The sequence below is a fragment of the Hyperoodon ampullatus genome (assembly GCF_949752795.1).
Source record: "Hyperoodon ampullatus genome assembly, chromosome: 14".
NCBI lineage: Eukaryota > Metazoa > Chordata > Mammalia > Artiodactyla > Ziphiidae > Hyperoodon > Hyperoodon ampullatus.
In genome coordinates this window covers 55,985,317-56,129,495 of record NC_136927.1, presented here as the reverse complement: position 1 = coordinate 56,129,495, position 144,179 = coordinate 55,985,317, and the positions used below count along the sequence as shown (strand labels likewise).

Sequence of the window (144,179 nt, the reverse complement as noted above, 5' to 3'; positions counted from 1 at the left end):
GGCACAGGAGAGCAAGCCCCACTACACAATCACACTTCAAGTCTTTGTCACGTTCCATTGGCCAAAGTAAGTCACATGGCCAAGCCCAAAGCCAAGGCATGAGAAGTACACTCCACCTCTAGTGGGAGGAACTAGAGTCACATATCAAAGGGTGCGAACTCGGGGTGGGTGAATAATTGAGAAAAGTGATATAACAACTTTTCAGTTCTACCAGTGGCAATACCAGGTAACACTAATCAGTGTGACCAGAGGTAACAGTGGATATGCAGAGAAGAAGATAGATTCAGGGGATGGTTGCAAGGCAGGACCAGTGGGGTTTGGTGAAAGATTGGATATGGGAGATGCCAGAGTAGGAGGAATCATGAGTGAGTGCAGCGGGGCTGGAGGAGAGGTGACTTTCATGGACAGACCAGTTTGAGAGGTACCCATGGTGGTGTCAAGTAAGCAGTTGGCTTTAGGGGTTGGAACTTGGAGACAAGGTCTGGGTAAAGGTTTAGAATGGCCAGTCATCAGCTTATCAAACCCACCAGAGGGCTTTGTGAAGTATTTGCTTGTGGCCATAACCTGAGACACCATGCGAGATCTGTCCTCATTTCCCCAACCCGGCTCCCTCAGATCTCATGTGACTAAGTTCAAGGGGCACCATACTGCCATGTGAGATGACAATTCTCTCTCAGGTTCAAAGAAGCTGAAAGGAGGATATAAGCTCTGCATTTAGCAGGAAAGAGGAATTTTGTTCTAGTTTGCTTGTTTGTTTTGAGAAAATTATTTGTAGAAACTTCAGAGTACTATACAACCTCCCCCTTTTCCCACCTCTAGGCAGAGGCACCTGTGAAGTTCAGTGATAGCTGTGAGACTTTGGCTTCCCTCAAACACAGACCCCAAGGCATAGATTCAAGTGCAAGTTGCTTAGACAAGAGTGGAGAGTGGGGAAGTGAAGGAGCCCAGCCTAAGGTATATGGAAATGGTTGTACCTGTGGCAGGTTCAGAGGCCCTTTTCAGAGACAAAAGATAACCTGGATATCATCAGCTCTGCAGGAAGAGTAGCCAGAAGTCTGAGCACATGCTCAGACAAGGACATGGACCCCCCAGGCACTGTGCTGTGGCCCTGCACCCCGTGGAAGCTGGGGGCACCTCAGAGTGTGGGAGCCTGCAGAGGAGCTGTGCTGAACAGATCCTAAGCAGGACCGAAAAGTCACCTACAGGAATGCCTGTACTGGAGAGGACTGATGGAAAATTTTAATGGTTTCTCAGAGTCAAGAAAAGAGCAGTTGGGCTTCCCTGGTGGCGCAGTGGTTAAGAATCCACCTGCCAATGCAGGGGACATGGGTTCCAGCGCTGGTCCAGGAAGATCCCATATGCCGTGGAGAAACTAGACCTGTGTGCCACAACTACTGAGTCTGCACTCTAGAGCCCATGAACCACAAGTGCTGAAGCCTGCGTGACTAGAGCCCATGGTCTGCAACAAGAGAAGCCACCACAATGAGAAGCCCGTGCACTGCAACAAAGAGTAGCCCTTACTCGCCGCAACTAGAGAAAGCCTGCGCACAGCAACAAAGACCCAATGCAGCCCAAAATAAATAAATAAATAAATAAATAAATATTTAAGAAAAGAAAAGAACAGTCACTCATAGACAAAATGTTTCATTTTTGCATATATTCAAATTGCGTGTGCAACCTTGGATGTTGATACAAGCCATGGCCATGGTGAGAGTGGGCATTCTGAAGAGAGAATAGTCCCAAGATGGGGTCTGCTAGTTGGAGGTACGAGCTTCTCCCTTAAAATCCTTTTGTAACTTCCCACACCTATAAAATTACGTCCTGAAGCCTCCTATGTCTTTATTTGGCTTCACCAAAGAGCCAACTCTGTGTATTAATTAACTACTGCTACATAACAAATGACCATAAAATAGCAATAAATGATGCTTATTTCATACAGTTACTGTGGGTCAGTGATTTGGGGGTGGCTTAGATAAACTGTTTTGGCTGTGGGTCTTTCACAGAACTATAGTCAAATATCACTAGGGGCTGCAGTCATCTGAAGGCTGGACTGAGGCTGGAGAATCCATTTCTAAGAAGGCTCACAGGCATGGCTGTTGTCAGGAGACCTTAGTTCTGCCTCACAACATGGACCTTTTTTTTTTTTTTTTGCGGTAAGCGGGCCTCTCACTGTTGTGGCCTCTCCCGTTGCGGAGCACAGGCTCCGGACACACAGGCTCAGCAGCCATGGCTCACGGGCCCAGCCGCTCCACGGCATGTGGGATCCTCCCAGACCGGGGCACGAACCCGCATCCCCTGCATCTGCAGGCGGACTCTCAACCACTGCGCCACCAGGGAAGCCCAACATGGAACTCTTGATAAGGCTGCTAGGGTGTCCTCACAACATGGTGGCTAGCTTCCCCCAGAGTGAATGATCCAAGGGAGAAACGTGGAAGTTGTAATGTTTTTAATGACCTAGCCTCAAAAACACACACCATCATTACTATTGCATTGTTTAGGAATAAGTCATGAAATCCACCCACACTCAAGAGGAGGGAAATTAGCTCTACTTTTTTCCTGATTACCTATTATTTTTCTTACATCTTTATAGGAGTATAATTGCTTTACAATGTCGTGTTAGTTTCTGCTGTATAACAAAGTGAATCAACTATATGTATACATATATCCCCATATCCCCACCCTCTTGAGCCTCCCTCCCACCCTCCCTATCCCACTCTTCTAGGAGGTCACAGAGCACTGAGCTGATCTTCCTGTGCTATGCAGCTGCTTCCCACTAGCTATCTATTTTACATTTGGTAGTGTATATATGTCAATGTTACTCTCTCACTTTGTCACAGCTTCCCTTCCCCACCTGCACCCCGTGTCCTCAGGTCCATTCTCTACGTCTGTCTCTTTATTCCAGTCCTGCCCCTACGTTCTTCAGAACCACTTTTTTTTTTTAGATTCCATATATAGATGTTAGCATACGGTATTTGTTTTTCTCTTTCTGACTTACTTCACTCTGTATGACAGACTCTAGGTCCATCCACCTCACTCCAAATAACTCAGTTTTGTTTCATTTTATGGCTGAGTAATATTCCATTGTATATATGTGCCACATCTTCTTTATCCATTTATCTGCTGATGGACACTTAGGTTGCTTCCATGCCCTGGCAATTGTAAATTGTGCTGCAATGAACATTGTGGTACATGTCTCTTTTTGAATTATGGGTTTCTCAGGGAATATGCCCAGTAGTGGGATTGCTGGGTCATATGGTAGTTCTACTTTTAGTTTTTTAAGAAACTTCCATGCTGTTCTCCATAGTGGCTTTATCAATTTACATTCCCACCAACAGTGCCAGAGGGTTCCCTTTTCTCCACACCCTCTCCAACATTTATTGTTTGTACATTTCTTGATGATGGCCATTCTGACCGGTGTGAGGTGCTACCTCATTGTGGTATTAATTTGCATTTCTCCAGTGATTAGTGATATAGAGCATCCTTTCATGTGTTTGTTGGCAATCTGTATATCTTCTTTGGAGAAATGTCTATTTAGGTCTTCTGCCCATTTTTGGATTGGGTTGTTTGTTTTTTTGATATTGAGCTCCATGAGCTGCTTGTATATTTTGGAGATTAATCCTTTGTCACTTGCTTTGTTTGCAAATATTTTCTCCCATTCTGAGGGTTGTCTTTTGGTCTTGTTTATGGTTTCCTTTGCTGTGCAAAGGCTTTTAAGTTTCATTAGGTCCCATTTGTTTATTTTTGGTTTTACTTCCATTACTCTAGGAGGTGGGTCAAAAAGGATCTTGCTGTGATTTGTCATAGAGTGTTCTGCCTATGTTTTCCTCTAAGAGTTTGATAGTGTCTGGCCTTACATTTAGGTCTTTAATCCATTTTGAGTTTATTTTTGTGTATGGTGTTAGGAAGTGTCCTAATTTCATTCTTTTACATGTAGCTCTCCAGTTTTCCCAACAACACTAATTGAAGAGGCTGTCTTTTCTCCATTGAATATTCTTGCCTCCTTTATCAAAGATAAGGTGACCATACGTGTGTGGGTTTATCTCTGGGCTTTCTATCCTGTTCCATTGATCTATATTTCTGTTTTTGTGCTAGTACCGTACTGTCTTGATGACTGTAGTATAGTCTGAAGTCTGGGAGCCTGATTCCTCCAGCTCCGTTTTTCTTTCTCAATATTGCTTTGGCTATTCGGGGTCTTTTGTGTTTCCATGCAAATTGTGAAATTTTTTGTTCTAGTTCTCTGAAAAATACCATTGGTCGTTTGATAGGGATTGCATTGAATCTGTAGATTTCTTTGGGTAGTATAATCATTTTCACCATGTTGGTTCTTCCAATCCAAGAACATGGTGTATCTCTCCATCTGTTTGAATCATCTTTGATTTCTTTCATCAGTGTCTTATAGTTTTCTGTATACAGGTCTTTTGTCTCCTTAGGTAGGTTTATTCCTAGGTATTTTATTATTTTTGTTGCAGTGGTAAATGGGAGGGTCTCCTTAATTTCTCTTTCAGATTTTTTGTTGTTAGTGTATAGGAATGCAAGATACTTGTGTGCATTAATTTTGTATCCTGCTAGTTGAACAAATTCATAGATTAGCTCTAGTAGTTTTCTGGTAGCATCTTTAGGATTCTCTATGTATAGTATCATATCACCTGCAAACAGTGACAGTTTTACATCTTCTTTTCTGATTTGGATTTCTTTTATTTATTTTTCTTCTCTGATTGCCGTGGCTAAAACTACCAAAACTATGTTGAATAATAGTGGTAAGAGTGGGCACCCTTGTCTTGTTCCTGATCTTAGAGGAAATGGTTTCATTTTTTCACCATTGAGAATGATGTTGACTGTAGGTTTGTCATATATGGCCTGTATTATGTTGAGGTTGGTTCCCTCTATGCCCACTTTCTAGAGAGGTTTTATCATAAATTGTTGTTGAATTTTGTCGAAAGCTTTTTCTGCATCTATTGAGATGACCATATGGTTTTTCTCCTTCAATTTGTTAATATGGTGTATCACATTGATTGATTTGCATATATTGAAGAATCCTTGCATTCCTGGCTTGAACCCCACTTGATCATGGTGCATGATCCTTTTAATGTGCTGTTGGATTCTGTTTGCTAGTATTTTGTTGAGGATTTTTGCATCTATGTTCATCAGAGATATTGGCCTGTAGTTTTCTTTTTTTGTGACATCTTTGTCTGGTTTTGGTATCAGGGTGATGGTGGCCTCGTAGAATGAGTTTGAAAGTGTTCCTCCCTCTGCTGTATTTTGGAAGAGTTTGAGAAGCATAGGTGTTAGCTCTTCTCTAAATGTTTGATAGAATTCGCCTGTGAAGCCATCTGGTCCTGGGCTTTTGTTTGTTGGAAGATTTTTAATAACAGTTTCAACTTCAGTGCTTGCGATTTGTCTGTTCATATTTTCTATTTCTTCCTGGTTCAGTCTTGGAAGGTTGTACTTTTCTAAGAATTTGTCCATTTCTTCCAGGTTGTCCATTTTATTACCACATAGTTGTTTTCAAACAGTCTCTCATGATCCTTTGCATTTCTGCAATGTCAGTTGTTACGTCTCCTTTTTCATTTCTAATTCTATTGATTTGAGTCTTCTCTCTTTTTTTTTTTTTTGATGAGTCTGGCTAATGGTTTATCAATTTTGTTTATCTTCTCAAAGAAGCAGCTTTTAGTTTTATTGATCTTTGCTATCATTTCCCTCATTTCTTTTTCATTTTTTTCTGATCTAATCTTTATGATTTCTTTCCTTCTGCTAACTTTTGTGGTTTTTTTGTTCTTCCTCTGATTGCTTTAGGTGTAAATTTAGGCCATTTATTTGAGATAGTTCTTCTTTTTGAAGTAGGATTGTATTGCTATAAACTTCCCTTTTAGAACTGCTTTTGCTGTATCCCATAGGTTTTGGGTCATCATGTTTTAATTGTCAATTGTTTCCAGGTATTTTTTGATTTCCTCTTTGATTTCTTCAGTGATCTCTTGGTTATTTAGTAGCATATTATTTAGACTCCATGTGTTTATATATTTTACAGGTTTTTTTTTTTTACTGTAATTGATATCTAGTCTCATAGCATTGTGGTCAGAAAGCATACTTAATATGATTTCGATTTTCTTGAATTTACCAAGACTTGATTAGTGACCCAAGATATGATGTATCCTGGAGAATGTTCCATGTGCACTTGAGAAGAAAGTGTATTCTGTTGTTTTTGGATGGAATGTCCTATGAATATCAATTTAGTTGATCTGCTCTAATGTGTCATTAAAGCTTGTGTTTGCTTATTTATTTTAATTTTGGATGATCTGTCCATTCGTGAAAGTGGAGTGTTAAAGTCCTCCACTATTACTGTATTACTGTTGATTTCCCCTTTTATGGCTCTTAGCATTTGCCTTATGTATTGAGGTGCTCCTATGCTGGGTGCATAAATATTTACAATTGTTATATCTTCTTCTTGGATTGATCCCTTGATCATTATGTAGTATCCTTCTTTGTCTCTTGTAATAGTCTTTATTTTAAAGTCTATTTTGTCTGATATGAGAATTGCTACTCCAGCTTACTTTTGATTTCCATTTGCATGAAACATCTTTTTCCATCCCTGCACTTTCAGTCTGTATGTGTCCCTAGGTCTGAACTGGGTCTCTTGTAGGTAGCATATATACAGGTCTTGTTTTTGTATCCATTCAGCAAGTCTGTGTCTTTTGGTTGGAGCATTTAATCCATTTACATTTAAGGTAATTACCTATATGCATGCTCCTGTTACCATTCTCTTAATTGCTTTGATTTTGTTTTTGTAGGTTTTTTCCTTTTCTTTTGTTTCCCGCCTAAAGAAGTTCCTTTAGCATTTGTTGTAAATCAGATTTCGTGGTGGTGAATTCTCTTAGCTTTTGCTTGTCTGTCAATGTTTTAATTCCTCTGTTGAATCTGAATGAGATCCTTGCTGGGTAGAGTAATCTTGGTTGTAGGTTTTTCCCTTTCATCACTTTAAATACGTCCTGCCACTTCCTTCTGGCTTGCAGAGTTTCTGCTGAAGGATCAGCTGTTAACCTTATGGGCATTCCCTTGTATGTTATTTGTTGCTTTTCTCTTGCTGCTTTTAATACTTTTTCCTTGTATTTAATTTTTGATAGTTTGATTAATATGTCTCTTGGCATGTTTCTCCTTGGGTTTATCCTATATGAGACTCTCTGTGCTTCCTGGACTTGATTCACTATTTCCTTTCCCATGTTAGGGAAGTTTTCAACTATAATCTCTTCAAATATTTTCTCAGACAGTTTCTTTTTCTCTTCTTCTTCTGGGACCCCTATAATTTGAATGTTGGTGTGTTTAATGTTGTCCCAGAGGACTATGAGACTGTCCTCAATGATTTTGATTCTTTTTTCTTTACTCTGCTCTGCAGCAGTTATTTCCACTATTCTATCTTCCAGGTCACTTATCCGTTTTTCTGCCTCAGTTATTTTGCTATTGATTCCTTCTAGAGAATTATTCATTTCATTTATTGTGTTGTTCATCATTGTTTGTTTGCTCTTTAGTTCTTCTAGGTCCTTGTTAAACATTTCTTTTATTTTCTCCATTCTATTTCAGAGATTTAAATCATCTTTACTATCATTACTCTGAATTCTTTTTTAGGTAGACTGCCTATTTCCTCTTTATTTGTTTGGTCTGGTGGGTTTTTACCATGCTCCTTCATCTGCTGCATATTTCTGTCTTCTCATTTTGTTTAACTTATTGTGTTTGGAGTCTGCTTTTCACAGGCTGCAGTTTTGTAATTCCCATTGTTTTTGGTGTGTGCCCCCAGAGGGTAAGTTTGGTTCAGTGGATTGTGTAGGCTTCCTGGTGATGGGGACAGTTGCCTGTGTTCTGGTGGGCAGGGCCACGTTTGGTGGTGTGTTTTGTGGTGTCTGTGAACTTAGTATGACTTTAGGCAACCTCTCTGCTAATGAGTGGGTTTGTGTTCCTGTTTTGCTAATTGTTCCACATGGGGCATCCAGCACTGGAGTTTGCTAGCCATTGGGTGGAGCTGGGTCTTAGGCTTGAGATGGAGATCTCTGGGAGAGCTCTCACTGAGTAATATTACATGGGGCTGGGAGGTCTCTGGTGGTCCAACGTCCTGGACTCAGCTCTCCCACCTTGGAGGCTCAGGCCTGACACCCGCCTGGAGTACCAAGACCCTGTCAGTCTCATGGCTCAGAAGAAGAGGAAGAAAAGAAAACCCGACAGAATCCCAAAACAAATGGTAAATGCAAAACTAAACAGACAAAATCACACAAAGAAACATACACACACACACTCACAAAAAGAAAAACAAACAGACAGGACCCCAAGATAAATGGCAAAAGCAAAACTAAACAGACACAATCACAGAAAGAAACATATACACACACCCTCACTAAAAGAGAGAAAAAAAAAAGGAAGAGAGAAACCAAATCAATAAACAAACCCACACATAAAAACAATCAGTAAAAACTAAACTAAGATAAACATAAAACCAAAAACAAATCAAACTCAGAAAGCAAACCCCAAGTCCACAGTTGCCCACAAAGTCCACTGCCTCAATTTTGGGAACACTTGTTGTCTATTAAGGTATTCCACACAGGCAGGGTTTACCAAGGTGGTTTTGGGGATTTAATCTGCTGCTCCTGAAGCTGCATGGAGAGATTTCCCTTTCTCTTCTTTGTTTGCACTGCTCCTGGGGTTCAGGTTTGGTTTTGTCCCCGCCTCTATGTGTAGGCAGCCCTCAGGAGTCAGTTCCCCGCCCCAGACAGGAGGGGGTTAAAGCAGCAGCTGATTAGGGCTCTCTCGCAGAGCAGGGAGAGGGAGAGGTACCGTAGTCACAATTGGAATGTGGGGCATACCTGGGGCAGCAGAGGCCGGCATGACATTGCAACAGCCTGAGGCGTGCCATGTGTTCTCCCAGGGAAGTTGTCCCTGCGTCTCAGGACGCTGGCAGTGGCGGGCTGCACAGGCTCCCGGGAGGGTGTGGGTAGTGACCTGTGCTTGCATACAGGATCTTTGGCAGCAGCCGCAGCAGCAGTAGCGGTCCATGCTCGCCTCTCAGGTCTGAGATGATAGCTGTGGCTTGCGCCCATCTCTGGAGCTCATTTAGGTGGTGCTCTGCCTTCTGTGGGAAGACAAGGAAGGAATCCCCTCTCCTTGCGCATTCCAAAACAATGGTCTCTTGCCTCTCTTGCCTGTTAGGTCCAGACTTTTTCCCGGACTCCCTCCCGGCTAGCTGTGGCACACTAACCCCCTTCAGGTTGTGAAGATCCCTCTCCCTGGGATCTGACCTCCAAAGCCCGAGCCTCAGCTCCCAGCCCCCACCCGCCCCAAGAGGTAAGCAGACAAGCATTTCAGGCTGGTGAGTGCTGGTCGGCACCGATCCTCTGTGCGGGAATCTCTCTGCTTTGCCCTCTGCACCCCTGTTGCTGCGCTCTCCTCTGTGGCTCCGAAGCGCCCCACCCACTCACCTCCCATCTCCACCAGTGAAGGGGCTTCCTAGTGTGTGGAAACTTTTCTTCCTTCACAGCTCCCTCGCAGAGGGGAAGGTCCTGTCCCTATTCTTTTGTCTTTTTTTTTCTTTTTTCTTTTGCCCTACCCAGGTACGTGGGGATTTTCTTGCCTTTTTGTAAGTCTGTGGTCTTCTGCCAGCATTCAGTAAGCGTTCTGTAGGAGTTGTTACACATGTAGATGTATTTGTGGGGAGGAAGATGATCTCCACGTCTCACTCTTCTGCCATCTTGAAGGTCTCCTGATTACCTCTTTGAACGGTTTTCTTTTTTCATGTACACATATACACTTTTGATGTGTTAACTAGAAAACCTGAGGAAAATGCCGTCCGTGTTTCTCATTATCACATCTCTAAGTCATCATGTCATCACTTTGGATGCTGCTAGCTGTCACTGTGTGTGAGAAAAATGAACTGTAGCCCATGTTAATATAAGACCATGTCCTTCCTAGCTCTACCTTTTAAGGAAGGAGTGTCAAAGAATTCTGAAATCACCACACCCTGAGAAAAGTATTTTGATGCCGGTGGTTTCTTTGGGAGGTAATCCTAGGAAGCACCAGTGAAGGAGTAGCTAAGTGGATCAAGGGAGAGAGAAAGGCCAATTAAAGGTGCAATAATAAGCAGGCTACCCCTGTGGGTAATAGGAGCTCAATTTTACAATTTGTCTGAGAAACTGTGTGGACTATGCCTTAGGCTTATCCCATCGGATAGTGGAAGTCTAGGGCATTTCCCACCTATACCAGTCCTGCATTGGTTGAGGCTAAATCCCTGAATCCACCACTTCTGTGTACACCTGCTTTCAATTGAGCGAACTCTCATGATTTCCAAGTTTTAAGTGGAGAAAAAACAAGATGTACAGATGCTTAAGGTGGTAGGAAGCTGTCATTGTGCTGGAAAATACCTTCCTCTGCAGCTGTAGGTGAACTCAAGTGGGCTCAGTGATAGAGATGATGTTGGGGCAGCAACATATCTCCTACAGCCTACAAAGCTGCCCATTTATTAGTCCTTGCCTAAGGCTCCATTTTCATGACTTACTTCTCTCTGGCTCATACTTTATGCTCTAACAACAGTGAAGTGCTTGTCACTCCCTACATCTGCTCCCCTATTTCACACATCCTTGACTTTGCTCAGTCAGCTGTCAGACCCCAATGTGAGAAAAAAATTATTTAGAGCACCTAGAAAGCTTTAAGAGCAGCACAAAAAGATTCTCTGGAAGTAAAATATTATTGAGCTTTATTATAAATATTTACATACACAAAGTAGAAAGTACCATGAATCCCCACATGCTCATCATACAGATTCAGCACATAAAGATTTTGCCACATATGCTTCATTTATCTTCTTTTCTTCTCTACTATTTTAAAGCCAGTTCCATACCCATGTTCTGTCACCCCTACGTACTTTAGTATGCTTCTCTAATATGCACTTGCTCTTGTCTAACCACAATTTAACACTTTATCAATCCAATTTTTTACTTCATGAAAGTATTTTAAAGTTAATTCTTTAAAAAATATGGGCATCTTACCATCTAATCACAGTTATAAATATGTGATTTTTAAATTAAAATATTCAGTAAATGAATTGAAGGATGGCCAATGTCAAGATTTGAAAGAAAGAATTTACACAGGAAAAATAATCAAAATGGCATCACACTTTTGATCTGAAACACAGGTAGCTAATAAACAGTGGAATAACATAATGATAAAAAAAACAATAAATCCAGCAACCCAAGAAACAGCTATTCAACATAAATATCACTGACATGTGAGGGTAAAAGAAAGATACTTGTGGATATGAGAGGCATCAGAATGTACTGCACCTTAGGAAAACTTTCAAGAATGGACTCTGTCCAAAAACAAATGACTCAGAACTGAGATTTCAAGTTGAGAGATGGTGCAAAAAAGAGGAAACAGTGCTGAGCAATTGACCTTTCAAAATGCACACTGTTAAATCTAACAAAATAATATACTGTATGAAATTGTGTAGTACAAATACTCAGGAAGGAATTACAGATAGCAGAGACATACTGCAAGAATACAAGTAATCAACTGGAATGAAGAGTATTAGGAGTTACAAAGTGACAGGTAGGATTTCAAAAGTAAAAGCTTTCTAAATGTCTAATCTGGGAAGATGGGGAAATGAGAGTATTATGTTTGTCTCAACTTATTGAAGAGAGAGGATAGGAGTAATGAAAGGAATGATTGGTGTCTTGTTTTCATAACAGGATTATATTTGTTTAATTATAAAATCTGGGGAAAGTTTAATGAGATCCACTACCTAACTGGGCAGAGAAGGGGAAGGAATGTTGAAATTAACACAATTTTATTCAATTAACAAACTTTTTAAAGGTAAAATAGATACAAAAAAGTACGTAATAAACAAAATGAAGAACGAATAAAATTAAGAATATCAGCTAATACAATAAGTTCAAATAGAATGAATTAGCCCAAGAAGGACAGAAATGTCAGAAAGAGTTAAAATGTAAAATGTGGCTATATGCTGTATAAAAATACAGTTGAAATATAATGATAAAGAATGACTAACAATAAAGGGATGGGCAAGAGATACCAAGTAGACACAAATACCCCTCTTCCTTGTATTTATTAGTGACTAATAAAAGTGTGGTAATTTTTTTTGTCTGTGTTGGGTCTTCGCTACTGCATGTGGTCTCTCTCTAGTTGTGGTGAGCTGGGGCTACTCTTCCTTGCAACGTGCAGGCTTCTCATTGAAGTGGCTCTCTTGTTGTGGAGCACGGGCTCTAGACATGTGCTTCAGTAGTTGCAGCACACAGGCTCAATAGTTGTGGCTCACGGCCTCTAGAGCATAGGCACAGTAGTTGTGGTGCATGGGCTTAGTTGCTCTGTGGCATGTGGGATCTTTCCAGACCAGGGATGGAACTCATGTCCCCTGCATTGGCAGGGGGATTCTTAACCACTGCATCACCAGTGAAGTCCCCAGAGTCTGGTAATTTTGATATTGAACAACATGAAATTTAAAATTAAAGGCACTAAATAGAATAAGGAAGATCATCATGATAAAAGTCACACTTTCTAAAGAAGATATAACAGCTATAAACAGGTAAGCACCAAACAACGTGGAAACTAAAGATATAGAACAAAAATTACTAGAAATGTGAGGAGAATTCCATTTAAAAATTATTGTAGAGATTTAAACAATTCTTTTTTATTTTGACATGTCTAATAAATGTAAATTGAAGGTGATAGAGTAATTGTATAATACAATCAACATACTTAAATCTTTTGAGTAAAGAATAGATAATTCTTATATATCCATGACTCATTTGTAAAGACTGCTCATGTGTTTGACTACATTTTCTAATTATAATTCAATAAAATTAGAAATAATTAAGTAACCAAAAACTTTACTACTTGGTAATTAAGAAATAGATTTCTAGATATCCAAGGACATTAATATAGGAATTAGAAACTATCTAGAAATCAATGAAGAAGAGAACAATTCATATCAAAACCTATTAGCAGCAAAAAACTGTATTCAAAGGGAAATAAATATACACTGTGTAGCCTTAAAATTTCATTATTAAATTAGAAAGATAAAGGAATATAGTGATCAGTTTTTAAAAATTAGAAAAAGGCAAAAAATTAAAGCAAAAGAAAATAGGAAGAGGAAATTAATAAAGAAAATTTGATTAATGAAGAAAGGAGATACAGAAAAGTGTAAAATAAAAATTATCAAAGAATATTTACCCAACACTATATAAATATATTTGAAACTTAGAGAAAACAATTTTCTAGCAAAATTGACCCCCCCAAAGTAGAAATTTGATTAGAAAAATTAATTATAATAAAAAAGAGTAGTGATTAAAGCTCTACCACTGAAACAGAAAGGCACCAGAACTAGATGGATTCACAGCCATGTTTATTTACCTCTAAAGAAAGAAAATCTTCAGTGTTATTTAAATTATTTTAGATCATGGACAAGTGGTTGAAAGCTTCCTAATTTCTTTTATGAAGCCACAATAACCTGAACACTCAACTCAGATATTACAGTACAAACATTAAAAAACTGTAATTAATTGCCCTTGTGAATATGGCTGTAAAAATCTTAATGATTGTTAGCAAGTAGAATCCAGCTATGTACCTGGAGTGTGACACTGTGACAGTGTGTGCTGCATTTCAGGAATGCAAATCTGGTTCAAAATAAGGAACCCTGGCAAATGTAATTCCTTACAATAAATTAAAGGACAAGACCATGTAATACATAATTAATTGGTGAAAAGCTATTTGATAAAAATCAGCAGCCACTCTTAATTAAAATGCTGAATAAAATTGGAAACTATTTAAATATATAATAAAGACTATTTACTAAGATTAAGTGGCAAATATCCTAAATGGACAAACACTTAACCTAAATCAGCAACTACATCATTATTATTCAGTACCATCTTGGAACTCTAGTAAATGCAGTATGACCAGAAAAAAAGAAAAGAAGGGCTTCCCTGGTGGCACAGTGGTTGAGAATCCACCTGCTAATGCAGGGGACACAGGTTCGAGCCCTAGTCCGGGAAGATCCCACATGCCGTGGAAGAGCTAAGCCTGTATGCCACAATTACTGAGCCTGCACTCTAGAGCCCACAAGCCACAACTGCTGAAGCCCGTGCGCCTGGAGCCTGTGCTCCACAAAAGGAGAAGCCACTGCAATGAGAAGCCCGTGCACTGCAATGAAGAGTAGCCCCTGCACACCGCAACTGGAGAAAGCCCACATGCAGCAACGAAGACCTAACACAACCAAAAATAAATAAATTAAATTAATAAATTAAAAAAAATAAAATCTGACTAATAAAAGAAAACTAAAATGATTAAGAAAAGAATTTAGTGAGCTAGCTAGATATAAAATAAATATATAAAAATAAATAACTGATCTGTACAATACACGCAGAGAAATAGATATTGAATAAATATTCCATGTATAATAGCAAAAAACTATTAAGTTCTGATTAATAAATCTAATGAGAAACATAAGATCTATGTGAAGAAAACTTTAAAATCTTTTTAGAAGTCTTAAAAATATGATTCTGGGCTTCCCTGGTGGCGCAGTGGTTGAGAGTCCGCCTGCCGATGCAGGGGAAACGGGTTCGTGCCCCGGTCTGGGAAGATCCCACATGCCGCGGAGCGGCTGGGCCCGTGAGCCATGGCCGCTGGGCCTGTGCGTCCGGAGCCTGTGCTCCGCAACGGGAGAGGCCACAACAGTGAGAGGCCCACATACCACAAAAAAAAAAAAAAAAAAAAAAAAATATGATTCTAAACAAGCAAAAGGACATATCACATATTTTATTGGGAAGTAATAAATAAATATAATGTAATTCTAGTTAGAATCTTAACAGGGCTTCTAGGGATTGGATAAACTGTGATTAACACAATGTTAGCACAGAATAAATAAATGCCTGAAGTCTACCTAGCACTCTCTGTGCCACAGCCTCCAGTTCAACTCCGACAAGCCAAAAATCTCCAGCCTTATAGAGACAGTGGTGCATTGAATCCTGATTACTGTTTTCCAAAAGTATGCTGGAAAGGATGGGAACAACTGCAGATTGTTCAAGAGAAATTTCCTAAGCTTCATAAATATAGAAATGGCTGCCTTCACAAAGAGCCAAAAGGACCTCAGTGTCCTTGACCACATGATGCAGAAATGGGACCTCAACTGTGGTAGGCAGCTAGGTTTCCAAGAATTTCTTAATCTTCTTGGTAGCATAGCCATGGCTTGCCATGACTCCTTTATCATGGCTACCCATTCCCAGAAGCAAATCTGAGGAGCCCTTGGGCCTGGCCTCCAAACCCACCCTCTTTATTTCCAGTTTCCCAATCATCATCTCCTCACAGCCCCACACATAACCTGAGCCCAGCGTACCCACCATCCCATGCAGGCCACTCCTGCTGGTAGTGATAAAACAATATAGTTTTTTATTTTTTTTAGAAAATAAAAGCCTGAAAAAACCCAGTAAATATAAGGAAAAGAACAATAGGCATGGATTTGCCTTATCAATGTAATAGAACAGATAGATAAATTAGTGGAATAAACAATCATAAAAATAAATTCCAGGAAGGATATTCAAGATGGCAGAGGAGTAAGACATGGAGATCATCTTCCTCCCCACAAATACATCAAAAATACATCTACATGTGGCACAACTCCTACAGAACACCTACTGAACACTGGCAGAAGAACTCAGACTTCCCAAAAGTCAAGAAACTCCCCATATACCTGGGTAGGGCAAAAGGAAAAACAGAGACAAAAGAATAGGGACGGGACCTGAACCTCTGGGAGGGAGCTGTGAAGGAGGAAAAGTTTCCACACACTAGGAAGCCCTTCACTGGTGGAGGTGGGGGTTGGGCGGTGGGTGGGGAGGCTTCAGAGCCACAGAGGAGAGCGCAGCAACAGGGGTGCAGAGGGCACAGTGGAGAGATTCCCGCACAGAGGATGGGTGCCGACCAGTACTCACCAGCCTGAGAGGCTTGTCTGCTCACACGCCAGAGTGGGTGGGGTGTGGGAGCTGTGGCTCGGGCTTCGGAGGTCAGATCCCAGGGAGAGGACTGGGATTGGCTGCATGAACACAGCTTGAAGGGGGCTAGTGTGCCACAGCTAGCTGGGAGGGAGTCCGGGAAAAGGTCTGGACCTGCCTAAGAGGCAAGAGACCATTGTTTCGTGGTGTGTGAGGAGAGGGGATGCAGAGCACCACCTAAACAAGCTCCAGAGATGGGCGCGAGATGAAGATATCAGCACGGACACCAGAGACGGGCATGAAAAGCTAACGCTGCTGCTTCAGCCACCATGAAGTCCATGTGCAAGCACAGGTCACACTATCCACACCTCCCCTCCCGGGAGCTTGTGCATCTCGCCACTGCCAGGGTCCCGTGATCCAGAGACAACTGCCCTGGGAGAACACACGGGGCACCTCAGGCTGTTGCAACGTCACACCAGCCTCTGCTGCCAAAGACTCACCCCACATTCTGTACCCCTCCCTCCCCCCTGGCCTGAGTGAGCCAGAGCCCCCTAATCAGCTGCTCCTTTAACCTAGTCCTGTCTGGGCGGGAACAGATGCCCTCAGGTGACCTACATGCAGAGGCGGGGCCAATCCAATGCTGAAACCCAGGAGCTGTGTAAACACAGAAAAGAAAGGGAAACTTCTCCCAGCAGCCTCAGGAGCAGCGGATTAAATCTCCACAATCTACCTGATGTACCCTGCATCTGTGGAATACCTGAATAGACAATGAATCATCCCAAAATTTAGGTGGTGGACTTTAGGAGCAACTGTAGACTTGGGGTTTGCTTTCTTCCTTTATATATATATACTTTTTTCCTTTTATTTTCCTTTTTCTCTTTTTGGGAGTGTGTATGTGTATGCTTCTTCTTTGTGTGATTTTGTCTGTATAGCTTTGTTTTTACCATTTGTCCTAGGTTCTGACTGGTTTTTTTTCTGTTGTTTTTTGTGATTTTAGTATGTGTTTTTGTGCTTGTAATCATTGGTGGATTTGTTGATTGGTTTGGTTGCGCTCTTCTTTTTTGCTTTCTCTTTTTTATTACTTTTTTATCTTTTATTTTTAATAATATTTTTTAATTTTTTATTTTAATAACTTTTATTTATTTATTTATTTTTCTTTCTTTCTTTTTCTCCCTTTTCTTCTGAGCCATGTGGCTGACAGGGTCTTGATGCTCCTGCCAGGTGTCAGGAGCATCTCATGTCTTTATTTGGTGGGAGAGCCGAGTTCAGGACATTGGTCCACCAGAGACCTTCCAGCCCCACATAATATCAAATGGTGAAAGCTCTCCCAGGGATCTCCATCTCAACGCTAAGACCCAGCTCCACTCAACGACCAACAAGCTACAGTGCTGGACACCTTATGCCAAACAACGAGCAAGACAGGCACACAAACCCACCCATTAGAAGAGAGGGAGTCTAAAATCATAATAAGTTCACAAACACCCCAAAACACACCACCGTTCGCAGTCCTGCCCATGAGAAAGACAAGATCCAGCCTCACCCACCAGAACACAGGAACCAGTCCCCTCCACCAGGAAGCCTACACAACCCACTGAACCAAACTCACCTACTGGAGGCAGACACCAAAAACAACAGGAACTACAAACCTGCAGTCTGCTAAAAGGAGACCCCAAACATAGTAAGTTAAGCAAAATGAGAAGACAGAGAAAAACACAACAGATGAAGGAGCAAGGTAAAAACCCACCAGACCAAACAAATAAAGAGGAAATAGGCAGTCTACCTGAAAAAGAATTCAGAGTAATGGTAGTAAAGATGATCCAAAGTCTCAGAAATAGAATGGAGAAAATAAAAGAAACATTTAACAAGGACCTAGAAGAACTAAAGAGCAAACAGACAATGATGAACAACACAATAAATGAAATGAAAAATTCTCTAGAAGGAATCAATAGCAGAACAACTGAGACAGAAGAAAGAATAAATAACCTGGAAGATAAAATAGTGGAAATAACTACCACAGAGCAGAATAAAGAAAAAAGAATGAAAATAATTGAGGACAGGGCTTCCCTGGTGGCGCAGCGTTTGGGAGTCCGCCTGCCGATGCAGGGGATGCGGGTTCGTGCCCTGGTCCGGGAGGAGCCCACGTGCCGCGGAGCGGCTGGGCCCGTGGGCCATGGCCGCTGGGCCTGGGCGTCCGGAGGCTGTGCTCTGCAATGGGAGAGCCCACAGCAGTGAGAGGCCCGTGTACTGAAAAAAAGAAAAAAAAAAAAAAAAAAAAGCCTATCAGAAAATAATTGAGGACAGTCTCAGATACCTCAGGGACAACAATAAATGCACTAACATTCGAATTATAGGGGTCCCAGAAGAAGAAGAGAAAAAGAAAGGGTCTGAGAAAATATTTGAAGAGATAGATAGTTGAAAACTTCCCTAATATGGGAAAGGAAATAGTCAATCAAGTCCAGGAAGTGCAGAGAGTCCCATACAGGATAAACCCAAGGGGAAACATGCCAAGACACATATTAATCAAACTTTCAAAAATTAAATACAAAGAAAAAATATTAAAAGCAGCAAGGGAAAAACACCAAATAACATACAAGGGAATCCCCAGAAGGTTAACAGCTGATCTTTCAGCAAAAACTCTGCAAGCCAGAAGGAAGTGGCAGGACATATTTAAAGTGATGAAAGGGAAAAACCTATAACCAAGATTACTCTACCCAGAAAGGATCTCATTCAGATTTGACAGAGAAATTAAAACCTTTACAGACAAGCAAAAGCTAAGAGAATTCAGCACCACCAAACCTACTTTACAGCAAATGCTAAAGGAAATCCTCTAGGCAGGAAACACAAAAGAAGGAAAACACCTACAAAATAAAAATCAAAACAATTAATAAAATGGTAATAGGGACATACATATTGATAATTACCTTAAATGTAAATAGATTAAATGCTCCAACCAAAAGACATAGACTGGCTGAATGGATACAAAAAAAGACCCATATATACGCTGTCTACAAAAGACCCACTTCAGACCTAGGGACACATACAGACTGAAAGTGTGGGGATGGAAAAAGATATTATATGCAAATGGAAATCAAAAGAAAGCTGGAGTAGCAGCTTTCTCATATACTCGTATCAGACAAAATAGACTTTAAAATAAAGACTATTACAAGAGATGAAGAAGGACACTACATAATGATCAAGTGATCAAGAAGATATAACAATTGTAAATATTTATGCACCCAACATAGGGGCACCTCAATACATAAGACAAATGTTGCACCTCAATACATAAGACAAAGGTTAACAGCTATAAAATGGGAAATAGACAGTAACACAATTATAGTAGGGGACTCTAACACCCCACTTTCACGAATGGATGGATCATCCAAAATTAAAATAAATAAGGAAACACAAGCTTTAAATGACACAATAGACCAGATAGATTTAATTGATATTTATAGGACATTCCATCCAAAAACAACAGTATAAACTTTCTTCTCAAGTGATCATGGAACATTCTCCTGGATAGATCATATCTTGGGTCACAAATCAAGCCTTGGTAAATTCAAGAAAATTGAAATCATATTAAGTATGTTTTCTGATCACAACGCTATGAGACTAGTTATCAATTACAGAAAATAATCTGTAAAAATACACATGGAGGCTAAACAATACACTACTAAATAACCAAGATATCACTGAAGAAATCAAAGAGGAAATCAAAAAATACCTAGAAACAAATGACAGTGAAAACACGACGACCCAAAATGTATTGGATGCAGCAAAAGCAGTTCTAGGAGGGAAGTTTATAGCAATACAATCCTACCTCAAGAAACAACAAACATCTCAAATAAAGAACCTAACCTTACACCTAAAGCAATTAGAGAAAGAAGAACAAAAAAAGCCCCCACAGTTAGCAGACGGGAAGAAATCAAAGATCAGATCAGAAATAAATGAAAAAGAAATGAAGGAAATGACAGTAAAGGTCAATAAAACTAAAAGCTCATTCTTTGAGAAGATAAACAAAATTGATAAACCATTAGCCAGACTCATCAAGAAAAAAAGGGAGAAGACTAAAATCAATAGAATTAGAAATGAAAAAGGAGAAATAACAACTGACAGTGCGAAATACAAAGGATCATAAGAGATTACTACAAGTAACTATATGCCAGTAAAATGGACAACCTGGAAGAAATGGATAAATTCTTAGAAAAGCCCAACCTTCTAAGTCTGAACCAGGAAGAAATAGTAAATATAAACAGACCAGTCACAAGCACTGGAATTGAAACTGTGATTAAAAACCTTCCAACAGGGCTTCCCTGGTGGTGCAGTGGTTGAGAGTCCGTCTGCCGATGCAGGGGACCCGGGTTCGTGCCCCGGTCCGGGAAGATCCCATGTGTGGAGCGGCTGGGCCCGTGAGCCATGGCCACTGAGCCTGCACGTCTGGAGCCTGTGCTCCACAATGGGAGAGGCCACAACAGTGAGAGTCCCGCGTACCACAAAAAAGAAAAAAAAGAAAAAGAAAAAATCTTCCAACAAAAAAAAGCTCAGGACCAGATGGCTTCACAGGCAAATTCCATCAAACATTTAGAGAAGAGCTAACACCTATCCTCCTCAGACTCTTCCAAAATATAACAGAGGGAGGAACACTCCCAAATTCATTCTACGAGGCCACCATCACCCTGATACCAAAACCAGACAAAGATGTCACAAAAAAAGAAAACTACAGGCCAATATCATTGATGAACATAGATGCAAAAATCCTCAACAAAATACAAGCAAACAGAATCCAACAGTACCTTAAAAGGATCATACACAATGATCAAGTGGGGTTCATCCCAGGAATGCAAGGATTCTTCAATATACTCAAATCAATCAATGTGATACACCATATTAACAAACTGAAAGAGAAAAACCATATGATCATCGCAATAGATGCAGAAAAAGCTTACAACAAAATTCACCACCAATTTATGATAAAAATCCTCCAGAAAATGGGCATATAGGGAACTTACCTCAACATAATACAGGCCATATATGACAAACCCACAGCCAACATAGTTCTCAATGGTGAAAAACTGAAACCATTTCCTCTAAGATCAGGAACAAGACAAGGTTTCCCACTCTCACCACTGTTTTTCAACATAGTTTTGGAAGTTTTAGCCACAGCAATCAGAGAAGAAAAAGAAATAAAAGGAATACAAATCGGAAAAGAAGAAGTAATATTGTCACTGTTTGCAGATGACATAATACTATACATAGAGAATCCTAAAGATACTACCAGAAAACTACTAGAGCTAATCAATGAATTTGGTAAAGTAGCAGGATATAAAATTAATGCACAGAAATTTCTTGTATTCCTATACACTAATGATGAAAAACCTGAAAGAGAAATTAAGGAAACACTCCCATTTACTATTGCAACAAAAAGATAATAGCTAGGAATAAACCTACCTAAGGACACAAAAGACCTGAATGCAGAAAATTATAAGACACTGATGAAAGAAATTAAAGATGATACAAACAGATGGAGAGATATACCATGTTCTTGGACTGGAAGCATCAACATTGTGAAAGTTAGTATACCTCCCAAAGCAACCTACAGATTCAGTGCAATTCCTATCAAACTACCACTGGCATTTTTCACGGAACTAGAACAAGAAATTTCACAATTTGTATGGAAACACGAAAGTCCCCAAATGGCCAAATCAATCTTGAGAACGAAAAATGGAGCTGGAGGAATCAGGCTCCCTGACTTCAGACTATACTACAAAGCTATAGTAATCAAGACAGCATGGTATTGGCACAAAAACAGAAATATAGGTCAGTGGAACATGATAGAAAGCCCAGAGATAAACCCATGCACATATGGTCACCTTATCTTTGATAAAGGAAGCAAAAGTATACAGTGGAGAAAAGACAGCCTCTTCATTAAGTGGTTTTGGAAAAACTGGACAGGTACATGTAAAAGTATGAGATTAGAACACTCCCTAACACCATACACAAAAATAAACTCAAAATGGATTAAAGACCTAAATGTAAGGCCAGAAACTCTCAAACTCTTAGAGGAAAACATAGGCAGAACACTCTATGACATAAATCACAGCAAGATCCTTTTTGACCCACCTCCTAGGGAAATGGAAATAAAAAAAAATAAACAAATGGGACCTAATGAAACTTCAAAGCTTTTGCACAGCAAAGCAAACCATAAACAAGACCAAAAGACAACTCTCAGAATGGGAGAAAATATTTGCAAATGAAGCAATTGACAAAGGATTAATCTCCAAAATTTACAAGCAGCTCATGCAGCTCAATATCAAAAAAACAAGCAACCCAATCCAAAAATGCGTAGAAGACCTAAATAGACATTTCTCCAAAGCAGATATACAGATTGCCAACAAACACATGAAAGAATGCTCAACATCATTAATCACTAGAGAAATGCAAATCAAAACTACAATGCGATACCATCTCACACCGGTCAGAATGGCCATCATCAAAAAATCTACAAACCATAAATGCTGGAGAGGGTGTGGAGAAAAGGGAGCCCACATACTGTTGGTGGGAATGTAAATTGATACAGCCTCTATGGAGAACAATATGGAGGTTCCTTAAAAGACTAAAAATAGAACTACCATACGACCCAGCAATCCCACTACTGGGCATATACCCTGAGAAAACCATAATTCAAAAAGAGTCATGTACCACAATGTTCATTGCAGCTCTATTTACAATAGCCAGGACATGGAAGCAACCTAAGTGTCCATCCACAGATGAATGGATAAAGAAGATGAGGCACATATATACAATGGAATATTACTCAGCCATAAAATGAAATGAAACTGAGTTATTTGGAGTGAGGTGGATGGACCTAGAGTCTGTCATACAGAGTGAAGTAAGTCAGAAAGGGAAAAACAAATACCGTATGCTAACACCTATATATGGAATCTAAAAAAAATGTGGTTCTGAAGAATGTAGGGGCAGGACAGGAATAAAGAGGCAGATGTAGAGAATGGACCTGAAGACATGGGGGGCAGGTGGGGAAGGAAACCTGTGACAAAGTGAGAGAGTAGCATTGACATATATACACTACCAAATGTAAAATAGATAGTTAGTGGGGTGGGATAGGGAGGGTGGGAGGGAGGCTCAAGAGGGAGGGGATATGGCCATATATGTATACGTATAGCTGATTCACTTTGTTATACAGCAGAAACTAACACAACATTGTAAAGCAATTATACTCCAATAAAGATGTTTAAAAAATTTCCAGAAGTGTTAAACATTTAAATATGAAAAATTAAATAATAAAAATCAAGAGTGACAGCTTTCCTCCATTGTTGAGCCCTGATGGTGTGGTGGTGAAAAAGGAAGGCTAGAAGAAGGTGGAATCAGGGAGATGCCTTTCCACCAGGAAACTAAGGGTCTTGAGAAGTCTGTTTTGCTGGAAAGTAGGCCTGTTATGGAGAACACTTTCAGCATATTTCAAAATGGTTACTTTCCTCTCTTCTGCCAGAGCTATGAGGTGTTGATTCTATGAAACCCAACTTCCACCAGATTCCTTATAAAGTTGATGGGGAAACTTCTGCATATATCTTGGAAGTGGCCCATAAAGAACTCTGACAAGAACATGTCTCTTTAATATGTTTTGAATAATTTCATCTTTTTTGGTAGGTGTACTAAGAGTCTAGCTACTTACATGTCTTTATTGGTGACACAACAATTTTAAGAAAGCAAATAAAGACTGGTATAGGAATATAAAAAAAAAATATCAAGAGTGAAATCTTAGACTACACATGCAACCTAGGGGTGGGGAAATTATCATAACCAAAACAGGAACCACACTTTGCTCTGGAGATGCAGATAGATATAGTTAACTATATAAATATCAATAAGAGCTCTTTATGAATTATGGATATTTAACTTTCTATCTGTATTGCAAATTCTTTTTCCCAAATTTATTTGTCTATTGACTTTATTTCTAATATTTCTTGCCAAGAAACAGTAAGACAAATAAATTTGAAAAAAAAATTGCAATACAGATAAAGAGTTAACTATCCATAATACAAAAAGAACTCCCAAAAAATAAAAGATAAACAACCTAAAAGAAAAATGAGCAAATAATATGAACAAAGAGTTCATAGAAGGGCATATTGATATGGCTGAGAAATATAAAAAAGTTACTCAAACACATTACTGGTCAAGGAAATGCAAGTTAAAGTACAATGAGATATTGTTATATTTATTAGACTGAGAAAAATTAAAAGAAAAATAATATCATTGCTGGCAGAGATGCATGGATGAGAAAGAGAGTAAGGTATGCACATACTATGCTATTGGAAATAGAATTATTATAGTTTTTGGAAAGCAATCTGGCTACATCCTTTAAAATTTAAAACACACTCTTTAGCCCAGCAATCTCACTCCTGGGAATGTATTTTATCATTTGTTAAAACCTAGGTACAGGGGCTTCCCTGGTGGCGCAGTGGTTGAGAGTCCGCCTGCTGATGCAGGGGACACGGGTTCGTGCCCCGGTCCGGGAAGATCCCACATGCTGCGGAGCAGCTGGGCCCGTGAGCCATGGCCGCTGAGCCTGCGCGTCCGGAGCCTGTGCTCCTCAACGGGAGAGGCCACACAGTGAGAGGCCCGCGTACCGCAAAAAAAAAAAAAAAAAACCTAGGTACAAAAATGATTATTGTAGCTATGTGTGATTGCTAAAAATTGAAAATCCCAATATCCCTCAACTTTGAATAAACTACAGTGAATCCTCAGCTAGGAATATTATGAAACCATTAGGAAAAAATGAATTGGAGTGATGTCAGCTTACTTAGGGATTTCTGCAAGACATTGTTGAGACAACAATGCAAGACACAGAAAATTTTGTATAAGATGATCCATTTTTTTTGTAGAGAAAAGAATGACAAAACATGAATGAGTATGTGGGGTTGATGCATGTGTGTGTGAATAGGTAGCTAGAGACAGATATTTACATGGGTATATGAATACAGAGAAATGTATGAATGGTCGCTAACATGCGTGAGTAGAGCAGTGCCGAAGGACAGGCAGAGGAAGAGGAGAATGGAAGAGAAGCAGCAAACACAAAAGATGGAAAGAAGTCTGCACTAAAAAGAAATTGGTGTGTAGAAGATCTTGTTTATGTTAAATTGTATCTCAATGCATAAAATATCAGGAAAAAAGAAAAGATAGATCTGTATGGTCCCATCTGTAGGAATTCTGATACTATATTTTAAAGTGAAAAAAGCCAGTTGTAGAGTATAGTATGCCACTATCCTATTTCAATAAAAACAAATAGGCAGGGCTTCCCTGGTGGCGCAGTGGTTGAGAGTCCGCCTGCCGATGCAGGGGACACGGGTTCGTGCTCCGGTCCGGGAAGATCCCACATGTCGCGGAGCGGCTGGGCCCGTGAGCCATGGCCGCTGAGCCTGCGCGTCCGGAGCCTGTGCTCCACAACGGGAGAGGCCACAACAGTGAGAGGCCCACGTAACGCAAAACAAAAACAAAAACAAACAAACAAAAAAACCCAAATAGGCATTGAAACTAACACAACATTGTAAATCAACTATACTCCAATATAAATTTTTTTTAAAAAGCCAAATAGGCAAGCACAATCCTTGTACAGTATACATGTATTTATGATTGTATGAGTTTGTTTAACAAGGAGAATATGTGAAAGGATACACAGGGGGTAACAATGGTTACTGCATGATGGGGGGGGATAGTTTTCACTTTTCACTTCTTTGCATTGATTGCATTGCTCCACTTGTCACAATAAGCATGTATTACTTTGATAGCTTTAAAACATCAATAAAGAAAAAAAAACCCTGAAGTAATAATGGGTTTCTTTTTCTCTCCTTCTTTGTTCCTCCCTGAACATCTGGCTTGGAACATAGCCCAGTGCCCCACAAGCCGTCCCATCCTATCCACTTCACATGCAAGCAGACATCTGAGTCCCATAGGTAGAGGGAGTTGAGGTTACCTCCCACAAAAGTCCTCGGAGGTAGTCAAATGCAGGGAATGTGTCTGGATATCTGTGAAGCTCTTTGAAAATTCTGGGCCACTGAAGAATTTGGCTGTTCTAGAGAACAGAGGAACTAAGGATGGAGCCCACGACTCTACTGACTGACACGCCCAAGTCTCAGCTCTGGCCTGGTCAATGCTTCCAGTTAAAGCACCTACAATATGATTACAGCTCTATAAAAATATCTGCGTGTGCCTGCAAGGCCAGGAGAGAAATTGAGGAGGAATGAAACCTAGCTTGTTGAGGCTCTATATCTTAACTCCTATAGTCCTTTCTAATACTCTGGATGAGTATTACTTCCATTTTAAAGAGAAGAAAACAGAGGACCAGAGTTTAAGGAACATGCTAAAGCCTATATAGCTGGTCAGTTGTTAGGTTGAAGCTTATGAATTGCTAGTCTAATTCTAGATTGTCTTTTCCTGCTCTCTTTTTTTATTGTGGTAAAATAAACATAATCTTTACCGTTGTAACCATTTTTAAGTGTACACTTCAGTGGCATTAAGTACATTCATATTGTTCCATCCACCTCCAGAACCTTTTCATCTTCCCGAACTGAAACACCACCTCCATTATCACTCTTTTTTAAATATAACAGTCTTGAGATATAATTGACATACAATTCACCCATTTAAGGTATGTAATCCAACATTTTTTTAGCATATTCATAGAGCTGTACAACTATGATCAGAATAAATTTTAAAACATTTCGTCACTCTCAGAAAAACCCTGTACCCATTAGCGGTCACTCCCCAATTCCCCCAGCCCCTAATCTACTTTCTGTCTCTTTAGATTTGCCTGTTCTGGACATTTCATGCAAATGGAATGATATGATAGGTGTCCTATAATTTTAGATTGTTTTTGATCTACAAAATCTCTCATAGTTAGGATGTAGTTTTTGGCTGCTACAACAGAGGCCCAAATAATAATGGTTTAAACAAGTGTATTTCTTGTTCATGTCAATGTTTGGGCTGCTCTCTCTCATCAGTTTAGGCTCCTTCTTTCATATTCTCCTGCCCTCTCATGTGTTGTCCTTGTGTGAATGGACCAAGTCAATTGGCCACCGCTTCTGCTTTTTAGTAATGGGAAGGAGAGGAGATGAGGGTAAACATCTACCCTTTAAGAACATAACCCTGAGGTTGCCCCTTTCAGCTTTGTTTACAGCTCACTGGCCAGAGTCTGGTCACATGATCACACTCAGCCTTACAAGCAAGGCTAGGAAGTATAGTCTTGTGCCCTTCTGAAATTCCATGACCACGGAAAAATGGGAGAATAGATCCTGGGGGAAACTTAGTGGTCCCTGCTACAGTGGGAAGAGGGCTTTCCAAAATTTGAGTGTGGATCTGTCTACCTGCAAAGCTCATCATCTTATCACTGAACCACAATAAAAATGGTTAGGATGCTACTTGAGGTGAAATATTTTTATTTTTCTCACAGTTTTCTGTTGGGCAAGCAGCTCATTCCTAGGAGGACCTCTCTGAGGGTCATTCATCCTGCTTCAAACTCATTCCAACAATTTTCCCAAGGTCACAATGGATCACTTGCTGCCTAAGGGGTAAAACATAACAAATAAATGATATGTATGTGTGCATATATATATTACACATGCACACACATACAGGTACATTTATAAGAGGCTCTCTGCTACCTGTGCATCTCCAAAGACAGTTGCTTCATAGGTGATACAAATTGGAAGTTTGAGGGTCAGCGTCTTCATAGGTTGGAAGGTTGGGACAGCAAGGGAAGAGAAGTTTTCTTGCCCCTTAGGCCAAGCATGTGTCTGGAGATAGCACTGGCCCAATTCAGGCAAGGGCTGCCTTGGTGTGTGTGTTGGGGGGAAGGGAGTGATGAGGGGGTGGTCACTATAGACTTCTGGGCACTACTCAGTGGCAGATGCCTAAATCTCACCATCTGAGAGTCATTCCTCACCATGGTTATTTTTCCTCCCAAGGATGGAATGTTCTGGAAGATTTCATCCAACAAGCCATGTCATTTATTAGGCAAAACCTTCCTATACAGGACAAAAGGTGTATTAGCTTCAGCACTTTCATATTTTTACTGAGATATATTTGGCTACAACTGTTATTTTAATTAGCAATAATCGCGCCTCGGATAAACCTCATTGGCTACGATACTGCCACTGCGCAAAGCTACAACTGTTATTTTAACGTTAAGTACAATTTGAGGAAGTGCAATGTTTTATATTAGTATTAGAGGAGTACAGGGACTTTCCCATTTCTTAAACTCCAATATTGCTGAATACAGTTATAATCCAATTTTCACTACTCAGCCATAAAAGGGAATTGGATGGTCTTATGCTAAGTGAAATAAGTCAGATAGAGATAGACAAATACTATATGATATGTGGAATCTAAAAAATACAACAAACTAGTGAATATAACAAAAAAGCAGACTCACAGATATAGAGAACAAACTAGTGGTTAACCAGTGGGGAGATGGAAGGGGGGAAGGGCAAAATAGGGTTAGGGGGTTAAGAGGTACAAACTATTAGGTATAAACTAAGCTACAAGGATAAATTGTATAATAGAGAATATAGGCAATACTTATAATAACTGTAAATGGAGTATAACCTTTAAAAATTGTGAATCACTATACTGTACACCTTTAACATACAATATTGTACATCAACTATACTTCAATTAAAAATTGTAATACAATTTTCATCCTCTTTGAAAAAAGCATTTATATAAGTAATTTGTATTTAAAATAGTTAGAAAATACAGAAATAAAAAGATAGAAAAAAAAGAATAAATGTAACCTGTAACCCCACTTCCCAAAGATAATGATCAAAAGTTTTGGAGTATATTTTCATTTCTTTTAAGCACACATTCACATAAATATAAAGGTATTTGTAATAAAATTGGAATATGAGATATCTTTATTGCTGAATAAACAAGAGTCTGGTAAATGGATGCAGATGGAACCAAACTGAAGAAAAGTCCAAGGAGAGGCCAACTCAAAAGGCCTAAAGGATTTTAATTTCAACTCATGGGCTTTGGGGGGAAAAGTAACTAACCAAATCCACCGTAAGTCCTATTGTCGAAAAAACAGAAATCTTATTTAGTATAAACAGTCAGGAAAAAAGAAAATCACCAAGCACATGAAAAGATTCAATAGTCAAAAAAAGGGTCTGGGCTTCCCTGGTGGCGCAGTGGTTGAGAGTCCGCCTGCCGATGCAGGGGACACGGGTTCGTGCCCCGGTCTAGGAAGATCCCACATGCCGCGGAGCGGCTGGGCCCGTGAGTCATGGCCGCTGAGCCTGCGCGTCCGGAGCCTGTGCTCCGCAACGGGAGAGGCCACAACAGGGAGAGGCCTGCGTACTGCAAAAAAAAAAAAAAAAAAAAAAAAAAAAAAGGGTCTATTCTGAAAGAAACATTTCCCAATGAAACAAACATGACATGGGAGAAAATTTTTTTTTTTTTTTTTGCGGTATGCGGGCCTCTCACTGCTGTGGCCTCTCCCATTGCAGAGCACAGGCTCTGGACGCACAGGCTCAGCAGCCATGGCTCACGGGCCCAGCCGCTCCGCGGCATGTGGGATCTTCCCAGACCGGGAGACGAACCCGCATCCCCTGCATCTGCAGGCGGACTCTCAACCACTGCGCCACCAGGGAAGCCCCTTGGGAGAAAACTTTTAAGCCAAGTTCCTAAGATACATTTTCAGTGGACTTGAGAGGTTATTGCATCTATGAAAAGATCGCATCATGGAAGATTGTGTTTTAATTTAAAATACAATTACAAAGCCCAAATTTAAAAAGGAATGCCCCCTAATAAACTACTGGATCTGGGAATTGAGATTTCATGGCTGTAAACATCACAAAAGGAGAGACCACATGCTGCCTGATGGAAGGACACACATCACTTATAAAGTAGTGCTTCCCCCACCCCAGGCAAAGGAATATGTTTTGGGGGAATGCACTCAGCACCTCCTGTAGGAAACTACAGGACAGATAAATTGCTCAACAAAATAAACTTCAAGGAAGGAAGAGAGAAAGAAAGAGTGAGAGAGCAAGAGAGATGTATCAATCAATATCAATGGTAACGTGTGGACATTATGTGGATCTTGTCCCTAGTATTTATGAGACAACTGGAAATTTGAACACTGACTAAAAATTTATCATATTAAATAAACCCTGCTAATTTTTAAAGATAATTGTTTGGTTTTTAAAAAACTATCTTTTAGGGACTTCTCTGGTGGTCCAGGGGTTAAGAATCTACCTTCTAATGCAGAGGACGCAGGTTCGATCCCTGGTTGGGGAACTAAGATCCCACATACCGTGGGGCAACTAAGCCTGCACACCACAATGAGAGGGCCTGTGTGCTGCAGCTACAGAGCCCAGGTGCTCTGGAGTCCACGTGCCACAACTAGAGAGAAGCCTGAGCACTGAAATGAAGAGCCTGCACACCACAACGAAGAACCTGCGTGCTGCAACTAAGATCTGATGCAGCCAAAATAAACCAATAAATAAATAGGAAGGAAATTTTTAAGAAATCTATCTTTTAGGGGTAACTACTGAAATGTTTATAAATGAAGTGAAATGTCTAGGATTTGATCAAAACAATGGGGAAGGGAAAGTTGAGGGATGGAGATGAAACAAGAGTGGCCAGCAGTTGATACCCATTAAGCTGGATGATGGGCACATGAGGGGCTATTATGCTATTCTCCCTACTTTTGTGCATGTTTGAAAGTTACTAAAACAAATTGCTCAAAAATTGCGCTAGAAACATGAGCAAGAGGTTGGGTATTCCAAAAAATCAAGTCAGTGACTTAGATCATTGCACAGGAAATTCTCCCAGAACTTAGAGGAAATGGAAAAAGATAGTACGAGTGAAACTATATGAAACTTAGAGAGACGTGGGAGATGCAGTGTGAACATAAAATCAGAATTCCAGAAGAATGCACGAACAGAACCAACAGGGGACAAGCAATAAACTTCATTAAAGAACATGTCCATTATTGGTTTCTTCTCTAACCAACAAGTTATTTAGCAATATTTTATACATCCAAATACAGAGATTTTTAAATTTATTAACTTCTAACATTGTGTATAGTTATGGAACATGTTCCATATGATATCTATTTTTGAAAAAAAATTGAGGCTTGCTTTAGTGCCTAGAACACGAACAGCTTTTAGAAACATCCTTGAGTGCTTGTGACGAACGTGTACTCTCTAATTGTTGGATGCAGAATTCTAAAAATGCCCTTTGGTCACTTAACCTTGCTTAGCTTTTGTCTGCCTGACCTATCAAAGGCAAGTATTGGAACCTCCCACTGGCAGGTGGACTTAACAATTTCTTCCTGTAGTTCTATCCATTTATACTGCATAAATTTTGAGGCTATCTGATTAGGTGCATGTGCTTAATATTGACTCCTCTTTGTAAATTAAACCTTCCTATCCTTTTTTTTTTTTTTCCCTTTTGGTTATGCTGTGCAGCTTGCAGGATCTTACTTCCCTGACCAGGGCTTGAACCCGGGCACATGGCAGTGAAAGCACTGAGTCCTAACCACCAGGGAACTCCCAGAACCTCCCTATCCTTAACAATTTTTTTTTTTGTCTTAGGATTTGTCTGAAAATAATATAATAGATGGTTAGTATTTGCCCCATGTGATTTTTCCCCCATTCTTTTACTTGCAATTTTGCACATCCTTATGTAAACCAGTCTCGTGTAAACAGTGCTTCTAAACATATTTGTGGTGAAGGAGCAATTGCTTTTTGTTTTTCCCAATCCATTATAGGTTAAGACTTTTGTAAAATATACCAAAAAATAAATTTCTAGAATTAAAGACATGCAAACTACAAGCCAGATATTTTAGTATTAGATTCAACACACATAAAATGATTGTCAAATTGCTTAGAAACTTTTATAGTTTCTAAGCCACTATCAACTTCTGAACATAAATTGCTTCAGCCTTCAACAATCACAGCCACACTTTTGAGCCCAGTGCTGTAAACAGCATATTATCAGGATTTTGTTCTGTTATCTGGCCTAACAAACTATCTTTTAATTGGCAAGTTTAGTCCATTTACAGTTGGGCTTGTTATAGTTGGTACATTTGGGCTTGTTTCTCTTATCTCTGTAAGTCTCCTCTCTTCTCCCATCACCAAGTTGATATGGCCTGGAATTATAATTTGAGCACATTATGGGTATTTTTTCTTTCCTTTGGCCTTCACTACATTTTAATGACCAGGTGTTATAGACTGTTTGTGTCCACCCAAATTCATCTGTTGAAACCTAATCCCCAGTGTGTTGGTATTAGGAGGTGGGGCCTTTGGGAGGTGATTAGGTCATGAGGTTGAAGCCCTCTCGAATGGGAGTAGTGCCCTCATAAAAGAGCCTCAAAGAGCTTGATCTTTTTGCCCATTCCACCACGTAAAGACACAGAGAGAAGATGGCTATCTCCGAATCAGGTCCTCACCAGATACCGAATCTGCCATGCCAAGATTTCTAGCCTCCAAAACTTTAAGAAGTGTTTTTGTTTCTAAGCCACTCAGTCTATGGTTTTCTGAGAGCATCCATAAAGGGCCAAGACGCAAGTTTACCCAGATCTTTACTGCTCACCTTTCCCTCAGTTATCTCGTACAGTACTTTCTAGGTTTGTTTTTCCACATATTTAAGTACTTCATCCAAAGTACTTAAATGGGGGCCTTTGAGTGGCTAGACGTAAAATTCTAAGTTCAAAGTTTTTTCTTCAGTCCTTAAAAATGTAACTCCACAAACAGGGCTGCTCTTGGAAAATCTGGTGTCCATGGGTTCCCAGCTTTAAAGGGCTTTGTTTTTGCTCATTCTCTCTGGAAGCTTTCAGAATTATTTTTGTCTTTGTCACTCTTAAGTTTTACTATCCAGCAGTGAAGATGAATGAACTACATCAGTTATGTACCAACATGAAAGAATCTCACAATGAGTAAAATGTGACCATACACCTTTTACATAATGTTCCAAAACACACAAAACTAAAACTAAACAGTAAATTGTTTAGGGATGCATATATATGGCAAAATTGTGAAGAAAAGCAAGAAAAGGATAAACCCAAATGGGGATGTACCAGGAGAGAGGCCCATGGGGTCGGGAGTGGCAGGGCCTTTAGTACTGAAATGTGCTATTGTCCCAACTGGGGGTGAGAACATGGGTATTCTTTTTTAAATACCTCACATATATTTTCCGCATGTATATAGTGTAAGGTAAGACATTATCACCTTGTAACTGGATGCCTATCAGTGGCTCATAGGTCAGGATACTGGGAACAGGAAGCAGCAGGTTGAACACCCTATGGGAGTGGCTGTGGTGGTCACTATGGCTGAAACTGCCAGAGACAAACCAGGGATAGAGATGGGGATGGAGGAGTTCTAAGTTTGTTCTAAATTGAGAAACACACCAATTAAACACTTCTGGAATTGTCTTCATACCCCACCAGGAGCCATGCCTCTGATTGAATGAGCTGTCACCAGCTGCTCTCAGGCTTGGCTCTGAGCTTTTTCTGGCACCCACACCTCAGCATTTCCTGTCCCAGCCTAAATAGTCGGCCTGAAGGGGCCAAGACTGCTCTGGAGACTTTGATTCCACTGTGTGGACACGACAGCCTTTCTGGTCCCTAAAATGTCTCCAGCCTCCAGATGTCACTAACTTACTAAGAGACTCATAATTTCACGCCAAAGTCCAGCATGAGTGCATCCTCTAACCAAGGTCTCCCTTCCCCCTTGGGCATGCTCCCAAGGAGCCCATCGTGGTTCTCTAGCTGTGGGGGCCAATTCCTCCTCTGAGTCTTCGATGTATCTAACAAAGGTGAACTTGTTGAACTAAAATTTTTACTAGTTGAGTTCCCTTCCCTAAGTGATGACTTTTAAATAATGACAGGTTTCTTTAAAGACCAGCCAAAGAAGGTACATGAACAGCAGAACTGTGTCCAGGAGAGCTTTTATTTGTACGGAACAGTTTTAAAAATACAGAATAAAATAGCTTTATCTCTACTATTATTCACAACATCTGGTCCAAATATTACATATTTTTAAAATACTTAAACGTTTAATGAAGCCATGTTAGAAAAACAATATGAAAATTCTTTTTAAAAACTCCATAAAAGAATTAGACATCTCAAAAAACAACCCCACCCCAAATACCCTCAGTATGCAAAATAAAAAACAAACAAAATCCCAGAAAGGTATATAGCCAAAGTCAGTCACAAAAACTTAAGGAAAATATAGGCATCCCCACTGTTTTAAGAACAGTCAGAAATTTATTAACATGTCAAACAAAGGTTGTTACGAGCGAACAAAAAGGGTATTAACTTGACTGTCAGTAAGACGGCACCACTGGGAAGGGTGTCCTAAGTGTTGGGAAACACACAGAGCAATTCTAAGGAGGCTGGATGTTACTAGTGTAGAGTGAAGACGAGGCACAGTCCAGAACAGACTAAAAGGACAGGAATGTGTGGAGGCTGCTGAAAAGGGATCCTCTGCGCTAACGTGCTTCACAGGTCCATGGGCAGATGCTGAACGCGGGCAAAAACGGGCAATCTTCTTGCACTACTCCAGTTGTGACTGCGGGAGGGGTGGAGGGTGGGGGAGATCCTATTCTCTGTGTCAAAATCATAAGGGGACAGAGCACAACACGCATGGCATGTGAGGCCCCAGGTGTTTCCCTAAAGCCAACAGTGGCTCCCTGGAGAAGTGGGCCCTGTGAGAGCTCAGGCTGCCACGGTGTCCAGGGGGCACAGCTGGGTGAGCACACCAGGGGGCAGCAACAGTCATGCCAGGCCTGCTGCCTGCAGCTGAGCATCCACCCCAAGCCATGGGGGTGAGTGTGCAGGATGCTGCCTTTCTTTGCGCCACACAGGTTCTGATGAGGCTTCCGCCACAGTGCCTTGTTCGTCTCCTATCTGGCCTGACCACTCTTGTGGCATCGATATTATGGAAGATTATAGTTGCCAACTTCAAGTCTAAGTTGCTAGTACCAATATTTCAGCAGAGACATGAATTAAAGAAATAACAACTTAGCTCATGGTCATAAAGTATATGCATGAGTAAATAAAGTATACACACATATGAAAGATTCATCAATGGAGAAATTCTATCATCACATGACATTGTCATGAAAATTATCATTCCCTCCCTGGAAAACTGTGACTATTATCCTGGGTAGAAATGTTATTTTACTATATGGAAATACTGTAATATTCATGCATAAACCAGGTTGTCATCATGAAAGTCAGTATTCTACAGTATGAAGCAAATCCTGTGTGTGAATTTGTTACCATGAAAACGGGAAACCATCAGGACCCATGGTTAAGCCACTTCCCTTGCCTTGATCAATCACAAGAAACTTACTACAATCTAACATTTGAAATCATCTTAAGAAAGATTCTGTATCAATGAATCTATGTTTACTTCCCTAGTGAGAATGAGAATGAAAATTGCCTACAAAGACTGGAGCCACTTCCCATTGTGAACCATTTAGATATTTTATCAAATCCAGTGGTGGGTTCGCCCTTGCCGCCACAGTGATACTGTAGCATCTACTGTCCTATTTATAAGTTTCTACTTTCCACATCAGGATCACCAATGTAAATGTGAAAACGGTGGGTAGGTGTTCATGTGGGAATTGGAGGGTGAATGCCCTGCCCAAGGACATTCACATCCAAAATATCCTAAAACATTCTATTGGCCAAAGCATAGCAGGTATGTGGACCCAGCAATGGAAGTGGGAGGTGCACAGGCACAGACCGTACATGGCCACTGTGTCCCCCAAAACCTCCCCTTCAGGTGTGCGCTTAAACACAAGAAGCAGATGAATATATTTTTCTTTCAACTACAGACTCATTCTGTAGCATATCTGCTAGCCAGAGGACACTTCCTAATCTCCTGTCCCCTTCCCCCACCTTGGACAGAGAATCTAAGTTGGCCCCAATGGAACAAGAAGGGCAAAAACCCTCTTTTTCCAATAGGAGGTGTGGGCACAGGGCTTCTTTGCACATTTGAAGGCTTATGGAAAATATCCCCCCCAGACCAGCAGATCTGAAACCTCTCAATAAGTCCATCCCAGGAGAGTTTTCAGAAGGGAGAGGATTCCTAGACATCTGAAGCACATGCCCTGAGTGTTACCCACTGGGAGGGAAGATTCCTGGGTCAAGTTAAGCTGAAAGCAACTTGTTCCTGAATTACCAATGGTTCAGAGGCTTTCATTTGGATATTTGGTCCTTCTGCTCATCTAGAGAGCTAGAATACTGCAGTCTCTGGGATGTTTTACAATTTCCCTCATTGTTCAGAGGAGAGAAATTGGAGATGCTGAGCAAAATACAAATAGAAGGAACTAAGCAACTAAGGGGACAACTAGGGCTGTCAGCCTCGAGGGCTTACCAAGTCAAACGGATGAAAATCATTTAACCAGTGTGCTTCTAAAGTAAATATGCACCAAATACACTTCAAAAAAACATACCATACAAATTTAAATTTAGAATCTAAGTTCTTTACTTAATCTGCAATAAGGTCTTGGCAAAACAATGCAGTGGCTCTGAAGTGTTCTTGCCAGAATAGGCCTTAAAGTCCCAAACTTTACAGGAGTCAAGGAGGCTGTAGTGACACAACAATGCTGCCAAAGACATCCCAGTGTGGTGAGCTGAGCCAGTTGCTGGGGCAGGAAGTTCACCATGTGGACACAAGACTGCCAAGAGCCATGTGTTCACTGCCTGGTAAACAACCAGGTAAATACTTAAGAAGAACTACCTCAAGAAACGAGGTCACTCAGGATTTTCCTTTGATTGCAAATTTCAAGCCAAATTCAATAAAAGTCATTTTTGTCAGAAACAATTTAATATTATTAATTAGAATTCAACAGAGGGGGCCTGCCAGCTGCTCTTCTTACTACCTGCAGCAATAACTTAAACAGGAAAGGCAGCATTTGGCCAGGGGATCTAGTCTTCCCCTCTGCAAAATCAAAATCCAGTGGACATTCAACATGGCAACTCACAGAAAGTCTCCTTAAGCCTTAACTGCCAGATATGAATGGCAACAGAACTGCAGTGATTAATTTACCAGGAGGCCGCACCATTCAACATGGCGGCTGTTTGTCACCTGCCCCAGCTTCCCTTCTTCACAAAACAAATTCACGTATAACTTAACCCATGGTTTCTGGGCTCTGGTCCAGTAGTCAGTTTTGATAAATAGATTAAGCATTATGTATTTACACTTCCATGGTATCAAGCAATACAAAACACAACCACAATAATGGTTACTGGCCTTTAAGAGCCAGGAAAACAAGCTTCCCTGATGGTGTCTACAGCTTTACAAATGCTGGTTCCTTTCTTAATGGGGGATAGGAGGTGAGGGACAAGTAATAGGGATGTAAGGTAAGAGGGTCACATGGAAAAACACTGATTTCAAAAGTCTATAGTCAATAACGTTAAATAGGAATAAAATCTTGTAATAATAGATACACACAACAATAACTGACATCCACATGTCAGCAGAACCAAGACCCCCATAAACACCTGCTTGGTGCCCTCATGGGCACTCTATACCCGTCACACCAGCCAGGAGTGATAAATGCCAGCTAGAGTGTCTCAGCTACTAGTAAAAAAAAAAAAAGAGGCCAATATGAGATGTGCCGGCCCAGCTTGGGCCGGGGTGGCACCAAGAAAGTGTAGTTGAGAATCAGATACTGATTTCAAGGTACCTTCCCTTCCCGTCCAATCCCCCAATTTCCATTCTAATTATATCTGTACAAACTTTACCCATGCACAGATTTGGGCATAGGGTAAGCATGTCACTGTTTTCAACTGGCCAGCAGCCACCTCCTACAGGAGTATCAGGGAACACAGAATCTCACTTGACAGTGCAAGGATACTGGTGCCCCTTGACCAGAGGAGGTCTTTGCAGGTGAAGGTCCTGGTGCTTCCAAGCACAGAAAGCCCCTGGACCCTGGAGGTGGCCTGTAAGAAAGCTAGCACAGGGTGTTAGAAGGGGACTGAAAACAAGGAATCACTGTGGGCTTCAAGCATCCACTCCCACAGGAGGACAGGAACTTCAAATTCAATGACCATGGCCAGCAATGGATGCTCTCAAGGGCAAAGGGTCAAGGGCTTAAATAAAAAGATAGGTGAGACACCATATTAGACAGGATCACAGCCCACAACAAAAAAGCTACTTGTAATCTGTCTTAGCTCTGGGGTGGACAATGTAAATGCAGATCTACAAACATATATGTTACTGCTTGTTACTCAGCAAGGAACTACAGGTTCATGCCTCACTGCGGCTGGGCCACAGGGCAAGCTACGGCTATACTGTGGCCTGTGAGTCTTCATCTGAACTCCGGCTGTTAGTGCTCTTCCTGAGGCCTTTCCATGTGTAGCCTGCAAAGGTTGGGCTGATGGGTAAGTAGCTGAAACATCTGTATTTTTTAATAATGTTCATGCCAAATGGCAAGTCGTAGGATTCCATGCCATCAAGAGACTTGCTCCCTTTGCCCACGCCCTTCTTCCATTTCCTGATTCCCCTTTCCTCTGGAGTACCTGTGGAACACACACACACAACAAAACAAAAACAGAACAATGGAATGTTTAGTTACATAGTTCTACCAAGAATTGAGATTCTCCACTGCTGCTGTCTCATAAATTGAAAGGAATGGGATGGCAGAAAGAACACTTGAGGAGTAGTTGATGCCCAGTCCAGAAATCTAAGAATCACTAATCCCTCAAAACAACCACTTCTCTCTAAAACGCCGATCTGATCTTGCAAAATGGGGCCCAGAGTCATTATTACATATCACAATGCCTTCACCACTTGGTCATTGCACACCCACCCACCACTCATCCAGACATATCACTTTTCATACTGTTTTGCTCCATTTCAGTGGGTGGGGGGTGGTGCATTTGTCACATATTCCCCACTTGTTGTGCTCCTGTGAGGATGAACTGCCACTGGCATAACACTCCTGGCAATTCTGTACCCTGACAGATGAGTCAGGGAGAAAGATCTGGACCTACAGGGTTCAGCAGCTCCTGGACTCCTTTACAAAAATCTTTCCAGTGCAGAGAGGAGCACTGGCACCTGCTTTTAGCTACATGGGAGCCCTAACAATGTACTTCTCTGCCTGAGCCTGGGTGTTGAGCTTGACTCTATGGTGCAGGGCTTAGGAACCTCTCACACATAAGCTATGCCCTCCCATGGGCATTTCAGTAATAAAACTGACTTTAATTTCCATCTGCCTGACTCCTTTGTCTCTCTCTCACTTAGTGCTGACTTAGGAGAGAAAGAGGATGTTACTGGCCTCCCACAAATCTAACACCTTCCACCTATTCATGTGTGTGATTCCTTCTGCCAGATGTGTTCACCCCTCGTGCCCCTAGTAACCTCTTCTTGATTGAGGCTTTTTGGAGGTAGGTTACAGGCAAAATCTCAATAAAACCTTCAAGCTCAAGAATAAACATCATCCTTCCTTGACAGCGGATGAATCTACCAGTGCGTCCATGGCAGCACTTTACAACGATACAAAGCAGCCTCCTCTAGGAAGCTGGGAAGGCCACAGGGCAGGGCTGACATCACATCCTAGTCCATCACCCAGCACTTGGCATAGAATGCACCAGCTGTGAAACAAGGGCTATGGGTGTTGGAGAGAGCTGCCTCCATACATCTCTCAGGCACTGGTCCTGGCAGTGGCCTGCCTCTGCAATGACTCAAAGGACAGGCTCCACAAGGAGAAGAAGTGCTGCCCACTGGTAGCAGCTGGCTCAGGAGCGTGTGAACAAGTCAACGAAAGCCAAACTGCAGAGCTCCAGGCAAGGTTGAGCAGAGGGGCAGGCAGCTGGAGCATGCTTAAGGCATCCCGCTGCCACTTCACCATATGCAAGGAGCTCACCTGCTTTTCCTTAAATGTAATTCAGCAAGAAGGAAAGAAAAAAAACTAAGTTTATTAGCAAAAAAGTGATTCACGAAAGGTGGCTGAAAGTGTCCTCTTAACCACTTTAGAAAAGACAGTTTTAACCAGTGATTGCTTTGAACTGATTCACTCTTCCTGCTTCCCATATTTATTTGGCAAAAAAAAGTAAGTCACATATGTAATAAGCATGTTTGATATATACCACATACCTGGGATGGTGTTATCCAAAATAAAAGCCACACAGCCTCCTACAAACATAGCAGTTGTGAGAAGAACATTCAACACTTGATCGATTCCTGTTATCCCTGAAAATGACATAGCAACTGGTCACTGCCAGCCAGAATAGGCCTGCCCTTGACTTAGAAAGGAACACTGGGGTGGACACTAATTGCCAGTCCGTCAATACAGTGCATGAAAGTGTAAATTTCTGCTATGCATGTGTAGATAAATTTTTGCCAGTAACATGTTAAACTACTATGAATGCTTTCAACAATAATCAAAAGTTATCTCCATAAGGAAAATTCCTAACAATGGTTCACAGATGATAAATCTAATAGAGTGAAGTTCAACCTGTAATGAACTATGAAGACTTTGGGGGTGGAGGGGGGTGTTGTTTGCAGATTAAAAAAAAAATCAATATAAAAGATGGCTATTGTAAGGCTGAAAATTTTACAAAGTGAATAACAAGACAAAAATATTTGTGGGGTCAGCAATCAAACGAAGGGCTTCAGAATTCTGGGTTACTAATTAGTGCTTAGCTTCTTTTAATTAGGAGCAACTTTATTTCTAAAGATGTTATCACATGAATGAGATATATTAAGACAGAAGTTCACACACTTTCTGTATTTAAAAATATAATGCTCCCCAACAGAAAAATAACATGTGTTTGGTGAGAATATGGAGAAATAGAAATCACTGTGTCCCACATACCTGGTGGGAATGTAAAATGGTTCACCTGCTATGGAAAACGGGTGGTTAGGAGTGCAAAGGGCTTCCAGATAAGCTTTAGCCAAGTGGGATTTAAATGAAAAACATAGATGAACATTCATCAAAATGATTCCTGAAGTTCCAAAGTTCTCTCCAACTGGTGATGAGCTGTTTGTGAACTGCTGGCTGTGGTTCCAACTTCCCCACAAGATTCAAGGCCTGTTTTCCCTACCTGTGACGAGAGGGTTCTGTCTGAGGTAACTTGGAAGGACAAGCCCAAAGAAGATTGAAAATCCAAGCACAAAGAGGTTCCGGGAAGAATTTAAATCAATGAACTGCAGGTTAGAGAGTCCAACAGCTGTGATCATTCCTGGAGAGAAAAACATGAGATCACAAGTTCCATTATCTCACCTATGGCATGGATGACAGATAAACTGTCGAAGACAGACTCCCTACAATGTCCTTTCTCGGTCCCATCAGAAACAGGTTGGGAGACCTGCGTAGTGACAGGACAGGGACCCAAATGTGACCACCTGATCCAAATGACCCTCGGCCTAGGCACTATTTGGGCTTAAATAAGGGGCATAAACATCACACTATGCTTTTTTTAGACCAGGCAGAAAACTAAGGACATTGGTTCTCCCTCAAAAACTTGATTCAAACAATTTAAATTACATTGGGAAATGCACCCAAATATCAAGTCCCTGATTACTACAGCTGAATGGCACAGAGATCAAATAGAGTCCCATCGTAAAAATGGTCAGTTTTTTTTTTTTTTTTTTTTTTGCAGTACGCGGGCCTCTCACTGTTGTGGCCACCCCCGTTGCGGAGCACAGGCTCCGGACGTGCAGGCCCAGCGGCCATGGCTCACGGGCCCAGCTGCTCCGCGGCATGTGGGATCCTCCCGGACCAGGGCACGAACCCATGTTCCCTACATCGGCAGGCGGACTCTCAACCACTGTGCCACCAGGGAAGCCCAAAAATGGTCAGTTTTAAATGGCCCAGAGGGGAAGATAGTTTGAGTTTAAATCAATTAGAAATGGCAACTAGAGGGAATAAAATTTAATTTGATTTTTCCTAGCTCAATTATTCTACCTTTAACATCAATTCAACTCAGAAAGTGATATGTGTTTATATGTTTTTAAGGTATATCCTTTTGTATTTTAAAAAAGAAATTTATCGTTACCTTCAATCTCATTGAAGGGATTCCTTAGCAAATGTGAAGAAAGAAAAGGAGCCTGAGAAGGAAGCCGGCTATCAAGGAAATGGAATTTTACCAAAGAGAGTACAGAAGAGGGCGCCAAGCACAGGATCCGGGAGCGAGGCGAAGAGGGCACTGAACTTTCCAATCATGCCCAATGCCAGCATGAGTGCTGCACCGTACTGTATCACCCGACGACTGCCAACCTGTGGGACACACAGAGGGCAGAGACAGGCATTCACCTCGAGGCCCTCCAGCAGCACACACAACTACTCAGGCCCCGTGGGAAAATGTGACAAAATCCACAGACAAAATCTGGATTACTCTTAAAACTTTTAGTTAAGAGGGTTCAGTCTCATTTCACAATAAGGATTGATCTCAATACTCTAAACACATAAATATTACTATAAATACAGCTAGAGTAAAAAGATTACCACCACCTTTCCTTGTTCCCATCCCATCCGGTTCTTGCCAGAAGCTGACTGTTCTGCTCTCCTTTACTACGGGGATCCTGGGGCTCAGCCTTTGCGTCTCCGAGCCCTGGGCAATGTCACCTCAGTGTGCACCTGCTCCTGCGCTCTGGTCCTGGGTTTCTAATGCCCACAGTCACTGGCCAGGATGATCTTCTAGTGTCTCAAATGCAAAAACTACACTTGGCCCCTGCTTCTCTTCTGGGTTCTGGCAAATCAGACAAAACCCCCAAACATTTCTGGAACTACTTTTCCTCCTCCACTCATTAGAGGTGGCACAGCCTGGAGACCAAAGAGTGCAGGAGCTGCCTGGCTCCTGTCTCTGCTCCACCTCTAACTATGAGACAGGCATTAGCCTCTCTGGGTGGCAGGATCCTCATCTCTGTAACAATGAACGGTGTGCTTCTGCTTTGAGGATTAAATGAGATGCATGTAAAACAGTCTGAACAGCACCTGGGAAGCATTAGGTTATTTGACAGCCTCCCACCTGAACTTGCTGCCTCTGGCCTTTCCTCTGCCCACCTGTCCTCTCCACTATGATGGAGTGACCTCTTTAACATCGTGATTTGGGAGGTCAGTCCCCTGCCTAAGTCTTCAGGTTCTCATCCCCCTTCTGGCCAGTTCTCAGACACATCCTTCAAAATACTACCCCAATGCTACCTCTTCTGCAAAGCCTTCTTTGATTCCAAGGCTTGGCTCCCCCAACTCTGGACTTTTGCAGCACCATGTAAAGCATTTCCCATGTGGTCCCAACTTTATTGGTTAAGCTTGATCTCTGCCTTCTAGAAGCGTTCATCTAGTCCACTGTCACCCAGGTAGTGAGAGATGGAGTTAGCACTGGGCTCAAGAATCCTGCACTGTTGGCCCCTACTCTGGGCTGCCTCTCCCAGGAAATCATCCTGAGGACATAAACTGGATAAAAGAGGTTCCAGAAATGGAATAGTGTCCACAGGGCTTTATGTATGATTTACAGTGAATAGAAGATGGCTACTTATATTTTAAGTAACTAAAATGAAATGAAATGAAATGTAAAAGTCAGTCCATCAGTTGTACTAGCCACATTTCAAATGCTCAGTAGGCATGTGTGGCTGGGGGCTCCCACAGGGGATAGTGCAGGGTACAGAACATTTCCACTACTGCACTGTTCTCCTGGATGATGCTGGGCTGAACCTTCCAACAGCTTCTCAATGTGCCCAAGGGTCAAGTTCAGAATAAGAATTGAATCTTTTACTGAGCTGTCCAGCTAGAATCAGTCACAGCTGACACTGGAGCCTAGCGTCCATTACTCCAATTTACAGTTCCTCCCATTATACCACCACTATATGCAGGGGAGCGGTGAAAAGGTCATGCACACTGGCAAACGGAGCAAAAATGACTTATGCTTGGCTGTAATACATGATTAGGAAGGCTTTCATTTACAAATAGCTTGTTTTTCAGCATTTTCAAGGACCTACTATGTGACCAGCACTTGGGAAACTGGGATGGGGGGCAGTGATGGATACAAAGATAAGACACAAGCTTATGATCAAATAATTGTACTGTTGCAATTGTTATGTTGTGTGGGACTCCAGTGGGAAGAGAAAACTCTGAAAAGTTGGGGAGGGTTCCCTGGAGATGGTCTTGAGGCATGAGTAAGAGAAAGAGCAACCAGACAGAGGGATCCACCTCCCAGCAGGGTCAGCCCTGTTAGGTGTGCAGGCGGGAGGGCTGAGCTGGCCCTAGGGATGCCTGAAACAATAAATCTTTTATGAAAACCATGCAAGGAAGGCTGATCTGCCTTAGATGCTGTCCAAAAAAAGCAGCAAGTTAGCCATTCTTCTGTTCAACAAACATTAACAGAGTGCCTATTATACATTTCTGTTCCAAACATCAGAGACACAGCCCTAAAATCCCTGCCCTGCTGGTGCTTACATGGAGCCTTCACACCTCCTTTCTCCACTCCCTGGAATCACCTCCCAGACTCCCTTCTGATCTCCTTCCTGAACTGTTGCTTTGCCTAGGGCCACTGAAAAATCGACACTGCATTTCTGACCTTCCAAAGTGTTCAACAGGGTGGTATGCTGCAGAGGAGAAATGACCTCCCTCTGGATACCATCAAAGAGATAGTTCAGCCAAGGAAGATGGTGTTTACTCTTCCTAGAAATAAACTTAGGGCTAAATATCATATAACAGTATCTCTATTTTGCTTATTTAACCACATGCTAAGTGCTTTACATCAAGTTATTAATTCCAAAACCTTGCAAGCTATCTTTATAGACAAGGGTATAGAAACTCAGAGAGGTGATGTAACTTGCCCGTGGTCACTTTAGTAAAATGTGTTGGAGCCAGGGCTGGATCCAAAGCAGCCACCTCCCTACCATGTCATGCTGCCCTTCTCTGTGGGACAGACACTGGAACACACTCAGCAGAGAAGTCCTGCACATGGAATCCAACCCATCCAACTCTCAGAACTTCAGAACACACAATGGTGTAGGCAGCCTCAACTCTCATCAAATAGTTAGAATGTCCATGTCTGTACATGGAACACCATAACTGGATAAAGGATAGCAAACAGTGGAGTTGCCAGGAAATGGAGGTAGATTCTCCAGAAGAGCCACAGATCACCCTCTTTCTATTTGTTCTGGAAGTCTGATACAATGGTCCAGACAGTGGTGTCTGGAAGAATTTCATACAGTGATGGAAACGTTCTGTATCTGTGCTTTCCTGTGGCCACCAGCCACATGTGGCTACTGACTACCATATTAGACAACACAGATCTAGATCTAGAATTGTCCGATTTCAGATCTGAGTTCTAATCAGAAAAATGACTGTCCCAAGTCCTTCAGCTGGACAAGAGGCAGAATACTGCCTATAACCTTGTGCTTCCCTTTCCCTGGGTAGGAATCTTCCATCAGCCACATGGCTCAGGCCACAGAGAAGTTTCTGGTGCAAGTCCTACTTCCCCACCCCAAGGCATCTGTGTAGACGGCTCAATTATACCCCGCTGTGAGTCAGGGCAATGGAAACCAATTCCAGGGCTGATATTGCTCTCAAATGGATAAGGCCTTCGCCTAGGGTAAGTGGGTCCAAAGGGATTCAGAGGTAAGATCAATTGGCTCAATTAAAAAATGCGGGCAGGGTGCCTTTTCAGAATAAGCTAGCACCATCGAAATTATAATAAAGATAATTATTCCCCAAACTATCTCAGTCAAGTTTTAGAAGAAACCTTAATGACAGCACTGCTTACTCCCTACAGTGACCTTGGTTAAATTATGTGATGATGTGTTTTAAAAAGGTGCAGAAAGGGAGCTGGCTTGTTAAACTGTTTCCCCAAGAGTCCCTCCATCTATAACAATTTTACTACTCTGTTATTTTGGATTAGTTATATGTCTACAGGTTCATGGCAGCAAACTGGCTAAAGAGTGGCTTATGCCCCATTTGGTGCCCATTTGACCCTTCCCTTAGCTCTGTGTGCTCAGCATCTGCTCTCACCATGGGCAGCAATAGGACCCAGGCATCCTGGAGGAAGTGCCCATCAGGCAGCCCTCACATGTCATGTGCCAGGAACAACAGGCAGCAGGTGGGGCCACCAGCACACCTGAGGCTGAGCTCTGTGATGGCCTGGCCAACTTACAGGAAACCAACCAGCAGGTCAGGCTTGCACGATGCATGCCCTGCTCCCTTTCACTTGGATTTGCAGTTACAATTAATCAAACTAAGTATTTGGTTTCTTTTTATCTGGTTATATAATCTTGCAGAGGGCTGGAGGAGGATTTCTAATTGTAAAGAGGTCAAACAGTTCTAGAAGGCTCCAGCCCACCCCCAAGTTCTCAAGTTCAGGAGGAAGACCTCTGACTCATGCAGGCCACCCTAGATGGTGAACCAGTTCTAACGGTGTCCAGCTGCACAACATACAATGGCCAGGGCCGAGCTGCATTCCTCAACACCCTGGGCAAACAGCAAGCTTTGGCCCAAAGCAACTGGGATATAAAATTTATTTGCTAGTAAATTTGAAAGGCCAAGAAGTAGCCTCCTTTTTACTGAAGCTGGATTGTGGTGTCTGTGCTTGGAGTGGGGTGGGGAGGAGAGACAAGTGGGGAGGACTTCAGACCCAGGCACTGCTTCAACCTGAGTGACTCGCTGTGGCTTGTTCTGCCACTAACTCCACAACTGATTTCATCTGAAAGAGAAGAATGATGCTGCTGCAGTTTGAAAACTGTGTTACTGTAAGACTGATTTATTTGTAATGAGTAATATAATTTCTCACCTAGAACTAGTGCCATCTCCTAACTGGTCTCCTGCTTCTACCCTCTCTCCTGCCCACCATGTTCTACTTTCATCATAGCAGCCATAGTGATTCTTTAAAAAAAAAAAAATCAGATGGAGTCACACCCTGCGGCCCCCACTTCCACTCGGGCCCTGGCAGCCTGTAGGGCTGCAGGACCTGGCCCTCAGCTACCCCAAGAACCTTATCTGCTCTTACCAGGCCCACTCCCACTTCCCTCTCTGCTTCCTGCCCCACTGGCCTCCTTGCTGATCTGCAGCGGCTTTGCACTGGCGGTTGCACTGCTGGAATGAATGCCCCTCCCCAGGTACCTGCACAGTTCCCTCCCTCAGCTCCATCAGGTCTTTGCTCAAAGTCATCTTCTCAACGAGGCTTAGCCTGACTACCCGATTTAACACTTACCCTCCTGATCCCCCACCCTGCCTCATATTTCTGTCATACTTATGCTTACTATTTATTGCTTGTCTTCCTCTGCTAGAATCTAAACTCCACAGACGATGGGGATATTTCTCTTTTTTATTCACTGATGTATCCCAAGTGCCTAGAACAGTAGCCTGGCAAAGGGTCGGTGCTTAATAAAAGTTTGTGGAATGTATGAAGGAATAGCACCGGAGTGCCTGCCTACCCAGGTCAGTCAAGGCGAAAGAGACCTCTATCAGCATTCCAAAACCCATCAATGAAAAAATAAGAGATGGGGAAGAAGATGATCTCGGAATTGGAGGCCATCCTTTTGGAACTCACAGTGGCCAGACCAATCAATGAAATGGATCAACATTTAGAGGCCCAACCATTTAATTAGAAAAATATTTGTACCTTAGTAATTCCCAAAACTCCAATGTTGGGACTGGATGAAGTAGAGCCATTCCCAGTACCAAATATGCCATCGAGAACACAGGAAAGACCCTCCACGAAAATGCCCCTAAAACGTAAAGGAATGGGGGAAAGAAAAACATTCATTCCACGGGAGAAATATGCTGAAATACACTCTAAATGGTTGTGACCCAAAGGCAGGGTCCACAGACCTGTAGCCTCCACACTCCCCAGGAGGGGTTAGCAATGCAGACTCTCAGGCCCCACCCCAGATCTGAAGACCTGCATTTTAACAGGATTCTCCATGCTCATTCAACTTTGAGAAGCACATCTCTGAACCACACATCAGACACAAATGTTTAAAAATTATTCCAAATTTAAAAGATTTTAGCCAGAAATATAAAGTCATTTGTTGGAATCTAAGACAAACATGGGTCATCCATTGATTTGATTCCTTTCCTATTACTAATATAGTTTTATCAGAAAGGAAATGCTTTGTAATTTTGTAAACATTAGAACTTTTAAAAGAATCAGTATATAAATAATTTACTCATATGCAATAACTCCATTAGAGAAAAACAGAAAAACCAGGACTCTAAACCCCAACAGAACCAATGCAAGAGATGCTAAGACACCAGCCCTTTGGATCTCATCACACACAATCCCTTCTGGAAGGGCGGCAGCTGGCTGGGCAAGGCGGAATGATCTGGGCTGTTTTCTCTTCTCTGCAGCTTCCATAGGGCCCAATCTGCCCCCAGCATCCAGAAACTAAAGACCAGATGTGCTGAGAATATAAACTCCACAGCTCATAAACCTCTAGATTCTACAGACTTCATTTATTCCTGCTCTTGTCTCTCTCTCTATGAATTGTAACTGTGACTAGAACTGCTGGGAAAACAAGAAATCAAAGGGGGCAATACATCCATGACCCAAACCAAGCAAAGAACAGTGGCGGTATCTGGTACTTGTTTTGGCGAGTTTAAGGTCTGCAGTGATCTCACAGAGAATGTCTTACACAATTGTTACCATGAGGAAGAAGGGTGGGAATTCTGCTCCATATTATGGATGAGGAAAATCAGGGCAAAATGGGGGCAGTGACTTGTCCAAAACAAACAGCCAATAAAGAGCCCTGGTGCTTGGCTACTACATGTTGAAACTCTTGGTTATCCAAACCAATGAGCAAAGTATGAGGCACTGGGCCCGATGAAGAGCTCGTTTTTTCTCAGGAACGCACCTGTTTATTGCATGGATGGGGGGCGGTGGGGCACAGGACAGCCTTGCACAGGCGTAGTAGTCCCCGATAGACTCGATAATACTGGCAACGACCGCACTGAGCATGCCGATGACACCAGCCGCAGAGATGGTGGGCAGTCCCCATTGAACTAAGGAAGGAAAACAAGCATGAAAGTCTCATGAACTTCCTTAGAGAGGCAGGCAAAAGTTTTCAGGACACTGAGTCATTCAGTATGTTAGAGGACTCTACAAGATCTACTCAGATTTTTGAAGCTCATGGAAACTATTCGTTTATTTTTACACCTAAGTCATCAGTGCACTAGATGCCTGGGAATAGTTTCTGAGTTGGATGAAGACAGCCATAACCAGGATTGGTCTGCTTTATTTAAAAGAAGAAATTGTTTGGCTGGAAGAGGTGGGTGCTACTCTTCCTGCTTCAAAGCCACACTCAGTGTCTGTTAAATTACAGTTCAACACAGCCTGCTTTGTTGGCATAGGAATTTGTATGAAGAGGATTTTTAGCCCTGCTGTGCAAAGCATGATACAAAATAGTGCTCCTGCCCAGGGGGTGGCGTCAAATGAAAAATCACCAGCTAAATTTAAATCCCAACAGTAAAGCATGGCACAAAGTATAGACAACCCTTCTCTAGTATAATTCCAGCACTTTTGTTTTTTTTAAGTAAACCATGTTATGGAAAATTAAAGAGTTTCCTTTGAGAAAGCAAAGCAAAGTCCCCAGGTAGCTTCATTTTGAGTATCCTATCCAGATTTAATTTTTAGTACGGGTTTTGTTTTTTTTTTCTTTAAAAGTATATCTATTTGGATACCGAAAACCATTGACCTTATTTAATAAAAATAGCATGAGGAACCTTCACTGTTAGAACGAATAGACTTCTTTGTAAAGTACCTAGCCCTTCTTTCCCTGAACCATTAGTTATAATAGAGCTACTAAATAGAAAGGACAGTGAAAAAAGAAATGTATAAAATGTTCTCTTGTGCAGGGGCCAACAGTGTACTGAGGGATCAGAACACTAAAACATCTTGGAACCAGTGCAATGATTAGACTTCAAATGAAGGCAACCCAAACCAGGTCACAATGAGTACCAGTTAGGAAGTGAGGAATTAGCACAGTCCCTATCCAAGAAGGGCCTGGAGAGCAGGAGACAGGTGGAGAGGGCGTTCTGGGTAGGCAGCAGCCTGAGCATCAGTGGATGGACACAGCCGGGCAGGAATAGGCTAGTGCTCAGCAGAGGGGGGTGTGCAGCACGGGGCAGGGAGGTTTGGAAGGCCTTGACCAGCCACCTGGAGGGGCTTGCCTCTATCTCATAGGTAATGGGAGCAACCACAAGTTTGGGAAGAAAAAGATGACACGTAAAGTCAGATGTGCAGAATATGCCTGGAGTATGTGTGTAGACAGAACTTTTCCTGCCTGGAGCTCACTTTACCCTGTGGGAGCCGACCAGGGGGTGCAGAGGCAGCCTGTGGTCAGGGGTTCAAGGTGCAGACCCACCAGCAACCGGCTTGGTCAACATCTCATCTCTGGATTGGTTTGGAATGGATTCTTCATATGCAGATGATTTCTTTATTAAGCAACATTTTGTGTTTTCTAAATAACCTTTTATATGGTTACCTTTGCTGATGTAGCACTGTGGTTTCATTTTAGTATCTTGATTTTGGGGGTTGGATTCTTGTTTTATTTTGCCATTTATTATTTTTCAGAAATTGCCTTTTATTTTCTGTCTTTTTACTTTTTTACTGCTTTCTTATTTTTTCCGCTTTGCCTGAAGTCCTTATTTTTAAAATCTTTATTCCATTTACTTCAACATTTAAAATTTGTAATCTTAATTTTTGATCCCTTTTCCTTCAGATTATTTATTTATTTAAATTTTAAACCTGCTGGCTTCCAGCCTTCTATTTAAGTCTGTTATTTCATCTTTCCTCTTATCTAGAAGCTTTAATTTATTTTGTTACTTTATAGCAGGGTTTCTCAACTCAGCACTGTTGACATTTTGGACCAGAAATCTGTATTTTAACAACCAATCCAGGTAATTCTTAGCATATTAAAGACTAAGAACCACTGCTCTAGATATATGAAAACTTGTCTCTGGATTAAGCCAAATCATTAGAGAGTACATAAGACTACATCCTCTGGCTCTGGAAGTAGCTCTTTACCTCGGGGAGCTCTGGCAATAGAGAAGCTGGTGGCAGTCAAGGGCTGTTGTCAAGAGGAGCCAGACAGCACTCTCTGCAGTCATGACATTAAGGCCCTGTCCAACTTAGTTATGCCTCCTTATGCATGGGCCCCATGGTACCTGAGCAAAATCTCTCTGGTCTCTCAACACATGCACAGCTGCTTCTCCTGGACACCCCCACTCTGTGTTTCTATTTGTGCTCATCTTGGGAGCCGCATGCACAGGCAGCGAGGACCACCCCACATGTGCCGTGGGGGCTTCCTCCTACCTGCCCACCCATGCCTCCTCCTGACTCCCTCACCAATCGACTTTTAAACTCACTTTATCTCAGATTACATGTATGTTTATGAACCATGTACTGGGGGGAAATAGGGGGGACGAATTTGTGTATACATAAATACATATTTATACCATATAATCTGATGAGAATTTAGAAAGACTAAGCTTTTTGCAGTGTTTGTAAATGTGTCAAGACCAGAAGGAACAACTGCCTGCATCCTTATCATTTAACATGCTTAGAACAGTTATCTTTTCTTTTTTTTCGGCCATGTCGCGCTACGTGGGATCTTAGTTCCCTGACCAGGAACTGAACCCGTGCCCCCTGCAGTGGAAGCACAAGAGTCCCAGCCACTGGACCTCCAGGGAAGTCCTTAGAACAGTTATCTCTAACCCAGTCTTAATATCCTTGGCTTTTCCTCCTTGTCATAAAATATGAAAATGTGACTGCTGGACAGGGGCATAAATTGGTACAACCCAACTAAGTTCAGGTTTCCATTCTAATAAAAACCATAAATGCCAGGAACAGACTCTTCACAATACAACAACAAGCATGTGATCATCACTGGGTTCACACCAATCACTTTCGGGGCTAGGGTCTAGAAAATGCTACACATGAATCCAAGTGATACCTCACAGATGGGGATTGTACATCCCTGCCACCTGGCCAAGAGTTACCCAACACTGAAATTATAACTTAAGATCCATCATCCATCCATTTGTGAATGAATATTAGTTTACCTGACAGCTGTGACCAAATTAAAAAAAAATTATAGCTACCCATTAAAAGATTATACAAAGTCCATCATGCTTGAGCCGTCTGCTAATCTTCCGGCCCCTCCCACTCAAGTCTGTTCATTTCAGTGGCTTGGGTACTGTGCAGCTCTGTACTTGCCTTTCTAAGCAGCTGCCCTCAAATCCTGGCCACCAGAGCTCAAATCTGGCAAGAGACCCCTTTATGTCTGGGATTTTGCCCTAGTGGAACCAAAAGAAACAACCAGTATACCTGAGAAGGGAGCTGGTTAGTCTCTGTGTGTTAATTATGGCCCTCTGGGGACAAAGCCTCCTGTCTCCCTTTTCTGCTGTCTAATCCTCTAAGGGTCAGAATGGTAAGACTTTCAGGGCATGCTCTGGGACAAAGAAGGCCTTCCGTGTTGCAGAGCCTCCTGCCAACTTCCAACTCCTCTAGGTTGGGCCCTTGTGGGCTCCTGACCCCTCTTGGCCACCAGAATACTTACATGGGTATGGGACCTTAAACCACGGGGCTACCAGAAGCACACCCTGCCTGGCATCAGTTCGAGCATAGAAGCCATACTTCATGCTATCAGGAGGGAAGACATCTGTTACTGTGAAGATGAAGCAGAGCAGCCAGGACACAAGGATGGCCAGGATGATCTGAAGTGGTCAAAGGAAAAAGCTCTGTCAGGCCAACAGAAGTGATGGTTGTTGGCAAAAGACGCCTTCCTGCAGTCGGAATATCATACCCCAGAGAGCCCATCATCATCAGTACTTTGCAGAAAAAACACATAAGGGATCTGCTTAGAACCTATTCCTTGAATGGAATCACATTTAGAGAGAGCAATTTTATGCAGTAAAGTTATTTAGCCCGAATCTGGCTAGTAAAATAAGAATAATGGACAATGGGCCTGAAAAGGCCACATGGAGTCAGACCTCCCTCAATTCCAAGGACAATCAATGTCCTCTCACATACTGCTAAAAGGACTCCAGCATTGGAAACTTCCACTGCTTTTAAATTTTAGGTCCGTGGTGATTTGGGTGGTCATTAGTACCCTGATATCATCACATAGACATGGTCCCCCCAGGATGACCTGCTTAAAACCCCTCTTCTCATATAAACATTTTACAAATGAACCAAAGGCAATATTGCCAAAAAAAAAAAGGTGACTACTCACAGGGAACATTTTGAAAAGCTGTAACTTGTATGCAGTCCATCCTTTCTTGGATTTGTAAATTGGGAGAGGAAATTTAACATTTCTGGCATATTGAGAAAACAGTAATACTAGGAAAATTGTCCTGAGGAGAGAAAGAAAATGATCTAGGTTAAAGGCTGTTATGTCTGTGTTAAAAATAATACTCAAAGCTTCAATGGCAAAATTGACCACATGTGCTCAACTCATTTCTCTAAAAGCTGCTAGTCCTCTATTATTTGGGAAATCATATTTTTTGGAAATGATTTTTGGATCTTAACATTTCTAGATATGGAAATGAAATTGCCATGTAAATGCTTTCGCTAAATATTCCTTAATAGGATAAGAAAACCCAAAGAATGTACACACTGATAGGAAAATCTCACACCATGTAAGGGAACAAGACAAGATGCCAGATACAACATACTGCACAGTATAATTACAACTATAAATTAACTAAAAAGCAGCTACCACACAAGAATGCATGTACACACACATGCATGCATGCAAACAGGTAAGAAGGACAGGATCCACAATGCTCACAAGGATTGGCTTCAGGTGGCAATGTGATTTGTGACCTTTTTTTCCCCACTTTTCTGTATTTTCTGATTTACTTGTAAGGAACATAAATTACTTTTAAAAAGAAAAAAGTAAAACTTCAATATTTAAGAAAGCTATATACAGTAGAATTCAATATTAATAATAATATTCCTGAGAGGTTTCTGTGTCAGACATTACACATAGGTCTTCCTGCCCATCATCCTAGTCTTCTACAGCGGCTTCTATAACCATCCACTTTACAGAGAAACAAAGCCAGCAGTCCAAGATCATGCAGCTATGTGGGCCAGAGGTCAAGCTCTACAGCCTGGGTTCTGAACTACCTTGCCACACTGTTTGTGAGGGCAGGGATGCCTGGGTTGACTCAAAAGTTTCTCTCTACCAAGTCCCACACTCTTGACCCAGGTACACTGAATGCTGCAGGAGGCAGGTCGGCTGGTGACCGCCCCTTGCAGCAGGACCCAACACAACCTCATCCATCTGGTGCCCCATGTGTGGCAGGTGTGGGATGGCTTCCCACTGCTGAAATGATGAAGGCGTACAACAATATGTCTCATCACCCACAGGGACTCATTCTTTCCCTTACAACCTGAGGTAGAGTTGGCAGGAAGAGTTGATTCTCAGTGAAAGTTAAGCTTAATTAATTGTTCCTGGGCACAATTCTAATTGCTGAGATGGAATTATCAGTTTCATTAAGAGCTGGTCAACTGCAGCTTCATGGTCACATTCCACCTGAGGTGTTGACTGCAGTCGGCCGCCACTCTACCATCTCCCCACCTATGCAGGCACTTTGCTGACCTGGTACCACCACAAAGTCATCAGACCAGTACCAGTTCAAGGATGAAGACATAAATGGTGCCCAAGTTATTCCAACTCCCCCAGGAAGGTGAAGTTTAACAAAAACCAATATGATAATGAGGGCTACTAAAACAGGTGTATTTTAAACTTAGACCAACGTAAAATTTTCATGTCTTAAAAAAGTTATTGGTTTTCTTCCAAAGTATATACTAAGATCCAAAAAAGCCTGGTATCTATTATTACTGTTATCATTATTGCAGGCAACATCCCACCTGACAGTTACACCTGCATTATGGTGTTCACTTTTCAAAGCATGTTTAAAAATGGAAAGGAAACACATAACAGAATCCAAGGAAGGTCACCCAGATCTCAGGCTCAAATATGGCAACTGAAATTGAGTAAATGAACTGGGCAGGTGAACACTACTCTTCTATTTTTATCCTCAAATACACCTGTGGGACAGGTAGGGCAGGCAGCCCCACTGCAGAGAGGCAGAAGCAGAGGCTCAGTGGTGGGTGATGTGTCTGAGTTCGTAAGACTTGGCCTAGCACATAAGGGACAGGATCTGAGCCCGGATCCTCAGGCCAGGGTTCCTGTCCACCACATCAGGTGTCTTCCATCTCATGTTACATTTTGCTTGTTTGTCTACCTTTCTTTTAAACTTACCTATATTATGCAAGCAATGCATACTAAGATGTAGACAAATTATAAAAGGCAGATAAGCAAAAAGAGACAAAATCTTGAAGACTGCTCATCATCTCACATTGGGCGATAAGCATGCAGCATTCTGGTCTATCAATTCCCAGGGCTTTTTAGAGCAGCGGTCCCCAACCTTTTTGGCACCGGGGACCAGTTTTGTGGAAGACAATTTTTCCACAGACGGGAGTGGGGTGGGAGGTAGATGGTTCAGGTGGTAATGTGAGCAATGGGGAGCGGCAGGTGAAGCTTCGCTCACTCGCCCGCCACTTACCTCCTGTTGTGTGGCCCGGTACTTAACAGACTGCAGACCAGTACTGGTCCGCGGCCTGGGGGTTGGGGACCCCTGTTTTAGAGCATGTCATCGGGTCCCGGGCACTGGGATTAGAGAGGGAGACAGGACTATCTGATGTCATCCTTGCCTCTAGAGCACAAACAGGTCATCATTTGGCCCAAACTCGAATCATACTTTACATGCTGCTTCCCAACTAGCTTGCAGCCTCAGTTAACGCCCTGACCTCAAGAGATGGCAACCTGCATCAGCACCTTAGTGGCTGCTTAGTATTCCATCTAGTGGATGTACCATGTCTTGTTTAAACATGTCCCCTAAGGTACGACATTGGGAGCAACAGAAACAACTGCAATGAATCATCCTTCCCTGGCACCAGTCTGAATGTCTCCTTATAACAAGTTCCTAGGACTAGAACAGATCTGTCAAACAGTGAACACCTTATTAAAAAGTGTTTGAGGGCTTCCCTGGTGGCGCAGTGGTTGAGAGTCTGCCTGCCAATGCAGGGGACACGGGTTCGAGCCCCGGTCTGGGAAGATCCCGCATGCCGAGGAGTGGCTGGGCCCGTGAGCCATGGCCGCTGAGCCTGCGCGTCCGGAGCCTGTGCTCCGCAACGGGAGAGGCCATGACAGTGAGAGGCCCGCGTACCGCAAAAAAAAAAAAAAAAAAAAAAAGTGTTTGATACAAACTGTTAAATACATACAGAAAGGATGGGTGAATTTACAATCCCACACAGAGACCAATGTCCATCTGCTGATGTGACCAACAAGGGTTTAATTTCCAAAATATACAAACAGCTCATACAACTCAATAACAAAAAACCAAACAACCCAATCGAAAAATGGGCAGAAGACCTAAATAGACATTTCTCCAAAGAAGACACACAGATGGCCAACAGGCACATGAAAAGATGCTCAACATCACTAATTATTAGAGAAATGCAAATCAAAACTACAAATCAAAACTACGATGAGGTGTCACCTCACACCGGTCAGAATGGCCATCATTCGCAGTGGTTAAGAATCTGCCTGCCAATGCAGGGGACATGGGTTTGAGCCCTGGTCTGGGAAGGTCCCACATGCCATGGAACAACTAAGCCCATGTGCCACAACTACTGAGTCCGTGTGCTGCAACTACTGAAGTCTGAGCGCCTAGAGCCCATGCTCCGCAACAAGAGAAGCCCCTGCTCACCACAACTAGAGAAAGCCCACGTGTAGCAACGAAGACCCAATGCAGACAAAAATAAATAAATAAATAAATAAATGGTTTTTTAAAAAAAAGAATGGCCATCATTAAAAGGTCTATACAAAACGAATGCTGGAGAGGGTGTGGAGAAAAGGGAGCCCTCCTGCACTGCTGGTGGGAATGCAAATTGGTGCAGCCACTATGGAGGTTCCTCAAAAAACTAAAAACAGAGTTGCCATATGATCCTGCAATCCCACTCTTGGGGATATATCTGGAGAAAACTAATTCAAAAAGATACATGCACCCCAATGTTCACTGCAGCACTATTTACAATAGCCAAGACATGGAAATAACTTAAATATCCATAGATAGATGAATGGGTAAAGAAGATGTGGTACAGAAACTAACACGATATTGTAAATCAACTATACTTCAATTAAAAAAAAACACCTACACTTAAAAAAAAAAAGATGTGGTATATATATGCAATGGAATACTACTTAGCCATAAAAAAGAATGAAATAATGCCATACGCAGCAACATGGATGGACCTAGAGATTATCATACTAAGTGAAGTAAGTCAGAAGGAGAAAGACAAATACCATATGATATCACTTATACGTGGAATCTAAAATATGACACAAATGAATTTATCTATAAAATAGAACAGACTCACAGACATAGAAAACAGACTTGTGGTTGCGAAGGGGGAGGGGGGAGGGGAGGGATGGACTGGGAGTTTGGGAGTTTGCATTAGCAGATGCAAACTATTGTATATAGAATGGATAAACAAGAAGATCCTGGGACTTCCCTGGTGGTCCAATGGTTAAGACTTCATGCTTCCACTGCAGGGGGCACGGCTTTGACCCCTGGTTGGGAAACTAAGATTCTGTATGCCGCGTGGCACAGCCAAAAAAAAAACCAAAACCAAACAAAGAAACAAAAAAATAAAAAAACAAGGTCCTACTGTATAGCACAGGGAACAATATTCAATACCCTGTGATAAACCATGATGAAAAAGAATGTGTATATGTACGTATAACTCAATCACTTTGCTGTACAGTAGAAATTAACACAACATTGTAAATCAACTATACTTCAATGAAATAAATTTTTTAAAAAAGTGTCCATTTGCTACTCACTGCAACACAGGGTCTTATACTTTTAAATCCCTACTAATTTCATCAATTTAAAAAACTGTATCATCATTTATTTTAATATTTCATTCTTTATACATGAGAATAGGTATTTCAGCATTGTTTGCAACAGCAAATATTTTAAACAACGTGCTTGAGTATCAACTGGGGAATGGTTTAATATAGACTATTTCATACTACTTAACATTGTGCAGTTGTACAAAAAATGAAAAAGACCTAAACACATTGTCTTGGAAAGGTGACCCCGACAAATTATTGGGATGAAAAACAAATTATAAAATAATGGTAAAGCTGTATATGTGTACATGTTTGTATTTCTGCATCAATAATATATAAAATATGGAAGGATAAATACTACATTTTTGTTAGTTATTCATGAGAAGATTTTTTAGAGGGATGGGGGTGTGTGGGAGGGACCATTACTTTACATGTCTCTGTTTAATTATTATTAAACCTCAAAATCCTAGAATTTCAATGAATTTGGGGGTACAGACAAAATGAGACTTTTCTTGAGCATTTGGTGATGGTACATGGCAACTTATTACACTATTCTACTTTTGAATAGGTTCTAAGTTATCCACAAGAAAAGTAAACAGAAAATAAATATTCTCAGGATAAACACGGGACTTAACGCATCGTGTTAGAAACGGCAGGTACTGGTTCACCACATTTCCTCTTCCCTGAGAGTCTGTCTCTAAATGCCACATCTATTGGCTGACTCAGGAGCCCATGTTGACCCACCACCAATACCCCCACTGCTAAAGCGTTCCATGTGAATATGCAATTTGATAACCAGGGAGGGCAACCCTTTGTAAACACTAATTGGTTTATTTGTATTTCTTTTTTTCTGTTAAGTGGTTGTTCGTACCATACCCTTCATTCATTACTCCACCAGGACTCTCTCTCCTTTAAATTAATTGGTGAAACTCTATGAATTGGGAACATCAGCCTTTCATGTGGTGTTTGTTATAAATATTTCCCCAGATTCATTTAAAATTTAGTTTCATTAGTTTTTGATATGAGTTTTAAATTCATCAGCAGTAAAATCTTTCTCTTTCCATATCTGCTTTATCTAACCTGTTTTTTATGATTAAACACTTATGTAGGTTTCCTTGTAGCATTTTCATGGTTTTATTTTCTATATGTAATTGAAATGTATTTCTGATATAAACCAGAAATCTAGCTTTTTTCCAAATAATTATCTTACTACACAGTTCTCCCATTCCTCACTGATTTCGAATATGACCTGCCATCATATATTAAATATTAGTGTTTTTATTGGTTATGTTTCTAGCCTTCCTATTCTGCTCTACCAATGTCCACCCTGTCTCAGGTCACAGTATTGTTATTAAATTCTGGAATATGTTTTAATTATTGTTAAGGGCAAGTCATCATTCCCTTCTCCCTGACTTTCTCTGTATTGATCCATATTATTTTATTTTCTTGTCTCATGCATTGGCTACACATCCAGAACAACTCTAAATGATACTGATAATAAACATGCTTATCTCAGTTTCTGATTTCAATAGGCAGGCCTAATTTAAGTCTTTCACCATTAATGTATGGGGCATTTAAAAATCTTATTTATCACTGCTAACAGTTTGCAGTAGGGACATAGGTTGAACTTGATCAATTTTTAAAAATTTGTCACCATGATTTTTAATAATAAAACCCACCAGAGACCTATAATGAATTTTATTAATAAATTTTCTAATATTTAATCATCCTTGAGTTCCTGAAATTATAAATACATTGCCCTTTTATTATACTATCTAGAGTGGCGTTTTCCCAAACCATGTTCCAAGGAACATTCTTTTCAGATTATGTTTATAGATGTAGCACTTCAAAAATTAAGTATGTGAAGAGCTGTATACTAAGGCTCTTTTCTGAAAGTTTTCTATACATTCGCATCTTAGAGATTGTACGGAGCCTTACAGTAGACAAAAATGCTGAGCTTTAGATGCTACTACCTGAATATATTTGCTCAGGGTTTTACACAACCCCAGGAAGGAAGAAGTTGGTCCAGGATCTCCCTTTTGCATTAGCTCTGTCAGGATTTGCCATTAGGACAGAACTGTGAAGTTTCCCTTCTTTCTCAAAGCTCCAGGAACAGTTTAAACAGTGCAGGAATTCTCTGTTCCTTGAAGATGTAATACACTCACTGCCTAACCAACGGAGCACATTCTTTAGGAATGAAAGTCCTTCCACAGCATCTTTGACTTTTCTTCCCATGGTCAAGGGTGTGTTCATACCTCCAGACCCTCCCACTTCACTTATTCACAATGTTCTCACTGAATGCCTGCCCTGGGACAGATGGTGAACCAGGTGCTGGCGGTGCCATGGTGACTAGCATAGAGCTAAGGCCCTGCCCTCATACAGCTGATATCCCAAGCACAAAAGAAGAGCTCTGGAAACTAAAAAACAAGAGAGCAGATATAAAAACCTCGATGGAAGGAGTCACAAAGCTGAGGAAAATTCCTATGAATAGAGAAAAAAGACGAAGAAATGGAAGACAGGAGAGGAAAGTTAAGAGGATGACTTTGGGAGGACCAACATTCTAGAAGTTCCAGAAAGAGAGAGACAAGCAGGGATGGAGGGGAGGAGGGCATCTTTGAAGTAATTCAAGATCATTTCCCATGAACACCTGAGATTCCAAAGAGAAGAGGCCCAGAGTGCCAAGCCCGAGATGTAAACAGACCACCAAGGGGCAGCATGTGAGGTTTCAGACATCGTGATGACAAGACCTAAAAGCTTCTAGAATTCCAGCAAAAGGAGGAGACAGAAGAGGAGGCCTTGAAGAGATAATGGCCAAGCATTTTACAGGACTGAGAATGGACAGGAAGGGAACAAAAAAGGAGCTGGAGACCAGTTTGGAAGTGATGGCTGGGACTGGTGGCAATGACAGTCCAGAGGATAGACTGGGGATTTGTTTATTCTGGAGGTAGGACAGAATGATGGGCTGTACGTGGGGAATGAGGAAAAGTGAAGAAAGAAGGATGACTGCAGGGCTTCTGGCTTAAGCACCTGGGTGTGTGGCTGTGCCACTGAGAGGACGACAGAAGGGACTGGTTTGGGGGCAAGGTGGGAATGAAAAGTTTGGAGCTTTCTTCCTTTGAAGTTTGAAATGTCTTGTGTAACAGCAAATGGAGAGGGCAAGTCAGGAGTTCGATCTCTAAGTCTGAGTTCAGAGGCCTGGGCTCAGGTTCCTGTGGAAGCCACCAGCATAATGCATGTCTGTTGATGCCACGAACTGGATGAGATGTCCTAGGGGAAGAGCATGCGGACAGGAGGAGGCCCAGGACCAAGTTCTGAGGAGCCCTAACATCCAGATGTCAGGGGGAGAAGGAGTCAACTTTGATTATTTATCAAATGAAACAGCTGGGAAACCACCTATTTTATTATTATTATTTTTTTAAGTTTCGGGGCAGGAACACAGATTCAACACATCCTCCCTGGAGCTGCAGTTTTATCCCTCTCTTTGTGCGTGCATTCCTTTCTCACCTTAATTAGCCCTGCCAGAAGCCTATCTATAGTATATGTTTGCCATTCTCCAAAGAACCACCTTTGGGATGTATCACTTCTATTTGTTTCATGTTTTTTTGTATCTTTACTAATTCTTTCCCTGCTTTCACTGTGTTCATTTTTTATCACGCTTTTCTAGTTTCTGGAGATAAGCTCTTCAAGTACTTTATTTTTATTAGACTTATCTGGAGAACAACTGACTGCTCTGTGTGACCAGTGCTGTCATCGTCATCATTTGCTAAATTGTCAGCACTTGTGAAGTTTTGAGTTCCTCTCTGAGTTATTTACAATGGTGTTTTTTTTTTTTTACAACTTTATTGGTGTATAATTGCTTCACAATGGTATATCACCTTCTGCTTTATAACAAAGTGAATCAGTTATACATACACACCCCTTCCCATATCCCTTCCCTCTTGCGTCTCCCTCCCTCCCTCCCACCCTCCCCATCCCACGCCTCCAGGCGGTCACAAAGCACGGAGCTGACCTCCCTGTGCTATGCGGCTGCTTCCCACTAGCTATCTATTTTACGTTTGGTAGTGTATACATGTCCATGGCTCTCTCTCGCTTGTCACAGCTTACCCTTCCCCCTACCCATATCCTCAAGTCCATTCTCTAGTAGGTCTGTGTCTTTATTCCTGTTTTACCCCTAGGTTCTTCATGACATTTTTTTTTCTTAAATTCCATATATATGTGTTAGCATACGGCATTTGTCTTTCTCTTTCTGACTTGCTTCACTCTGTATGACAGACTCTACATCCATCCACCTCATTACAAATAGCTCAATTTCATTTCTTTTTATGGCTCAGTAATATTCCATTGTATATATGTGCCACATCTTCTTTATCCATTCATCTGATCATGGACACTTAGGTTGTTTCCATCTCGGGGCTATTGTAAATAGAGCTGCAATGAACATTTTGGTACATGACTCTTTTTGAATTATGATTCTCTCAGGGTATATGCCCAGTAGTGGGACTGCTGGGTCATATGGTAGTTCTATTTGTAGTTTTTTAAGGAAACTCCATACTGTTCTCCATAGTGGCTGTACCAATTCACATCCCACCAGCAGTGCAAGAATGTTCTCTTTGCTCCACACCCTCTCCAGCATTTATTGTTTGTAGATTTTTTGATGATGGCCATTCTGACTGGTGTGAGATGATATCTCATTGTAGTTTTGATTTGCATTTCTCTAATGATTAATGATGTTGAGCATTCTTTCATGGGTTTGTTGGCAGTCTGTATATCTTCTTTGGAGAAATGTCTATTTAGGTCTTCTGCCCATTTTTGGATTGGGTTTTTTTTTGTTATTGAGCTGCATGAGCTGCTTGTAAATTTTGGAGATTAATCCTTTCTCAGTTGCTTCATTTGCAAATATTTTCTCCCATTCTGAGGGTTGTCTTTTGGTCTTGTTTATGGTTTCCTTTGCTGTGCAGAAGCTTTGAAGTTTCATTAGGTCCCATTTGTTTATTTTTGTTTTTATTTCCATTTCTCTAGGAGGTGGGTCAAAAAGGATCTTGCTGTGATTTATGTCATAGAGTGTTCTGCCTATGTTTTCCTCTAAGAGTTTGATAGTGTCTGGCCTTACATTTAGGTCTTTAATCCATTTTGAGTTTATTTTTGTGTATGGTGTTAGGGAGTGATCTAATCTCATACTTTTATATGTCCCTGTCCAGTTTTCCCAGTACCACTTATTGAAGAGGCTGTCCTTTCTCCACTGTACATTCCTGCCTCCTTTATCAAAGATAAGGTGACCATATGTGCGTGGGTTTATCTCTGGGCTTTCTATCCTGTTCCATTGATCTATCTTTCTGTTTTTGTGCCAGTACCATACTGTCTTGATTACTGTAGCTTTGTAGTATCGTCTGAAGCCAGGGAGCCTGATTCCTCCAGCTCCGTTTTTCGTTCTCAAGATTCCTTTGGCTATTCGGGGTCTTTTGTGTTTCCATACAAATTGTGAAATTTTCTGTTCTAGTTCTGTGAAAAATGCCATTGGTAGTTTGATAGGGATTGCATTGAATCTGTAGATTGCTTTGGGTAGTAGAGTCATTTTCACAATGTTGATTCTTCCAATCCAATAACATGGTATATCTCTCCATCTATTTGTATCATCTTTAATTTCTTTCATCAGTGTCTTATAATTTTCTGCATACAGGTCTTTTGTCTCCTTAGGTAGGTTTATTCCTAGATATTTTATTCTTTCTGTTGCAGTGATAAATGGGAGCGTTTTCTTGATTTCACTTTCAGATTTTTCATCATTAGTATATAGGAATGCCAGAGATTTCTTTGCATTAATTTTGTATCCAGCTACATTACCAAATTCATTGATAAGCTATAGTAGTTTTCTGGTATCATCTTTAGGATTCTCTATGTATAGTATCATGTCATCTGCAAACAGTGACAGCTTTACTTCTTCTTTTCCAATTTGGATGCCTTTTATTTCCTTTTCTTCTCTGATTGCTGTGGCTAAAATTTCCAAAACTATGTTGAATAAGAGTGGTGAGAGTGGGCAACCTTGTCTTGTTCCTGATCTTAGTGGAAATGCTTTCAGTTTTCCACCATTGAGGATGATGTTGGCTGTGGGTTTGTCATATATGGCCTTTATTATGTTGAGGAAAGTTCTCTCTAGGCCTACTTTCTGCAGGTTTTTTTTTTTTATCATAAATGGGTGTTGAATTTTGTCAAAAGCTTTCTGTGCATCTATTGAGATGATCATATGGCTTTTCTTCTTCAATTTGTTAATATGGTGTATCACGTTGATTGATTTGCGTATATTGAAGAATCCTTGCATTCCTGGGGTAAATCCCACTTGATCATGTTGTATGATACTTTTAATGTGCTGTTGGATTCTGTTTGCTAGTATTTTGTTGAGGATCAAAACATCTATGTTCATCAGTGATATTGGCCTGTAGTTTTCTTTCTTTGTGACATCCTTGCCTGGTTTTGGTATCAAGGTGATGGTGGCCTCGTAGAATGACTTTGGGAGTGCTCCTCCCTCTGCTATATTTTGGAAGAGTTTGAGAAGGATAGGTGTTAGCTCTTCTCTAAATGTTTGATAGAATTCGCCTGTGAAGCCATCTGGTCCTGGGCTTCTGTTTGTTGGAAGATTTTTAATCACAGTTTCAATTTCAGTGCTTGTGATTGGTCTGTTCATATTTTCTATTTCTTCCTGATTCAGTCTTGGCAGGTTGTGCATTTCTAAGAATTTGTCCATTTCTTCCACGTTGTCCATTTTATTGGCATAGAGTTGCCTATAGTAATCTCTCATGATCTTTTGTATTTCTGCAGTGTCAGTTGTTACTTCTCCTTTTTCATTTCTAATTCTATTGATTTGAGTCTTCTCCCTTTTTTTCTTGATGAGTCTGGCTAATGGTTTATCAATTTTGTTTATCTTCTCAAAGAACCAGCTTTTAGTTTTACTGATCTTTGCTATCGTTTCCTTCATTTCTTTTTCATTTATTTCTGATCTGATTTTTATGATTTCTTTCCTTCTGCTAACTTTGGGTTTTTTTGTTCTTCTCTCTCTAATTGCTTTAGGTGCAAGGTCAGGCTGTTTATTCGAGATGTTTCCTGTTTCTTAAGGTGGGATTGTATTCCTATAAACTTCCCTCTTAGAACTGCTTTTGCTGCATCCCATAGGTTTTGGGTCGTCATGTCTCCATTGTCATTTGTTTCTAGGTATTTTTTGATTTCCTCTTTGATTTCTTCAGTGATCACTTTGTTATTAAGTAGTGTATTGTTTAGCCTCCATGTGTTTGTATTTTTTACAGATCTTTTCCTGTAATTGATATCTAGTCTCATAGCGTTGTGGTCAGAAAAGATACTTGATGCAATTTCAATTTTCTTAAATTTACCAAGGCTTGATTTGTGACCAAAGATATGATCTATCCTGGAGAATGTTCCATGAGCACTTGAGAAAAATGTGTATTCTGTTGTTTTTGGATGGAATGTCCTATAAATATCAATTAAGTCCATCTTGTTTAATGTATCATTGAAGCTTGTGTTTCCTTATTTATTTTCATTTTGGATGATCTGTCCATTGGTGAAAGTGGGGTGTTAAAGTCCCCTACTAAGAACGTGTTACTGTCGATTTCCCCTTTTATGGCTGTTAGTATTTGCCTTATGTATTGAGGTGCTCCTATGTTGGGTGCATAAATATTTACAATTGTTATATCTTCTTCTTGGATCGATCCCTTGATCATTATGTAGTGTCCTTCTTTGTCTCTTCTAATCATCTTTATTTTAAAGTCTATTTTGTCTGATATAAGAATTGCTACTCCAGCTTTCTTTTGACTTCCATTTGCATGGAATATCTTTTTCCATCCCCTTTCTTTCAGTCTGTATGTGTCTCTAGGTCTGAAGTGGGTCTCTTGTAGACAGCATATATATGGGTCTTGTTTTTGTATCCATTCAGCCAATCTGTGTCTTTTGGTGGGAGCATTTAGTCCATTTACATTTAAGGTAATTATCGATATGTATGTTCCTATTCCCATTTTCTTAATTGTTTTGGGTTCGTTATTGTAGGTCTTTTCCTTCTGTTGTGTTTCTTGCCTAGAGAAGTTGCTTTAGCATTTGTTGTAAAGCTGGTTTGGTGGTGCTGAACTCTCTCAGCTTTTGCTTGTCTGTAAACGTTTTAATTTCTCCATCAAATCTGAATGAGATCCTTGCTGGGTAGAGTAATCTTGGTTGCAGGTTTTTCTCCTTCGTCACTTTAAGTATGTCATGCCAGTCCCTTCTGGCTTGCAGAGTTTCTGCTGAAAGATCAGCTGTTATCCTGATGGGGATTCCCTTGTGTGTTATTTGTTGTTTTTCCCTTGCTGCTTTTAATGTTTCCTTTGTATTTAATTTTTGACAGTTTGATTAATATGTGTCTTGGCGTATTTCTTCTTGGATTTATTGTGAATGGGACTCTCTGTGCCTCCTGGACTTGATTAACTATTTCCTTTCCCATATTAGGGAAGTTTTCAACTATAATCCTTCAAATATCTTCTCAGTCCCTTTCTTTTTCTCTTCTTCTTCTGGAACCCCTATAATTCGAATGTTGGTGCATTTAATGTTGTCCCAGAGGTCTCTGAGACTGTCCTCAGTTCTTTTCATTCTTTTCTCTTTATTCTGCTCTCCAGTAGTTATTTCCAGTATTTTATCTTCCATGTCCCTTATCCGTTCTTCTGCCTCAGTTATTCTGCTATTGATCCCATCTAGAGTTTTTTTTTTTTTTTTTTTTGCAGTACGCAGGCCTCTCAGTTTTGTGGCCTCTCATGTCGCAGAGCACAGGCTCTGGACGTGCAGGCTCCGGATGCGCAGGCTCAGCAGCCATGGCCCACGGGCCCAGCTGCTCCGCGGCACGTGGGATCCTCCCGGACCGGGACACAAACCTGTGTCGCCTGCTTCGGCAGGCGGACTCCCAACCACTGCGCCACCAGGGAAGCCCCTAGAGTATTTTTAAATTCATTTAATGTGTTGTTCATCGTTGCCTGTTTCATCTTTAGTTCTTCTAGGTCCTTGTTAAATGTTTTTTGCATTTTCTCTATTCTATTTCCAGGATTTTGGATCATCTTTACTATCATTATTCTGAATTCTTTTTCAGGTAGACTGCCTATTTCCTCTTCATTTGTTAGGTCTGGTGGGTTTTTATCTTGCTCCTTCACCTGCTGTGTGTTTTTCTGTCTTCTCATTTTGCTTATCTTACTGTGTTTGGGGTCTCCTTTTTGCAGGCTGCAGGTTCGTAGTTCCCGTTGTTTTTGGTGTCTGTCCCCAGTGGCTAAGGTTGGTTTAGTGGGTTGTGTAGGCTTCCTGGTGGAGGGGACTAGTGCCTGTGTTCTGGTGGATGAGGCTTGATCTTGTCTTTCTGGTGGGCAGATCCACGTCTGGTGGTGTGTTTTGCGGTGTCTGTGGACTTATTATGATTTTAGGCAGCCTCTCTGCTAATGGGTGGGGTTGTGTTCCTGTCTTGCTAGTTGTTTGGCATAGGGTGTACAGCACTGTAGCTTGCTGGTCTTTGAGAGAAGCTGGGTGTTGGTGTTGAGATGGAGATCTCTGGGAGATTTTCGCCGTTTGATATTATGTGGAGCTGGGAGGTCTCTTGTGGACCAGTGTCCTGAAGTTGGCTCTCCCACCTCAGAGGCACAGCACTGACTCCTGGCTGCAGCACCAAGAGCCTTTACAATGGTGTTCTTTTGCTTCTAAGTCGTTTGGGGGTTTTGTTCACTGTTTTATTATTGGTTCCTAAAGTTTACTGCCTGACGGTAAATACAATTTCTCCTTTTTGGAACTTACTGCATTTCACTGAGTGAACATTCTTACGTGCCTTCTACTCACCCATCCTGGTATGGAAATATTGACAACCTTTGGTGAAATGAGAAAATTAAGAGCAACACTGGATATTTTCCTATACCTTAATTTATAATGATACATGGATTACAATGATGCAAGGATTCACTTTATTTGTAAACCATGTTCTAACACAGAGAGGCAGAATTAAGTGTTATGGGTTAAGTTCTAGTCAGACTATTTGGGTTTTGAAAACCATCGTGGCCACTTACTAGCTGTGTGACCCTAGGCAACTAATTCTGCATCTTTGTCCCTCGATTTCTTTAGCTGTTAAACAGGGATAACACTGGTACCTACCTTAATTTATAATATATACAACCAGTGGTATGTAACACTGATGCACAGGCTCAACAAGTACTGCTTGTTTTTTAATAATTACAGAACATTTTACAAAGCAAAACAAAAACAACTGTATTGTATTTCTATTTTCTTGTGTTGTTATTAAATTTTTAAAGCAATTTTACTGATCGGTAAAATTCTAGAGTCTTGGAACCATTTCCCTATGATATGGTCCACTCTTACATATGTTCTACAGACACACACAGAGAATGTGGGTTCTATCTGTGGTATATAGAATTCTGTGGCTCTAATAATCAATCTTATAAAGTCCTTGATGTCTTTACTGACATTACTTAAAAAGGGGTATGTGACTTCCTTAATCAACTTCAAGTACTGTGCAAAAGGACTGGCACTGACTAGCAGGACTCTGGAAGGAATAACAGCTTCCTGACAGGTGTGCAGAGCTATCTGACCGAGGAGCCACATCACCTTTGATGCCAACACACCTCCTGCAGCATCTCTGTCTCCTGCCAGTCTGGAAGTATTTTTGAGTCTCATCTAAAGGATTCAGCTTCTTGGTATTCCAACTCATGTGTATGAGACTTGGCATGACCTCAAAAGTCAAGAGCTAATGGTGTCACCATCTTACTCCCATCCCAAAGTTTAAAACCTTAGAACCCTCCCTCTACACATCACTGCCAAATCTGTCTTTGGAATACCTTGGCTGCATGTTACTTCAATAATTCCCTGGCATGAAGCAAATAAAGTATAAACTACCAGACTAATCTTAATTTAAGTGTCCCCTAAAGTTCATATAAATGTTCAAAACATTCAAAGAGGCTGTCCCTCAGTGTTGGGAAGAGGGGAGATTTTTACTGTTCATTTTTGAGTGGTCTTGGAACACTTACAGCATGGCGATGCCCCAGTGCTTCCCTGCTCTCTCTCCAGCCGCCTGGAAACCAGAGAGGCCAATGAGGGCCACCGTGGGTGTGATGGTCAGGGGCCCGATGTATTTCAGCAGAGCCCCAGGCAGGCCTAGGAGGCCGATAACCACTTCTATCAATGAGGACATGATGATGGCTCCCTGGATCTGGAGCAAGAGAGGACACAGACATAAGAGCAAGTTGCTTATACATCACACACTCTGAATGTCACCTGCAACGACAACTGATAATTCTGTTAGGCACTAAGTTATTATGTAACAGGCATAACATAGCTGGAAAATTCCTGGCAAACCCCAAAAGAAACCAGTGGGGGTTACTGAGATCTAGCAAACTTAAGTATAACCTGACTAATGTAAGAGTATTACAGAAATGGGCACTGGACACAAAGTCAGTCCACTGATTGAGACAGACATAATTTATGATTCTCATTTAAGACACAACATTCATAACCAGCCTCAGAGGAACAATGCAGTACAAAGATTCTTGACTTTAAAAAATGAGTCCCTGTAGGACATTCAGAAGATAGTGCTATTGACAAAGATTCTAAAGGAATGTTTCTACTGTGCAGAATGGCCATATCTGTGTTAATTCTGAACTAATGGTGAATGATCTTATAGTTTTTGGAAAATCTGGATAAACTGTCAGCTGTTCTTCATATCTAAGGACTCCTACTCCCTGTTCTATTCAAGTGCAATGAAGCAGACATGTGTCTTTAATTCCTTCCACCAATACAGGCAAACACTGAGGCCAGAATAAATAGTTTTGCAACCTATCGACTCTGTGGCTCCTTCCAAAGGGAGCTGTTATGGTGGAGGGTGTAAGCGGACAGGTCTGTGGGTACACAGGAGGAGAGGAGGAGAAAGGAGGATGGAAAAGAGGGTAAGGAACAATACTGTCTGGTCACACAAAGCACTTCTGCATGCTTTATTTTACAGTGATGCCATCTAAATTTACTTTAACAACAGAAATGTACATGTCAGTACCTGAAACAGAAAAAGAGCAACTGCAATTTATTGGTCACGACCAACACTGAAAATGAGTAGAAACACAAAGAAGCCATAAGCAGACAATGTTTATCTTTTACCTCACGTATCCGAGGATACCAGATGTGTTCTGTATGTAACAGCTCCGTTGTTCCATTGGCAACCGAAACATCTTAAAAACAAAAACAGAGACAAAATTTTTCTTGGAGTGACACTGATGTTTCACGGGACATATTCATTTCACTCTTTTTAAGAAGAATTTCCTCCCTGTTCTAAGTATATTTGTATAAATACTCATCCCTAAAATTCAAGTTACAACACTATGGCATATCATACTGAAAGGTGGATTCCCCCATTGCTAATTTCACCAAATTTATTCATCAACAAGAGCTCCCAGCTTCTCAAAAGCTGACTGAACTAGTGATATACGTTGCTAGTCCCAGCCTAATACAAAGACCAACCTTTGCAAGCAGCTCTTTGACGTGCCCAATAGCAAGGTTGCCTGATTGAGGTTTTAAAAACCTAGATAAAACAGAGGCCCTTTTCCTGTTCCTAAATCAAATCAGTGGTCACAAAGTAACTCCTAGGAGCAAGGAAGGAAAGGAGGGCTAGAAAACTTTGCTCCTAGAACCTAAAAATTTAACAATGTTTTGAGAGTACAACAGGTCTATGTGATTTCCTCAAATCCCCTATCTGATCTCTTCCTGACCTTACTGGGTTATTTAAGGATCTTTGCAATCACTATGAGGAGGATGGGAGGGGGAATGAAAGTCATTTGCAGAAAACCAAAGCAGTCAGATCCTTAAAAAGCAGAGATGTTTCAGAGAAGGGATGCTATTGCAGCAAAGAGAGTGTTTAACTGGTGGTTCAAAAAATCCACTGAAAGAAAGAGGCAGAAAAATAGCATACATATTTTTCTATTCTTTCCCCATATTTATCAATTTCATTAGCACAGAGAAATGAGGTCCTTTTCTGGTCCTTCCTTGCTTTGGGGTTAGGGATGAACAAGTGGATAGAGAGAGACAGAAACACGATCCACAGATTGGAACGTTCTAAGCTGTTTGTTGGTTGTGTGTTCTGTGCCTGATTCCAGAAAGGATTTAACACTGCTGGGGGCAGCATGCCCAGGCCTCCCTTCTATCACCTGCATTAAAGGACCCCAATGACATATGTGGAAATAACTGCAATTACCTGTGGTGTTACATTTCCATTTATCTAAAGACAGGATGGCTCGAGCAGGGGCCAGAAATGCAAAAGCACTGGCCTGAAACAGGGGTAACCTAAAAGAAACGAGACCAAAACCATGATCACGGCATCAGGAACTACCGAGGTAGTTCACTATTTGTCAGCTTAACAGTCTTTTCCATAGACAAACAGCACATGAGTAAATGCAGGCACACCTGAAAGAAAGAGCCCCAGTCTGCAAAGATGTCCTCGGTCACACAGCCAGGGATGCTGGCTTCTCCGTCCTCCCCGCCTGCTGCCCCAGGGTGGGCCCCGGGGGAGCTCTGTGGTCAGTGGCAGCACCCCAACACCAGCCCCTGCCATCACCACCTTTCCCCTTGGGGGTGGGGGATGCGGGCATTTGGATGTCTCTGTCCTGCTGAGCTTGTGAGCTCCTTATTAAACATCAGTGTACATCTTCTATTTTACCATCCTCCTCCTCTTCTTCCTCCTCCTTTTCAAATTCTTATTGGTTATCATGGAAAAAAATCTATCTCCCCCTGTCGTTCCATTTTGTAAGTCAAAAACTGCCCTAAATCACTGAGAATAAGCATTAAAATCATGTGAGCTATCTATCTATTGAGGAAAAGGAAAACTGTAAGTTACAAATCAACAGTAGATATAATATTCTGCTTAATCATAAAAAATACTCAAAAATGCTCGAACCCTTATTTTTAAAGGACCCAGGAAGCTTGCAGACTCTTAAATTTCCTGCCTCCAATGTCAAACTAAATGCAGAGATCCTCAGATGCCATCATTCAGTCACATTTTAGATACTTCATATTGACTTTATGAGCACTGGTACTACTCAAATTCAAAAGATTTTGTCATTTATTATTAAAGATGTATAATGGGCTAACATGGGAACTCAATCACTATCTTTAACATTACTTTGGGGGTAAAATATGAAACTAGCCTTTGGTTAGCAGGGTTAGGAACTCCTAGATGTCCAGATCATTCTTAAATACTCCTAAGCAGCCTTGAATCAGTGTCCTGGCCAGCAGGATAGGAACCCAGCATGCTCTCCTCTGAGCTGACAGCATACTCTGCCCTGAGTGATACAGTAACTGGACTGAGAAACAGTGGCTCTGGCTGAAGGACACGTAGCCGCTTTACAAGTCCAGAGCTGGTACACACTATTCTGAGCTATATGAGGGTTAAGATTCTTTTGTTCTCCTGGCCATTTTAATCCTGCAATGAAATCAATTGAGAGATGCTGGCTTTAAGACACAGAGGCAGGCTGCACAGTACAAACCAGATGCAATGCTAGTGGCCACTCCCATGGGCATGCCCTCCACAACCATCCATTAATAATTACCTGTTGGAGGGGCCTGGCGCATAGTACCATCAAAGTGGAAGTGAAGGTCCCCTGAAGTGGGAATGTATAGCAAAGGGAAAACGCTGCTTGATTTACACAAATTCCTTAAGCACGATTTTTCAGAAATGTACTGAAAGGGTAAAGGGAGGTCAGCATCTAATCAGGAATGGATGCTACTTCAAATGGTCCAAATAGCATCTGTTTTACTATCATTTCATATTTCAAGCAATGTAATATGGATTGCATTTATAAATCTCATCCTTAGGACCACTGCAATCAACCCTGCATTGGTGACTCACTAGATGTGGGAAAGTGAAGACTGGCTCTGGGCTCCACTCCCGGTGACATGAGCCTCAGTTTGAACCTGACTGTTGCCTGGGCACCTTTCAGGGCGTGCATTTTATGGCTTTCACCATGACCAAAGGCCTTGAGAGCACTGCTGCAAAGGAGCCCACTCACTTTCACACAACCAGGCCCCTGGGTTCCTTTGAAAGTGGGTGCTAACAGAAAATTCTCACATGTGCTGCCTCAGACAAAGTCTCCCAAGATGACCTGGTAAAAGATGCACATGCCAGCTTATGTGTTCACTCTGCAGCTATGCACACTGCCTGCCACAAGCAGTTCTGGATGAAAGACAAGCAGCAGCCTTACAGTAAGTATCCCAGCAGTGAAGTGTGGTCTCCATAACTGGCAGCATAAATCAGTGGCTTGACTGAAATATTCTTAGGGAAAGTTGCAGCGAGAGCACACTATTTCATTAAACAAGAGCTCCCCTAAATCAAAATCAACAATGCCTATTTTCCAAAAAAGAGATCTGAAGATGATAAAGCACTTGATATTCTCATCTGATAAAGTGGCTTTTCAGGCACTTCCCCAGCATGAAGCCGGTCAATTCCTGGGGCTCTTCACTCACACAATCACCTAAACCTCAGATCCCTGGGCTCTGCAAGCAGACAGGACTGTCTGCTATTTTATTCTCTACTGATGACTGGAAAGGAAACAAATTAAACTGTGCTTTTCTTTACATAAGAGGTTAGCAAACCGGCCAGTGAAATAAATCTGGCAAACTACCTGTTTTCATTGAGTAGAGTTTCACTGGGACACAGCCACCCTCACTCATTCACCAGTTGTCTGTGCCTGCTTTTATGCTTCAATGGTAGAGATGAATAGTTAAAACAGAGAACACAGAGCCTAAAACATTCACTGCTTATCACTCTATGGAAGAAATTTTGCCAACCTTAACTACAGGGAAAGTGTATCTTAAATATGTGAAGATACCCCCAAAATGGATTTTTGCAGATGGAAGTTTTTAAAGTTAATAGTGTTGCTGGATGTCATTAAGAAAAAATCCCTGAGCACACAGTCACCTTTGTAGTGACACATTCCCATGTCAGGCTCTAGCCCCAGGACAGCAAAAGAACCTAACCAGCACCAGACAAGTTCTTACTGTGTTCAAAACCCTGCTGGAGGTGCCTCATTTCCTCCTCGGTGTCCAGGTGACCTGAACCCATTCCCCAGTCTAGTCTCTCACCGGCCACTTTACACGCCTGCACTCCAGGCAAGCGGTCTACGATCTTGCCTCTGAGGCTTTGCTCATCTCTTATGTCATCAATTCATTTCTAATGCTCCATTTCTATTCAACATTGAAGGCACAGAGAAAATACCACTTCCTCTAGGAATTGTTCTTGGCTCCCTTTTTGTCCAATTTTTATCTCCCTCTTTTTTTTGAATATCACCATAGACACATGGATTCATTTTTTATTCAGTTTAATAATATACTTCCATGACTATTCCTTTTAATAATTAAATTGTCTCAAACTTGCCCAAAGCAGCACAGTTCCAGAATTATACCAATGTCACTACTAACAAGACTACTAAGTTTTTTGGGTTTTTTTTTCTTTTTCTTTTGCGGTACGCAGGCCTCTCACTGTTGTGGCCTCTCCCGTTGCGGAGCACAGGCTCCGGATGCGCAGGCCCAGCGGCCATGGCTCATGGGTCTAGCTGCTCCGCGGCATGTGGGATCCCCCTGGACCGGGGCACGAACCCGTGTCCCCTGCATCGGCAGGCGGACTCTCAACCACTGCGCCACCAGGGAAGCCCCAAGACTACTAAGTTTAAGATTTCTCTGTATTTTTTTTTCTTAGAATATATCCCATTCAGAGTGTGCAAAGTACTATGTTCTAAAGTCTGTGAATTAATTCTTTTCTCCATGTGGCCAGCAATTTGACATAAAGTTAGGTTCACTTGTTTCTGTTTGTATTCAATTTTAGGGTTTGTGCTTCTTCATCCTTTTAGATTTTATGTTTTGGATATGTTGAACATTTTACAGTTAAAAAAAATCAAACCATATAGAGATATACCAGGAAAATGTCACGCCTATCCCCTCCAACCCCCAAATCTGACTTATCGATCATTAACCATTTTTATTAATGTCTAACTTATTCTTGTTTCTTCAAACATATACACACTCTTTTGCAACTTGTTTTTTCAATATATCCCGGAACTTACTGTACACCAGTTCATGGAAATCTTTCTTATTCTTTCTCAGGGTTGCATAGTAATTCATTGTGTGATGTATGATAGTCTCCTACAGATGGGCATTTAAGTTGTGTTAACTATTTTCCCATTACAAATTACACAGCAATAAAAAAAAAACTTTTTGTATTTATTTTGCATTTGTGGGAGTATATCTCCAGGGTAAATTTCTAGAAGTAGGTTGCTGGATCAAATGATAAATGCATATGTACTCTAGATTCGTAACATTCCTCTTCACAGGGACTGAATTATTTTCACTCCCGACAGCAATGTGTAACAATGCCTGTTCTCCCACAGCTTTGCCATCAGAGTGGCTTGTTAAAATCATTTTTTGTCAATCTGACAAAGGAGACAAATGATATCTCAGGGTAGCTTTAGTTTGTATTTCTCTTATTATAAAGTCAATTTGATCCTTTCTTATGGTGAAGGGCCATTATATAGCTTTTTATAGAGCTATTCGTGTCTTCTGTCCTTTTTTTCTATACCATTTTTGGTAATTTTTAACTTTGATTTTTCAGAGTTCTTTCTATATTAGAGATATTAGAACTTATCTATATTATGAATATTTTCTCCAGTTTGTCATTTTTGTTTGTTTATGGTGTATTTTTACAATGCAAAGCTTAAAAATTTTAAAACATTTAATGTCATCAAATTTATCATCCTTTTATTGTTTCTGGAGTTTGAGTCCTAGTTTAAAAGTTTTTCCCAACCTCTAGTTATAAAGGAATTCGCCCTTGTTTTATTCTAATGGTTATATAGTATCATGTTTCTTATGTTTGGATCTCTAATCCATTTTGAGTTGATTCAAAGAAAACTCTTAACTAAAGGCAAATCTAACCTTTATCTTCAAGTCCATGATATTCTGGTCTTATATGTAAATATCAAAATTATATGAACTATCTCAGGCAACACTTCCAATTAGACACACTCCTTGGGAACCTCAGTAGGAAGCAGCCGACTGGCTCCTCTCCCACCTCCCAGCAGAAGGCTTCGTCCAGACAGAGCACAGGAATTTAGGAGGGTTGGCTGGGTACAATTTTGATAACCTTTTCAAGCATGACAGTATCAACCATTTCAGGTCAAAAGTTTGTTTTATTACTTAAAGATCTAGCCAGTCACAGAGAAGCATAAGGGAATTCTTTGGGGTGTGGCAATCTGTTGGTTGTGGTGGTGATTAAGTGACTGTACACATGGGTAAAAACTCATCTAACTATGCAAGTAAAAAAGGGAAATTTTTTACTGTATGTCAATTACCCCTCAATAGATATGACTTAAAAAAATTATGTCTATAAAGTGTCTTTCTGGGAGGAGAAATGGGGGAGGATGATAACATGGTCCTTAGAATACTAGAGTGAGGTCAAATAGTTACAAACAACACAAAATTTAAAAAAAAAGAAAAGAGTTTCCCTCTGGGTATTTGACAAGAAGCTCTATCCTCTGCTCCTGTGTAGTGCTGCTCTATCCCTGTACAGCTTTTGCCAGGCAGTCACCTGCCTGAAAAGGAATGATAAAAGGGAGAATCAGTGGGCCATGAGGAAGAAGATGAGCATTTTAGAACAACTGGGAACATACGGGGCAAGTGAGATGTGACAGCCAAAGAAAAAAGATTGTGGGGAACTAAATTCATTAACCCCACATATACTAAGAGGACTTAGTCAGTCTCCTAGTCTCCTGGAGCATCAGAAATATTAGCAAACAGAGAAACAGCATGTTCACTGAAGGGGGAGACCACCCAGAAAAGCTAGAGTTGAAGGAGTTCACCTATGGCCGTGTGGCCAAGGAGCACACCCAACCCCTGCCATGTCATCAAGGACAAGCTGCTCCATTTGGCATACCAGCCTTGCCCACTGCACCCCCATCTGCCTCACCTACACCCACCCTTCCAGAGGGTCCACTAAAATAATGAGCACCAATAGGCAAGTGTGGGCGAGTGCCAGGCATTATCTTATTTGATGCTCACTAACAATTTTATTATTATTAGCATTTTATGGAGGAGCAAAGGGGACTTTGAGACTAGGTAACTTGCCCAAAGCCACACAGCTGGTAAAGAGTAGAATGGGAGTGACGCCACCTCTGAAGCCAGAGCCCCTCGACACAGCTGGTGAGGGCAAACCTTCCTCCAAGGTCACTACCTCCAGGTTCTCACTGGCCCCCATGTTTTTAATGTATGACCTATAATTCTTTAAGTTAAATAAACAGTAATTTTTTTTTACATGGGGGCAGGAAAAACCTACAACTTGCTATTAAGAGCCTGCTTAACATGACAGGCTCACTATCATCTACACAGTAATTTTAATGTTCACCCTGAATCAACTATGCCTTTGGCCCCATCTCCCAGTTTACAACAAATAGGGGGATTGTGGAACAAATCAAATATCACCACAAGGACACAATCGGACATATTCAGACCACGGGATGCTCAACGAGACAATTGGCCTGGACTCTTTAAGAAGAGGATGATGTGGAAGCAAAATGTAGGGACTGTTTATTACTAGACCAAAGAAACACAACAAACAAATGCACCACGCGAACTTGATTGGATCCTGGTTCGGAGAGGTGGAGGGAATAGCCGTAAAAGATATTTTAGGGACAATTAGGGAAATTAAATATAGTCTGCATATTAGATGATATAACTCAGCTTTCTCAGGTGTGGTAAATGGTTACACAGGAGACCCTCATTCCTAGGAGAGTATCTGGGGGTGAGCCATCATCATGCTGCCTGAAATTCTCAAGTAATTCAAAAAACTGCACATACACCCCCACACACATATACAGGAAAAGAATGTGGGGGAAAATCCCAGTCTCCCCTACCCCAATCCAAGCACTGCAGCTCTCCATTCTTCTAAATTTTATCAACAGTTAAGAGTGCAAAGCCTCAGACTTGAGACCTTAAAGTATCCTGGAGCCGCTCCCTATATTGTACAGGCCCCAGAACCAAAGGAGATGGAAGACAGGGTAGCTCTCTCCTCAGGGCAGACAACTCTGTTAGAGACCAGGCTGCTGCACCGGCTACAATGACTCTCTTAGCCAAAACCCTACCTTTTCTCAGCAAAGGAATATTCTGTGTGTCTACAGCAGGCCTGTTATGGCCAGGAGAGGCTCTCAAGAAAGGGGCCACTCCACCTGCAATTTTTTCCTTTGCTGGAGAGCTGCGAGAAAGGCCTCCAAGAGGCACCTGGAACAAAAGGCTGGATGTGGTCCCCAAACACAGCACCTGCACACCTCAGGGAAAGCTGGAGGTCAGCATGGCGTGCAAGGGGGCAGGGTCCGTCCCAGAGGGCCCTCCTTCACCCCCAGCTATGCATAACACCCGAGGACAAGGGCTCTGGGAAGCTCAGAGCTGCTATCAAGGCTTGGTCTCTGATGGAAAAGACAATGGCAACCTAGGTTACGCATGAACTGAGTCCTCCCCAAAGCCAGGGAGGCATAGCTGCTGCTGGCTGGCTAACATCTGAGTTAGGGGACTCTGAACCCTGCCCCTGCTCTTGGGATTTTACAGGCTTTTTACTAATTCCTGGAAAGAGCCCAAGGGGTAGGTTGGATTGAAATCAACCAGAATGAGGTTTGATTTCAGCAGTCTGAAACCTCACCCAAGGGCACTCGACAATAAAGACCTCGTTGAAAGCAAATTGCAGGGAATAAAAGTCAAAGGAAAGAAGGAAGAAGGAAAAGGCTGGATGGGACGAGGGGGATGGAAGAAGCAGCTGTCACAGAAACTGCCCACCCCCAACAGGTGGAGGCCTCGGGAAGCACTAAAGCCACAGAAATCACACAACTGGGGCAGAGACATATGACCTCCATTTCAAAACAAGTCATGACCTCTGGAGGAAAGGAAAGCATCTTCATGCCAGGGGAGATGTGTAGTGAAGGAAGGAGGGTCTGCAGCACACGCTGCATCAGACACATTTTCTGTGTCCTCAGCCAGCCCAGCCCATGGAAAATATGCCCCCAAAGGAGTATTTACAACACAGCATCTTAAAGTCGGCATTCTGAGCTTGTGTTCAGGTTTGCAAAGGCACACATCTGTTTCACCCTCACTTTTTCCATATCAATTTTGGTTATTTTTATGGAATGAAACAACTTTCCAGGAACAGCATGCCACTCCTCACCAGAGTGCCCATGTGAAACACGGAGCAGGGATGACCTGGCCACAGCCCAGAGGATGGGAATGCTTATACTTCCTTCCTCTGTTCTAGACCTGCAATCATGGTCTTAGCCTCTTCGCAATACAGGCCCCACCCCTCAGAGGCATGGACCATGGCTGGTCTCTAGGTCCCATGTACCCACTACATCCAGTGCAAGGAGGTACTGGGTGCTCAACAGGTGTTAGGCAAACACACAAAGAAACGGACAGAACTCAGACACACATGGCAAACCGCTGAGAGTTGGAAAAGTCTGAAAATCTGTCCTAGAAATCATGAAAGCTGAACATGATTTTCCTTCTGCAGCTCTCTGCCTAAGGAAATGAGTGTGAACTGCAAACAAACACCAACAAACACGTACAGGGCATCTGCAATCCTATGGCTGTGATAATGGGAATAAACCCCACTCTTGGCACATCAGCCTTTCTTTCCCAGTGTCCCACCTTGATATTTCCTCTGCCCCAACTGCTTTATCTGTTTGTTTGATCCTGTTGTGATCAGGAAGTAAATGCACAAGTCTGTTAAGATGATAATTCACAGTCTATGATGAGGGTCTATGTTAGCAAGCAGCAGAATTAAAAGGCTTTTCACATTATTCATACTCTGTAACTTCCCAAATGTATTTTAGGAAGAGCTTATAATAATCTACAAAAACACAGTGATGGCAAGTGTCATCCACGGGACACCTTAGGAAGAGCCTCCTGTCATTTTCACAAAAGGAAACTGGGAGCTGGAGAGGTCTTCTGCCCAGAGTCATAACGCTGCATAGGTCCCTCTAACTTCTCATACTCACTCATTTCACTCCCCCGTGTGCGAATGGGGAAGAAACCATCATTTGCCATGTGGCATAAGCTAATGCTTTACTGGAAACTGTAGATTCTGACTGCCCATGGGATTACAGTTTATCATTACAATATTCAACGACTTGATTTTAACCAACACTGGCAATGTTGCTGCTCTGGCTTTGGTGGGTCCCCTGGAATAGGCCCAGGGATGCTCAACCCTGCCCCCGTCCTGAGTAAGTACTGGGCGTCTAAGTACCAGAGGTGGGTCCCCACTCTACTGAGGTCTGAGTGCCAACTTTGGTCTGCTGGAAATACTAGAGGAGTGGGATATTTGGCCACTCTTGAGATCTCTGCTCTTCTTTTACGAAACCCACAGGAAACCCAGGGGCAAGGGTGTGAGAGGTGATTCAGCTAGAAGGGGTAGCCCTGCCTCTCTGGGCACCGTGGAAGGAAGGGAAGATGGGTAAAGAGGAGTTAAGGGTTTTAACAGAAAAGGGTGAAGGGCAGGGAGATGCAGAGGATGGGGGAGATGGGACACATGAATAAACAGATACAGCAAACAAACCCCAGAGGTGGTGACCAACCAGGCAGGGAAGGAAATGCCTCTCACCCACCTCATCACCTGGGTTCACCTTCACACAGCAGGCCCTCAAATATATGCTGGATAAAACTAAAAAGAATGTATCAACAACAGCTTGAGGCTTTGTGGAGCTGGAAACCATGGTGCTGAGTGCCTTCTCACTGTTTCCCTACTAGATGGGAGCTGGAGGCAAGGATCCCAGGCAAGAAAAAGGTGCTGTAGCACGAAGAAGGGAATAGAGCAAAAGTTAACTGACTCCTCTTTCCCCACCTTCCCCTCCTTCCACTGTGCTCCTTCGGCGGGGAGGGGAGGGGGTAAACTGCACTGACCCAGGCTGCTCTGTTTAGGTCTCCTGTGCCCCAACGATGGGCAAGAGGGTCCTGAACGGGCGCCCTCCCATAACTGAAAGCACACACCAACAGTTACCCCAAACTCTCCCCACTATGTCACCATTAGGCAACTGTGCCCAGCACAGCCAGGCTCAACTGTCAGTCAGGATTAGCCTCCCTGATATGAGACCAAGGCAGAGCTGCACCTGGTACCTGCTGTACCACAGTAAACACGTCTTTCATTCCTTCTTCAAGTCAACCAACAATTCTCAACTAGAGGCACTGCCCAAATTTCCAGATGGTTTGTGCTACAAGTTCCCTGATGAGCTAGATGTTTAGAAAAAGAATATTTCCCCAGAGAACCAGTGTCCTGTGTACACTTGAGTCGGTCAATAAAAGCTTTCTAATCCTTTCTGGCTTTGAAATACAGAACCTTGAATGCTGTATCAAAAGAATGAAAGATGCTGCCAGCCAAATTTAACTACCTGGGCTCTAAGAAAATGAATCAAGTCCTCTTTGGAATGCCTGAACACATCTCCTTCCCCTAAGAGGTCAATAACACCCTGACTTTCCCTCAGGGGTCCCCTAAGAAGACCCTCCCTTCTGAGGTAAGGGATCTGCTCAGCATGGTGGCTGCAGGCAGTCCTGCAGGGGCTGGGGTTTTGAGAACCCCAAGAGCTAGCCAGCCCTCACAGCCTTCCTTCCATCAGCAGAACTTCTAGGGAACTGCCGTATCCCTCCTGAGGACATTGCTTATGCCGCCAACCAGGATGCCCTAACACTGTTCTTCCCATATTCTCCTGCTCCACCCCCTCTCAAGTAAAGGTCACCCTGAGGATTCTGACTCACTGGAATACAGACCATGATTCCCAAGCTGCCTTCTTTTCCCTCTGCCTTTGCTCCCATTTCCCTAGCAGGGAAGGCAGACTGTCTGTAATGGAGTGAGAGACAGAACTCGCACGTTTACTCTGCTGTCCTTCCCCTGAGGACAGTCCTGTCCCCACAGGCTCCACCCCTTGAGCAGCATCCTAGGGTAAAGGAAAAGGCTGCATGTGAAGAGGGTGGAAGAAGGGGACAGGAGGGGACAAAGCAAGCCTGCAGGAGGAGGTAAGACAGGACAGCTCTTTTCCTACCTATGCCAGCTCCATACCCATTTAAGCTGGGGACTGGGGATGCAAAGTGCAGTTCTGGCATCAAGGAAGGAAACACGAATCAGCAAGAAAAGACACAAACAAAAAAGGACAAAGTGGAATAAGAGCCACATTAGAAGAACATACACAAGGTGCATGTGTGGGAATTCAGAGAGAAGGGAGGCTTTGGGAAGTCAGGGATGCTTCACAGAGAGGAGAGGGGTAATCCAGGACTGGAAGGCTGCAGCGAAGCACAAGCACAGGATGGCAAGACAGCAGGGTGGGCTCGGGGAGGAACTCACCCCTGGGTGAGTGCAGGGAAGGGGACTGCAGGGCACAGGGACATGGCTGGAAGGGTGGTGGGACAGAGAACAAGGGAGAAGTCTACAGGGTGGGCACATCTGTTTTTTTAAACAGGGAGTAGGGCTGTAGCCTGGTAACACCCAGGAAGATGCAAACACTGAAAGACGGCACTGGAATGGCACACAGAGCAGGGCAGAGGAGAGTAGCCCTGGAGGCAGGGAAACCAACTAGGAACCTAGTAGAACAGTCTAGGCCTGAACTTCAGGAATGGGGGCAGGGAGGGGGTACTGGAGAGAAAACTTGCCCTGCCAGCTGGTGGGATGGAAGGAGCTGAGAGTGAGTCTGTTTCCAGCCTGCACAACTAGGTGGGAAGCGGTGCCACCCACCTAGAGAAGAAACACAGTAGCGTTAGGGGGAGGCAGGGCAAATGCCATAGGACACACCTCCCTATACTCCAGTCAGTCCTTCCAAGCAGCCCTAGGTGAATGGCAGTGCTTAATGCCTCATGGGTGCTTCAGCATCCCCAATTTAGTGCCCCAATCTCACCTGCATCCAAAAGTTGTCTGCAGCAAAGTTGTGATTCCCACGCAGAAGAAAATGGTCCCGATGAGCTGGCTGGTGGCCCACTGGTCATATCCCACACACATGGCATCGGCCAGTAGAAAGGGCACTGCGATGGTGCCGCTGAAGCACGTCAGGTAATGCTATGGGTGACAGGGAGACAGAGGGGAAAAGAATAAACCCTTCTTTGTATTTTTTCTGATTTTACCCTAACTTTGCCCACCCCCCTGTTGTTTTTAGAAAGTTACACACATGAAGAATTTGTTTTTTTAGGTACACACTCTTATCATATGCCAAATCATCTCTGTTTTTTGCATTTCTCCTTTCCATTACATTTTCTTGTCTTATCACTAACTTGTATTATTAATTATTACTTGCATGAATCCAGACCAGCACAAAGGAAGTACTCAATACAAACACTGGTAGTGTTTTATTTATATAATTCTTACTGGGAATATTTGCTTTTTTAAAATACTTTTCAGGGCTTCCCTGGTGGTGCAGTGGTTGAGAGTCTGCCTGCCGATGCAGGGGACACGGGTTCGTGCTCTGGTCCGGGAAGATCCCACGTGCCGTGGAGCGGCTAGGCTGCTGTGAGCCATGGCCGCTAAGCTTGCGCGTCCGGAGCCTGTGCTCCGCAATGGGAGAGGCCACAACAGTGAGAGGCCCGAGTACCGCAAAAAAACAAAAAACAAAAAACGAAACAAAATGCTTTTCAGCATCAATTGCTAAAACCATAGGTCTTTTTCCTCTAATCTGTTAACATGAACCGTGTGGCACTGAACCATTCTAGTTAGTCATGCTAGATTTTTCTTCTGGGATTTGATATGCCAATATTTTATGTAGAATTTTACATCTATGTTCGTGAGATAACTCGTCCATTTTTTTTTTTTAATTCTTTTAAGTCTGGGGATTAAAGTTACAAGCTTAAAGATTAAAGTTACAAGCTTCATTGCACAAGGCGTTTTCCATCTTATTCTATGGTCTGGCATTGTTTAACAGCAATCAGGGAAGGGCTAGGGTCACACAGTAGCTGTGGGAATCCTCCAGAAAGAGCCCATACCACTCTTCCTTTAGGGCCCCTCCCCCATTCCTTGTGGCCCTGGCAGGACATTCCAGTCCTCACTGCTCACTTCCCTTCCTCCCAGAGGCCTGCCTGTTCAGTTCCTACTTCTGTTCTGCAAACTTCCTACATTTCTTCCAAATAGTTCCCCATCTCTGCTCATGTTTGCCAAAATGTGCTGCCTGCAGCCCATAAAGCCCAACTGTGTAACACTAATAGGTGTCTGGTGAGGGGAAGAGAACATTCTCATTCAGGACTTCCCAGAGCTGCTCACAAGTTTAAGAGTGCTGTGCACTGTCAAGAAGGGCATGATGCACACAGGGTTTCCCAATCTTATCTGAACAGGGAAGACTACTTCTAGAAACATCTATAATATAAACATTTCAAAAAACGAGTTTCTTGAATCTGATTCCAGATACTCAGCCCTAGGGAAATTATTTGCCAGGACCAGTCAGCTCCTTTGGTTATGTCTTCTTTATTAGATGCCTTTCTGTCCAGGTTACCAAGTGCTTTGATATGTAAGGGAAGGGGCCTGGAAACTGGACCAAAGCATCAGCTCTCAGCAGGTACAGCTCACCTCCAAGTGAATAAACCTCTCTGGATAACGGGACTGATTTTCTCAGCATGAACTGATCATTCAAACTTAAAGAATGGAAAGTGAAAGCTCAAAACCAAGGCAAACACAGTCCAGGGGTATGTGTCTGGACAAAGAGCCTTCCATGTCATCCCCTTTCTCCTAAAGCCCCACTTCAATCGTAAGTGGGAAAAGGGAGTGGTGGTGGTGGGGGGGGGGAGTGGGTATCAAAGATTTAGGAGTCCTGCATCAGCTTGTGTCACCTCTTGCCCCATCCCCCCACCCCTCCCCTGGCAGCTTCCCTGCTGTGCTCCCACTGGATATTGCAGCAGACAAAGCAGACACCACCAAGGCGAAGTCTGCCTTCCTTTAAAAATAAGATTGAAGCCTCCACATTTATGCCCTGACCAACACAGCTCTTCCCAGTGTCACCCATATTTCATGGCAGAACTGACGGTGACTGTGGTTGGTTAACTAGGAATAAGAGATGAACACTAGCCCTTCTTTTCTCTATTCTTTTACCTTCTTTTTTTTTTTTGCGGTACACGGGCCTCTCCCGTTGCGGAGCACAAGCTCTGGATGCTCAGGCTCAGCGGCCATGGCTCACTGGCCCAGTCGCTCCGCGGCACATGGGATCTTCCCGGACCAGGGCACGAACCCGTGTCCCCTGCATCGGCAGGCGGACTCTCAACCACTGCGCCACCAGGGAAGCCCTCTTCTACCTTTATCTTCCCTCTATTCTCCCCTTTCCACACATCTATGATCTTTTTTCCTTACTTCCATGTCATTTCTCTTGCTTATTCCCTGAACATTTTCCTTCTTTCATTCCATGATTAACCTACTCCTCCTGTTTTCTTCCTTTCACTGTTATGAAGTTCATGTTAACAATTCCCATTCATCATTCTTAAAAGAGTAATTTAAAGTTGTCAATAAATAAAAAATAAAAATTGAATTTTAAATAATCCAGACAGACAATTCAAGCATCTGCTGGTGGTTATATTCCAAAGGAATCATCTTACCTGCAACCCCAGAAATATGCACAGGTACCATGGAGGAACATCTTCTATGGTGTAAATCATGTCCGATCTCTGGGGGTCAAGACTGCCCGTGCTATCCAAGGTCTCAGCAAGAGAGCTCTGTGAACGAGAGGGAGAAAACAAGTTGTTTAATGAAAGCAAGGACTAAAGTTAACTCAGCACAGGCTACTGTTGCTGAAAAACAACTTTATAAAGTGTCTGTTGCTCTCCTGTAAAATTAAGCCTTGGTCACCTCTGACACAGTGTCAAGCACACTCACTTGGTGGGACAATCTGCCCTCAGGATTTGGGGCTTCAGCATTCCTTCCATCAACTCACACCCAAGAGCACCCAACTTGCTCAGAGCTTCTCCCCAAGACTGGGCACCCACTGCATGGAGAGGGATGCTCCCAAGGTTGAGACCACAAAGTAATCCTTGGCATGAGCTGTCCTTGGGTGGTAACCCTAATGAAGCAATGTTACAAAACGCTAACCACTTTCCAACAGAGAGCACTAATCTGTCCCTCCTACCCCATTCCATCCCTGCAAGGAAAAAGACTTCTGTACCTAAACACCCTTCTTTTAAAAACACTGCTGCTCAGACATAATGGTGAGTGAAGAGAGCAAAGGTATACAGATATGATGATTCAAATTTTGTTTTAAAAAACAGACTAAAAATGTATTTATACTTTAGGGGACTTTTTTTCTTTTCTTTTCCCCTCACCATTACTAAAGATTTTTTAAAATGTTAAGCCTTGCATCCTTTATAAGCCAGAATCTTTACAAAGACCAGACACTTTAGGTTATAGTCTAGACATTTCCAGTCAGCTTCAGCTTCAGCATCACTTCTGAACTCATCCAGTATCTGAGCCAAACTGAAAACTCGGGGGTTCCCCCATATACCCTCAATACTGCTCTAGTTTCTAAAACCCTACAAACCATTTTTTGGAATCCAAGATGTGCATTTTCTTTAATAACATAAAGTGCCTAAGAGGAAATAAAATTAAAAGATGTGTCACAAAAAAGATAAAGATGATAACATTCTGATCCTTGGCCACACCTAGCCCAATTTGTACCCTCTGTCCAATGGATCTGATCCACAGAAAGATGCTGACTCCTTATGTTTATCACTCCATTTTTCATGCACAGGGATTTGGGGGCCAAATACTCTTGAACGAAAGAAGTGACACAATTCAGCCTTACCTTCTAAAGCCTAAAGGTAAATATCTGATGTAAATTGACATCTTATCTAATCCAAATGTGAATTGAATATGACCTTTCGGAAAGAACTTTTTCTTCCATTCAAACAATGGATACTGGCAGATCTGCATTACTAAATGGGTTTAAACATATTATATGTGTCGTTTAAAATCTGTTTGTAGCGGTGGTAGAGAAAGTACACATGGTGAAGAACTTGATATGTGGTGATGTGCAGTAAAGGATGAACTCAACAGGTCTGGGTTGCCCAAACCCTGCACATTTCAAAGAGAAGTTTGGCCCTTGCCTGCCACCTGGAAGATAACCTCTGTGCTCTTGGAATATCCTGTCTCTTAAGAGTGTATCTGTTTACCTGAATGAAGCCTTGAGCTGCCCTTCATAGATTATGCTAACAATGCAACTGATGATGGGGTCTTGGGCCACATGGTATCAGTTTGACTCCAGAGGGCCTGGCAACACTCCTTCAGTGTTGTCACACTTTGTTTCAGGGGAAATTAAGCACTGCTCACATGACTCCACTAGGAAGAGGAAAACCGAAAGCTTGCTCTGTGTCTCCTAGACCTTGCCCTACATATTTTTTTCCATTGATCTTAATCTGAACCCTTTCTCTCAAATAAGTTGTAACCAGGAGTGTAATAGCTTTTCTGAATTCTGAGTCCTCCTAGCAAATCACTGAACCTGATTTGGGACTCCCAAATCAGTCTTGGAAATCCCTAAACTAAGCTGACCATTTGCTGATATGATGCAACTATGGATACTGGACTCACTATAAAAAGGACAATTCAACACTATCATATTACCTACAGGTGAGGAATGTTACTGCTTTCAAAGTAACAAAAAGAAATGTCTGAAAACAGAGTATAGTAACACTACAATTACTAGATTAATACAATCTGTTACAATAATGTTATATGCATTATTATTCTAATGATTCCAAAATGACTAGTTTTAACTATAAAACAGATGAACAGAAATGAAAAGACTGCATCTGTCCTCTTTCAGGCCTCGAAGGCTAAGATTAAGATGTGTATACAAACATATACATATACTGTACACACACAATTTTTCTTAGTAATGAGGGTGGTTCTACAACTCAGAAATGGAACTAATGTAAAATGTCCACAAATGGTATTAAGAAAAAGTAGGGAATTGTGTGGTCAAGGGGATCAGTGAACCCTCCTGTCAGAAAAATGCTGCACCACCCTTCCCAGAGACAGAAGGAGTGTGTTTGGTCACTGTGGACCATGGTACCACATTCTGTTATCACTGCATGAACAATATGAACTCTCTTAAAACTGCAAAACAAAAAGCTCCAACAGCAAGGTTTCTTTAAAAGATGACTACATTAATAATTTGATGATGTCATCTTGAATAGGCTTTTCCATATTATTCTATGGTCTAAGATAATCTAAAGAAAAAGGAAATTACCTGTTCTTCAAAGATTAGTGAACTCAGAATTCAGTTATCTTGTTGGAGACTTCTTAAAAGATCGTTAATAACCTTTCCAATCTCTCCTATGGCTATTTATCTATTTATCTATTTAGCACTTTTAAGTCACTTGTAGTCTTTTTCTCTAGGAAATAATTTCCTCTACAGCAGGAGTCAGCAAACTCTTTCAATAAAGGGCTATGTAGTAAATATTTTAGGCCTTGTGGGCCATATGGTTCTGTCACAAATACTCAACTCTGCTATTATAGTGCAAAAGAACATTAGACAATATGTAAACAAATGAGTTATAGCTGTGTTCCAATAAAACTTTATTTACAGAAACAAGTGTTGGGCCAGATTTGGTTTGCAGGATGTAGCTTGCCAACCCTGCTATAGGGTTTCAAATTGATTATCATAAAGTTGTAGTTAATATTCTCTTATACGCATTTCTTATATTTCCTTTCACATTGCTAATATGCATTAGTGCTTTCTCACCTTCTACCTTAATCAGGTCCACCAAAGATCAATGTCACTGGTCTTTTCAATAATCAGTTTTTGAGTTCTAGTAAAACACTGAGAAAGAATAAATATGACACAAATCTACAAGGGCAAAGAAAACAGTAGAAAGAGAAATGAGAATAACATATTTTGGAATATGCAAAGCATTTGTATGAGCTGTGACCCATTTAGGAGAGGAAAGGAACCTAAAACATCGGTGCCTGGAGAGGGAAGGTATAAAGAAGCAAGTTAGTTGACCAACAGAAGCCCAGAAAGGTTCTATGCTTGGAGGCACAAGACAGAGTAGGGATGGAAAGAAGATGGGATTTAACTCTGCAAACCGACCAGACACCCTGTTGCCTACTGCTATCTTCATCCTACAAGACACAAAAATGTATTGTTTGAAGAATACAAATCAGAAACACCTCAGACTGAAGAATGCTATGTGGGGTTAAATGCAAGCATGAACAGCGGGATCCTCATCTGCTTCCAAATGCCAGAAGCCAGGTTATATACCCAGAGGAGGAGACTAGAGGATTTCTTTCTAGAGGAAATGATCAGCCTCAGAGACAAGACACTGCCATCTATAGACCCTACAGTGACAAGACAGCTTTCCCTATTCAGTGGAAAGGCCCACCAGTAGACAAACTTCATCTACACACAATGACCCAGTCATATTTTTTATTGCCTCACATTCCTCCAAAACTAAGAGCCAAATAAACAGAGGAAATAGGGTCCATGTAGTAGAAAGAAAACATATTGGGGGTGGGGGGGAAGAAACCTGTGTCTTCACAAAAATAAAAATATTTTGAACCTGGGAGGAGAACGTTGCCATTTTAAAAGCTTTAATCAGCAAATAAAAACAAACAAAAAAAAAAAAAAAAAAAAGGAAAAGAGATCTTAAAAACTAAAAACAAAATAGGAAAAAAAAATACAACAAAAGGGTTGAAAGTCAAATATATGTGCTCAAAATAACAAAAAGACAAATACGGGGACTTCCCCGGTGGTCCAGTGGCGAAGAATCTGCCTTCCAATGCAGGGAACATGGGTTCAAGTCCCACATGCAGCAGGGCAACCAAGCCCGCATACCACAACTACAGAGCCCATGCACTCTGGAGCCTGCACGCCACAATTACAGAGCCCATGCACTCTGGAGCCTGTGTACCACAACTAGAGAGAGAAAACCCACACACCACAACTGGAGAGAAGCCCGCACACTGCAACGAAGAGTCCATGTGCCACAACGAAAGATCCTACATGCCGCAACTAAGACCTGATGAGGCCAAAAATAAAATAAATAAATAAAAATAAATAAATATTTAGGGGAGGGGGAGGAAAAAAAGTCATGCCAGCATGACAGAAGCAACCAGCCTCGTGATGCCCCATCCCAAATCTTTGAGCATAATAAAAAGGTTGTTTAAAAAAAAAAAAGACAAGAAATAATAACAATTTTTATGGAAAAAAACAGAATATAGGAATCAAATAAATAAGAAAATTTCCAAGAACTAAAGGATATGCCTACAAATTAGAAAAATGCACTAAGTACTCAATAAATTAATGAAAAAGGATTCAGATATTTTGAAAACTCAATAAAACAACTGTATTAAAAAATTTAAGAACAAAGGGAAATAAAACGTGAGTTGAAAGAATCTGGACAGAAGGGGGAAAAATAGAAAAATGAAAGTGGTAGGAGCACAAGAGGGAAGAGACAACATGAAAAAAATGTAAGAGAAAAAAAGATTAGAGAGACGTGATAAAGAAGGCAGACAAAGGAGATCCAAAATATGCATAATTGGAGCCCCCAAATAAGGAAACCAAAAGAAGAGACTGGAACAAAAAATAAAGATATAATTCAAGACAACATTCCTGAAGTAACAGGAGCCTTGAAGCTGAATATTGAAAGTGCCAGGAAAAACTGATGTAGGTCAGCATCAAAACTTATGATATGATTATTATCATATGATAGTCATCAAAGTTACTGATTATCAAAGATAAATAAAGAATCCATAGGACAGGCAAAAAGATCAAGATACTGACTTAAAAAAAAAAAACCAGCCTGAGTTCTTCATAGCCACATTCAACATCAGAAAATGGGAAAACAGCAAACTATAAGATATGATTCAATTATTTTCTTAACTTTGTATTATAGAATTTTTCAAACATATACAAAGGTAGAAGGAATATGAAATGCCTGCCCTATATCTATCCCCACTCCAGCTTCAAGATTTATTAGCCCTGTGTTCTTGTTCAATCTACTCCCCATACCATTCCAACTTTACTGGGGTAAGGGGATGGATTATTTTAAACTGAATCCTCAAAATACATAAATTTGCCCATAAACACATATGTATGTCTCTTCAGCAGATAAAGACTTTTAAAACGAAGCAAAGGGCCTCCCTGGTGGCGCAGTGGTTGAGAGTCCGCCTGCCGATGCAGGGGATACGGGTTCGTGCCCCGGTCTGGGAGGATCCCATATGCCGCGGAGCGGCTGGGCCCGTGAGCCATGGCTGCTGAGCCTGCGCATCCGGAGCCTGTGCTCCGCAACGGGAGAGGCCACAACAGTGAGAGGCCCGCGTACCACAAAAAAAAAAAAAAAAAAAAAAAAACGAAGCAAAATACCATTACATACTAATCAAATTAACAATTTCTTCATATCACCTAATACCCAATGCTTTTAAAAATCTTTTCATATTGCATCAAAACTTTGTTACAGCTGATTTATTTGAGTCAGGATCCAAACAATGTCCCAAGGATTTTACATCCAGCCGAACTCTCCTTCAAGGCTAAATGCTATAGATAAATTCTCATCCAAAACTATTCCCATGATCCAGCTCCTCTCTTGTAAACTACTATTATAGTGTTACTTCTCTAACTTCAGTGAACATATCAAATCACATATGAATTGTATGAAAATGCAAATTCTGATTCAGTAGGTCTTGGTTGGGGCAGAGATTCTACATTTCTAACATGTAGGTAATGATGTCAACGATGTTGGTGCATGGACTACGCTTTGAATATCAAGGGCCTAGAGGATGAACTTGGGTCAACCCAGAAATTATTAGGGAAACCAGCAGAAGGGCTGTCTCAAATTAACTGTAGAAATAAAACTAAAAATAGGGATTAGATGTATAAAATGGATAACTAATAAGAACCTGCTGTACAAAAAATAAATAAAATAAAATTCAAAAATTCCAAAAAAAATAAATAAAACTAAAAATAGGGATTAGATTGCCAGAATATATAACTGTCACATGCACCAAAAAGATAGTCATTACAATTAACAAAATGTGAGAGTGAAAAGGAAAAAGACAAGCAGTAGAGTAAATTAATTGTCATCTAATATAGCTGGAAGTCAAAGGATGATACTTGAAGCTAACAAATCAATTATAATGATGGACAAAAGTAGTATTTCTGACCAAAATCAGATAGTAGAGGAGAGAAGGAGCAAAAGGAAGGAAGGAAAAACACTAATTTTGTTACTGTTCATGGTAGGAAACTAGAAGACCATGAAATAAAGGGTTAAGTATATTGTTCTATAATTATGATTACATAGGTGCCCACTAGAATAAAGTACAGAAGTTTTTAAATATCACAACTACACACAAATAAAACAAATAAAATAGATACTTGTCATTATCACTAAATGTAAATAGGCTAAACTCAACTATTGAAAGAACAAGATTTGAAGACCTTCTCAAAGCAAAACTCAATTCTATGCTGTATATAAGAGATACACCTAAGAATGAGCAAAGCTAAAGAAAAATGCAAATAAAGTCTTAATTATCTTCAAACAAGGTAGTATTCTAGCTAAAGAGCAATAACCAAGACAAATATGAGTATGTTTTAAATGATAAAAGGTACAATTCACCATAAACATGTTATAAATATCTATGTACAAATAAGAGAGTCGATAATTATAAAGCAAAATATCTCAGAAATAATATGAGAAATCTAAAAAATACCAATAATGGGAAATTAACCTCTCAATTTTTGGCAGACCAAATGGCAGGCAAAAGAAAAGATGTAATAACTAATAAAATATAACCTAAATATTTAACTCTCTTCAATTATCTAGAACACAAAAATTCACAAAAAATATTTGCAAAAATTCAACCATAAGGAACATTTCAATACATTCCAAAAAATAATACAAATAACATTTTCTGATCACAATACAATAAAACTGGAAATTAAAAAAACAGACAATCAAAAACCCTCCTCCAGGGACTTCCCTGGTGGTCCAGTGGTTAAGAATCGGCCTTGCAATGCAGGGGATGCCAGTTCGACCCTGGTGCAGGAACTAAGATCTCACATGCCACAGGGCAACTAAGCCCATATGCCGCAACTACTGAGCCCATGCGCTCTGGAGCCTGCACGTCACAACTAGAGAGAAGCCTGCGCACTGCCATGAGGAGCCTGCATGCCACAACAAAAGATCCCACATGCCGCAACTAAGACTCGACTCAGCCAAAAAAAAAAAAAAAGAAAGACCCTCCTCTAGCTGGAAATTTTTAGATGCCCCCTTAAAGGGCAAACGGGAAGAAATACGATCTAAAATAGCAAACTATTTAGAAAATAGAAAATTTATTAGAATTAAATATGAAAATCCACTGGATATAGCTAAAGCAGTGCTTAGTGGAAAATTCATAGTCTTTGCACTTAAAACAAAAAGACAAACTAAGCATATACCTCAAAAAATAATAGAAAATAACAGGAAAACCAATAAAGGAATAAAAAACGTATACATTAGAAAACAGAAAAGCATTTGCACTAAGTAAATCTAAAATTTAGTTCTTTTAAATTAAAAAAAAAGTCAACTAGCTAATCCAGGGAAATAAAAATGGAGCAATGTGGAAGGAGAAAGGACAAGCATAAAAAATCAGAAAAAAAGTGGAAATAATCACAGAAGGAATTAAAAAACATAAAAATCCATTTTGCTCAGTTCTATGTATATAACTTGAAAATTAGAATGAGTCAGATATTTAGAAAAAAATACTTTACCGAAACTGACTCCAGAATAAAATAAGTCCCAAACTGACTGATTCCTAAAGAAGAAATAGAAATTCTCAAAGGTATGTCAAAAAAGATACTAGACTCAGATGATTTTATAGGGAATGCTAACAAACTTTTAAATACACACACACTCAACATATTACATGTAATATTTATGTTTCATAAACAGACACAAATTCCCATGTTTTTTTAAGGAAAAGAACACTCCCCAAAATCTTTTTTTTTTTTTTTTTGCCAAGCCGTGTGGCATGTGGGATCTTAGTACCCTGACCAGGGATTGAACCCGCGCTCCCTGCAGTGGAAGTGCAAAGCGTTAACCACTGGACTGCCAGGGAAGTCCCTCCCCAAAATCTTTTGTGAAGCAAATATAATACCGATATCTAAACCTCCCAGGGCTTCCCTGGTGGCGCAATGGTTGAGAGTCTGCCTGCCGATGCAGGGGACACGGGTTCGTGCCCTGGTCCGGGGGGATCCCACATGCCGCGGAGCGGCTGGGCCTGTGAGCCAGGGCCGCTGAACCTGCGCGTCCGGAGCCTGTGCTCCGCAGTGGGAGAGGCCACAACAGTGAGAGGCCCGCGTACCGCAAAAAAAAAAAAAAAAAAAACCTCCCAAAGATGACACTACCCCCCCCAAAAAAACTTCAGATCAACCCCACTCATGAATATTAATGCTCAAATCCTAAAGAAATATTTATTAACAAAATCCAGCAACACATTAAAAAATAATAATATATTGTGATCATACACATCAAGAATGCATTGATGGTTCAACACTGACAGCCTCAGTTGTTGTTGAACTCTCTCTCAATAGATCATATTGAGAGATATTAGGAGGAAAATCAAATGATCATCTCTATAACACACAGAAAGCATCTGCTCAAAATTCAAAAGTTATACTTGATTTTGAAAGATTCAATAGATTAAGAATAAGGGGGCTTCCCTGGTGGCGCAGTGGTTGGGAGTCCGCCTGCCGATGCAGGGGACACGGGTTCGTGCCCCGGTGAGGGAGGATCCCACATGCCGCGGAGCGGCTGGGCCCGTGGGCCATGGCCGCTGAGCCTGCGTGTCCGGAGCCTGTGCTCCGCAGCGGGAGAGGCCACAGCGGTGAGAGGCCCGCGTACCGCAAAAAAAAAAAAAAAAAAAAAAAGAATAAGGATATTTCCTTCACATAGTGAAATGTATCTATTTAGGCCAAAACCACTACTATCATAATAGAGAAACTATAACCACTGAAGTCAAGGATGTCCACTATCACCCCCATTACTTTTACTGAAGGTACTAGCCAATGCTAGATACGTCTAGTAAAGAAAGTTCGTTTTCTTATTCTAGATAAGAAAGTAAAATTACAAGAATAAAAATTAGATAAGGCAAGGTAAACTTATCACTATTTGCAAATGACATGAATGTATACTTGGAAAATCTGAGTAATCAAATGAAAACAAGATATTCAGTAAAGTAATGGAATATAAAACCAATACACAGTCATCAACAGTTACAAGGTTTGTAGATATAATGGACAAACAAGTTTGATTACCAAAAGACATTAGAAAGATAAACTACCTATCAATAAACTTGCGAAATATGAAAGACATAAATGAAGAAAACTTCAAAACCCCTCCTAAAAGATACAAAAGAAGAACAGAACAAACAGAAAGACTTATCAGTCTTAAACATAAAGACTAAGCATCATATAGAGGCCAATTTTCTCTAAGCGAATTACTAAATCTATGCAATCCCAATAAAAACACCAATAGGTATTTTTGGGGTTGTTGGGGGATGATGAGGGTGATTAGACAAGCTGATTCTACAGCTCATAAATATGATTAGAAAAATTCTAAAAAAGAGCAACATGGAGAAACTAGCCCTAAAAGATATAAAACACCATTAGCCTACAATAAAAATATGGTACTGGTGCCTGAATAGACAGAACATCTAAACAGAATATAAAGCCCTGAAATAGGCCTAATTACATTGGGGATTTGGTATATGCCAAAAATATTTCATATCAGTTGAGGAAAAGATGAGATTATTCAATAAATGGGGTCGGGGTACTGGGTAGCCATCTGGGAAACAAAGCTGGAGCCACATCTTCAGAGTAATTCCAAATAGATCAAGTATTTATTAAACATAAATAACCATGAAAGTACTAGCAGAAAACAAGAAGAGAATTCTCTTCTAAATTTAAAATAAAAAAAGGCCTTTCTAACCATGGCTCAAAATCCAGAATCCATAAAAGATTGACTAATTTAACTACATAATTTTTTATCAGCTCTACATGGCAAAAATCATAAGCAAAATGGTGACATCTGTAACTCCTATCAAAAAGGGCAACGCTCTCCTAGAAATTAGTAAAAAGACCAAGAACCAACACTTAAAACTGCATAAAAGATATGAAAGAAAGTACACAGAAAAGGATATACAAGTGGCTCTTAAGCATGTGAAAAAGAGATGCAACCTGGACATATATACACTACCAAACGTAAGGTAGATAGCTAGTGGGAAGCAGCCGCATAGCACAGGGAGATCAGCTCGGTGCTTTGTGACCGCCTGGAGGGGTGGGATAGGGAGGATGGGAGGGAGGAAGACGCAAGAGGGAAGAGATATGGGAACAGATGTATATGTATAACTGATTCACTTTGTTATAAAGCAGAAACTAATAAAAAAATAAAATTAAATTAAAAAATTAAAAAAAGAGATGCAACCTCACTAATGAAAAATACAAGATAAAATTATACTATGGCAACCAAATTGAGAGACATACTACAAAGTAAATTGGCCCATACTATTCAGAAATGTCAAGGTAATGAAAGACAAACAACACTATGGAACTGTTCCAGATCAAAGGAGACTAAATATACACATTAATGGGACTTCTCTGGTGGTGCAGTGGTTAAGAATCCGCCTGCCAATGCAGGGGACACGGGTTCGAGCCCTGGTCCAGGAAGATCCCACATGCCACGGAGCAGCTAACCCCGTGCGCCACAACTACTGAGCCTGCATGCCACAACTACTGAGCCCACATGCCACAACTACTGAAGCCCGCGCACCTAAGAGCCCGTGCTCCACAAGAGAAACCACTGCAATGAGAAGCCCGCACACCACAACAAAGAGTAGCCCCTGCTCGCCACAACTAGAGAAAGACTGCATGCAGCAACGAAGACCCAACGCAGCCAAAAATAAATAAATAAATAAATAAATAAATTAATTAATTAATTAAAAGATACACATTAACAATTAGATGCAGTAAGTGATATTGATTTGGATCCTGGAACTAAGCTTTATCTATTTAACTCCTTATTATTTAGTTGTAAGGGACATTACTGGAACTGAGGAAATTCAAATGAAAATTATTAAGCTTCATTTTAAAATTGAAATTAATGAAATCAACTAATGATCAATAATAATTGTATCAATGTGAATATCCTAATGTTTTTGTTTTTAGGAAATATACACTGAAGTTATTTAGGAATAAAGGAGCATTATGTCTGTAACTTACTTTCAAACAGTTCAGAAATAATAGGTGTATATAGAGAGAATGATTTTTAAAACCATGAGATTATCTATTCAAGATATTAAAATTAATTTAAAAAATAAAAAAATTCCATATACATTTACTAACCTGGTGAGGTATACATTATGTAGGTGGGGTGGGGACTAGCAGTAGCTCACTGTCCATGCTACAACACTCTCGGATATGTGTGTAGGCGTGAGTGGAAAAGAATGTGGAATATACACACCAGACTGCCAGCTGCCAGTTATGTGGGGTAGACCAAGAATGGAGACAGCACATTTTAAACTGTTTAATACAATTTTGAACTGTTTATGTTAAACAAGTATGCTCAAGAGAACTTTGTTTTTCAAGACCAGCTAGTACTGGGATAAAAGGTAACTTAAAGAGAATCTGCAGGAATCATAAGTCAAAAAAGGTAAAAACTAAAAAACACTTTAAAAAAAATACCCTCATTATGAAGTTCAAGTCCTTCAACATCCCTAATCTAAGAGTCCCAATGATACTGAGGTCCATCCTATGGACTCATGATTGATGATTTGAGGCATTATCCTTCTCATCCTTTAAGGAAAAAAAATCCCTTTAAGCAAATTCCAAGATGAGTATCTTATACCTAATACCATATTAGCCAGCATTTATCATAAGAACTTCAAGAGTTTTAATGGACATCAGAAAAGTCAAGTTTTTAATAAAATAAGTGAATACATTACAATGAATTAAGAAACCCTGTGAATATGGGGAACGCAAAGGACAGGCTCTCTTGGCTCAGTTCTCTTGTCTCTTCTTGAATGGTCCATTCTTATTTCACAGTCAGGTGTTAGAGAGCCTTTCAATGCCATCTGAAAAGCAAGATCCCAGAGGGCAGCAACCTCTGGTGTGAAGTTTTCTTTACACAAATTTAAGACAGCAAAGGACCTAAACATTTCATTTTCTTCACCTTTAAAACAGGGATAGCGATAGCACCTTTCTAACAGAGCTGCTATGAGGACTAAATGTGACAGGTTGCTTAAAGCATTCAGCCAAGGGTCTGGATCCTTAGCACTATTCAACACACGATAACTCTCACTATCCTTGTCATTTCATAAGACAAGGAAAAAAAAGACCAGTAAAATAGGAAGATATTCTATTTCACTAGTATTCAAGGAAATACACACCTATAAAAGTTTAGATGATGAAAAAAATGTTCACCCAAACAATAAATGTCTAGCAGAAATGTGCTAACTTTAGTGTACTAGACATTTTTCCTGCCAACAGATCAGTAAAAGGTACAGCTACAGATGTTTAAAAACCTGAAGAATTAATGCTCCCTACTATTCATTTCAAAAGACAGCCATCACAGTATAAACTACATATATACAAAGGAATATTACTCAACCATAAAAAGGAATGAAATTGGGTCATTTGTAGAGACATGGATGGACCTAGAGACTGTCATACAGAGTGAAGTAAGTCAGAAAGAGAAAAACAAATATCGTATATTAAAAGACAGCCATCAACTCCTGGATAATGAACATCCAAACTCATGACAGCCTACAGCCTAGAAATTCTGGTGACTCTCTGATTAAGGCCCAAATAACTGAGGATTGGATGCAGCCCAACAAGTCTGTAAAAACAGAAGCACTTTGCTATAAGATGTGCCTCTTGGATGTTGAGACCCAAGCCAGACAGGCAGTGGGCCCCTCCCAGATCCTGCTCTGTGGAATGAGTCTCTGCTGCAGACCACAGCCACAACCATGGCTGCTCCAATCTGTGCTCTGAGGAGCAACTTGGAAACCAACACTGCAGGAATTTCAACCTATCAGCATGAATCTAGCTTCCACAAAACTTAGAATAGCTTGACCAAATAACAGCCATATTGGTCAAGATAGCCAAAAATGAAATTTCCATCTCCCAAACTGGAAAAGAAAGAAAAAGAAAAAGGGAGAAAGAGAAAAAGAAAGAAATCACAGACACAAAAATTTGATTATTTAAGAATTTCAATATAATTTCTTTTGTTCTTTATCATTTTCATGATTACACTGTAAACTTACTGCACTAATACCCAAGCTGGGTATTATAATTGTATATATCAACTTCTAGTGGTCTGTTACTAGAATACACAGTATACACTGTTTACAGTGCAGTACAGTGGTTCTAGAATATAATGCATCATTATATAAGTTGATGATAGTAAAAATAAAATCTGTTTTAAAAGTCTGTCAAGTGAAACTCAAATGAAATTGAGAAGTCTTAGGGCTGCAATGCAGTCTGGAAATGCCATGTTATCATACTTTTCATATGTGTTAGGCACAGTGGCAGATACAAAGAGAAAAAGAAATCAAGGCATGTGGACCCTCTCCAGGCAGCTCTCTCCTGGCTTCTATGAACATGGTCACACATTCTACGGTCACATAGACTGGCCTGTCAAGCAGAGGGGATGAGGTGGGAAAAAAGATTCTCCCACTTCAGAGTGATTTTCAAAGATCTTTGTCCAAGGCACTTTCACAGTCTACATAACCTATCTACTGGTGTCTCCTATTTACTGTACACACGGTATGTACCAGGCACAATGCTAATAACTTTATATATATTACTTCATTTAATACTCACAACAATTTTAAGACAGATGCTAATATTTTTATACCCATTTTAGAGATGAGGCAACTAATGCCCAGAAAGCTTTAGACCCCCTCAGGGTCTGAGTCATATTAGCACCCAGACCTAACACTTCCCTCTGGCATCCTGGCTGAGGTTTTAAAAATATCTAGATAAAGACCTCTACATGGTTTTCACTTTAATGTTGCCATTAAAACAATTAAAGATTAGTAACTTCTATTCCTCATCACTCCTTCTATTTCCATTGTAAAGAGAACACACACACACACACACTCAGGAGGGTAGAGACAAAACTCCAGATGGATATCCGCTTCCTTGTAGGGGATCTGGGACAGCAGTGGTGGGTGAGTGGCTGGGGCTGATGCAAGGGGTACCTTTTCTGCGATGCCATTTTCTGTCGTGTATATTGCCATGAGCTCGGTGTCTTCATTGTCCTGTTCACCGCTGGACGTGGCACCTCCATTGATCACCACCTGAAGGGAAACACTTCATTTAGAGGTTGTTTTCACCCTGTACACTCTGTTGTATGAAAACATTTTCCCCCAAAGAAAAAAACCGCATTTTCACTTATCAGATTAGCCAAGTTTTAAGTTTTCTTAAATGAAACTCCTGACAAATGCACGCTGCACCAGTGATCACACGTGTTTTTGATGGAGAGATGTACCATGTGTCCTACAGAGTGAGGCTGCATGAATGGGGGTCAGCTGAAGGAGACCAGAAATGCAACACCCAAAGGAACTACAAGGAGTAGGACCCCCAACAGCCTCCATGGACAAGGGAAGCTTGGCTGAGAGGACAAAGCTGCAGTTTCTGAGCGGGTGAGAGGCATTCTGAGCTGCCTTGGTTAAGATCCCTTCCCAGGTAACGCCTGATAACAACTTACTTCTATGTTCCTACAGGGAAGAAATGTGCCAGTTAGAGCAATTCACGCACTGCTGTTACCCTAACTTACTAACTTATATTTCTCACTGCAGTTAAATAAACTAGCCCACTGGTGTGTGCCTTTCCTTGTGGCATTGGAGGGATGTGGATGGGCAGGGGCTGTCTATGGCAACAAAGTTGAGTTTCTGGGCCCTAAAGGTATGGACTAGAAGTTATCCTGAGAATCAAAAGAAAACACCTGGGCACCCAGCAGGTCATGACCCCTCTTTATGCCTACCCTTGGTGAGATAGAGCACAGTCTCCTTAGGTCCTGGCTGACTGCAAGAACCTTAAAATATTTTTAGTCTTTAGCCTAATGATTCCATTTTTAAGAATCTATCTTGAAAAAAATAATACTGAATGTAATTATATGTATGAATAACAACACAACTACATTTTTTAAATACAGAGGAAAAAAAGAAAAACCACACAAAAAGTTTAAATTCTGGTGTTATAAAATACACTAAGGAGAAGTAAAAGATGAGTGATGGTGTAAGAGAAAACACGGTGCAACACATAACAATGATCGGTGTTAGTAATTCAAAAAGAACACCTGCAAATCCGTAATACAAATAACCCAAAGGATAGGAGTCTATGATCCACAGGGAAAAAAAAAATTTAAATATTCAATGAGACACAAAAAAAGCTGTTCAACCTTACGTAAAATTATAGAAGTGACAAAATATAATTTCATTTTTTAACATAAATTAGGGGGAAATTTTAAAAGATGAATCTGGTGTTGACCAGGGTGTAGGGAGATTATGTTCTTGGTGGAATGACCTTTGTGGTGGGGAACTTAGCACTGGGATTCGAAACAGGCATTTTCTTGGAGCCAGCAATTACACTCACGGAAACTTATCCTCCAGAAATATCTATGCAATATCTATGTTCAAGGTTGATGACTGCAGCATTATTTACAATGCTGAACACTCAGAAAACCTTAAATGTTTATCAAAAAGAGAGACGTCGTTAAATTATCATATATCCGTTTCAAGAATAATATTCAGCCTTTTTTTTTTTAAGTTTTTAATTTTTTGGCCCTGCCACATGGCTTGCAGGTTCCCCAACCAGGGATCAAATCTGGACCCATGGCAGTGAAAGTGCCGACTCCTACCCACTGGACCACCAGGGAATTCCCAATATTCAGCCATTTAAAAGAAGAATAAAACTGGGCTTCCCTGGTGGCGCAGTGGTTAAGAATCCTCCTGCCAATGCAGGGGACACGGGTTCAATCCCTCACATGTTGCGGAGCAACTAAGCCCGTGAGCCACAACTACTGAAGTCCGTGAGCCTAGAGCCCGTGCTCCGCAACAAGAGAAGTCACCACAATGAGAAGCTCGGGCGCCGCAATGAAGAGCAGCCCCCACTCTCCTCAACTAGAGAAAGCCTGCGTGCAGCAACGAAGACACAACACAGCCAAAAATAAATAAATTTTTTTAAACATGGGCACTTTATGTAGATTGACCCATTTAATAAAAAAAATTTTTTTTAAGAATAAAACTGATGTACTGACAAGGAAACAAGTCCAAGAAATACTGTTTTTTTTAAAAAGCCACAAAACAGTAAGCCTAGAATTATCCCAACTATGCTAAATAAAATCAAAATTTAATATCCTCTCTACGTGTCCAAATGTTTGGTTAAGGATCCAGAAAAGTCACAAACTACTATGAAGGTTGCCCTAGGTGCAAGGAGTAATGATGGGCAGCTTTCATTTTTCATTCCCAACCCTTCTTTAGCACGTGGATCTTTTATAATCAGTATATTTGTGTGTTAGTTGATACTGCTTTTTAAAATGGCTAATAAAAAGATGTACACCAGGGACTTCCATGGTGGTCCAATGGGTAAGACTCCGTGCTCCCAATGCAGTGGGCCGGTGTTCGACCCCTGGTCAGGGAACTAGATTCTGCATGCATGCCACAACTAAGAGTTCGCATGCCACAACTAAGATCCAGAGCGCTGCAACTAAGACTTGGCGCAGATTAGATAGATAGATATTAAAAAAAAAAAAAAGACGTACACCAGTACACCAAAACAGTAACAGTGACTGTCTTTAATCAGTGCGGCCATTTTCACCCTCTTTTTCCCTTTATATATTTTGATAATTTTCTCTAATGAGGACAATTTATTTTTGTAACAGGGAAGAAATTAAAAAGACTAAAGATTCAAGCAGCATGGCTTAGACTAACTAAGGCAGTCCAGAGAGATTTCAATCCACCTATTTTTGCACTTGAGGAAATCAGGCCAAAGAACATTTTAATTTCTTATTCAAGGTCATATAGATTATATAACCCAAGTCTAAGGCTAGTTTTAAAGTATTCCAAAAATCTCAATTAACTAGTACATAATTCTTACAGGATAAAATATTTTTATTTCAAATAAAGAGTCGCTTTTAAAACTCTCTCTAAGTCATGCTATAGCTTTTTACACAGCCGACTGAGTTTGTGGCATTTGTTTGCCTATAGAACTAGTTGCCAGCAGGATACATGCTCCTAGCCAAGTTCAAGTCCACAACATAAAACTCTAACCCACTATCACAACCATGCTCCAAGTCATATCACAGCAGCACTCAACCCACTTAGAAGCCAAGAGGTACACACACTCAGGATGAACCGTCTTAAAACAACATTTAATTACTTAGTCATCCGAAAAACCCAGGTCTGATTTAAAGTCCTATCCCAGCTAAAACTAACCATCTACATTCATCAATGGTTGCCGCAGAGAACAAAACTGCTTCATGGGTATGGGGTTTTCTTTTGGGGTGATGAAAATGTTTTGGAACTAGGCAGAGGTGATGGTTGCACAATACTGTGACTGTGTTAAATGTCACTGAATTGTTCCCTTTTAAACTATTAATTTTGTTGTGTGAATTTCACCTCAATATATTTTTTTTAATCTGTATATGTGTCACCAAAGAGTAGATTCTGGCAGGAGTCAGCAACTCTCACTCCTCCCCTGACTTATGATCCAGTGTGCCACATCTGGCTTTGGATGACATGCTGACTGCAGCAGGAGAGTGGAAGGGTGGGGTGAAGTAAAGGGGATGATGACGGAAACAGAGGCAGGCAGACCCTTTATGAGGCAACTGCCGGACAAGAAGGGACAGTGGCCTGAGCCAAGGTTTTAACAGTGCTCTGGGAAAGGTAGTCTGGTTCAAGAGAGAGCTAGGACATGGCCTTAATACTGCCTGGGGACTGCCCAGACAGGAGCCGTAGCACCACAGCACCGCAGCTCTGCAGGGCGAGTGCAGGGGGAGACACCACCACAGTACGACGGGCAACATCCCAGGCCTGGACTGGATTTTGGGGGCAGAGGGGTAAAGCATCTGGGCTGCTGTCCAGTTCACTCACCCAGGTGGCCGGTGGATGGAGGTGCTGGTCCCAAAGAGATTTGTGTAGGGAGAGACAGAGAGACAAACTGGTACAACAGAAGTTTGTAAGTCAATTCAAAATATGTTTGATCCATAGAAATCATCCCATAAAGAAGCTTACTTTCCCAGGCCAGTGTGGGAAGTTTATTCAACTGTAAATATTATTGACCTACGATTTCTAACATATTTCCACAGGTAAAGCCATCCCTGGGGACCTCAGAGCCCACCTTCCATCCTGGAAGTCTCATGTTCCAGAGCTGAGCCACTGCCTCTCTCCAAGCCATCCTCACCCCTAAGAGAGGAAAATGCGCCCCTTCTTCCCAGGCCCCTGCTCCATCAGCGCTCCAACTGAGGATGGGAACAAACCTAGAAGGTAGGAGGTTCTGGAGCAAATGGGAGATGAAACAGGTTTTCACTCAAGGGAAAGGGGAATTCAGCACCAGAGGGAGGCCAAGGCTATAGAAGAAAGGGACCACTGACCTGCTGTGTCTCCTGTGTCTATGTGCAGGGAGTGACTAAACATCACTGAAAGTAAAACACTAGTTGTTTCACTAATATTTTCCCTTTGGCGTATTAAATTAGCCACTCTAATTGTCCATTTTCTTAAAAACATGAAATTTAATTTTAAAAATCAAATCAGTTCTTCAGGAAACACAGAGTTTTTTTTTTTTAAGAGAAAGAGATTAAAATGTTGCTGATATTATGAAAGCTCCGTATTTTTGAACCTCTAAATATTATTTCAACTGGGAAATAAAACATGTCTTGGAAAGCTTTTTAAACTTAATAAAAATGGATTTTCTTTTGTGTTATTAATAGCATCACAGATAACAGAGGGAAATCTTGGTATCTTTCATCTCAGGGAACTGATCATGTTTTTCTTTAAAATATATATATATCAGCAGATTATTTAAAAAATTTTCAGGAACCATGTCCTTTCTCCCCCCAGAACTATTTGAAATCAAACTTGTGGCTTTAAATTTTTTTCACCTAAACTAATATTATACAATCACTCAATCAGTTTAGGAAAGCAGGTTCTCTCTGCCTAAATTTGTCCAGTTGGTTTTGTCTCCAACAAAAAAAGGCTATGCTGCCTTTGGTGCGGGTATGTGTCTACTGCTCAGTAAATATGTCTTTCTTGCTTATGTGTTTTATTTCCACTAAGACAATAACGTTAAAGTATTTGTTTCTGAACAGTAATCCTGAGACGGTCAAATTGTATAGGAAGCAGGAGTGACAGGAGTCCCACACTGAGCATCATTATGACAGCAATGCCAATTTATACTGACAGCTGGATGAGCCTGTGTTACTCATACAGAAGGTAAAGGACGCAGGTACCAGGGAAACCCAGTACCTCTGATCAGAACGCTCAGAGCTCAATTTATCACCTATTGCAGATCTGGTGAAATTTACCCACCAGTGACTGTCATGTGTCTGGTAGTCAAGTGAGCCATTTTCTACTAAAACAATCACTTTCAGAGAGGTAATTAAGGTCCCCAAATTAACTGCTTTCTATTCTTTTAATAAAAAGGTGGGAATTCCCTGGCGGTGCAGTGGTTAAGACTCGACGGTCTCACTGCCCGGGCCTTGGGTTCGATCCCTGGTTGGGAAACTAAGATCCCGCAAGCAATGTGGTATGGAGGTAACACACCTTATTCTTACCCCCCTACACACACCATTATTTCCTCTGATACGTGTATCTATACTACAATTAAAATGTGTTTTAAATAAGGATGATATCAAAGCGACTGTTTCACAGCCTTTAACCCAAGCCTCCTTTTAATGAACATAAAAATCTCCCACCTACCTTCAAATTATTTGAAACTTCAAGATTAACTGCCATGAAAAATAAATCAAAGTGAGTATAATACAACATATGCTAAACCTCCAGAGCTTGTCAATCTTAGGTTATGACACCCCAAAAGATTTAGCTGGTAAATCTAATTTAATGATACTGACCCTAAAGTTGGCAGAGGCAGCAAAGACCCTAATCTTATTTCCATTGCTTCTTCAAATACAGCAGCTCCCTGTGACACACCCAGTGGCTACGTGCAAGCAAAACCATCAGAAGCAACCAATACTGCAGCCAAAAGCCCAGCCAACCCTACAAGCACAGCCTCCTTCCCTTGCACTGCCCAGCCCAGCCCAGGTCTTCTTCGGGCAGCTCTGAATTTCTTCAGCCTTCTCCAGAAAGCTCCTGGGGCCACAGCAGCCAGAGAATCCCTCAGGGTTCCAGGTGTGTCCCACCTGCCCCCCCAGCATGACGTGTCCTTCAAGAGGAGTAGAAGGTACCTCACCTCTCTCTAAAGCCAGCCCCTACCCCAAAGGGCTGGATGGGTTGATGTGCCATCACTGGCTCGTACTGCGAACATTGTCTGTGCTCCTCCTCCTCCCACACACATCTCACAGCCGCAGTGACGGTGAAAGCTAATGTTGCTGGGCACAAATTCATGCCGAGCACTGGGCTGGGCACTTCACCAGATATCTTCCCTTCAAGGCAATGTTTGCAAGAGCTTAACGAGGTATGTCCCTTGGACGCCCCCCACCCCCCATCATCAAACTGACTCCAGTAAAAATCCCAAGGGCACCCAGCAGGTTATGGCACAAAACCCAAAAGGGGGCCATTGTCTTCCATTCTTTCCAGGAGCTAACACTTTATAGATAACAAAGCTAAATTCTCTGACATGCAAATATGTAAGGGCTACAAACCAGCAAGAAAAAGGTGAACATTCCAACAGGAAAATAAGGAAATATAAATGGCTCCTGAATATTTGAAAAGATGTTCAACCTCACTCATGAGATGCAAATTAAAACTAAACTTTTTCATCTATTAAACTGGCCAAAGGCCCAGTCTGACCCACGTTCCACTGGCAAGCCTGAAGGAAAACAGGCACTCACCCTGCAAATGGAGATGAAATGACCTCAACAGAGGTCACTTAGTTGTACCCCTCAAATTACCAAGGCACACACCCTCTGCCTCAACAATCCCACTCTTAGAAATTTATCCTTCTATTACATCTGAGTGAACTGTCATGTGCATGGTTATTCACTGCAGTGCAAATTGTAATAACAAAATATTAGAAACAATCTAGATGTCTATCTAGAAATAGTTAAATAAATTACGATACATCCATACCACAGAATGCTCTGGAGTTACCAAAAGAATGAGGATGTGCTTTATATTCTGACGTAGGTACATACAGAACATCATCCATGACATATAAGTGGCTAAAGCAAGAGCGGAGCTATAGACATAGATATTTAGATGCACACACGTGTGTAAAAGGGGATTTGCTTACAAATTCACAAACTATTTCTTGAAAGGTAGTGTGTAGGGAGAATTGGTGCATGCAAGACCAAGCAAGGGGCTTTTCACTCAATACCCTTTGAACTCTTAAATTCTGAATTATATAAATATATCACCTAATGTTTAAAAAATAAATACTAGGGGCTTCCCTGGTGGCGCAGTGGTTGGGAGTCCGCCTGCCGATGCAGGGGACACGGGTCCATGCCGTGGTCCAGGAGGATCCCACATGCCGCGGAGCGGCTGGGCCCGTGGGCCATGGCCGCTGAGCCTGCGCGTCCAGAGCCTGTGCTCTGCAATGGGAGAGGCCCCAGCAGTGAGAGGCCCGCGTACCCCAAAAATAAATAAATAAATAAATAAACAAATAAAAATAAAAAATAAATACTAATTTAAAACTAGAACTTCCTTTCAGGACCAATTAAAATTATGGTACATCTTCTAAGATAAACACCATGTTGTTGTTAACGAGGACGAGGCAAATGCACTTGAACTTTCTGGGAAAGAGGTCCAGGGCACCTTATTAAGCACAGTTTAAAGCTGGTTACAGACGGTCTGCAAAAGTACCAGCCCATTTGCGCATACACACACGATGACAGGAGAATTACACACCCTGCTTCACAACCATGTATTAATGTGGAACCTTTTCCTGACCCTCACCACTGGTTCCAACATGAGAGCAGGACTCCTTCCATCTGGACTTCTTTCTTTCCTGGTTTCTAGAATATGGCCACAAGGATGAGCCTTCAAAAGGAGATGGAATGGGGCAAAAAAGATTCTCCCCCATCTTAGTGCAACTTCCAATGTTTTGGTGGAAAAACTCTGTCAAAGTATTTTGACATTTTAGCTAAACTAACCACTAGTTTCTCCTTATTCTCTTATTTATTGCACATTTCACAAATGCCAGGTACCATGTTAATAAGTTTTCATATATTTTCTCATTTTATCCCTGTGACAACTCTGAGACAACTCTGAGATGCTATTTGCATTCCCATTTTAGGAAACTGATACCTAGAGAATTTAAGTAATTCCCTCGGGGTCTGAGTCACATTTGCAATGCAGACCTTACTCCAGACCTCAAGCTCTTTCCTTCAGGATTCTGGCTGAGGCTTTAAATAATATCTAGATAATCACTCTGCAGGTGCCCACCCTTCCATGGTCCACATACTTGTGCAGGCCTTTGAAGAAGGCTATCAGAGGATTGTTTCCCAAAGCCAGTTAACGTTTGTAAAACAGTCAATGGCTTGAGTCTCCCTTCTGATCCTCCCATCTGCCTGGGTTCTGTGGTTTAAGAGGCACAGCAGAAGTGGAGAAGGGGAGTGGAACAAACATGTATTCACTGCATACTGTGTATGTGATCTGATGCTGCTATGTGTAATCTCATTTACTTTTCAAACATCCCAGGTGGCTGTGGCTTCAAGGATGAGTGAACGCATGGTTTCTCATGGGTATCAAGGGGTAAACTGAGACTTACAGTTAAGGCCCCAAAGCCACATCTTTCCACGCACCAAGCTGCTCCTCCATAGATGGAACCAAATGTGATCTCCCCCTCCTACCCTGGGGCTATTGGTTGACGGCAGGCACAGCTCTGGCCAGCAGTGCTACAGGTTCTCCCTCAAACTGCTATGTGATCTAGGAATTTTCTCTGCAACTGTAACTTCTAATAGCCTTGTGTGCCACTCTGACAGCTGAGGTATTTCGGATCATCACTACAGCTCAACAGAGATAAAAGGGGAGAGGTGAAGAAGAGAGACATTCACAAAAAATATAAATGGCCAGGAACATGGAAGAAAAGTTTTCCATCTCAGTAAAATTCAAAACTAAAGCAATTAGATTTCACTTATCGACTTGTTGATTTTTAAATCTAACATCTAGCATTGGCCTGTGTGCACAGTGGTGGGGTAGGGGGGTGGGTGGGGTTCTCTCACATAGCTGCTAAGAGTATAAACTGCTACAATAAGGTTAACATACACTAGTCTGTCATTTATAATAGCAAAGAATTAGAAACAACCCAAGGTCCCAATGAAGTTATAAGTTAGGTCCATGATTTGCTATCATGTCACCACTATAAATTATGTATTTCAATGACACTGATAAGCCAGGATATAATATGAAGTTAAAGGGTTTTATAAAGCAGATTGTATCTGTGTGTGTTTGTGCGTTTGTGTGTGTGTGTGTGTGAGAGAGAGAGAGTGAGAGTGAGAGTGAGAGAGAGAGAGAGAGAGAGAGAGAGGGAATTTTATAGAATACCCAAATATTTGTTTCAAGTCTCTGGAAAGAAATACACCAAAATATTAGCATGTTGTTTTTCTGGCTGATGGGACTTTAACTGATTTGGTTTCTTCCTCATCACACTGTTTTATGTTTTCTAAATTTTCTGCAGTGAACATATTTCTTTTCTAAATGAATTAAGTTATACAAATAACAAAACTGACAGAAAATAAACATATACAAGCTAGAAAAAAGGTACAGTGAAAGAACACGTTGGTTTTCTTACTACTTCCATTTCATTGTGACAACAAGCGTGGGGAGAAATACAGATACTTTAAAACATGTAAAATGTAAAAGGGGGAGGGGGAATGACCAGGTAATTACTACCATGCAACTTCCCACAGCCTATTTTCCTCCTCAATTACTTTATTAAATCCTAACAGGAAATAAGCTTTTTCTCCAACAGAATTTTGGGCTTAGATTGTGGTAAAGAAATCAATCTGAAATATCTTACCTCTTATCATTAAAGCTCAGGAGACTGCCTACCTAGCTTGGGTGAATACAGGTAATGAAGGAATGGAGAATTCAAAGCTGGGGGTGTTCAGCAGGTGTAAACACCTAGAAGAAAAAGAACTCTTAACTAGTCTAGGAAATGCAAAAGACAGGCAGGAATGACAATGAGGGGTGGGAAAGGAAACAGACTAGGAGGCAGGGAGGCTGTCCTGGTGATCCTGGCAAGAAATAATGAGGACCCAAAGCAAGCAGTGGCAGCAGGGATGGTGCTGATGGTGGCCTTACAGGGCAGGGAAGACAGGAAGCTTAGGCTACTATGTCTGTTGCATTCTCCTCACGTCTGGTATAGCTTGGAGCACAAAGCAAGCATTGAATAAGAGCAGATGGGACAAGATGTCCTTCAAGGCCCAAATTCTATGGATCTGGCCTCACACAACACAAGTAAGAGATAATCAGCCACAATGCCAATCAACTTTGTAAACCTGCTCTAGGAGGTGACTGCAGCAACTCTTACTTTAAGATAGTTCATGCCAAACTGTAGGTGTCCCAATTATTAGATGGGCATTTTGTATTACTAACATCTCTCATTTCATTTAAAACTACCAAAACTCCATTCAAATGAAAAGCTGCAATATAAGAAACTATCTGAAACTCAAAACCAGAGCAGAAAAATTAATTTTTAAAATATCAAAAACTCTAGAAGGAAGGAAGAGGTAAGGAAAAGAATCTCTTAACATACATAAAACCTTCATTTGCATCCTATATTTTCAGTATTTTTATTTTAAAGCATATATTGGCATATCCCCTTTCTAAAATAAAAAAATTTTCCCACACATACATTTTTAAATAGAAAAGCCTGCTCATTTTGGCTGTTAAACTTTGACCTATCAGCATTCCCTCCCCTAAATCATGGCCATTATGCAGTAGATTCAAGCTCTTATCTTACAGAAAGAGGGGAATTAAACCAATTCTCTGGGCAGGCTCCAGGAAATACACTCTCTCTTCATCCTCTTCTTAGAACGACACAATCTCAATCCCAATTTCTAATTATTAAGAGAACCTTTTCCAAAACAACTATTATTATCATCCAACTAAAACTTTCAATTTTAAGATCTAACAACTCTGAACTCTCTATTTAGGAAATGTACAAGAAGGAACTCCACAGCACCTGGTATTAAAGTCATATGAACAAAGACATGTTCCAGGCTTCCTTATTCACTCTTTTTAAAAGGACTATTTACACCAAAAAAAAATCTTGTGCCTTCTTTTCACTGCTGAGAATGAGCATGTTCAAATCTGCCATCGCAGAGTCAGGGGCCCAGGGGAATCAAAGATGAGGTCATCAAGAGGACGTGACCACCAGTTGACCCTAGAGCTGGACCTCGGCAACTGGAGGCTCCCCACCCCCGTCCTTGGAATGTACATTCTGCCCACTTCCCAGAGTGCGAGCTGTTCCAAGGACACAGCTTTGAGAGAGCACATCCAACAGGGGCCATCTGGATGGGATACATGACTGAACCCTGTTGAGGCCTCTGTATAAACTTTAAGATTCTGGAGGGGAGGTGTGGAGATCTACTCCTCTTGAGGCCACCCAAGACAAGCCTTGCCTGTAAGTTCCCTTGCTTGTTAAACCTGCCACCTACCAATCTGGAGAGTCTGCCTCTTTCTTTGGTCTCTCCCTGTCCTGCATGTTTCTGAACTAACACCATTATATGGTTTCTTCACCCACCCCTCCCCATGTCTGCCAAAGTCACTTCTCTTACAAGAAGAAAAGACAAGAGAAGTGAAGGGAAAGAAAGGGAAGAAAGGAGAGGGAAGGAAAGGAGAGGAAGTAGAGGGACGTGACAGGAAAAAGGAAAGGAAGGAGAGGACCATCTGTCTCCCTGGCTGCATCCTTACGTGGGCACAGCTCTGAGCTGCTCACCACCCCCTATAGCACACCCATCAGGCCACTGCCCTGAGGTCTCAGATCTCTTCCAGGAGGACGTCTCACCTCTTCTTTATAAAGCTGTTGGCCACCCTTCCCCCACCTTGGTGCCACCCAAACCTCTCCCTCCTGGGTTAGTGGTTCTTCATATACTTTCTTATGCCTGGACCAGGCCTCTTTCTCTGACTTCCTTCCAATATGGCACACGTGTAAATTTACAGGAAGAAGAAAACCCATCTGTAGTAATACAAAATGGGGGAGGGAGGGGAACAAATTGTTTTCTGGTCAATTCCATAACCATGCAATGCAAAAATAACTTTTATCTTCTAAATACTTTACTGTATTTTCTAAATTTCCTAATGTGAGCATGGATTACTTTTATAATCAGAGAAGGGCTTTTTTGTGTATGTCTAATAAAACATATGACTTTTGGAAAAGTTTCTCAAGAGCCAAAAATGTTTTCAGCTATTCATATGCTTACATTTGTTTGTAATTAAGCTGACCATATATCAGCCAAACCAGGACTCTTGTGAGCATAAAGGGGAACTGTAACAAGAAGTATGGACAACACGCATAAACCAGGACTGCCCAGCAAACCCAAATGTTATAATGCCTGTGTGTGTGTGTGTGTGCGTGTGTGCGTGTGCGTGCGTGCGTGTGTGTGTGTGTGTGAGAGAGAGAGAGAGAGAGAGAGAGAGATCTTTACAATCCTCTTCCTAACTGTGAATCAGAAAGCTGTTTTCTGTGCTAGAAGATGCCAATATAAATCATGTTCAGATCTGATTTCAGATGGTCATTCTCAGCAAAAGAAGGAAGACCTGCTTCCTGGCTGCTAGAAGACAAAAGGGAAAAGATCTCAGATGCAAAGGAATCATGACTTTCCTGACTGTAAATGAATACAAAGCATCATGAAAGAATACAGAATTAAAGATTCTGCTCTATCAGTTCATTACTTCCCCAAAACAACTTAAAAACAAACAAAAAAAGTACCCTCTGTTCTGTTTGTGTGTCTCTTTTTTCACGGATGGGTGCCACCATACACCTAGGTGCCCTACCCCAACCCCTTCAGGTCATTCCCGACTTCCTGTTGTACCCACATCCAACCCAGCACCAAATCTGGTCACATCTACCTCTTCAGCACCTTTCAAAGCTGCCTTTTCCTCATCCACCTATCTTTCATCTTAGATGCCCCCAAGGACCCCAATTCCCAGTTTCTTGACCCCAGCAGGACTGCCAAACCCTTTACCCAAATGCCTTTTCAACATCTTGAGCCCCAGAGCCCCTGCATCAGCCTTAATTCCCTCCTCACCCTACCTAGGGACCATGGCACATCACTGCAAGCCCTCACTGTCCTCTTTGGTGCTCACCTGGCTAAATCGAGCAATCCATCCTTACTCCTCATCCACCTGGCTTTCACAGCGCTTTCCTCACTGACTGCAAACACACACAAGAAGGATGCCATTCTCCTGCTCAAACAATGACCTCTCTTGAGGTCTCCCTCCCACCTCAGCCACCACTCCTTACCTGTCCCTCTTGCTGGCCCTCCTCAGCCTCCATACCTCCAAACACTGCATCTCCTCAGTGCAGGGCCCTCAGACCCCCTTTCTCTCTTAGGTGCATCTACCCTCAGGAGATGCCATCTAATTTCTTGGCTTTAAATACCATCTCCACACTGCTAACCTCCAGTGAATAGCTCCAGCCCACACTGCTTCCCTTACCAGCTTTCTATCCAGTGTCTCCACGGCCAACACCAAACTCATGACAACTCCCTCTGCCTTGCTCCATGTCAGTACTTGGCCAGTTCACCTCCAAGATGCTCAGGGGAAACCTGAAACCATCCTTGCCTTCTCTCTCTTGCCCCTACCCTCGTCTAGTCCATCAGCATCCAGGTCAGCTCTCCTCCAGTGCCTGACCACTGGTCACCACCCCCACACCGCTGGCACCCTGGCTGGAGCCTTGTCAGCTCACCTGCTCTATGGCAGTCACCTCCTGAATGCTCTTCTGCTCCCCTCCTTCAGTTGGCTTCCCATTCGGCAGCCACAGGGATCCTTTAAAACTAGGCAGAGCATGTCACACCTCCGCTCAAAGGCCACCAACAGCTTTTCATCTAGCTCAAGAAAAGCCAAAATCTTTACCAGGGCCAATGAGGCCTACACAGTCTGTTGACCCCGCCCTACCCTCTGTCCAGCAGCACCACCTACTCAGGGTTCCTCAGATATACCAAGTGCCTCTTGCCTCAGTGCCTTTGCACTTGCTGCTCACACGACCATGACGGGCTTCCCTCAACTCCTTCAGGCCTTTACTCAAATGCCATCTTCTAGTGCAGCCTTTCCTGGCCACCTGAAAGTTCAACACACCACCCCTAGCAGTTTCTATCCCTCTTCCTGGTTTTATTTTTTCCTTGGTACTTATCAATATCTAACACCTACACATTTGACTTATTTTTAGTGTACATTACCTGTCTCCCCTGCCAGAAGGAAAGCTCTGTGAGGTCAGGGTTTTTTGCTGTTTAATTCACTGCTGTTCCCTAGACCCCTGAACCTGAGGGAAATACTGAGTGCATTTTTTAAGGGATAAATTAATCAACAGTCTGCAAGTCTTGAATCACCCTTATCTGACTTTATGTTCTATTCCTCACTATCCCCCTCCCTTGATTTATTTTCTTCACAGAATTTGTCACCAGCCACTACATGATCCTTCTGCTTAGTTGTTTATTTTTTGTCTCCTCTCACCACCATCAGGAGATCAATTTCACGGCAGTAGGAACCTGTGTTCCCAGAGCCTCACATGGAGCATCTGGGAAGGAAAGAATTCCTTTCCTTCCTACTCTCCCAGATCAGGTCACGATCAGTTCCCACCTGAACTGCTCTAATACCCTAACTCTCCTTCCAGTCTCCAGACCCTTCCACTCCCAGCGTCCACAGCAGGAATTCTCTACCCTAAAACTTGAATGCAACTGATTTTGCTACAACCGTTCATGAGCACCCCCAATGTCCAACCCAACTCCGCTGTACTGTTTACACTGAACTTGTGCCCAGAGTGAGCATGGTTCCACTGTTCCCCCAGCCGAAAGGCCCGCGTTCGCCCTCCCCTGGACCTGCTACACCCAGACATTTTCAGGACTCTGATGTCATCTCCTCTGTGGCTGGGCAGGGGTCCCTCGTGGGCACGCTCACAGCACCCTTACTGAATTCAAACCCTAACACTATGGTTTGTTTGTCAACCTGCCATACCTCCTGCTATATTAGAAAAACCCAGTTTGGTCTACCTCCTGCATCTTTCTTTCCTGTGTATCTCCTTTACTACTCACACAGAATACTTCACTTCTGACACTCCTGCTACCAAATGTGTAGGGATTTTTCTCCACAGCAAGCAATTCTCGGTGACACCAGCTAGGTGTTCTATTGGGTTGGCCAAAAAGTGCTTTTGGTTTTTAAGTAAAAATGAAAGATACATCTTTCATTTTCACTAAGAACTTTATTAAACAATGTATTCAAACTTTTGTCCCACTACCTTCTGCCACTTTTCAGGCAACTTCATAATTCCATTCTCCCAAAACTTTTTATCTTTTTGAGCAAAGTACTGTTGCAGGTGCCTTTTACAGTCTTCCAGGGAATTGAAATTTTTTCCATTAAGAGAATTTTGTAAAGATCTAAATAAATGGAAATCCAAAGGTGCAATGTCTGGTGAATATGGTGGATGAATCAGAACTTTCCAGCCAAGCTGTAATAGTTTTTGCCTGGTTGTCAAAGAAACATGCAGTCTTGCGTTATCCTGATGGAAGATTATGCATTTTCTGTTGACTAATTCCGGACGCTTTTTGTCGAGTGCTGCTTTCAGTTGGTCTAATGGGGAACAGCACTTGTTGGAATTAATTGTTTGGTTTTCCGGAAGGAGCTCATAATAGTGGACTCCCTTCCAATCCCACCATATACACATCACCTTCTTTGGATGAAGACTGGCCTCTGGTGTGGTTGGTGGTGGTTCATTTCGCTTGCCCCACGATCTCTTCCATTCCACATTACTGTACAATATCCACTTTTCATTGCCCATCACAATTTGTTTTTAAAACGGAACGTTTTCATTACGTTTCAGTAGAGAATTGCATGCGGAAATATGGTCAAGAAGGTTTTTTCCACTTAACTTATGTGGAACCCACACATCAAAGCAATTCACATAGCCAAGCTGGTGCAAATGATTTTCAGCACTTGATTTGGATATTTTGAGTATGTCGGCTATCTCCCGTGTGGTATATAACATTGACTCTTCTCAATTAATGTCTCGATTTGATCACTATCAACTTCAGCTAATCTACCCAATCATGGAGTATCATCTAGCAAGAAATCTCCAGCATGAAACTGCACAAACTACTTTTGACACATTCGATCAGTCACAGCACCTTCTCCATACACTGCAAAAATCCTTTTTTTTTTCATTTCTGTTGAGTTTTTACCTTCCTTGAAATAAGAAAGCATAATATGCCAAAAATGTTGCTTTTTTTCTTCCATCTTCAATATTAAAATGGCTACACAAAAATTCACCGATTTTGATGTCTTTTTTTAAATGCACGCTGATATGACAGCTGTCACAATATAATCTAACAAAATAGTTTGGAATGAAGTTAAAGAAAACTAAGTGCTACTAGAGCCATCTTATGGAAAAAAACGAATGAACCTTTTGGCCAACCCAATACAATTTAACTCAACTCTGATACTGTCTACCTAGATGGAGTGTCAGAGCCCACAGGTTAAGGGCTCAGTCCCACATGACTAGTGCCCCTGCTACTTCTGATACCAATCTCAAGTAGTAACCCCAGCCTTACCCACAACTTCTGTCCAATTTGTCTACAAATTGGAGGTTCCCACAACCCCCTCCCCAGGTTTGATTAATTTTCTAGAGCTCACAGAACTCAGGGAAACACTTATGTTTTACCAGTTTATTAAAGGATATAATAAAGGATACAGATGAACAGCCAGATGAAGAGATACAGAGAGTGAGGTCTAGGAGGGGCCTGAGCACAGGAGCTTCTGTCCCTGTGGAGCTGTGGTGCATCACCCTCCTGGTGTGAATGTTTTCACCAACCTAGGAGTTCTCCAAACCCTCTACTATTGGCTTGTATGGAGGCTTCCTCAAGTAGGCATGATCAATCATTAACTCCATTTCTAGCCCCTTTCCCTCTCTAGAGGATGAGATATGAGGCTGAAAATGCCAAGCTTCAAATCATGGTTTGGTCTTTTTGGTGACCAGTCACCATCCAGAAGCCCACGCAGAGTCATCTTATTAGAACATGATGCTCCTAGTGTTCTTTTCACTTAGGAAATTACAAGGAGTTCAGGAGTTCAGAAATTACACAGGGGTTCTGTGCCAGGAACCAGGGGCAAAGACCAACTTATATATTTTCTATTACTTCACACCCCAACTGGGCTGTAAGTAGCTTATTACCAGGTTTGTGTGGTACCCACCATGTTGGGGGCATTATGGGTTCCTAACATTATATGGCTCTGAAGAAAATACACTAGGGAAATCTAAAACAAATAGTGGATTTGTATGGACACTGATGAGTATTTCTCCCATTCTTTGATAAAATTGAACCTAATAAAGTTACTCCTCTGTCCATAATATCTCCAGACTGAATGATCCACTCTTGGCACCCAAGAGAGGAGACTCAAATATTCTCACAGAGCCTATTAGAAGGAGAGAAAATAAAAACTTAAGACACCCTAAGCACTTCGCCCAGCCCAGAACTGGGTGGTGGAAACATCAGACTGTATTATAGGTGGGCCTTTGCCAACAGTAAGTTTAAGCTATTTACTTGGTTTTCCCTGGATGCCCTTCCAGGTTCAGAAGATACAGGAGCTACCAACACAGGAGGACTGCAGAGGCAACACATGACTTTGTCCTGGCTGTGCTTCCCCGGCTGGTGTCCTTAGGGTATGGCAGTTCTTCGAGACTCTTTGTTTTTCTGGTTCTAATTTCTTGCCAGGCTGCGTTCACCCCTTACACATTTCCTAGCTGCCTTTAAAAGCACACAAACTTGCCTAACAAGATTCCCATGGGATAAGGAGAAGATCTTTTGCTATCCTTCTATTTAATATCAACACTGATCATATGATCTAATTTCTATCAACCTTGGGGCTTTGCATGTCTCTTGTTCTTAATGTGATCTATTCATTATTCTTCCTCTATTTATGGACTTTTTCTTTTTCTCTTTATTTTCATGGGGTCTTTCTTTTATTTTGTTTAAAGACATTGTGATTTCCTCCCATAGGAGTTTTTTAAAAATCAGAACTTGTAACATTTGAGGAAGCAGTTATCTAACACAGGATGCCCACGTGAGACCCTGAACACACACCCCACCAGCAACCCACTCGAGAGACCTTCCCCAAACCTGGTTCTGAGGAACAGCCAGCTTTGGGTCCCACTGCCCCACGTCCCTGCACTCCAGCACACCAGTCTCTAAATATCTTAACAGCCAACCTGAGGCCCAGCTTCAGACTCCAAAGCAAACAAGGAAATAAGAGCCTGCATTTTAGAGTCTAGGAAGGCCCTTACCAGCAAGTTTTTAGAAAAGCTGACTACTGCAACTGAGGAACTGGATTTTAGATTTTATTTAATTTTAATTAACTTACATTTAAACAGCCAGATGTGGCTAGTAGCTGGTAGCACAAGAGCTAGAAAACCTAGGGGCGGCACAGATCTAGAGAAAAAAACGAATACAGAGCTGCCCTATTGGTCACTCTTCAGTGTTTATGTTTTGGAAAGCCAGGAAGAAGTAAGGCCCTAGCAGGCAGTGATGCCCTGGTGTCAATGCTCTGAGACACCCACATGTGGGCATCTCCAGCAGTGAGGTCCTCAACTCTCCTTTCTTCCTATTTCAGCTCTCTCCCTGGCAGCAATATCCACCTCTTCAGATTCAGCCACCAGCCATCTTAGCCCCAAGTCTTTTTAAAAATTTATTATTATTATTATTATTATTATTATTATTATTGCACTCCTGCTCCAGGTTCCACACCCCCAATTCCTAGAGGATCTAGGAGTTTCATCAGCATTTCAAATCCACAATTTCTCAAATGAAACCCATTATCTTCCATCTTCCCCATCCTTCAAACCTATGATTTTCCCTGGACTCCTTATTTTCTGCAAGGGTACCATCACACAACCAGTTTCCTTTATATAAATCTTAATATCACCCTTAATTCTCAGCCCTCAAAATCTCCTTGGCATCTCTTCTGTCAGCCTCACCTCCACTCCTACTGCACTTACCCATGCCTAAGACTTTGGTATCTCTCAGGCCTCCCTGACTCTCCCTGTCCTAACCTGTCCTCACCCCAATGAGTCATCCCAAAAAGAGTCTGGAGGCCTTCCAGTGGGCTCCTGTTGCACGCTATAGGAATCCCTACTGCAGTGCTCCTCTACTGTGCTGGAATTGTCTACTCACTGCTCTGGCTCACTCACTACTTGAGGGAAAAGAGTAAGTTGTAAGGTTTTATGCATAGATATGGGCCAACTCTTATACAGAATGTGTTCAATAAATACTTGCTGAATGATTATTGCAACAGATACCTGTTATGGACTGAATATTTTGTCCCCCCGTCCAGATTCATATGTTGAAGGCTTAACTCCCAACATGATTAGAAGGAAGGGCCTTTGGAAGGTAATAAGATCATAAGGGTAGAACCCTCATAATAGACTTAGTATTCTGATAAGAGGGAAAAGAGACACCAGAGCTTCTTCTCTCAGCCTTGTCAGGATCCAGTGAGAAGGGAGCTATCTACAAGCCAAGAAGAGAGCCCTCACCAAGAATCAAATCTGCTGGTACCTTGATCTTGTTCTTCCCTGACTCCAAAACTGTGAGAAATAAATGTTTGTGGCTTAAGTCACCCAGTCTATGGTAAATTGTTATAGCAGCCAGAGGTGACTAAAACAACACTTTTCTTTCTTCGTCTAATCGTGCCCTACTCCAGTTTGTTCTCAAGCACAACCTTTTGGGTTATTCCCCTGGTCAAAACTCTTGGAGAGCTTTTTATTGATGGACTAGAAACTTCCAAACCTCTTAGCAAATCATTCAGGAACCACCCAGAATCTAGGCTTCCAGCCTAATGGTTCTAACACCATTCCTCCACACCTTTCCTCTTCTACCCCTGACTTGGCTCAGGCTGATCCCTTCCTCTGCACTATCCCAACATGTTCCAACATTGCCTCCTTTCACTTCAAGGTCCATTTCAGCTGCCCCTGCGTCCAGGGCCCAACACAGCCAGGGTCCTCTCCCCACCTCAACACCTCCTGCCTCTTACCCACACCTCTCTTTGTCTAATGCAATCATATTTTCCATGGGAGATGTGTTTTAAAGTCAGCCAAAAAATCACCTATATTTGAAACTACCCTAGAGATTTTCTTAGGAGGACCAACCCTATAATCCAAAATACCATTTCTCAAATGCACTGAGGGGCCACATTATAGGGAAAAAAAAACAAAAACACAACCAGAACCATGAAGTCAGTCAGATGCTCACATGGACAAGTAGCTGGAAGAAACAAGACTGAGCCTCATTTTTCACCACTGTCCCACTGGAGCATCAGCTACAGCAGTTAAATCACCACCACTCCCAACTCTTTATTTCGAAGACCGTCCCCAAGAACATCTGTGAAACTCAGAAGATCAATGCCCTGTACCTGCTGTTAGTGCTGCTAATGTGCAGCTCCTGCCTTGCTCACTGGCTGTGAACTCCTTGGGGACAAGAGCCTATGTGATCCAACTGATATAAACTTTACTTAATTAACACATCATGTGAGCTAGATGCTTTGGGCAAATCCCTACATCTCACCTTCCCAAAGAACCACTTGGAAAGTTCTAAAGCCACTTTCACCTCTAAGGCTATCAGAGTCTATGAAATTAGTGTGTAGACCTGTGGTCCCTGAATGAGGAACAACAAGAGACAGACACACTTCCTAAGAGCAGAGAGGCAGCAACCAAAATAATCCTACCAGTTGGGCAGCGAAAAGGGACCAGCTCTAACCTAGCCTCCTACCTCTGTCTTATCAACAAGCAAATCATTCAAAATGGTCTTCTATCTTATTTTCTAAGTTTTCTTAGGGTAACAATTTCACTAGTGATTAAATATGGGCACTACTGTTCCTCTTTTTATTGTATTAGAAAATACTTTCTAACAAAACTTTCTACAACCCCAAATTCCAACAAATGAACTATTTCTTTATAAAAATTTTTGGATAGGCTTTTGTTTTCATCTGTTTTCCTTCTTTTATTTCACCTTCCATTTTCTCATAAGCTCGAGGGAGCCCACGTTAACACACTTCTTGGCATCCCTGTTCTAAGTCATCCTGATGATTCATGTGCTGACCTTAACAGCTTATCCCCTTGATATTTCGTCCTCCTCCCACTAGCTCAATCCCATGATTCCAACTCTATTACTCCTCTTTTTCTTCTCCCTTTTTAATGCCTACTTTTATAGCCCAAGACTAGAGTAAAAATTCCATAACATCCCTATATGAAACTGCTCTAGTGTTAAATTAACTTTATATTCACATTACATTTATGTCTAACTACATATTATATCCACATTCCCAGCTCCCATGTACTTGTAATCCTCGTGAAGATGGATCTGGAAATTAATGCTTTGAGGAATACTCCTTCCCAACCCCACCCCTAAATAACAATGGAGTTGGGAAAGCCCCAAAATAGGCAAGGCTAAAAACAGACAAGCCTTTTAGAATACAAGAAACATAAAGCAATGAATGGGCGGACACTGGGACCCACGAGACTCTGAGCCTGGAGGACCTCAGTCAGGCAGCTCCCATGGGAAAACAGGGACTTAAGGGTCTCCACACAAGGGGAGGACCAGAACCAGGTTCAGTGCTCAGGGGCCAGCGGGTCTCCTCACTCCTTCATGTTATGGTCTGTACCACTGGGGGAAGACAGGAAGACCTCCACCGTAAGACCAGGTTCTGGACTGGATCCAGGAAAGGAAAAGGCAAAACTATAGAGAAAAAAGTGGGGAGTGGCAGAGAGAGAGAAGAAAATCTCAAAAGAAACAAGGATTTCACACCAGATGAAAGTAGAACAATTGGAAAAATACGTTAGTACATTAGGGTCCTCAATAATTTAAATGTACAAACATTTTAAAACAAATACATACATACAAGAAATTTAGAACAAAAATAGGCAGACATAAACCAAATAGTAATTTTAGAAATAAGAAAATAATCACTGCAATAAAACTTCAACATAAACACATGACTGTACACAAAGAATTAATAAATTGTAAAATAACACTAGGGAATCCAGCCCAAAGGAAGCACTAGAAAAAGATATAAAAACCATGAGAAAGCAGTTAAAGAGAAATGGAGACAGAATGGGAGGCTCTAGTGTATAATTAATAGAAGTCCATTCAAGAATTGAGTGCAAAATACAGTTATTTTCAGATGTGCAAAGACAAAGGCAGTGACCATTCACAGTCCCTTGGTGTAGTTTAAAAGAAAAGTGAACAAAGAGGGAAGAAGAGTGCTACAAGAAACAACAGTGAACGTGAAAACTGATAACATATGTTGGTGAATTTAACTGCTAACTGTGCAATATCACAATCTGAATTCTAAAATAAGCCTAAAACTCTAGGCCATAATGACAAGGCAAGTGGGTGGCTAAGGTGTACTCAAGTTTTTGTCTCTCAAGTGGAGAAGGGTGAGGGTGAATGGTCTGCTGGGCAAATGCTGCAGGAGAGACAAGTCAATACTCAGGCATGAACTTTCCTTTTCACTTTTCAAAGATGCTCTAATTTAAACTTGGAAACCTGACTTATCTCTTCCTCTAGATAATCTGTGTCGACCTTAAGTCTTCAGTATAACAGAAAATCTAGTTTCAAAATTTCACTTTACAGAAAGAAGGAAAACAAGTAACACCAGTTGTAAAATCAGTGGAACATCTCTCTGAATTCACAGAGTAAAATTCAAAATATAACTGTAAATCAGGGCAACCAATGTACTTAAAGATGCCATGTTCACATCTTTCTTACTAGGTAATGCTTCAGTGAGGCAAATTCTAGGACCATGTTTTAAGGAATCCTAGAATGGTATTCTTGACATTAACCTCATTTCCTATATTAAGGGAAAAACACCTGAAGCAAGTTCCCTCTAAAGAGCTTTTTTCTTTTTTAAACCAACACTTTAGGTAACTTTATACACATCAAGTCATAATCCTACATCTGAAAAAATATTAGCACTGAATATAATGAATGTGTGTAATCAACCTTCTCTGACTGATATAACTTGTCCAGGTAAAATACCTCTATCTTGGATGCTACTGCCATAATACAAATCATGGACACTTGGGTTCCAAATAATGAATGTCATTCATTCATTCTTCGACCTTGAAATACAAGTCTGAAGTTGGGTCACAGGTTATTCCACAAAAACACATTTTTGGAGATAAAATTAAGCCTTCAACATCCTCCAGTACACATTAAGCGCTGGGCCTGTTTTACAATATTCACAGCAAGGCATGCTTCCTTCTTTGAGTTAATCCCATCAGGTGACTCTAGGCAGAGCCAAAACCACTGTCAGCCAACAGGGTTCCCAAAGCCTCTCTCCCGTGACAAGCATTTGGTTTTCAAATGCCTTAACCTTCGCTGAAAACAGGAGTATTAAAGCTAATCCTAGACTGAGCTCTGCCCACCAGAGCAACAGTCAGCTCTACCCACCACCAGTCCCTCCCATCAGGAAACTTACACAAACTTCTTAGATAGCCTCATCCACCAGAGGGCAGAGAGCAGAAGCAAGAAGAACTTCCATCCTGCAGCCTGTGGAACAAAAACCACATTCACAGAAAGATAGACAACATGAAAAGGCAGAGGGCTATGTACCAGATGAAGGAACAAGATAAAACCCCAGAAAAACAACTAAATGAAGTGGAGATAGGCAACCTTCCAGAAAAAGAATTCAGAATAATGATAGTGAAGATGATCCAGGACCTTGGAAAAAGAATGGAGGAAAAGATCGAGAAGATGCAAGAAATATTTAACAAAGACCTAGAAGAACTAAAGAACAAACACACAGAGATGAACAATACAATAACTGAAATGAAAACTACACTAGAAGGAATAAAGGGCAGAATAACTGAGGCAGAAGAACGGATAAGTGACCTGGAAGACAGAATGGAGGAATTCACTGCTGCAGAACAGAATAAAGAAAAAAGAATGAAAAGAAATAAAGACAGCCTAAGAGAGCTCTGGGACAACATTAAATGCAACAATATTCACATTGTAGGGGTCCCAGAAGGAGAAGAGAGAGAGAAAGGACCAGAGAAAATATCTGAAGAGATTATAGACGAAAACTTCCCTGACATGGGAAAGGAAATAGCCACCCAAGTCCAGGAAGCTCAGCGAGTCCCATACAGGATAAACCCAAGGAGAAACACACCGAGACACATAGTAATCAAATTGGCAAAAATTAAAGACAAAGAAAAATTATTAAAAGCAGCAAGGGAAAAATGACAAATAACCTACAAGGGAACTCCCATAAGGTTAACAGTTGATTTCTCAGCACAAACTCTACAAGCCAGAAGGGAGTGGCATGATATACTTAAAGTGATGAAAGGGAAGAACCTACAACCAAGATTACTCTACCCGGCAAGGATCTCATTCAGATTCGATGGAGAAATCAAAAGCTTTACAGAGAAGCAAAAGCTAAGAGAATTCAGCACCACCAAACCAGCTCTACAACAAATGCTAAAGGAACTTCTCTAAGTGGGAAACACAAGAGAAGAAAAGCACCTACAAAAACAAACCCAAAACAATTAAGAAAATGGTCATAGGAACATACATATTGATAATTACCATAAACGTGATTAAATGCTCCAACCAAAAGAAACAGGCTTGCTGAATGGATACAAAAACAAGACCCATCCATATGCTGTCTACAAAAGACCCACTTCAGACCTAGGGACACTTACAGACTGAAAGTGAGGGGATGGAAAAAGATATTCAATGCAAATGGAAAGCAAAAGAAAGCTGGAGTAGCAATACTCATATCAGATAAAACAGACTTTAAAATAAAGAATTTTACAAGAGACAAGGAAGGTCACCATATAATGATCAAGGGATCAATCCAAGGAGAAGATAAAACAATTATAAATTTATATGCACCCAACATAGCAGCACCTCAATACATAAGGCAACTGCTAACAGCTATAAAAGAGGAAATCAACAGTAACACAGTAATAGTGGGGAATTTTAACACCTCATTTCCACCAATGGACAGATCATCCAAACAGAAAATTAATAAGGAAACACCAGCTTTAAATGACACAAAAGACCAGATAGATTTAATTAATATTTATAGGACATTCCATCCAAAAACAGCAGATTACACTTTCTTCTCAAGTGCGCATGGAACATTCTCCAGGATACATCACATCCTGGGTCACAAATCAAGCCTCAGTAAATTTAAGAAAATTGAAATCATATCAAGCATCTTTTCTGACCACAACGCTATGAGATTAGAAATCAATTACAGGGAAAAAAACGTAAAAAGCACAAACACATGGAGGCTAAACAATACGTTATTAAATAACCAAGAGATCACTGAAGAAATCAAAGAGAAAATCAAAAAATACCTAGAAACAAATGACAATAAAAACATGATGATCCAAAACCTATGGGATGCACCAAAAGCAGTTCTAAGAGGGAAGTTTATAGCTATACAAGCCTACCTCAAGAAACAAGAAAAATCTCAAATAAACAATCTAACCTTACACCTAAATGAACTAGAGAAAGAAGAACAAACAAAATCCAAAGTTAGCAGAAGGAAAGAAATCATAAAGATCAGAGCAGAAATAAATGAAATAGAAACAAAGAAAACAATAGCAAAGATCAATAAAACTAAAAGCTGGTTCTTTGAGAAGATCAACAAAATTGATAAACCATTAGCCAGACTCATCAAGAAAAAGAGGGAGAGGACTCAAATCAATAAAATTAGAAATGAAAAAGGAGAAGTTACAACAGACACCACAAAAATACAAAGCATAATAAGAGACGACTACAACCAACTCTATGCCAATAAAATGGACACCCTGGAAGAAATGGACAAATTCGTAGAAAGGTATAACCTTCCAAGACTGAACCAGGAAGAAATAGAAAATATGAACAGACCAATCACAAGTAATGAAATTGAAACTGTGATTAAAAATATTCCAAAAAACAAATTCCAGGACCAGATGGCTTCAGAGGTGAATTCTATCAAACATTTAGAGAAGAGCTAACACCCATCCTTCTAAAACTCTTCCAAAAAATTGCAGAGGAAGGAACACTCCCGAACTCATTCTATGAGGCCACCATCACCCTGATACCCAAACCAGACAAAGATACTACAAAAAAAATTACAGACTAATGTCACTGATGAACATAGATGCAAAAATCCTCAACAAAATACTAGTAAACAGAATTCAACAACACATTAAAAGGATCATACACCATGATCAAGTGGGATTTATCCCAGGAATGCAAGGATACTTCAATATACACAAGTCTATCAATGTGATACACCATATTAACAAATTGAAGAATAAAAACCATAAGATCATCTCAATAGAGGCAGAAAAATCTTTTGACAAAATTCAACACCATTTATGATAAAAACTCTCCAGAAAGTGGGCATAGAGGGAAGCTACCTCAACGTAATAAAGGCCATATACGAAAAACCCACGGCAAACATCATTCTCAATGGTGAAAAACTGAAAGCATTTCCTCTAAGATCAGGAGGGAGACAAGGATGTCCACTCTCACCACTATTATTCAACATAGTTTTGGAAGTCCCAGCCACGGCAATCAGAGAAGAAAAAGAAATAAAAGGAATACAAACTGGAAAAGAAGAAGCAAAACTGTCACTGTTTGCAGATGACATGATACTATATAGAGAGAATCCTAAAAATGCCACCAGAAAACTACTAGAGCTAATCAATGAATTTGGTAAAGTTGCAGGATACAAAATTAATGCACAGAGATCTCTTGCATTCCTATACACTAATTTTGAAAAATCTGAAAGAGAAATTGAGGAAACACTCACATTTACCATTGCAACAAGAAGAATAAAATACCTAGGAATAAACCTACCTAGGGAGACAAAAGACCTGCATGCAGAAAACTATAAGACACTGATGAAAGAAATTAAAGATAATACCAACAGATGGAGAGATACACCATGTTCTTGGTTTGGAAGAATCAATATTGTGAAAATGACTATACTACCCAAAGCAATCTACAGATTCAATGCAATCCCTATCAAATTACCAATGGCATTTTTTCAGAACTAGAACAAATAACCTTAAAATTTGTATGGAGGCAAAAAAGAGCCTGAATAGCCAAAGCAGTCTTGAGGGAAAAAAACGGAGCTGGAGGAATCAGACTCCCTGACTTCAGACTATACTACAAAGCTACAGTAATCAAGACAATATGGTACTGGCACAAAAACAGAAACACAGATCAATGGAACAAGATAGAAAGCCCAGGGGAGCCGGAGGAAGATGGCGGAAGAGTAAGACGCGGAGATCACCTTCCTCCCCACAGATACATCAGAAATTCATCTACACGTGGAACAACTCCAACAGAACACCTACTGAACGCTGACAGAAGACCTCAGACCCCCCAAAAGGCAAGAAACTCCCCACATACCTGGGTAGGTCAAAAGAAAAAAAGAATAAACAGAGACAATAGGATATGGACGGGACCTGCACCAGTGGGAGGGAGCCGTGAAGGAGGGAAGGTTTCTACACACTACAAGCCCCTTCGCGGGCGGAGACTGCAGGTGGCGGAGGGGGAAAGCTTCGGAGTAGCGGAGGAGAGCACAGCAACAGGGGTGCGGAGGGCAAAGCAGAGAGATTTTGGCACAGAGGATCGGTGCCCTCAGGCACACACCAGCCCGAGAGACTTGTCTGCTCGGCCGCCAGGGCGGGCGGGGCTGGGAGCTGAGGCTCGGGTATCAGCTTTCAGTCGGAGCGCAGGGAGAGGTCTGGGGCTGGCGGCAGGAAGAGACCCTGAAGGGGTTAGTGCTAGCCCGCAGGGAGTCCGGGGAAAGGGTCTGGAGCTACCGGAGAGGCAAGAGACTTTTTTCCCTTTTGTTGCCTGGTGCGCGAGGAGAGGGCATTCCCCTCCCTCCCCTCTGCCTGAGTGAGCCAGAGCCCCCGAATCAGCGGCCCCTTTAAACCCGTCCTGTCTGAGCGAAGAACGGACGCCCTCCGGCGACCTACGCGCAGAGGCGGGGCCAGGTCCAAGGCTGAGACCCGGGAGCTGTGAGAGCAGAGACAGGGAAATCTCTCTGTGCAGCCTCCGAGGCAGCGGATTAAAGCTCCACGGTCCATTTGATGTGCCCTGCGTCTGTGGAGTGCATGAATGGACAGCGAATCATCCCAAATTGAGGAAGTGGACCTTGAGGACAAGATTTAAGACTTTCCCCCCTTTTTTTTCCCTCTTTTTACAACGAATTATCTCAAATTAAGGAGGTGGACTTAGCAAGATTTCAGACTTTTCGCCCTTTTCCTCTTTTTACAACGAATTATCCCAAATCGAGGAGGTGGACTTGGAGAGCAAGATTTTTGATTTTTCCCCCTGCTCTCTTTTTGTGAATGTGTATGTGTAATCTTCTGTGTAAGATTCTCTCTGTATAGCTTTGCTTCCACCATATGTCCCAGGGTTCTTTCGGTCCGTGTTTTTTTTCAATAATTACTTTTTAATTTTAATAACGCTACTATATTTCATACTTTATTCTATTTTACTTTACCTGCTCTTTCTTTTTTTCCTCCCTTCCCTTCCTCCCTCCCTCCCTCCGCTCCTCCTTTCCTTCTTTCTTTTTCTTTCCTCCATCCCTCCCTCCCTCCCACCCTTCTTCTTTCCACTTTCTTTTTCTTTCCTTCCTCCCTCCCTCCCTCCCTCCTGTCTTTCTTTCTTTCTTTCCTTCCTCCCTCCCTCCCTCTCTTCTTCCATTCACTCTTCCTTTTGCTTTCATTCATCCCTCCCTCCCTCCTTTCTTTCCTTCTTTCTTTCCATCCTTCCTCCCTCCCCCCTTTCTTTCTTTCTTCCTTCCTTCCTTTCTTCCCTTCTTCCTTTCTTTCAATCTCTCTTTCTTTCTTCTACTAATTATTTCTCTCTACTTTTTCTCACTGTTATTCTGAGCCGGGTGGATGAAAGGCTCTTGGTGCTGCAGCCAGGAGTTAGTGCTGTGCCTCTGAAGTGGGAGAGCCAACTTCAGGACACGGGTCCACAAGAGACCTCCCAGCTCCACATAATATCAAGCAGCGAAAATCTCCCAGGGATCTCCATCTCAACACCAGCACCCAGCTTCAGTCAACGACCAGCAAGCTACAGTGCTGGTCACCCTATGCCAAGCAACTAGCAAGGCAGGAACACAACCCCACCCATTAGCAGAGAGGCTACCTAAAAACATAATAAGGCCACAGACACCCCAAAACACACCACCAGACGTGGACCTGTCCACCAGAAAGACAAGATCGAGCTTCAACCACCAGAACACAGGCATTAGTCCCCCCCACCAGGAAGCCTACACAACTTACTGAAACAACCTTAGCCACGGGGGACAGACACCAAAAACAACGGGAACTACGAATCTGCAGCCTGCAAAAAGGAGACCCCAAACACAGTAACATAAGCAAAATGAGAAAGCAGAAAAACACACAGCAGGTGAAGGAGCAAGATAAAAACCTACCAGACCTAACAAATGAAGAGGTAATAGGCAGTCTACCTGAAAAAGAATTCAGAATAATGATAGTAAAGCTGATCCAAGATTCTATTTCCCAGATCCAAAATCTTGGAAATAGAATAGACAATATGCAAGAAACAGTTAACAAGGACCTAGAAGAACTAAAGATGAATCAAGCATCGATTAAAAACACAATAAATGAAATGAAAAATACTCTAGATGGGATCAATAGCAGAATAACTGAGGCAGAAGAACGGATAAGTGAGGTGGAAGATAAAATAGTGGAAATAACTGATGCAGAGAAAAATAAAGAAAAAAGAATGAAAAGAACAGAGGACAGTCTCAGAGACCTCTGGGACAACATTAAACGCACCAACATTCGAATTATAGGGGTTCCAGAAGAAGAAGAGAAAAAGAAAGGGACTGAGAAAATATTTGAAGAGATTATAGTTGAAAACTTCCCTAATATGGGAAAGGAAATAGTTAATCAAGTCCAGGAGGCACAGAGAGTCCCATACAGAATAAATCCAAGAAGAAATACGCCAAGACACATATTAATCAAACTGTCAAAAATTAAACACAAAGAAATCATATTAAAAGCAGCAAGGGAAAAACAACAAATAACACACAAGGGAATCCCCATCAGGTTAACAGCTGATCTCTCAGCAGAAACTCTACAAGCCAGAAGGGAGTGGCAGGACATAATTAAAGTGATGAAGGAGAGAAACCTGCAACCAAGATTACTCTACCCAGCAAGGATCTCATTCAGATTTGATGGAGAAATTAAAACGTTTACAGACAAGCAAAAGCTGAGAGAGTTCAGCACCACCAAACCAGCTTTACAACAAATGCTAAAGGAACTTCTCTAGGCAAGAAACACAACAGAAGGACTATACCTACAATAACGAACCCAAAGCCATTAAGGAAATGGGAATAGGAACATACATATCAATAATTACCTTAAATGTAAATGGACTAAATGCTCCCACCAAAAGACACAGACTGGCTGAATGGATACAAAAACAAGACCCATATATATGCTGTCTACAAGAGACCCACTTCAGACCTAGAGACACATACAGATTGAAAGTAAGGGGATGGAAAAAGATATTCCATGCAAATGGAAATCAAAAGAAAGCTGGAGTAGCAATTCTTATATCAGACAAAATAGACTTTAAAATAAAGACTATTAGAAGAGACAAAGAAGGACACTACATAACGATAAAGGGATCGATCCAAGAAGAAGATATAACAATTGTAAATATTTATGCACCCAACATAGGAGCACCTCAATACATAAGGCAAATACTAACAGCCATAAAAGGGGAAATCGACAGTAACACAATCATAGTAGGGGACTTTAACACCCCACTTTCACCAATGGACAGATCATCCAAAATGAAAATAAATAAGGAAACACAAGCTTTAAATGATACATTAAACAAGATGGACTTAATTGATATTTATAGGACATTCCATCCAAAAACAACAGAATACACATTTTTCTCAAGTGCTCATGGAACATTCTCCAGGATAGATCATATCTTGGGTCACAAATCAAGCCTTGGTAAATTTAAGAAAATTGAAATTGTATCAAGTATCTTTTCCGACCACAATGCTATGAGACTAGACATCAATTACAGGAAAAGATCTGTAAAAAATACAAACACATGGAGGCTAAACAATACACTACTCAATAACGAAGTGATCACTGAAGAAATCAAAGAGGAAATTAAGAAATACCTAGAAACAAATGACAATGGAGACACGACGACCCAAAACCTATGGGACGCAGCAAAAGCAGTTCTAAGGGGGAAGTTTATAGCAATACAATCCCACCTTAAGAAACAGGAAACATTTCGAGTAAACAACCTGACCCTGCACCTAAAGCAATTAGAGAAAGAAGAACAAAAAACCCCCAAAGTTAGCAGAAGGAAAGAAATCATAAAGATCAGATCAGAAATAAATGAAAAAGAAATGAAGGAAACGATAGCAAAGATCAACCAAACTAAAAGCTGGTTCTTTGAGAAGATAAACAAAATTGACAAACCATTAGCCAGACTCATCAAGAAAAGAAGGGAGAAGACTCAAATCAGTAGAATTAGAAATGAAAAAGGAGAAGTAACAACTGACACTGCAGAAATACAAAAGATCATGAGAGATTACTATAAGCAACTCTATGCCAATAAAATGGACAACCTGGAAGAAATGGACAAATTCTTAGAAATGCACAACCTACCAAGACTGACTCAGGAAGAAATAGAAAATATGAATAGACCAATCACAAGCACTGAAATTGAAACTGTGATTAAAAATCTTCCATCAAACAAAAGCCCAGGACCAGATGGCTTCACAGGCGAATTCTATCAAACATTTAGAGAAGAGCTAACACCCATCCTTCTCAAACTCTTCCAAACAATTTCAGAGGAAGGAACACTCCCAAACTCATTCTACGAGGCCACCATCACCTTGATACCAAAACCAGGCAAGGATGTCACAAAGAAAGAAAACTACAGGCCAATATCACTGATGAACATAGATGCAAAAATCCTCAACAAAATACTAGCAAACAGAATCCAACAGCACATTAAAAGGATCATACACCATGATCAAGTGGGGTTTATTCCAGGAATGCAAGGATTCTTCAATATACGCAAATCAATCAATGTGATACACCATATTAACAAGTTGAAGGAGAAAAACCATATGATCATCTCAATAGATGCAGAGAAAGCTTTCGACAAAATTCAACACCCATTTATGATAAAAACCCTGCAGAAAGTAGGCATAGAGGGAACTTTCCTCAACATAATAAAGGCCACATATGACAAACCCACAGCCAACATTGTCCTCAATGGTGAAAAACTGAAACCATTTCCACTAAGATCAGGAACAAGACAAGGCTGCCCACTCTCACCACTCTTATTCAACATAGTTTTGGAAGTTTTAGCCACAGCAATCAGAGAAGAAAAGGAAATAAAAGGAATCCAAATTGGAAAAGAAGAAGTAAAGCTGTCACTGTTTGCAGATGACATGATACTATACATAGAGAATCCTAAAGATGCTACCGAAAAACTACTAGAGCTAATCAATGAATTTGGTAAAGTAGCAGGATACAAAATTAAAGCACAGAAATCTCTGGCATTCCTGTACACTAATGATGAAAAATCTGAAAATGAAATCAAGAAAACGCTCCCATTTACCATTGCAACAAAAAGAATAAAATATCTAGGAATAAACCTACCTAAGGAGACAAAAGACCTGTATGCAGAAAATTATAAGACACTGATGAAAGAAATTAAAGATGATATAAATAGATGGAGAGATATACCATGCTCCTGGATTGGAAGAATCAATATTGTGAAAATGACTCTACTACCCAAAGCAATCTACAGATTCAATGCAATCCCTATCAAACTACCACTGGCATTTTTCACAGAACTAGAACAAAAAATTTCAAAATTTGTTTGGAAAAACAAAAGACCCCGAATAGCCAAAGCAATCTTGAGAACGAAAAACGGAGCTGGAGGAATCAGGCTGCCTGACTTCAGACTATACTACAAAGCTACAGTAATTAAGACAGTGTGGTACTGGCATAAAAGCAGAAAGATAGATCAGTGGATCAGGATAGAAAGCCCAGAGATAAACCCACGCACATATGGCCAACTTATCTTTGATAAAGGAGGCAGGAATGTACAGTGGAGAAAGGACAGCCTCTTCAATAAGTGGTGCTGGGAAAACTGGACAGGGACATGTAAAAGTATGAGATTAGATCATTCCCTAACACCATACACAAAAATAAGCTCAAAATGGATTAAAGACCTAAATGTAAGGCCAGAAACTATCAAACTCCTAGAGGAAAACATAGGTAGAACACTCTATGACATAAATCACAGCAAGATCCTTTTGGACCCACCTCCTAGAGAAATGGAAATAAAAACAAAGATAAACAAATGGGACCTAATGAAACTTCAAAGCTTTTGCACAGCAAAGGAAACCATAAACAAGACCAAAAGACAACCCTCAGAATGGGAGAAAATATTTGCAAATGAAGCAACTGACAAAGGATTAATCTCCAAAATTTATAAACAGCTCATGCAGCTCAATAGCAAAAAAACAAACAACCCAATCCAAAAATGGGCAGAAGACTTAAATAGGCATTTCTCCAAAGAAGATATACAGACTGCCAACAAACACATGAAAGAATGCTCAACATCATTAATCATTAGAGAAATGCAAATCAAAACTACAATGAGATATCATCTCACACCAGTCAGAATGGCCATCATCAAGAAATCTAGAAACAATAAATGCTGGAGAGGGTGTGGAGAAAAGGGAACACTCTTGCACTGCTGGTGGGAATGTGAATTGGTACAGCCGCTATGGAGAACAGTATGGAGGTTCCTTAAAAAACTAAAAATAGAACTACCATATGACCCAGCAATCCCACTACTAGGCATATACCCTGAGAAAACCATAATTCAAAAAGAGACATGTACCAAAATGTTCATTGCAGCTCTATTCACAATAGCCCGGAGCTGGAAACAACCTAAGTGTCCATCATCGGATGAATGGATAAAGAAGATGTGGCACATATATACAATGGAATATTACTCAGCCATAAAAAGAAACGAAACTGAGCTATTTGTAATGAGGTGGATAGACCTAGAGTCTGTCATACAGAGTGAAGTAAGTCAGAAAGAGAAAGACAAATACCGTATGCTAACACATATATATGGAATTTAAAAAAAAAAAAAATGTCATGAAGAACCTAGGGGTAAAACGGGAATAAAGACACAGACCTACTTGAGAATGGACTTGAGGATATGGGGAAGGGGAAGGGTAAGCTGTGACAAAGGGAAAGAGAGGCATGGACATATATACACTACCAAACGTAAGGTAGATAGATAGTGGGAAGCAGCCGCAGAGCACAGGGAGATCAGCTCGGTGCTTTGTGACCGCCTGGAGGGGTGGGATGGGGAGGGTGGGAGGGAGGGAGATGCATGAGGGAAGGGATGTGGGAACAGATGTATATGTATGACTGATTCACTTTGTTATAAAGCAGAAACTAATAAAAAAAAAAAAAATCAAAAAAAAAAAAGAAAGCCCAGAGGTAAACCCACGCACCTATGTCAACGAATCTATGACAAAGGAGGCAAAGATAAACAATGGAGAAAAGACAGTCTCTTCAATAAGTGGTGCTGGGAAACTGGACAGCTACATGTTAAAGAATGAAATTAGAACACTCTCTAACACCATACACAAAAATAAACTCAAAATGGATTCAAGACCTAAATGTAAGACCAGACACTATAAAACTCTTAGAGGAAAACATAGGAAGAACACTCTTTGACATAAATCACAGCAAGATCTTTTATGATCCACCTCCTAGAGTAATGGAAATAAAAACAAAAATAACAAATGGGACCTAATGAAACTTAAAAGCTTTTGCAAAGCAAAGGAAACCATAAACAAGACGAAAAGACAAGCCTCAGAATGGGAGAAAATATTTGCAAATGAATCAATGGACAAAGGATTAATCTCCAAAATATATAAACAGCTCATGCAGCTCAATATTAAAGAAACAAACAACCCAATCCAAAAATGGCCAGAAGACCTAAATAGACATTTCTCCCAAGAAGACATACAGATAGCCAAGAAGCACATGAAAAGCTGCTCAACATCACTAATTATTAGAGAAATGCAAATAAAAACTACAATGAGGTATCACCTCACACCAGTTAGAATGGGCATCATCAGAAAATCTACAGACAACAAATGCTGGAGAGGGTGTGGAGCAAAGGGAACACTCTTGCACTGTTGGTGGGAATGTAAATTGATACAGCCACTATGGAGAACAGTATGGAGGTTCCTTAAAAAACTAAAAATAGAATTAGCATATGATCCAGCAATCCCACTCCTGGGCATATACCCAGAGAAAACCATAATTCAAAAAGACACATGCACCCAAATGTTCATTGCAGCACTATCTACAATAGCCAGGTCATGGAAGCAACCTAAATGCCCATGGACAGACGAATGGATAAAGAAGTTGTGGTACATATATACAATGGAATATTACTCAGCCATAAAAAGGAATGAAATTGAATCATTTGTTGAGACGTGGATGGATCTAGAGACTGTCATACAGAGTGAAGTAAGTCAGAAAGAGAAAAACAAATATTGTATATTAACACAGGTATGTGGAACCCAGAAAAATGGTACAGATGAGCCAGTTTGCAGGGCAGAAGTTGAGACACAGACGTAGAGAACAAACGTATGTACACCAAGGGGGGAAAGCTGCGGTGGGGTGGGGATGATGTGCTGAATTGGTGGATTGGGATTGACATGTATATACTGATGTGTATAAAACTGATGACTAATAAGAACCTGCTATATAAAACAAAACAAAACAAAACAAAAAAGGAAACTAATACTAAACTTTCTTTGGGTTAAAAAAAAAAAAAAAGCTAATCCTAGTCAAGCAGAAACTACTTTAGAGTGACTTAAGAAGAAAGGAAGACAGGAAATGCTGTTACCGGAAGAGTAAAGAAAGCCGGGTGCTTCGCTTCATCTTCATATTTGCCTTCAGTTGAACTTGCAGCCTCCATGGATTTGGATGTAGTGTTCTTACCAATACCCATCATTAAGAGAAAACACGTAGCTTGGCCTTTGGACTGAAGTGGCTGGAAGTTAAGGCCTGTTCACACAAGGAGCCCAGGATCAGAGTCAGCTCTTCCAGTGCTGATTCTCAGGCAGAGATGAGCCCCACAAGTGCCATCTCTCAGCACACCTAGAAAAAGAGAAAGCAGCCAAATCACATCAAGCACACAAACAGCACAGGACACATGGACACTGTGTTTCCTGCATGGGAAAAGTCGAAGTACAAATTATATCCAAACACCAAAAAAACTTATTACACTTTTCAAGTCCCCATCCACCATCATTTATAGTCACTCAGATTCTGAATCACCTTTTGGAAGGGGGGGGACCACCAAACTGAACCACCAAAAATATTAGAATACTAGGGAGAAAAAATAGCAGGGGGATTTTTTTGACATGCATTATGGTATCTATCTTATAGCCCAGCACTATCCAATAGAACTTTCTGCAATGATGGAAATGTTCTACATCTGCCTTGTCCAATACAATCATCACTAGTCACTGGCTACTGAGCACTTGAAATGTGACTAGTGCAATAGAGAAACTGAACCTTTAAACTGTATCAAATTTAAGTTTAAATAGCCACTTGTGGCTGGTGGCAATCGTACTAGATAGTTCAGTATAGCCAATTTACTACAATTGTATGGATATTAAAATAATTCTGAATTTCCTACAGGTGCCCAATTAAAGGCTGGGAAGACACTGAAAAGCACAAAAAAGAGGAGACAAAACCAACCTAGGATTAAATGGCCATACAGAATTCCAGGAAGGTGGCAAGGTGAGCTTCAATGGGCTAGAATGCCATACAAAAAACAGAACCGAAACATTCAATATCAAATCAAATGACAACATAAACCTAAAAAAGTAATCCAACCCCCAAAAAGGGGGTTGGGGAAGTAAAGTGGCAAGAGATAAGAAAGGGGGAGGAGAATCAAGACCCAAGGTGGATTTGACATGCTCGGAGAATCTTAGAGAATCTGGACAACACTCCAAACTACGAGAAAATCCAAGTAAAAGTCAAAGGCAGGAAGCTACTGAAACAATCCCACGCAGCTAAGTTTCACTGAAGCAGAAAATATTAAAAACTCAATTTCAAACAACAGAAGTATGACTTGAACAATAAAAGAGATCCACCAAAAGATTAAAAAGCATTTGGAGAATTTGGCTTAAAAAAAGAGAGGGCACAGGGACTTCCCTGGTGATGCAGTGGTTGGGAGTCCGCCTGCCAATGCCTGGGACACAGGTTCAAGTCCTGGTCCGGGAAGATCCCACATGCCACGGAGCAACTAAACCCATGAGCCACAGCTACCGAGCCTGCGCTCTGGAGTCCATGAGCCACAACTACTGAAGCCCACATGCCACAGCTGCTGAGGCCCATGCACCTAGAGCCCATGCTCCCAATGGGAGAAACCACCACAATGAGAAGCCCGCGCACCGCAGCGAGGAGTAGCCCCCGCACGCAGCAACAAAGACCCAACACAGCCAAAAATAAATAAATAAATTTATTTATTTTAAAAAAAGAGAGAGGGCACAAAAGATCCCTTCCAGGATTGGCACACGTACAATCAAACATGCCTAGGTGTTTCTACTTTTTTTGGGGGGGGGCATGCAGCACAGCTTGTGGGATCTTAGTTCCCTGACCAGGAATTTAACCTGCACCCTTGGCAGTGAAAGCACACAGTCTTAGCCACGGGACTGCCAGGGAATTCCCTAAGATAAAGAAAAAAATACCACAAGCATGTACGGGTGAGAAGGGACAGAAAACGTTCACTGGCACTCAGATTAGAACAATGTTAGACCTTAGCACCAATTAATTTCCCACAAGGAATGAATAACCCAGACAAGCTGTCCTGCAAATGTGAAGGCAAACCTACAAGAAGTTTGGAAAGACAAGTAGGAAAACTTCTGTTCAAGGAATTCTCTTATGGACACTTCATTCAACAAATACTTTAGATGAGCCAGGGGAAAAACTGAGATAGAAACAAATAAAAAAAGAGAAAGAATTAACAAAATTTGAAAATTCAATAGTTAGAGGGCAAAAAGGAAAAAGTAAAAGAAATAGTTGCCAGAATATCAAGTTGCCTCTATAGAATCGAGCTAGGTGCACACACCAAAATTTTTTGAGGTGGCTCTTTTGGTTTAAATGTTCATGCACATTTTGCATTCTTGTTCACATTATATACATGTCTCTTTAAAGTAGCAGCTCTCAACGAGGAGTGATTTTTTTCCTCCAGGGGACATTTGGCAATGTCTGGAGGCATTTTTGGTCGCCACAACTCGGGGGAGAGCTGCTAGTATCTAATAAGTGGAGGCCAGGAGTGCTGCTAAACATACACACGACAGACAGCAATTTTTTGTTATATTTGATGCAAATATCTTATCCCAGCTTTCTGTCTACTCATGAATTTTGTGAATTATCTTTTAAAACTGTTTTTATTTTTATGTAATCAAATCCATCAATCTTCTACATTGTGATTTAGCCACTGCCATCCATCAGCTTCCCAAGATCTGAAAAAAAAAAAAAAGATACAGTGTGACAGCAAACATACCTAAATATAAAATCTGCCTGAAGTAGCCCTGACATTTTTACCTTGACCAAGAGCTTATGTTTTCCAGAAGACACGAAAAGCAAAGAGGATGGTGAAATTATTAGATCTTTACAAGACCACTTGCCTTACAGTCACATTCAGAGGGACCAAAAAGGTCTTTGCTATACATCCAGACCCACTGCCATTAGGATGCCAGCAGACCCACATTAACTTTAGGGAAAATGACAGGACTTTAATGTAGACTACATTTATTCTACTAGGTTAATTTTATCTTCATGTTTGTTTCAGATGTGTACATCTATTGCAGTAGCCAACCCTCCCCACTGCTCCCCATCACCAGGAACAGAGGGGGACCAATTCCATCCTGACAAGACCACTTTTCGTCAAGTACTCTGTACTCCATTTCCCTACCAAATGTTTAACCGACCCTCACAAGCTATACTGAGGGGGCCCATCCACTCCCTTTGCCTGTCTCTTACCGAACAGCAGCCTTCAGAGACTCCTGAAGATACAGACCCAAATGAGCATGAAAGGTTTGGGGGCCAAAGAAAGTACAGGGCAGGAAGCTTTGAGAAAGGCTTTGGGGCAGAGGGCTGCAAAGCCTGGGAAGGGTGGACAAATGGAGGGAAGAAGAAGAGGAAGAAAGGGAGAAGATAGTGAACGCTGAAAACAAAAACGTATCCTTTTAAGTTCCAAAATGACAGAGTATTCAACAGCCAAGTACTCAAGACTGATGAAGACAGCCTGAAGGCCAGAAACCACGCATCAACCTGAGATCAGAGTGTTTTATGCACAGACCTGAACTTTTGTGTGGGGAAATGCCAAGGCCCAAAGGCAAACGCAGCAAAAGATTTAAAAAGGTGGAGTTTAGGGTCTGTGTTAGAATTTGTGGTAAAACAAAAGGCAAAATCTCCCAGAGAACCTGACACCAGGGAAAGTTTGTCCTCCCACAGTGCCCAGTGACGCCACTTCCTACTCCTTGCAAAAGAAAGAGAATAAGCAAAGCCACTGCTATCTTGCCCCTGACCACATGACAAGGGGGAAGGAGGCGCTGGGGGATAAAAGATCAGATTCACAAATAACGAAAACAATAATAATGACAGCAGTTTTCCAGCTAAGCACCTATGTATGCCAGACACATCTCTTACATCTCATTATATAAATGGCAATTATTTCTCCCTAGTAAGCATAGTATTACTTGATAGGCACACTAACTCCACAAAAGTGGAAACTGAGCTTCACAGAAGTTAAGTAACTTGCCAAAGGACACACAGCTATAAGCAGTGCAGCAGCAGGATTCAAACTTAAATCAGTATTCCTGTCCTAACAATGTCTGTACAAACAAGACATAAAACTATCCTCAGTTTACAGCCAATCTCCCTGAGTGAATAAGGTCCAGGCCAGCTGGCCTTAAACATTGTCTTCAGGATACTTTCTGTCCTCCTTGTGATTTCTGAGGGAGGTCCGAGGGGCAGAAATGGCCAAGCTCCTTCTCCAGGGCTAAAGCCTGCTCCCCTCAGACCAGGAACCCCCGAATCTGCGCACTTCTGGCCACTCCATGGCATGAGCCATCATCTCAACAGCACAACAGCCTCGTCTCATTTTCTTGTTCCATCTTGATAGCTCTACTGCAGCGGGCACGGCCATGCTACAGAAACTACCATACCCTTTGATGGTATCCTAATTAGCCAGAGAATGACACCCAAATTCCTTAACAAGGCTGCAGGTCCACTGTGAAGCCTATGGTGAAATTTGCCCTCGCTGTGCTGTAGTTTCCATCTTTCAGTTCCTTGAAGGTGTTGGGTTTTCCTCTAGCCCTCAGGCCGTTGCACATGCTGTCCCTCCAAAATAGGCACCGTTCATCTCGCCTCTTTCCCTTGGGGTAACTCCCATCAGTGCTGCCTCTGATCACCACACCTCATCATGGCGTCTGGGAACCATAAAGATGGTTATGATACAACAAGATAATGTCTACCTGCTCAGCCAGACAGGTGCAGAACAAGAGGCATTATCCCCAGTGCCTAACTTGGCACCTGTATTAAAGGCTCCCCAAAATATGTAGAACGAATAAATGATGCTTAAAAATATAATAATAAAGGTACTTCATATAATGTAACAGTCATTCTTGCTTAATACTCTTTCTTAATCTTGGAAAAGGAAAGTAACAGCCAATATCAAACTTATCTGTGATACAACAGATACATTAATGTCAAGGACAAGCCAGGTGGTCGACATCACTGCTATCATTCAACTGACAGAGAAAGATGAGGGGAAATATTTGAAAGGAAAAGAGTGAATCATAGCCATATTAAGAGATATGAAAACTGTAGAGAATCTTTGCATAGATGGCTAGACACAAACACATGAGCAAGGCTCCTTCAGTGCTGACTGATTCTAACATTTCCCAGTTGCCAGCAATAAGCATCTAGATCAGAAGCTAGCAAACCATTGCCTGGCCTGGTTTGGTGTGGTCCCCAGCTATGAATGATTTTTACATTTTTAAAAGGTTGTGAACAACACCAAGGAAGAAGAATGTATGACAGAGGCCATCTGGCCCACGAAACCTAAGATATTTACAGAAAAGTCTTCTGACTCCAAAGGTAAGAGGATGAAGGAATCCTGTTTAGAATGGTAATAACAGCATTAAATACTTAATAAATTTAACAAAAATGAGCATGACCTTTACAAATAAAGCTATAAACTATTATTAAGGGCCATAAAATAACCAGAAAAACAGACAATATTCTTGGATAAGAGAGCTACTGTAAGGGTATACATTCTCCTACAAACATAAAGTATATAAATTTAATAAAAATCAATTAATACCTTAAAGGGGGAGAAAAGGGGGCTTGCTAAAATTCCTGTGGAAGAATAAGCAAAAGTAGCCACAAATATTTGAAAAAAGAATAGGAAGAACATGTTCTATCAGAAAGGGACCCTAAAGTGGTAGTAAACAGAGGAGTTCAACTTAGGTATAAAAAGAGACAAATAAGTCACACAACAGAAAACCCACAAAGTGACAAATATATGATGTGGGAAGCATTTAAATCTTAAAACAAAGTATGGATTTTTCAATACAACATGCCAAGACAACTGGTTCACTATTAATAAAATCCAGAAAAGTAATAAAGCCACTAAATGACTATATAATGTTAGGGTAGGGGACTCCTTTTTTAGTATATCATTAAAGATGAAAAAGAGATGGAGGCTGATAGATTTTTACAATATAAATTTTTTTAGATTTCTCTATGGACAAAAATCCAACAAAATCAAAAGGCAAAATATAATACAGGTAAGATAATGTGTTGATATCTTTACTATCTGAAGAGCTCTTGCAAACCAATAAACAGAAAACAAAAATCCTTACTATAAAAATGGGCAAGACATATGAGCTTCTAATCCTCAGTCTCCCACAAAAACAAATAGAAAAATAAATGTTCGATCCTTGTTTAAAATCAAAAGTACATTGAAATGAGGTATACTTTTTTTAACCTACATCAGTTACTTATAATACCCTTATTGTACAGTGTTAGAGAAATAGACGAACACTCCTAATGAAATATAAATTTGCTAATAAGAAGGTAATTTGGTTATATGTATCAAGAATTATAAATATTCATATTCACTTCTAATATGTCCTGAGGAAATGCTACTTCTAGGAATGTATTTTAAGGTAATAATTAGGACATATAAAGATTTAGCTACAAAATTGTGCATGTTAACATTGTTAATAAGACCAAAAATGAAGAAAAATCTAATATCCAACACTAGGGAATTGAATGGTAAAACTACGGTATGTTCATACAAAGGAATGCCATTGCAGCCATTAAAAAGATGGCACACGGACTTCCCTGGTGGTGCAGTGATTAAGAATCCGCCTGCCAATGCAGGGGACACGGGTTTGAGCCCTGGTCCGGGAAGGTCCCACGTGCCGTGGAGCAACTAAGCCCGTGAGCCACAAGTACTGAGCCGGCGCACCCTAGAGCCCGTGCTCCACAACAAGAGAAGCCACCAGAAGGAGAAGCCCGTGCACCGTAACAAAGAGTAGCCCCCACTCGCAGCAATAAGAGAAAGCCCACGTACAGCAACAAAGACCCGGCGCAGCCAAAAATAAATTAATAAATTAATTAATAATTTTTAAAAAAAGATGGCACAGAAATATTTATTGACGTGGGAAAATGTTTGCCCTATGTTATATAAGGAAACAGGTGTTTTTTTTCTAAAGTATAATATTATACTAAAGGAAATAAGCCAGTCACAGAAGGACAAACACGACATGATTCCACTTATGTGAGGTATCTGGAATAGTCACTCATAGAAGCAGAATGTAGAATGGTGGTTGCCAGGGGCTGGCAGGGAGGGGGAAGTGGGGAGTTGCTTTTCAGCAGGTATAAAGTTTATTAAGCAAGATGAGTAAGTTCTAGAGATCTGCTGTACAACATCATGCCTATAGTTAACAATACTGTATTGTTCACTTAAAAGTTTGTTAAGGGCTTCCCTGGTGGCACAGTGGCTGAGAGTCCGCCTGCCGATGCAGGGGACACGGGTTCGGGACACGGGTTCGTGCCCCGGTCCGGGAAGATCCCACATGCTGCGGAGCAGCTGGGCCCGTGAGCCGTGGCTGCTGAGCCTGCGCATCCGGAGCCTGTGCTCCGCAACGGGAGAGGCCCCAACAGTGAGAGGCCCGTGTACCGCAAAAAAAAAAAAAAAAGTTTGTTAAGAGGGTAGATCTCAGTAATAATAAATAATAATAATAAAAGATATCAATTTTCTAAAATAATGCAGTGAAAAGAATTAAAGGAAATTTATACAATGAAAAAAGCACTATGTACAGCAATAACCCACTGTGTATGGATAAGTGTGCCACACACATATACACACCAAAATGTTAACCAAAATGTTGACTGGTGGGACAGCAAAGGACTTATCTTTTTCCTTTTATTCCTCTATTTTTCCTGAAGTTATTTACCCAACAATGAACGCTATGCTCTCTTTCTCCCCCAAGAGCCACATCAGCACCCAGATCAAATCCAGAGAAGTGATCAGTTCCCCTTAACAAGGGGATACAAAGCCATTCAGTCCTTTCTGTTGAGAGATCAGGACACAACTCTATAATTGCAAAGTGGTGTGGAGTAAACTTCTCATGTTTAAAGTTGTAAAGTAATTTTTGTTGTCAGAGAATGGAGAAAAGCCAAGGCTTTGTAAATTATACTTAGCAAGGAGGGAACTAACAATGAAAGAGGCGTATCAATAGCCAAGGCTGCCCCAA

The 144,179-nt window shown here is 41.3% G+C and overlaps 1 protein-coding gene across 1 annotated transcript; it reads right to left on the bottom strand.

Annotated features, from left to right (window-relative positions):
* Nucleotides 1-38,290: 38,290 nt before the first annotated feature.
* Nucleotides 38,291-136,345, bottom strand: SLC23A2 (solute carrier family 23 member 2; the record flags this gene model as incomplete). The annotated part of the gene is made up of 15 exons (XM_079719721.1): nucleotides 38,291-38,523; nucleotides 40,100-40,195; nucleotides 41,050-41,187; nucleotides 42,095-42,224; nucleotides 47,566-47,671; nucleotides 48,797-48,944; nucleotides 52,502-52,658; nucleotides 53,177-53,297; nucleotides 68,911-69,092; nucleotides 70,031-70,101; nucleotides 71,121-71,209; nucleotides 82,822-82,979; nucleotides 85,490-85,606; nucleotides 100,119-100,217; nucleotides 136,238-136,345. The coding sequence occupies 15 exons, from the start codon at nucleotides 136,343-136,345 to the stop codon at nucleotides 38,291-38,293; spliced, it is 1,953 nt and encodes a 650-aa protein (XP_079575847.1).
* Nucleotides 136,346-144,179: the final 7,834 nt, after the last annotated feature.